Source organism: Leptodactylus fuscus, chromosome 4 (genome assembly GCF_031893055.1).
Source record: "Leptodactylus fuscus isolate aLepFus1 chromosome 4, aLepFus1.hap2, whole genome shotgun sequence".
NCBI lineage: Eukaryota > Metazoa > Chordata > Amphibia > Anura > Leptodactylidae > Leptodactylus > Leptodactylus fuscus.
Genome location: NC_134268.1, coordinates 21,753,061 through 21,897,239, shown reverse-complemented (window position 1 = coordinate 21,897,239; position 144,179 = coordinate 21,753,061). Strand labels below are relative to the sequence as shown.

The 144,179-nt window shown below is 43.9% G+C and overlaps 2 protein-coding genes across 2 annotated transcripts; both read left to right on the top strand.

Annotated features, from left to right (window-relative positions):
* The first annotated feature begins 53,748 nt into the window (after nt 1-53,748).
* On the top strand, nt 53,749-90,745 carry COLEC10 (collectin subfamily member 10). Its single transcript, XM_075270283.1, has 6 exons — nt 53,749-53,878; nt 69,716-69,787; nt 80,057-80,128; nt 84,932-84,985; nt 87,083-87,178; nt 90,336-90,745. Exons 1-6 carry the CDS (start codon nt 53,749-53,751, stop codon nt 90,725-90,727), a joined length of 816 nt encoding a protein of 271 aa, XP_075126384.1. The 3' UTR covers nt 90,728-90,745.
* A 7,841-nt stretch (nt 90,746-98,586) lies between these two features.
* MAL2 (mal, T cell differentiation protein 2) lies at nt 98,587-134,567 on the top strand. Its single transcript, XM_075270289.1, has 4 exons — nt 98,587-98,749; nt 110,250-110,420; nt 131,837-131,992; nt 134,187-134,567. The coding sequence occupies exons 1-4, from the start codon at nt 98,621-98,623 to the stop codon at nt 134,259-134,261; spliced, it is 531 nt and encodes a 176-aa protein (XP_075126390.1). The 5' UTR covers nt 98,587-98,620; the 3' UTR covers nt 134,262-134,567.
* The last annotated feature ends 9,612 nt before the right edge of the window (nt 134,568-144,179 follow it).

The following is a 144,179-nucleotide window of genomic DNA, read 5'->3' as shown; positions in this document are numbered from 1 at the left end:
GATTTGCATATTCTTCCCATAGATAATACTTTGCAATAGAGTTGATTCGAATAGTATTAGAAACATAGTTTTGAATACCTCGCTCCCATAGGAGTGAATGGAAGCAGCCGAAAAGCAAGGGGTTATGCGCCGACCGCCGGTCGCTTCCATTCATTCCTATGGAGCGAGGTATTTGAAACTATAGTACAGAATATGGCGCCCATTTTTGTTCGTTGAATCAAATGGCCATTTGGTGGAATCTTGGGGTCGAATCGGGTTCGTATCCATGTGGTTTGCCCATCTCTATCAATGTGGTTCCAACAAGCCACTTGGCAAGGATGTTTCGGTATAGGGTTCACCAAAGTGAATTTTTTGCCCCAGGCATGGGAAGCCTACGTACAATCCATAAACCTATTTTTACATTTTATTGGCCTGAACTATAAAAAAAGAACCCCAAACTTCCTAAACTATTCCTCCAACTTCCCACCAAACTATTCAGTTCTTTTGTGAATCTTTCTTTGTCATGGAATCTGAGAGAATACGGGGAAATAGATTCAGTGTTTTTGACTCATTTTCCGGCTGCGCCCTAAACCTTCCCACGTTAAACAGCAAAGTTATTCTTCAGTGATGGGAACCTATAATTCAGGTCTATGGCACAAAGACACAAAGCCAAAAAATTTAGCCAAAAAAAGCTGAAAATCAAACATGACATCAGTCCACCTACTAGTGCTTCTGTATTAGAACATTTCGCACATCTGTGCCTCGCCTCTTTCAGTCTCAGATGTTTCTCTCATTACCGGGAATCTTTCATGCGTTCATCTTAGTACCCAACTTACTGAAATAGCAGGTAGGAAATGGAGACCGCGACCAAAGTCAGAGGGTAAAAATAGTCCATGATGGGCGGACAGTTTTTAATTGACATGGAAGGCCACATAAGAGGGGCAGCAAAGACATAATTGAAATCTAGCCATAGAAAGATCTGAGTAATACGAGGATTAATAAGAGGTCAGCAGATAATTCTAAAGGATAATTATATTACAATGATTCCGATCAACTTTTTTTTTCTACGGACAAAAATTCTACGAGAAAATGGAAAAATGCAAGTGATGTGAAGCCGCAACATACAGATACAGATTCTTCATCCACATAGAATAATCTACATAGGAAAATATCATTTATATTACGACTACGACTATATGGGACAGTATTTTTGCAAACATTTTACTGCCGATTTGGGAATCGGGGTAATTGAGGGATGACTTATGACTTTTTGCCTCAAGCACATGAGCTTATCCCAACATCATATAACCCACAAGTCCGGTCCAGTGGCCTGGAACCAAAGGGACCCCAAAGCTCCCTCTGCCACATATAACCCGCAAGTACAATCCAGTGGCCTAGAACCAAAGGGACCCCAAAGCTCCCTCTGCCACATAAAATATACCGCATTACAAATTTGGCGTCAAGGCCTAGGAACTTCAAGTTTGACCTCCAGACTCATCATACACATTAGGAATGAGTTATTGGCTGCATCCCGTGGTATGACCCTACACTGACAATTAGGCTATGCCGGGACGAGGACTCTGTATATTTGGGGAGTCCTCACACCCACACCTTGTTGCGATTGTTTAGCAGTATGGTGACATGTAGTTCTTGTCTGGAAAGCAAACTGCTGTGTCTCCAAACAACAGAGGTCTGTAACATGAACATTGTATGAGCGTCATCCATCACCTTGTGTAGACTTGAAGTTGTTGCTTTGAGAGTCTCTGATATTTTATGGGCCGTAGGCCTTTACTCTACACCCTAGCTCAGTAAAGTTCTGGTTACAGATTGTTGGGTGGTTCTTTCCATCATGACTACATTACACCACCAACCTGGCGTCAGACCTTCACAGACCAAGCAGTAGACCCCTTCCTGGACAATGGTTCCAGTCTCTGACTCCCTAAACCTTCAGTCTGTACCCATCTTCAGGTCACTAAGTTGCTTCTTCTTTGAAGGCTGGGGGGCGCTCTGGTGCTCTCTTTTCAACTATGTTACTCTGACATGGGAGACCCAACATATCTGTCACTGCGTCCTCACAAAGGCCTAACTCCTAGATCCTCTGTGGCCGAAGTTAACCCTTCCTGCAAACCTTTGTTGCATAATACATAAAATATACAATATCTGTCTCCGCTGCGATTCCATAGGAATGAATGGAAGCAGCCGGAACACAGCCTTACCCCCCTGCGCGCCGGCTGCATCCATTCATTGTAATGGGAGACTAGCTATCATCTCTAGTAGCTACTTACCTGCAGAGATGGCTGGTCCGGTGCCCAGTGTTCTCGTTCTTCTTTGCCTCGCTGCCCCCGCCTCCCAGGTTAGTGTTAAAGATCTAGGAAGAAGACAGGGCTTGTGGCTTAGGAGAGTGTGGGCAGGCACAGGGTAGGGAGACGTGACGTCTCCCCTCCCAGTACCCGCCCACACTCTCCTAATCTGCCCACACTCTCCTAACCTGGGAGGCAGGGAGCAGCAAGGCTAAGAAGAACAAGAACACCGGGCACCGGACCAGTCATCTCTGCAGGTAAGTGGACACCAGGGGGGACTAAGTAGCCAGAGGATTTAAAAAATCACTACACAGCGTGAATTCTAACAATTAAAGTCTTCAATTGTTAGATTCCATGCTGTATAGTGAATAGGATTGTTTTTAAAATCCGATCTCCGATTAGTAAAAAATCCCATTGACTTGCATTATGATTGGAATTGGGATCGAGATCGGGTTCAAATGAAAAATGATCGGAAATCGGATTTCAAAATCGATCCTGAAAAGTCAAGATCGGCTCAACCCTAGTACCTAAGCGACCCTAAAAATGGAAACCCCAACTCACGTGCGAACCTTGCGTAAGACACCTATCAGGCCTAATTGATGTACTTTAATATCTCACTTATAACTAAATAAATGTTAGATCTTTGAAAAAACACAGTCACTTTGTAACTTTTTTTTACCTCTTATTACTTATGTAATGACATCCAGCTCGATAATAAATTTACTTGTTACGGGAAACTACAGAACAGTTATATTTTTAACGTCATTCGCTACAAATAAAAACAAGGAAATCCACTTTTATTCTTTTCTAAGGGATTTTCCATTTTTAGTAGTTACATCTTGTATCATATCATTTTGACAGTTCAGCCGTATAAGGACAGTTCAGTTTCGAGACCTCCACCCTACTGTGGGCAGCCACTGGAGCAGCGCTGCTGCTGATAGGTGGTCGGTGAGGCAGCGCTGTCTCCAGGGTCACCTTAAGATGTTTCCAAGGCAGAGAAGATGCTCTGGAAACATCTTGGGGTGGTCCTGGAGACAGCGCTGCCTCCCCACTCACCTATCGGCAGCAGCGCTGCTCCAGTGGCCTCTCTAAAGGATCTTGCACATGGAGGTCCTTATACATTACTCATGGGAGCCTTGTATCCTCTCTATGTAATTACCAGCACACGCACGCCAAGCCTGAGTGCTAAGTCAGCTGCACGGACTTCAGTTACCGTATTGACTCGAGTATAAGCTGAGGTGCACTTTTTCAGACGTTTTTGGCTTATACTCGAGTATATACGGTATATTTAGAGATATCTTCAGAGTTGTCATCTAATTGGTTGGGCCTGGGACCCATCAGCGCTGGAGTCCTGGGTTCGAATCCAGCCAAGGACAAAATCTCCAAGGAGTTTATAGGTTCTCCTTGTGGTTGGATGGATTTCCTCCAGATTCTAGCCACACACTAGTCATACTGATATGATAGCACTACATAAGGAAGCAAAATAAAAAAGAAACAAATCCTGGCCATTACAGGAAACTTTGTTGCAGGACTTACCTTCCCTGGGCTCGGCATATATAACACTGTCTCTCTACCAGCACACAACAGTAAAAAGATGGACATAACCACTTTCGAAACAATGAGACCCTATGGGGTTGCTCATATGTCAATTTTTTGGATAAAACAAGTAACTGGCCTATCAGCAGAACAGGACTTGGCCTATTTTTGATTCTTCTATTTTTCACGGATCCAAGGATTTCATGGATAAGTAAAAACAGGTGCCTCATAGATCAAAATTGGCCTTAAAGAACAGACTGTTTCGTCCATTTTTCACGCAAATTTTTTACGATAATTGTCTGAATGTAGGCTTACAGATATTTCCGGAAAGTGATCTCTCATCACTTTACACAGAAAATCAATTTTCCCCAGTTAGTCTGTTCCCTTTGGCCTAACAGCAGCACCGGCAGCAGCACAGTATTGGGCCTTTTCTGACCCCGTTTGCTTGTAGGACAGGTGAAATTTTTACTGTATTAATAGAATTAAATACTAATAAACTGGAACCTCCTGAGCCTAGAAAGGGATGTCTATACGCCCCTACCTTATTTTTAATATCAGGGGGTAACCTAAGATAGGAAACCTGTGCTGCTGTTAGGGCTAAGGAAAACGTTGACGTTGGGGTTGATGAGTTGTCTTTCAGTAGAATATCAACCTGGACAGATTCATTTGACTCTTTGGTGACCAGGATTGTCCTCCAGATTGTCAAGTTGAATTTTCTCTGGTCTTGACAATGCAAAGTGCTTCGAGATAAGTTGTGGGGAAGTCTCAAGTCTTTAAGCCATCCATGTACCCATTGAGTCCCATCCAAACTACCATGCCAGGTCTGACACTACTATTAAAGGGGTTGTCCAGGAATTTTTATATAAAAAAAATATAGAATTGGTGGGGAGACGATATGTGCCCTGACCCCTGCACAAATACCCGTACTATATACAATGGGACCTGAGCTGCAGTACCACTGCCTGGCCACTAAACAGGAAATGGCGCCAACTGCTTCCAACCCTGTGTTTTGTATAGTAACTATAATGGGTATCGGTAGTAGCTCCGTTCATCTGATCTGACCCGACCCCCCACCAATCAGATAATCCTGGCCATAGATTATAAATTTCTGGATCACCCCCCCTTTAATTCTTCCCCCTAGTGGCAGTGCAGAGAAATGAGACAGAACACATTTCCCCATAGATTCCAGCAGACAGATGGTGGTCCCATCACTAGGACACTTTGTGATCCGATGTCAAGGACTCTTCTAAGCAGAAGAACTTGTCCAAAGTTTCGCTCACCTTTAATAACACCGCACGCACCTTATCTCCAGGCGGTGGGTAATTATAATACCGTTCTCATTGTCTATGTGTTATTCTAGGTGGTTTTGTACTGTACACTATGTCATTTGTAAAGAAATCAATTTGGGATTTTCCGCGTGTGAATCATCGCACCCACCTGAGGACCGTCCGCTCTCCGCGATGCACATTTCATAGACAAACTTCAAAGTGACTCAATATAATGCGACTTCTACTTTTAGTTCTGAATTAAAACTGAGCGACTTTTCATTCCAAGAACCTTGTGGTTTTCACTGTTGTTTGATGGCTGCAGAGTCCGGGAAGCCGTCCCCAACGCGCTCTGAGCTACTAGTAAGATGACTGTGTTTCCAGTTACGTAGGACAGAAATTGCTCTGTCACCTTATTCCGCCCATCAGACCTGGCCGTGGTATTAGAAGAGATTGAGGTTCAAGGAACGAGGTAAAAGCAGAAGCCATGACGGAGCGAAAGAGGAAAATAACAGGAAATGTATCTGCTCTGGTGATGTAATACATGAGACGGCTATATGGCTTTGTTATGCGTCACAAAATACAGTAAATCACCAGTATTTCCAAAAACAGGTTTCTTTACTAACCCCACACACCTAAAATATAAAGTGGACTTTGTATGTTAGCTGCTACTGTATGTGTCTCCATGGTAACAGACTACAAACAAGCCCCTTGTAGTCTGATCAGGCCGTCACACTCCAATCCATTCTTTAGTTTTCTATCATTTTTGTTTACACCTGCTATTGTATGTGTCTCCATGGTAACAGACTACAAAACAAACCTGTGTAGTCTGATCCAGTGGTCATACTCCATTCCTTCCTTTACTAATCCTATGCATCTCCCTATATTATAAAAATGAATTCTTGTCTGTCCGTCTGTCTGTCTATCTGTCTGTCTGTCTGTCTGTCTGTTCTCTAATGCAAACCAAACGACTGGACCGATCTTCACCAAATTTGGTACAGAGACACTTCAGGTATCCGGGAAGGTTTAAGACAAGACTTCAACTTGCTTGGACGTACCGTTGCTGAGATACAGCATTCCAAACACAGTGCCCCCCCCCCCCTTAGCCAATACAAACCTGCAAGTCTTTCACTCATATTCCAACTGCAATACACACGGTCACTCCACATGCACAATACAACACTGATATCCAAACTGAGATACATGCATCAGAGGATTAGATACACAGATCAGCACACAGTCCACACACCAGAGGATTACATACGCGCTTCTGCACACAGTTCCACACACTGAAGGATTAGATACGTGCGTCTGCACACGGTTCCACGTGCCGAAGGATTAGATACACATGTCTGCACACAGTACCACACTCCGGGGGATTGGATACATGCGTCTGAACAAAGTACCACATGCCAAAGGATTGGATACACGCATCTGCACACAGTTTCACACACCAGAGCATAAAATATGCACATCTGCACACAGTACCACATGCCGTAGGATTAGATACACGCGTCTGCACACAGTACCACATGCCGTAGGATTAGATACACGCGTCTGCACACAGTACCACATGCCGTAGGATTAGATACGCGGGTCTACACACAATACCACACAAGGGAGGATTAGATACGTGTGTCTACACACAGTACCACACTTTGGAGGATTAGATACATGCCTCTGCACACAGTACCACAAGCCAGAGAATCAGATACACGTCTCAGCACACAGTATCACACGGGGAGGATTAGATACGCGCGTATGCACACAGTACCACATGCCAGAGGATTAGGTATGCGCGTCTGCACACAGTACCACATGCCGTTGGATTAGATACACACGTCTGCACACAGTACCTGTCATGCCCCAGGACTTTGTTCATTCACTGACATCTATCTGTGATATTATGTTTTGCCTTTTTTTGGTGTGTCCCTCCTGTCTTCCTGTATTCTTAGCTGTGTGTAATAGCTCCTCCTAGTTCTCTGTGTATGTGTAGTTCATCTTGATGCATGTAACATGTCTGCACAGCCTCTGGAAATTCATCATTTTTTCACCTGCTGTTAATGAGGATTTAACAAGATTTATCCAGAATAAAGCATTTGGAATCTTCTCTACACCTCCTCAGCTGAGTTGAACACTGTCTGACAAGATATCTGATGTGAGTACTGGTTACATACAGAGGACTTCAGGGCTCTCTCTCACAACCTCACACTTGCAGTCAAGCTATTGAGTCAGAATAGTACCGCATGCCGTAGGATTACATACGCGTGTCTACACACAGTTCCACACACCGTAGGATTAGATACGCGCCTCTTCATACAATACCACACAGGGGAGGATTAGATACGTGTGTGTGCACACAGTATCACACTTTGGAGGATTAGATACATGCCTCTGCACACAGTACCACATGACAGAGAATTAGATATGCGCCTCAGCATACAGTACCACACGGGGGAGGATTAGATACACGCGTCTGCACACAGTACCACACGCCAGAGGATTAGATACGCACGTCTGCACACAGTTTCACTTACTGGAGCATTAGATACGCGCCTCTTCACATAATACCACACGGGGAGGATTAGATACACGCATCTGCACACAGTACCACACACCGGAGGATTAGATATGTGCATCTGCACACAGTACCACACCAACAAGGATTAGATACTTGCATCTAAACACAGTACTACACAGGGAAGGATTAGATACAGCTTTACTCCAGGTATCCATAACAACTGATCACAGGTTTTTCACTGACATCCAAAATGAGATACACATAATCACATGACGCTTATGGACATACACACAAACCACATACAAAATACATCAGTGCAAAATTGGACAATTCTTATGGGGCCACTACACAAACATAAAATGTAATATACCCGTGCGAAGCCGGGTCCTCCCTCTAGTCTAAAATAAAAATTGGACTTTGTACATAGTCTTAGGGCTAGTTCACACGGGGCCAATGGAGCGGATTTTGACCGTGGATTTTGCCTCAAAATCCGCCTCCATACAATGGAGCCCTATGTGAAACGCTAGCATTCGATTTTCCACTAGTGTTTTTTTGCCGCTAGTGGAAAAAAGAAGCGACATGACCTTTCTTCAGACGTTTTGGGAGTCAATGGAAGGTGGAAAAAACCGCCTCGAAAAAAACGTGTCCAAAAACCGCGAGGTGGTTTTTTACGGTCCATTCACTGTCTGGGAGGGGAAAACTGCTTGGAATTTTCTGAAGCGGTTTTTACCAAAAACCGCTCCAGAAAATGCTCCAAAAAACGCCTCAAGGTCCTAAAACCGCTTCCACAGGAGGACGTCACTGGAAGAAGAAAGAAGAGGAAGGCGTGACAGCAAGATGACGTCAGACCATGGAGGACTGCCCACCGTGCACGATAGGTGTGATTTACAGATATGTTTTTATGGTTTTATTTTAAAACGGGAGAGGGGGGTTAAAATAACATTAGCGGTGCCTGAATAGCCTTTCTAAAGGCTATTGATGCATATGTGGGGCTCATACAGCATAATTTTGCTGATACAACCACTTTAAATTGTCCTAAATATAGGTCCTGTCTTATTTTCGGGGAACGTCTTATGACAACCGGCAGTCATGTCGACACTTCCTTAGCGGAGTAAATTGTCATGAATTCTTTGCACCATTTTACTTTGCACAAGAAATCTGCGTCCTGTTCGATGTTTTCTGTTTCATAAATTTGTCATACAGTGAGACACTTCTAACCCTCACCAATTCTGGGGCACATTTTTCAGAAGTGTGGCGCCTGTCGTATTTTTCCGTTCTTTCTGTTGCACACTCGTCAGTCATACGCCGTAAGTGCCGTGCACCTAAAATTTTGGTGCAAAAGTAGACAGAAAAGTTGGGACTTCTATTGCTAAACATGACCCATCCTGTACAGTAAATACAGTTACACGTACATGGACAATACTAACTGGAATAACCTGGTGAGCCGGGCCGGGGGGGATGGGGGGCTGATTCTGCATTTAGTGGGCAGAGGTTTGGGAATGGGTCGCCACCTTTCTACAAAATCCTAATAATAGTCATTGCACATTCTCATGACCTGTGGACTGCAGAGGTTTCCTACAATTAGAAATAGATAGCCATTTATAGCCTGTCCCGCTCTGCAGTCATTCACACTATGACTCAGGGTTACTTGGTTTTCTTATTTGCATGTCTGGCAAGTTCTTACAAAAAAACAGCACAAAACAGTCAAATACAACACACGTACGTTTCCATGAATAAGGTCTGAAACTTGTTGAAGAATCCCAAACCATAAGCAGACAGGCTGCAAGCCTCACTAATATCATTGGCCTATAAAAACCCGTCATAACCATATTCTGTCTACAGGGGGCGGTAGCCATTTGTAGCCATTTTTCGATTTTTGTTTTCTTACTCCCGACTTTCAAGAAGCCATAACTTTTTTATTTTTCCATTCAGAGTTGTATGGGGCTTTTTTTTTGCAGGACAAATTGTACTTGGTAATGGAACCATTTAATAGGCTTAGTATGACAACGTGTAATAGAAGTCAAGGGATTTTTTGTTGGAGTGGATGATCCGCCTATATTCAGCAAATTGCTGCAGTTGATGGTTTGCCGGTGTTTTGGCAGCTCTTAAGCTCTCCTGCTGCTGAACTTGTTCTTCACTCTGTACCTGTGATTGTTCCGGCATATCAGCAGCTCGCTGGGACGCCATATAATGAGCGTGTTGTTAGTGTTGATGATCCACCTGCTCCTGCATTTCGGCAGCTCTCAAGTTGGCCTGGCACTGAAGTTGTTTTTCGCGCCGTGCCTGTAATTGTTCCAGCATCTCAGCAACTCGCCATATAATGCATGTGTTGTTGATGACAATGATCCCCTTCAGCTCCGCTTGAGGAGAACTCTGTGACTTCTGGTTTCCTTCATAGCTTTTGTTGTTTGCAACAAATTAGATTTTCCTTTTCCCGGCATGTTTAAAATTGACAAACTGCCAATTTGGATTAAAGGTGTTTTCCCGTGTCAGTTTGTCTGTACTGCCTGGAGCAGATCAGATAATATGCAAATGTATGTACACAATCCACTGAGAGTTAGCTGAGTGTTTACACATAGAGATAACAGACCTGGCTGAGATAATCTGCTGCAGGAGCAGTGTAATTCAGTATGTGAACATAAATTCATAACAGTCGTGAAGCCATGTCATTTACCGGGATAAAAAGTAGCCGATGTCTTAAACCAGGTTACAAACTATCTATATGCCAAATTTCATTCAAATCCGTTCAGCCACTTTAGCGTGATTGAGGAACAAACATCCAAACACACAAATATCCAAACTTTTATAATATTAGTAGGATAGGAAGTAGGATGAACATAAAACTTTAGGTCTCCGGTGCCCCAAAATGTCCAAACTATTAAAATATAAAATTTTTTATTCCATACAGTGAACGTTGTAGCAGCAAAAAAAAAATCAAAATGGCCAAATGGATGTTTTTTTCAAACAGGTCAAACCATTTGAAATTCCCCAAAATGGTATCAATAAAAACACTATTTTTTCCCGCATAAAAAGTCACCTTACCCTGCTCCATATCTGTGAATATAAAAAAAAGTTACAGGTGTCACAATATTTTTTATGGCGGTACAATTATTTTTTCTATTTTATAAAGTTTTAAATTTTTTAAAAGGTATCAAAACTTTACAAATACTATATAAATTTGGTGTCGCTGTGATCATACTGATCCACAGAATACTGGTAACGTCATTTTTATGCCATAAAAAGTAAACCCGTGTGAAATTGGCCCAAATGTGTTTTGGTTTTTTTTCCAATTCCACCTCATTCAGAATTGTTTTACAGCTTCCCAGTACATTGCACAGGATATTGACTAATGCCATTACAAAGTACAATTTGTCCCACAAACAATGAGCCATCATGTGACTCTGTTGTACTGAAAAATTAAAAAGGTATGGCTCTTGGAATGGGAAGAGCTACGAAAGGGTTAATAGGCCCCCAAATGGATGCAGGACCATACTGTCCACTAGACACTAGGTGAGCAGTGCCTAAGGTGACATCATATAGAGGAGGCACCAATTGACAGGGAGCAATTTCAACCCCCTCTCTCGCCCCCTTGTGGACTTGCTAATACTATCAGCATCACCAGGAACCAACAGGAACTTTTCAGAAGAGTCTGATGGTGTCATACAGTTGTGTTAAATACAGGAGCGGCTATTTCCATGTTTCACCTCTAAACTTGTTTGGGGCTTTTAATAATCAGTTATGGGGCCAAACATGTGAGAACTGGAGGTTTAAGGTAAATGGGGGAAAAGTTGGTGCCTATGGCAGTATGAACTGTAAGTTCAACCATAGACGATTGTAATTGGTTGCTTAAATCCGCCAAAGGGTGAAGATTTACTGGCACAAATGGTACCAAAAAGTGGCGGAAACGATAAATACCAACTTTTTGTTTTAGGCGCCTTTCACACCTTTTCCAATGGTTTTAAAAAAATTTTTTTCCAAGAGGACAAGGCTAAAAGTAGTTACAAAATGTAGCAAAGTTATTAAAGTGGTGCAACAATTTTTGGGTACAACATCATGGTGTAATGTAAAACAGGAATGAAGGAAGTAAGGGAGAGAAAAGTGTCTGCCGGAAAACAAGCCTGCGGACCTGCAGAAGAAATGCTGACTGATGCAGGGGTGTAACTACCGGGGTAACAGGGGTAGCGGCTGCCACAGGGCCCGGGACATTAGGGGCCCCGCGACAGCCGCAACCCCTTCAGTTTTTCCTTAATAGGCCGTTACCAGCTGAAGTTACTCCAGCCGATAATGGGCCCTATTTACTTACCGATCCTGGCAGGGGACGGGATCGGTAAGTGACGCCACGGGCCTCACAAACATCATTAATATACTCAGGGGTCTTTTCAGACCCCCGAGTATAATGATTGGAGGTCCAGGGAAGGTAAGGGAACATTAAAAAAAAAACATGTTACTTACCTTTCCATGCTCTGAGCAGGTTTGGGCCTACTACTGGGCGCTCCCTGACGTCACATGACCCGAGACGCAGTTCCCACACGTCATTGAAGAAGGTGTACAGCAGAGCCGGAGATAGGTAAGTAACATTGTTTATTATGTTTATATCCCCTCTCGGTCTCCAATTATTATACTCTGGGGTCTGAAAAGACATTAGAGTATAATAATTATTCATGGGTGCCCACAGTGGGGCATAATACTGTGTGCAGGGGCCACTATAGGACATAATACTGTGTGCAGGGGCCACTATAGGACATAATACTGTGTGCAGGGGCCACTATTGGACATAATACTGTGTGCAGGGGCCACTATAGGACATAATACTGTGTGCAGGGGCCACTATTGGACATAATACTGTGTGCAGGGGCCACTATGGGGCACAATACTGTGTGCAGGGGCCACTATGGGACATAATACTGTGTGCAGGGGCCACTATAGGACATAATACTGTGTGCAGGGGCCACTAAGGGACATTATACTGTGTGCAGGGGCCACTATGGGGCACAATACTGTGTGCAGGGGCCACTATGGGACATAATACTGTGTGCAGGGGCCACTAAGGGACATAATACTGTGTGCAGGGGCCACTAAGGGTTTTAATACTGTATACAGGGGCCACTATAGGGCATAATAGTGTGTGCAGGCGCCACTAAGGGGAATAACAGAGAGCGCAGGAATGTGAGGGGGGTTGGTCGGGGTCTTCGGCGTGCGTTGGTCGGGGGGAGGCCATGACAAAAGTTCACCATGGGGCCCCGCTGTTCCTAGTGACACCACTGGACTTATAGACAAGCCGTATCACTCACTATGGGTATACCTAACCGGTGCCATACAGGGTATGTATACTTTGGTAATATGACTTCTTACACAGCGGGGGGGGGATATAGATATCCCGATTCGTGAATGTGACCCGCTCTTTCATAGTAATATGCATCACAACCTGGGATTTCAATGTCACCTTATGGTGTAAAAGCAAACTGCTAAAGAGTCCATGGTCAAAATTTTATTATTCTCCAAAAGTCCATGGTGTTCGGTTTACTAAGTATCTTAATTCATGACATCAGAGACTAAGACCTCGAGCAGGCAAATGTATTGTTTTCAAGGGCACACCGCGGTCCTATGGGCAGAGATGTAACCTGAAGTTTTTGAGTCCCAATGCAAAATATATACCCGGGCCCCACTTACCATGTGCTATCTATAATACTGGTGTCGTCGAATGTTCTCAAGAGGCCTTTGGGTCCCCTAAGGCTCCTGAGCCCAGTAGTGATTGCTACCCCCTATTGCTACACCCCCGAATATGGGCAAATAATACAACTAACAGGGACTCCTATGATGTACATTGTAGTGTTCCTGAGCCCTTGATCTATGGACACATAGAATTTGCTACCTAATAGTATTCCAATAATGTTTCATAAATTTGGACCCTCCCTGCAGGGCAATTATTAGAAGTACAGATATTCAGAAAAGTAAGTAGTCTATTTTTTTAGACCAAATTTTTATCTTAAATGTAATTTTTAGGAATTTTTATATTTGTCTTTGACTTTCTACACAACTTTTTATATATTTTTTTAAAAGAACTACTGTATATCCTGCAGCAGAGTGAAAACTCTGGCTACTAAACCTAATAATAGACTGACATTTACCAGTTCTGTAGTACAACAGTTATCAAATCACAGATAGTATTACAATAGAAGATAACACCTCTACAGGTTACACCACTAACCCATTATTGCATGTACTACAAACAATAGATGATGTCACAGCTTAGCCACTCCCCCTCCCTGTAAAGAGCATGTGTACAAATCTCTACCGTAAAACTCAACGAGTCATCTCCAAAATATAAGATTCTGTTCTATCTGAATAAGTTTAGACCGAAATGAACCAGAGGAACGCTTCATCTGAACCTGGGACAAAACAAACCTCTAGTCTTGCTACAAGTGACTATAAAAATACTTCACCTGGTGCCTTATAAAAAGGCACACAGAGGCTACTTTTGGGTAGTGTACCTCTTGATGATATAAAATTTTGCATTGGAGCCCAGGAGCTTCAAGTTATGTCACTAGTCTGAGACATGCAGGATGGTTGTTTCGATGAATTGCCCACCATCTAGGCTACTCTGACTTAGCTGTTAGAAGGTGTTGAGGTCATGTGAGGGCAACAGGCCCCAAGTTGCCCAGCCAGACCACCAGTAGAGAGGATTGTATGATCCATCAACAAACTTAAGCAGCCCCCATCCAGACAGAGGTGGCACCTTTATTACACACCCCTGTCTCTACCCAGACCAATTTCAGGCATTTGTCTAGAAGGCAATTTTGTCACATGGTTTCCAATACGTGTCCTACCATGGACAGCCAACCAATGTTTTCTTGCAGAGATGTTCTGTAGTTAATAAAAAACTTGGACTGATACGATCTAAAACCATGAAGGACCCTTTAGCAACAAATCCAAGTTGCCTTTTTTGGGGATCTGATGACAGTCACACCACCACATGTGTTGCCTCTCATGGCATGGTGACTACTAGCATTTTTCAGCCGGATAATGCTAGCCCATACACAACAAGGAACATCCCAAGAACATCTCCTTAAGATTGCAAAACTTCTTTGACCTAACCAGTTGCCGATTTATCGATAGTCAATCATTAGCTAAGAGCCAGTAGATCTACGGAGCAGGACTGCAATGTGACAACCCTAGAGGTGGCCATCAGATGGAAGTCCATGGAAGAACCAAACCCTTGCCAACCCCATTGGTAATCCCACATGAAACTTTTTATATTTTACCAAAACAGAAGATTTCGACTTGGTGGAATTCCCCTTTAAAATATAATCTCCGGTATAAATTGCTTTTGCAGTAATTTTCCTGAGAAATTTAAGGTTGTTTGTTCTCTCGAAACGGAAGAAAATCAATTACAGAGTCTGGCAGATCGGTCTGTAAAAATAAATTGCATGCACGCAATTACACGGCCGTCTCGTAAAAATTATTATGGTGTTGTTGTTTTTCCAGGGTCAAAATTTCATACGGGCCAAAATGTCCACCCAGCGGCGAATATTTTTTTTTATATTGTTCTTTCATGAGAAGTATGTGTAATGAATTGCAGGATGATTTATATCGGAGGAGTATGCCAAGCTTGACCACTAAATTCCTTACTAGAAAGCGTATAGGCATGAATCAAACCTCTAGGATCGTATTCCCGGTTTCCTCTTCTCGGCCGCTAAATCATGTTTGTTAATGGTGAAAGTGATATAAAAAGATTGTTTCTTAATAGGACTCTTCGTCTTGTCAAGACCTTGATTTATGTTCCAGCTAAGAACCTCTTACCATTATATTTTTGTGTAAATTTTTGGGATATTTTAGTTCGGTTGTATAGATCCACCATATTATAGAATGATACAACTTACAGTATCCCATTGGTGGTACCAACTACTGATCCCAAACTGGGCATCTGCCTAAGCTCTGTTTCCTGCACCCCGCAAGAACCAGACCCCGCAGAAATAACCTAATACTTCCTGAATCAGATCCACCTCTTCCAAACTGGCCACTTGCTTCAAAAGCTTCATAGAATTTCTACTATTCAGACTATACTATCCAATAGTGGTGCCCCTTAAATGGTCAGCAGCCAATAGAAATTTAATAGAGCATGTGATTCTGGACCAAAATATAAGGCACTTTATTTAAAAGCATTGCTGTTTTCTGCCTGAAAAACCTAAAAAAGTTGGAAAAATTTCCTGCCACTAGGTGTCTCCCTTCTTGCTAATTTGCTGTTCAATTCCTGTTACTAGGGAACTTCCATCCTTAGATATCACCATGAAAGAACAAAGGTTCACAGTGAATGGAGGATCAGGGTCTGAGCTCTCTTCACACAGTGAATTTAGAGAGGGGCTGTTTTTCCTCACTGCTTCCTTATATGTCTCCAACAGCTTTCTCTGCATGCACACTGGACTGACAGCATCAAACAGCTTACAAATAGAAGAAAAGTCTACATTTGTACTTGTATCTTTTTCCTGCTACGTGTTTTATTGCTGATGGGATATTAGTTATAGACATTATCCATCTATTTTTCTGCCAGGGATTTTTTTAGCTGCACCATAACCTGGATTTGCAGTCCAGTGACCCTGGATCTCCCATATTATTGTTATTTTGTAATATTATGAAAATACACTGTTTACGGGTCGGGGATTATAATGGGGTCTGTGTGGTTTCCGCTCGGTTTCCGCCTGAAAAATGCAGAGAGAAAAGTGCTGCTTGCGAGACTTTTTTACCTGTATTTTTCAAGAGAAGAGGGGAATGAGAGAGCCAGCGGTGTGAACCACGCCTAAGTTACGTTTTAGGAATAGTGTAGACTCTTGAATAGGAAATTGTGGGTTCTTTTAGGCATAATGGTGATTAGTACTAATTTATCCCACCATTCATGAGGGTCAAATGTACACACTATTTCAGATCCATCTAGTATACAGATTCAGATTTGTCTAGTCTGCAGGTCTAGCTTATTTACAGGTCTATCTAGTCTGCAGGTCTATTTGCAGTAGATTGTACGTCTATATCGTCTCTGGGTTCATCTAGTGTGTAGGTCTATCTATTCTGCATGTCTAACTTATTTACAGAGCTATCTAGTCTGCACTCTCTATAGACCTGCAGCCTAGATGGACCTGCACTCTAGATAGACCTCCACACTAGATGGACCTGCACTCTCTATAGACCTGCACACTAGATGGACCTGCACTCTCTATAGACCTGCACACTAGATGGACCTGCAAATTTGATAGACCTGCCTCCTCTAGGCGCCCTTCTATAGTTCGCCTCAGGCAGCAGAGAGGCTAGTTTCACCCCTGTATGTTTGTCACTTTTGTAGCCACTTTGAACTTCTATGTAAATAAGGCAGTTGACGCACTTGGGACGGACCTTAAACTTGGGCACTGCTCTTCCCAGTCAAACCTCTACCAGCTCCTGCCAGTGCAGTAAGAGTTTAACCTCCCATTGTTATGGCATCACTCATCCTACTTGATCAGCAAGAGCAGTGCTCCTAGGGCTGAAGGCCCGCCCCCAGTGCACCAACTGCCTCCTTTGGAAAGTTGTTTCTCTCCAAATCTACATACATAACAGATTTATATTTTCTAATACTGTAATGTGCTCTGTAGGAGATTGAATGTATTTGGGGAGGTGGTAGACTTCCTTTAACTCCCCTTTTGGCTGCTGCATCCTGAGATGATTGCTGTGACATGACCAAGTATATAAAAAGTGTTTGATATATTTCGGGCTATGTATCAAGTTTCTATTACCAGAAATTGGAGTCCTTTTTTATTTTATTTATTTTAATTTTATTCCGTGTTGTTACTTGAGAATTGTTTTGACAAAACGTATGGTTCATCCCTCTGGTTTATTTCGCTATACTCACCTCTCCTTTCTTCTGGTCTCATGGGCATCCTCACGTCTCATGGTAGCTGCTGTATGAGCTCATGTGCTTTGTGGTCACCGCTGAGGCCTGTGAATAGGCCTCAACAGTCACGTGGGGGACCAATGTCACGACACTATACACTATGACCCATCCTCCCAAACTGTGATTGGGCTCAGCGGTGACCCCAGGGAATTCAGCCAATGGCCTGAAGAGGAAACTGGGGAACCAGTGCACAGGAGAGGTGAAGTGTTTGTTATTTTTATTTACCTCTCCTGGACAGGCCTACATTTATACTCTGGGCAGCAGCCACTATGGGCCCACAAACCTGCCCCCCTTGCCGGAGCACTTTAGCAGGTCACAAATGGTTTTTACTTACCTATCTTTACTCCTGTCTACAGCTGCCTCCACTCCCAGATGTTGCAACAATTTTCATCATCAGGACGTATTATACGGCGCCCCCTGGAAGCCTTATGGACAGCTACGGCCTTATGGTCTATAATGGCTTTACTTAATGTATGGGGGCTTGTAATCGGGGGCAGCATTCTGTATGGGGGTCTGTACTGTAGCCAGTATATTGTATGGGACTTGTCTCATTTATTCTGGGAGGCCACTATATAGATAAATACAAATAATACACCCCCCCAATTTTTTATAAATGAGTCTGCTTCCTAGCCCTTGTCATAGATTAAGGCCCCCTTAGCAAGAGTAGGGCCCAGGACCCAGGAAGGGGGGATAGTGTTCGGCAGGCCTGTGGGCCTAGATGTCATCTCAGCCACCCAGGGCATATATATATAATAATTGAATATTCTACCCAGATTATTATATGGGCGCATAGTGTGTGAGATGCTGCTTATCTGTATGTAGTATGGTGAGTATACTGTGCCATGTACCACTCCTGCAGGGCTTGGGGGTTAGTGGCCGACTAGTCCATTTGTTCAGGGGCCCATCGGGGGGATTCACCTGCTCCCCTGTAGGATAGAGCCAGTAAGACCCAGGCCCAGGTGTTGCTGAAGTGCACTGGTTTGGGCGACTGTTGTGTCTATCTCCTATCTATCTATCTATCTATCTATCTATCTCCTATCTATCTATCTATCTATCTATCTATCTATCTATCTCCTATCTATCTATCTCCTATCTATCTATCTATCTATCTCCTATCTATCTATCTATCTATCTATCTATCTATCTATCTATCTATCTATCTCCTATCTATCTATCTATCTATCTCCTATCTATCTATCTATCTATCTATCTATCTATCTCCTATCTATCTATCTATCTATCTATCATCTATCTATCTATCTATCCATCCATCCATCCATCCATCCATCCATCCATCCATCCATCCATCCATCCATCTATTTATTTTGGGTGAAACTAAGAAACCTAAAGGAAAACCTTAAAACACTAAAAGGCTGCATTCACACTACGTAACGCCAGCGTGTATCACAGCCGTACACGCCGGCGTTACAGCAGGGCTGCCGTACACTTCACATTCATTTCTATGGGAGCCGGCATGCGAGCGCTCCCCATAGAAATGAAAGACACCCCCGGAGCCATCAGCAAAGGGGGACATGACTTTGGGATGGGGGAACCAATAACTCCTGCAGTTTCTTCTTTGTGCAGTAGTTGAGTAGATTTATACAGACTGGGTCAGCTTTAAGAATATATCGGTGTATATTCAGCTTTAGTGTATATACAGCTTTAGGAGTATATATCTGTGTATGTTCTGCTTTAGGAATATACATCTGTGTATATTCAGCTTTAGGGGTATATATCTGTATGGTCTGCTTTAGGACTATATATCTGTATATTCTGCTGTAGGAGTATATATCTGTGTATGTTCTGCTGTAGGAGTGTATATGTGTATGTTCTGCTGTAGGAGTATATATCTGTTGTAGGAGTATATATCTGTGTATGTTCTGCTTTAGTATATGGTGCTTAGTGTGTTACTGTAGGGAGGGAGGAGTTAGGAATAGATGTCACTTCCTGTCTCACCCATCTTCATCCTTTTTCTCATCACAAGACCTGGATGAAGCATTTCCCGCCCTTCCGCCCTCTTTGCATCACTATGTTATACTTGTTTTTTATTTATTTATTTTTTTTCACATTTTCCTATCTAATGTATTATTGTATCATTGCTTTGTTACTGTAATTGTGTATTTGGCTCTATATATTCAATTATGAGATGACTGATGAGTTATTGTTGGGCATTATCCTTCTAAGCCCAAGGGAAGGGCAGTCCTCCAGCCATGGTTCCCTAGAGGTTTCCTCCACAGGGGTTTTTTTCCTCTCCTGAGTGCTGTAGGATGACTCTTTGTGAGTCGGGGGTTTGCCATTATTTAGTCAGTTGTGTGTAATAAAGTATTACGTGTCACATGGTCCATTGATAAACTGTCACAGCTTTACTTTTGCGGTTGAGGAGTCAGGTGGAAGTTGCAGGCAAGTTATTGTAGACTTATTTTAACTAATAGAGGAGGTTAAACCTCATGGTGGTGACAGGCTGAGCTTTAGAAATGGCCAGCCTGAAGGATGTCGTAATAGTAACGTCATCCAGGGGCGGGCACAGGGGTTAAGCACAGGGTCGTTGGTGCCCTTAAAGTGTACTGGCTCTGCTAGAATTGCAAGCCGGAGCGTGCTGCCCCCCTTTATTTATTTATTGCTGTCTGGCCGGGTGCTGTATGTCAGACAGCTGGGGATCTCACAGTATTCGTGAATCCCAATGTTCTAGCACTTCACCTGACTCCTTCTGTCATTATTTTACTTCTGTGAGTTTAATAAAGCTGTGGCCATTTTGACAACCAAAATAAAGTGTTTTGTGCATTTATTCCAAAGTCATTATTTACCGTAGTTTGGGTGGTTTTAGGTAGGAGTAAGGGACATCCCATATCCAAAGTCATGGCCTGCTTCTTTCACTCCGTGCAGTCCCATTGAAGTGAATGGGAAGTGCCGGCGTGTACGGCACGGCATGAGCAGAGCTTGCCGTATACGCCGGCACTTCACATTCAATTCAATGGGACTTCTCGCAGTGAAAGAAGCAGCCCATTTATTTCTATGAGGAGCGCTTGTATGCCGGCTCCCATAGAAATGAATGTGAAGTGTACGGCAGCCCTGCTGTAACGCCGGCATGTACGGCTGTGATACACGCTGGCGTTACGTAGTGTGAATGCAGCCAAATATACACCACACTTACAACATGCTCCATTTCTTACATAAAACACAATGGATCCTAAAAATACATGAAAAATGTAAGAATTGTCCACAAACAAAAATTGCTATTTGAAGAATATTTGATTTTTCAATATTGACTTTCAGGAGACTACCAGAAAATTAAATGATGCTAAAAATTAGCGCCTAACACCCCCTTTTGTGATACATGACAGCTCCAGAAAGAAGGGACATAAGAGCGTGTATTTGCGTACATGGAGGACTTCTATTGGTTACAGTAAATCAATCAATGGAACACAGTTATTTTTTTTATTTTTTTATTTTTTGTATAAAAATAGAACTATGTAAAAAAATATATATAAACTTTTTTGTTTTGTTTTTTTCTAAAAAAAATAAAACTTTTTTAAAATTTTGTGTTTTATAAAAAAAATAAATATATTTTATACAAAAAAATATATAAAAAAAAATAAGGATTAAAAAAATAAATTAAGTAAAAAAATAAATTTAAAAACTAAACATAATATAAAAATATAATCTGTATAAAAATAAACATTAAAAAAATCTGTACAAAAATAAATATATTTTTATAAAAAAAAATATATCTAAAAATGGAATATAAAAAAGTTTTTAAAAAAATAAAAATATTAAGTAAAAAAATAAATTTAAAAAAATAAACAATATAAAAATATAATCTGTATAAAAATAAACATTAAAAAAATCTGTACAAAAATAAATATATTTTTATAAAAAATATATATAAAAATGGAATACAAAAAAGGTTGAAAAAAATAAACAAATTAAGTAAAAAAATAAATTTAAAAACTAAACATAATATAAAAATATAATCTATATAAAAATAAATATTAAAAAAATCTGTACAAAAATAAATATATTTTTATAAAAAAATATATATATAAAAATGGAATATAAAAAAGTTTGAAAAAAATAAACAAATTAAGTAAAAAAATAAATTTAAAAACTAAACATAATATAAAAATATAATCTGTATAAAAATAAACATTAAAAAAATCTGTACAAAAATAAATATATTTTTATAAAAAAAATATATATATAAAAATGGAATATAAAAAAGTTTGAAAAAAAATAAACAAATTAAGTAAAAAAATAAATTTAAAAACTAAACATAATATAAAAATATAATCTGTATAAAAATAAACATGAAAAAAATCTTTACAAAAATAAATATAAATATTTTTTGATAAAAAAATATATAAAAAAATTTAAAAAATATATATAAATGGAATATAAAAAAGTTTTAAAAAATAAATTAAGTAAAAAAATAAATTTAAAAACTAAAAATAATATAAAAATATAAGCTGTATAAAAATAAAAAATATACAAAAATAAATATAAAAACATATAATATAAAAATATAATCTATATAAAAATAAAAAAAATAAATATTTTTCTAAAAAAATATATAAATGATATAAAAATGTATAAAAGTCGGTCTTAATGTCTTGGCTCTTCTTCTCTTGAATTCCTGATCTTCCTCGGTGTATTCTTTTCAGCCTCCTACGTCAGAACAACACATGATAAAAGCTGTAATAATTCTCTGCCATCCCTTCATCCACCCGCAGATATCTATAGATACAAGGTAACCTGGGGAGTCTTGGCGATCCATATGATCTGTTACTCACTAAAAGGGATTGTCCAGACAACCTAGAAACAATCCCATACAGATACTAGACTCCGCTATCACACTCCCTTATGTATCTTATTTACATGACACCACACATTAGGCAGCGTCCCCTAAGGGAGTAGGCGTAATATTACAATCACACTGTATATAGAACTTACATCTCCGCATTCTGCCACCTTGTTTTCTTCCTTTGGTTACAATGTTGTAGCTTTTCTATACATTTTCGGCCAATGGACTTTTTTGCCTAAAAACAGAAAATCTTTCTTAAATTCTAGATCCCCAAAACTAGAAGATGAGATAATGGAGGTGAGAAGGGATGGACAGGACAGATAGGGGCTCGTATACCGTGTGATGGGCCAGAAATACATAGAATACAAATACATAGATCAGAAATATAAGACTTTTTCTTACAAATCTCACAAAGTTCTGGATCTTTCTAGATGTGACCCGGCACCTGAGATAAGCTCGCTGTTTAGACCAATGTATAAAAGAAATGAAATAAAGATAAAATCTCCTCCTTCTCCTACCTCAGCCGGGACTTCACAAGGTGTCTTGAGTCTCTTTTCTTATTCTTTCCATTCTTCTGATAGTTCTCGCATTCTGCTTATATTTCTGGCTCTAATTGTTGTAATATTTCTTCTGATAATTTCTTTAAGAATATTCTTCATCTCGCATCGGAGGAAGATGGACGCACCGCAGAGCCGAGCGGGCAGAATGACAATGTTCCAAGGCACTGCCGCCCCTCACATAGCCTCAGTGATGTCATAGTGACGATGATGTCATCAGGCTGAGGGTTCCACACAGGCAGTGGTGCCAGTATACAGCTGCAGTGATGTCACCATGGCCATTTATTGTATACAGCAGGTACAGTCCTATGAAAAAGTTTGGGCACCCCTATTAATCTTAATCATTTTTAGTTCTAAATATTTTGGTGTTTGCAACAGCCATTTCAGTTTGATATATCTAATAACTGATGGACACAGTAATATTTCAGGATTGAAATGAGGTTTATTGTACTAACAGAAAATGTGCAATATGCATTAAACCAAAATTTGACCGGTGCAAAAGTATGGGCACCTCAACAGAAAAGTGACATTAATATTTAGTAGATCCTCCTTTTGCAAAGATAACAGCCTCTAGTCGCTTCCTGTAGCTTTTAATCAGTTCCTGGATCCTGGATAAAGGTATTTTGGACAAACAATTCAAGTTCAGTTAAGTTAGATGGTCGCCGAGCATGGACAGCCCGCTTCAAATCATCCCACAGATGTTCAATGATATTCAGGTCTGGGGACTGGGATGGCCATTCCAGAACATTGTAATTGTTCCTCTGCATGAATGCCTGAGGATTTGGAGCGGTGTTTTGGATCATTGTCTTGCTGAAATATCCATCCCGGGCGTAACTTCAACTTCGTCACTGATTCTTGAACATTATTCTCAAGAATCTGCTGATACTGAGTGGAATCCATGCGACCCTCAACTTTAACAAGATTCCCGATGCCGGCATTGGCCACACAGCCCCAAAGCATGATGGAACCTCCACCAAATTTTACAGTGGGTAGCATGTGTTTTTCTTGGAATGCTGTTTCTTTTTGGACGCCATGCATAACGCCTTTTTTTTATAACCAAACAACTCAATCTTTGTTTCCAAAATGAAGTTGGCTTCTCCAAATGTGCTTTTTCATACCTCAGGCAACTCTATTTGTGGCGTACGTGCAGAAACGGCTTCTTTCTCATCACTCTCCCATACAGCTTCTATTTGTGCAAAGTGCGCTGTATAGTTGACCGATGCACAGTGACACCATCTGCAGCAAGATGATGCTGCAGCTCTTTGGAGGTGGTCTGTGGATTGTCCTTGACTGTTCTCACCATTCTTCTCTGCCTTTCTGATATTTTTCTTGGCCTGCCACTTCTGGGCTTAACAAGAACTGTCCCTGTGGTCTTCCATTTCCTTACTATGTTCCTCACAGTGGAAACTGACAGGTTAAATCTCTGAGACAACGTTTTGTATCCTTCCCCTGAACAACTATATTGAACAATCTTTGTTTTCAGATCATTTGAGAGCGGGCTGTCCATGTTCGGCGACCATCAAACTTAACTGAACTTGAATTGTTTTGTAGAAAGAAATGGTCCAAAATACCTTCATCCAGGATCCAGGAACTGATTAAAAGCTACAGGAAGCAACTAGAGGCTGTTATCTTTGCAAAAGGAGGATCTACTAAATATTAATGTCACTTTTCTGTTGAGGTGCCCATATTTTTGCACCGGTCAAATTTTGGTTTAATGCATATTGCGCATTTTCTGTTAGTACAATAAACCTCATTTCAATCCTGAAATATTACTGTGTCCATCAGTTATTAGATATATCAAACTGAAATGGCTGCTGCAAACACCAAAATATTTAGAACTAAAAATGATTAAGATTAATAGGGGTGCCCAAACTTTTTCATAGGACTGTATATAGGGGATTTCCCAGCACTTACTTTTATTTCCTATCAGATGACATAATGTGAGGAACTACAACTCCCAGAATATCCGCTCTTATCTTATGGGATATCAGACATTATTACAAGGAGGTATTATAAAAGGATAGAACTATAAGTCTCAAAATGACACAAAAAGCTCTTACCCCTGGTTCACATCTGTGTTTGGTAATCCGTTCGGGGAGTCTGCATGGGGACCCCTCAAACGGACTACTGAATGCATTTGCAAGTGGTGTGCAGTGTAAGCACATGGACCTCATAGACTATAATGGGATGCGTGTGCTTGACGCGAGATCTCCGCACAGTAGATTGTGAAGTACTTTCCGGTCCGTATGTTCCCTGCGGAGATCTATGGGGTCCGTGAGCTTTCACTGCACACCGCTTGCAAATGCGTTCAGTAGTCCATTCGGGGGAGGGGGTCCCCTTGCAGACTCCCCAAACGGATTACCAAACACAGATGTGAACGAGGCCTTATTATGGGATATTAAGGGAAATTACAGGTAGGTGTGTGGGGGGGATAATAGAGGACTACAAGTTTCAACTCAGCATAACCAGACGGTTATTATAGGGTATCAGTGAAAATTATCAGTAGAGAAGTGTAACAGAGAGAACTACAAGTTCCAGCATGCTCAGGGTATTGATAGATTGTATGGGACACTACAGGTGGTATGGGACTACCAAGGACACTGCAGGGGGACTATACAATGAGAGAACTATAGTGCCCAGCATGCCCAGGCTCTTATTATGGGCTCTCTATGGAAGGAGTATAAGGCTGGGTTCACATGGGGTTTTATGGACCGGAATTTGACGCGGAGGCTGCCTCAGTTTCCATTCAGAAAGCTGGCTAGCCGAGACTGGATGCCGGTGCAGTCGCGGCATTCCGCTCCAGAGTAGGCCCAAATGAATGGTCCTAGTCTGGAGGGTGGTGTCGCGAGTTGGATGTCTGCGGTTGAATCAATGTCATAATATTGTCATATTTGCTCTGTGTTGTATATATCACCTACCTCAGAGAGAAATGTGAAATGTGCTGCAGCCATAATGGGGCTATTAACAGCAGAAAAACTTATAGGACACCATGTATAAAGGCTTATACTGCCAAAGAACAGACTGCCCTGCAAGACCCTGCACAAATTTTTACTTTTCATGAAAACTCAGATACCCTTTAGAGGGAGTCTGTCAATAGATTTAGGTGAATGGGAATTTTTTATTATATTTTTATATTTTTTTTTTGCCTTTCTCTCACAGTATAGATTGAAGGTGAGTGCCATGGCTTCACAATAATGTCTCTAATTCACACTGCAAAATAAAACAAACTGTTGACTTTGTTACAATCGTGAATGTTTTTTTCTTTCAAGCAAAAAAAAGTCCAAAAATAAACAAATAATAAAAATAAATAATAAAAAATAAATTCCTAAAATAAAAAAAAATAATAAAAATAAAGTCCAATGTATCACCAAAAAAGATGAAAAAACATTTGACTAGCATGAATAAAGAAATATTTTATACAAAAATGTACAAAAAAACAAAACTGTGTCCAGTCTGGGGAACATAGCTGGTCTTGAAACGGTTAAAAAACGATAGGAAGTCTGGAAGAGAACAGAGGGTATATGGACATCATAAAGGGCATCTTAAGAACTTCTTATACAAGCCAGAGCAAAATTGTGAATCTTGATCTGGCACAGGGGTAAAAACTGTGAAACTACAACTCCCAACATGCTCCATTCACTTCCATGGGAGTTCCAAGAACAGCAGAGCAAGTATGCATGCTGGGAGTTGTAGTTTTGCAACAGCTGGAGAGCCGACGGTTCCCAACCCCTGATCTGGTAGATGCCTCATTTCAGTGGTGAACCTAGCCTCTCTGCTGCCTGAGGTGGATGATCAAAAGACGCCCCCCCCCCCCCTCGTATTGAGTCCGGGGCGGGGGGGGTTATTCATCTTGTGATCGTCCGCCTCAGACAGCGGGGGGGTTGGGGGTGCTAGCAGTACCATTACAGTAATACAATGCAATGTGATATTTTGTGCAGTAATACTCACAGGAGACGTCTTCCCACATTTCCCGTCTCTTCCCTTTGGACCGCCGTGACCACTTCTTCCAGCTGTGACTTGACTCTGTAAAGTTTGAAACACAGACATATTTTACTCCTCACTTTTCCACACATCCAACCCCTATAGATATATATATATATATATACAGTATATATATATATATATATATATATCTATCACAGCAGCCCCTGCAGCCTATATTATGTCCCACAGTGGCACAATAGACTGTGGGGCTTAATAGAGGTTGCAGGGGGGCCGCTGTGGGGCATAATAGAGGTTACAGGGGCCTCAGTGGACCCTTCAAGCTCTATTATGTGCCACAGTTGCACACCCATGAACTATTATTGTATTCAGGGGTCTTTTCAGACCCTGAGTATAATAATCGGAGCCCCAGGGGAGGTGAGGGAACATAATAAACAATGTTACTCACCTCTCCGGGATCCGGTGTTAATCCAAGAAGGCTTCGGGGCTCTATGGTAATGCCCAGACATCATGTGGTCTGGGATATTACCATATAGGCCCAAAGCCTGTGGTAGCAGTAACAGCCTGTTACCATACAGGCCCAAAGCCTGTGCTAGCAGTAACAGGCCATTACTACTAGCACAGGCTTCGGGCCTATACAGTACTTCTAGCACAGGCTTCGGGCCTATACAGTACTTCTAGCACAGGCTTCGGGCCTATACAGTACTTCTAGCACAGGCTTCGGGCCTATATGGTAATATCCCAGACCACGTGATGTCTGGGCATTACCATAGAGCCCCGAAGCCTTCTTGGATTAACACCGGATCCCGGAGAGGTGAGTAACATTGTTTATTATGTTCTCTCACCTCCCTGGGGCTCCGATTATTATACTCAGGGGTCTGAAAAGACCCCCGAGTATAATATCAGCGGCAGTGGCATCGCGGCCTGGCCCGGGCCTATTCACTACCGCCCGCTGCTGCCTAAAGTACAAGGGGAAGCGGGGGCGGCAGTGATCAGGTCCGGGTTGGTAAATAGGCCACTACCTGCTCGTAGATACTCCAGCAGGTAGCGGCCTATTATAAAACAAAAAAAGAGTTATACTTACCGACCGACCGCGCGCTGCTGCTCTCGCTGCCGCATTCTCTTCTCTCACAGGACGTCTGTGTATCAGCGTAGGCGGCAGCTCTCCTTGCCCTGGTTCGGAGGGAATAAACAAAAAAATCACCCGGGCGCCTCACGTCGCCTTATTAGATTTGCGGCGCTCCCTCACTTCCATGGACTTTATGGTTGGCCATTCCTTTGAATGGCTGACATGCAATACTCCTATATCACCTATAGTGGCCGCTGTAGGGAAAATGCACCACCTACCGTAGATGATCGCCGGGATTGCTAAGGCTCACCTCCTCCAGATATCACCTGACAGGTTCACTTTAAGTGACAACTTCTCCTACTGGGAGTTAAAAGCTTTCACGTGAAGATGCTGAACTTTTTCATAAAATAGTTGAACATTTTTTTTCCCGAAAGAATAAATCTGTGCCAGACAATTTCTGCTTGTTAAACAAATGACTGCTCTGAGAAATGAAAGGAACTCTTTTCTGATGTCTGGCAAGTAGAAAGGTGTCAACATTGCAGGGAGGAAGAAGCTGAAGTTCACTGCTGGAGCTGACAGCGCACGTCTTAAGGTAGGTCCTTTAGAATTTCTTATACGTCCGCAATGTTGTAGGATAAGTATAAGCTCAGTATTAGAAATGGTTAACTCTGCTATAGTAGCCTCACCCTGCAGACTGTCAGGGGGGACAGGAACTGTGTATTGTATTAGTGCGGAGATGGATGAGAGGAAAGCAAGGAGTTTGGGAAGGTCCCAGCAGGTCAGATGACCACTACTGCATCAAAGCATTGCCTCTCGTCCCCCTATTAACCCCACCCTGCCAAATAAAGAAACAAGCTGTTGGGTGACACTTGGTTAGATACAGCAATCGCTCACATAGTATAAATATGAACTAGATAAATAGATAGATATTAACATAGTAAAAATCAACCACATTACTGAGCCTCCAACCACTCAAGAAGGACCACCAAGAATGAGGAAGTCCAAGATGGTCCTCATACTCACAGAACCAAGTAAGTAAGCCTTCAATGACAATGGTCTGCTCAGGGGACGGCCGTCATGTTCTTTTAGAACCTACTCCTTAGGACTGCCCCCGAGGAAAAAACATAGCCATTAACCACAACATTTAATTGAAGAGGGGTGACTGTACCTCCAAAGAACCCCAACACAGAGTGCAGTCCTAGACCTTCTCTCCGCAGGTTCTTGTAACAATATATCCGAAGCCTTCACAATACTGGCCATATTCTAAATAAGAGAAGAGTGAGAGCTATTTCCAGGTCCAGTCATGGCAGGAATAAGCACTCTCCATCTCTATAATAAAAGGTATTTGACCTCCTGCCCCAATAATCTTTACCCAATATGGACTTCGGTCTCTCCTGTCCCCTTTCTCCTGCTAAGTCAAACATTGCTAGACAATTGTACCAGACCCCTTTCATGCCCAGACCTACAGGCTTGCACCTATTTGGCCATCTCTTTAAGGTATATGATGGATACAGATATAGCATTTTGAAGTTAAATCAGAATGGCTCACTATTCCATTATAATTCATGTGCACTGCTCATTCACAAGTAGTGACACCTGATTCATCTTCCAGATGGCCAAACCTCTGAAGATTTGTTTCAAGTCAAATACGTTTGGTATGAACCAGAGCTTAGAATATTCTTAGGGCTTCTGGTAACCCATCTATAAAACATAGTATATGACACTGTCAGGGCTCCTAGGAACCTATCTATAAAACATAGTGTAGAACACTGTCAGAGCTCCTAGGAACCTATCTATAAAACATAGTGTAGAACACTGTCAGGGCTCCTAGGAACCTATCTATAAAACATAGTGTAGAACACTGTCAGGGCTCCTAGGAACCTATCTATAAAACATAGTGTAGAACACTGTCAGGGCTCCTAGGAACCTATCTATAAAACATAGTGTAGAACACTGTCAGGGCTCCTAGGAACCTATCTATAAAACATAGTGTAGAACACTGTCAGGGCTCCTAGGAACCTATCTATAAAACATAATGTATAACACTGTCAGGGCTCCTAGGAACCTATCTATAAAACATAATGTATAACACTGTCAGGGCTCCTAGGAACCTATCTATAATACATAGTGTAGAACACTGTCAGGGCTCCTAGGAACCTATCTATAATACATAGTGTAGAACACTGTCAGGGCTCCTAGGAACCTATCTATAAAACATAGTGTAGAACACTGTCAGGGCTCCTAGGAACCTATCTATAAAACATAGTGTAGAACACTGTCAGGGCTCCTAGGAACCTATCTATAAAACATAGTGTATAACACTGTCAGGGCTCCTAGGAACCTATCTATAAAACATAGTGTATAACACTGTCAGGACTCCTAGGAACCTATCTATAAAACATAGTGTAGAACACTGTCAGGGCTCCTAGGAACCTCTCTATAAAACATAATGTATAACACTGTCAGGACTCCTAGGAACCTATCTATAAAACATAGTGTAGAATACTGTCAGGGCTCCTAGGAACCTATCTATAAAACATAATGTATAACACTGTCAGGGCTCCTAGGAACCTATCTATAATACATAGTGTAGAACACTGTCAGGGCTCCTAGGAACCTCTCTATAAAACATAGTGTAGAACACTGTCAGGGCTCCTAGGAACCTATCTATAAAACATAATGTATAACACTGTCAGGACTCCTAGGAACCTATCTATAATACATAATGTATAACACTGTCAGGGCTCCTAGGAACCTATCTATAATACATAGTGTAGAACACTGTCAGGACTCCTAGGAACCTATCTATAATACATAGTGTAGAACACTGTCAGGGCTCCTAGGAACCTATCTATAATACATAGTGTATAACACTGTCAGGACTCCTAGGAACCTATCTATAAAACATAGTGTAGAACACTGTCAGGGCTCCTAGGAACCTATCTATAAAACATAGTGTAGAATACTGTCAGGACTCCTAGGAACCTATTATAAAACATAGTGTAGAACACTGTCAGAGCTCCTAGGAACCTATCTATAAAAGAGTGTATAACACTGTCAGGACTCCTAGGAACCTATTATAAAACATAGTGTAGAACACTGTCAGAGCTCCTAGGAACCTATCTATAAAACATAGTGTAGAACACTGTCAGGACTCCTAGGAACCTATCTACAAAACATAGTGTATGACACTGTCAGGGCTCCTAGGAACCTAACTATAATACATAGTGTATAACACTGTCATGACTCCTAGGAACCTATCTATAAAACATAGTGTATAACACTGTCAATTGCAGGACCTTTGATGCTATGTGATCTGATCTGTTACTTAGACTTGTGTTCGAGATTTTCACAGATTTATACGCAGCACATGTATCATATGTCAGCTATCAGCAACTCTGCACAGTTTTTGGTTGGATATAACATCACACAGCTGAGTAGTATTCATTATTTACATGACATGTATTCACAGATATCAGAGCTAGAAACCATAGAATTATTTTCCAATGGAACCGAACTATTTGGATTGGGATGTATGTATACATTTGTTTTATGCAACAATTTGATGGTCCATTCCTGAACAGCACAGTGGATGGCAAAAATGGGGGGGGCTTAGAATGGGTTAAAAAAAAAATAAAAGAAGTGGCATTGACTTCCTGGGCTTCCTTGGTCTACAATTCCTTAAATGTTTTTTTTTTTATCCCATTCTGAGCCCTCTGTCAAAATGTTTGGCTACCACTTTAATTGATGGTCAGCCATTGTATATGCGCTATGACCTGGTATGTACAGTGTTGGCCAAAAGTATTGGCCCCCCTGCAATTCTGTCAGATAATACTCGTGTTCTTCCAGAAAATGATTACAAGCACAACCTCTTCGGTAATATCTTCATTTATTTTGCTTGCAATGAAAAAACACAAAAGAGAATGAAAAAAAAGTCAAATCATTGAACATTTTACACAAAACTCCAAAAATGGTCCGGACAGAAGTATTGGCGCCCTCAGCCTAATACTTGGTAGCACAACCTTTAGACACAATAACTGCGCACAACCGCTTCCGGTAACCAGCAATGAGTTTCTTACAAGGCTCTGCTGGAATCTTAGACCCTTCTTCTTTGGCAAACTGCTCCAGGTCCCCCCTGAGATGTGAAGGGGGCCTTCTCCAAACTGCCACCAAGAGATCTCTCCCCCTCCCCCACAGGTGTTCTATGGGATTCAGGGCCGGACTCATTGCTGCCACTTTACAAGTCTCCGGGGCTTTCTCTCACCACCATTTTCTAGTGCTGATCTGAAGTGTGTTTTGAGTCATTGTCCTGCTGGAAGAGCCCTGACCTCTGAGGGAGACCCGGCTTTCTCACACTGGGCCCTACATGATGCTGCACAATGTGTTGGTAGTCTTCAGACTTCATAATGCCCTGCACACGGTCAAGCAGTCCAGTGCCAGAGGCAGCAAAGCAACCCCAAAACATCAGGGACCCTCCGCCATGTCTGACTGTAGGGACCGTCTTCTTTTCTTTGAAGGCCTCTTTTTTTCCTGTAATCTCTATGTTGAGGCCTTTTCCTACTTTTGTCTCATCTGACCAGAGAACATTCTTCCAAAATGTTTTTGGCTTTCTCAGGTAAGTTTTGGCAAACTCCAGCCTGGCTTTTTTCTGTCTCTGGGTAAGAAGTGGGGTCTTCCTGGGTCTCCTACCATACAGTCCCTTCTCATTCAGACGCTGACGCTGGATAGTACGGGGTGACACTGTTGCACCCTCGGACTGCAGGGCAGCTTGAACTTGTTTGGATGTTAGTCGAGGTTCTTTATCCACCAGCCGCACAATCTCGTGTTGAAATCTCTCGTCAATTTTTCTTTTCCGTCCACATCTAGGGAGGTTAGCCACAGTGTCATGGGCTTTACACTTCTTGATGACACTGCGCACGGTAGACACAGGAACATTCAGGTCTTTGGAGATGGACTTGTAGCCTTGAGATTGCTCATGCTTCCTCACAGTTTTGCTTCTCAAGTCCTCAGACAGTTCTTTGGTCTTCTTTCTTTTCTCCATGCTCAATGTGGTGCACACAAGGACACAGGACAGAGGTGGAGTCAACTTTAATCCATTTCAACTGGCTGCAAGTGTGATTTAGTTATTGCCACCACCTGTTATGTGCCTCAGGTAAGTAACAGGTGCTGTTAATTACACAAATTAGAGAAGCATCACATGATTTTTCAAACAGTGCCAATACTTTTGTCCAGCCCCTTTTTATGTTTGCTGTGGAATTATATCCAATTTGGCTTTTTGACAATTCTTTTTGTGGTTTTCCATTGAAGACAAATTAAATGAAGATAATAATACCAAAGAATTTGTGCTTGCAATCATTTTCTGGAAGACAATGAGTATTATCTGACAGAATTGCAGGGGTGCCAATACTTTTGGCCAACACTGTACATTATATACCGTGATCATTTTGTAATGTGACTTTAGATCAGAATATATTGGCTTATTTTATGTAACGACTTGGACGTCGATGTCTAAATTTTGCTCTCACTTTTTTTTTTCCGTTTTGCCTCTTATTTTCCGTGATGACTTTGCCGTACTGTAAATGTCAAAATTTCGCTGTGACTTTTATTCCGTCACTCTCCGTTTTGTTTTGCTTCTATGAACAACTAGTACAGAGCCCAAGAGATTTGCCGACTGTAACAAGATCACATTGGAAAGTCTGTAGCTGACTCATAAGAGCGAAATACTAAATTATAGAGGAAACTATACCAAAGACGATTTCCATTAGAAACCGAAAATTGAAACAACAGAAGTTTTTGCCTTGGGTTGTGTGTTTGTAGGTAACCCCAGGCCAAAAAAACCAAGAGGGTTCCTTCGGAATCACCAGGTGCAGCCCCTCAAGTCTGTTTTCTTGTATTTGCTCCAGACTTCAGATTCTAGGACAGGAAAAGAAGAGAAATACGATATGCCCATTACCATTACCCCGATAAACAGTGCTCGGTGCCCAGATAAATAGCTCACATTGGCCAGGTACATAATACGCGGTTCTCAGATACACAATACACACGTTGCCCAGAAAGTGCCATGTTATATTCCATTTACTGCCTGGAAATGTTTTATGCTTATCCTTAGCATAGGCCATAAATATCTGATGGGTGAAGGTGACAGCAGCCCCCTACACTGATCATCTGTATGGGGCTGCATCTAACACACGTACTGTATGGATTGGTCTCTGTATAATGGGTAGGTGCAGACACTGAAGTCAAGGCAGTAATGGCACCCAACCACTATACAGGGTGGAGACCCAGCCGTTTCTAATAGTGGGTCATTGATATCATTGTTACAGAAAACCCCTGTAATATGGCGCTGCCGATGTCATTATGGGATGTGGTTTAGTACTTGCTACTGGGCCCTGGAGCCTCACGGGGCCTAAAGGCCTCTCGACAGCATCAGAAGATACAGTATTATAGATAGTACATGGTACGTGAGACCCCATGACATAGCTCAGTATAGGATACAGTCTGTATAACTCCGTATAGGCTACCGTTTGTATAGGTACAGGCTGTATAGCTCAGTATAGGATAAAGTCTATAAAGCTCAGTATGGGATACAGTCTGTGTAGGTGAGTATAGGCTACAATCTGTATACATCACTATAGGATACAGTCTGTATAGCTCAGTATAGAATACAGTCTATATAGATCACTAGGATACAGTCTATATAGCTCACTATAGAATACAGTCGATATAGGTCAGTATAGGATACAGTCTATATAGCTCAGTATAGGATACAATCTGTATAGCTCACTATAGGATACATTCTATATAGCTCACTATAGGATACATTCTATATAGCTCACTATAGGATACATTCTATATAGCTCACTATAGGATACATTCTATATAGCTCACTATAGGATACATTCTATATAGCTCACTATAGGATACATTCTATATAGCTCACTATAGGATACATTCTATATAGCTCACTATAGGATACATTCTATATAGCTCACTATAGGATACAGTCTATATAGCTCACTATAGGATACATTCTATATAGCTCACTATAGGATACATTCTATATAGCTCACTATAGGATACAGTCTATATAGCTCACTATAGGATACATTCTATATAGCTCACTATAGGATACATTCTATATAGCTCACTATAGGATACAGTCTATATAGCTCACTATAGGATACAGTCTATATAGCTCACTATAGGATACAGTCTATATAGCTCACTATAGGATACAGTCTATATAGCTCACTATAGGATACATTCTATATAGCTCACTATAGGATACATTCTATATAGCTCACTATAGGATACATTCTATATAGCTCAGTATAGGATACAGTCTATATAGCTCACTATAGGATACAGTCTGTATAGCTCAGTATAGGATACATTCTATATAGCTCACTATAGGATACATTCTATATAGCTCACTATAGGATACATTCTATATAGCTCACTATAGGAGACATTCTATATAGCTCACTATAGGATACAGTCTATATAGCTCACTATAGGATACAGTCTGTATAGCTCAGTATAGGATACAGTCGATATAGGTCAGTATAGGATACATTCTATATAGCTCACTATAGGAGACATTCTATATAGCTCACTATAGGATACAGTCTATATAGCTCACTATAGGATACAGTCTATATAGCTCACTATAGGATACAGTCTATATAGCTCACTATAGGATACAGTCTGTATAGCTCAGTATAGGATACAGTCGATATAGGTCAGTATAGGATACATTCTATATAGCTCACTATAGTATACAGTCTGTATAGCTCAGTATAGGATACAGTCGATATAGGTCAGTATAGGATACATTCTATATAGCTCACTGTAGGATACAATCTGTATAGCTCACTATAGGATACATTCTATATAGCTCACTATAGGATACAGTCTATATAGCTCACTATAGGATACAGTCTATATAGCTCACTATAGGATACAGTCTGTATAGCTCAGTATAGGATACAGTCGATATAGGTCAGTATAGGATACATTCTATATAGCTCACTATAGGATACAGTCTGTATAGCTCAGTATAGGATACATTCTATATAGCTCACTATAGTATACAGTCTGTATAGCTCAGTATAGGATACAGTCGATATAGGTCAGTATAGGATACATTCTATATAGCTCACTATAGGATACAGTCTATATAGCTCACTATAGGATACAGTCTATATAGCTCACTATAGGATACAGTCTGTATAGCTCAGTATAGGATACAGTCGATATAGGTCAGTATAGGATACATTCTATATAGCTCACTGTAGTATACAGTCACCAATATTTCCCCTTTAAACTTTATATATCAGGATTCTGAATCCAAGGCAATAAATCCTGTTTTTGGGACTATTCGGCCCCTGGTAAGATTCGTCCTCAGGTCGGCAGATGGTAAACACTTGAGTGAACACCCTGCACTTTCATCTTTATTTAGCCGGCCAGCAGGGAGTTCCCTCCGGTGGTCACCAGCAAATTGTTTTGGTGTCCTGGAGCCAAGACTCGCAGGCTGGAGCGATGACAAAAGCTAAAAGTAACGCGTTTAACTCCTTTCTATAAAGTACAAAGCCTTCTCTGCCTCTGCCCACAAGAACAATACTGCAATTTCTCATTTCGCATCATGTCATCTTTTTTCCTTCTGAGATGAAGGTTTTCGTGTCTGTCATAATGAAACTAGAACTACAATATTTAGTCATCCAACCGCGCCTTCTATCTGATATCTCCCTTCTCTAGCAGACATAGAGGTCCGCGCTCAGGAACCGCAAATACTTGTATAATACAAAGCAGGTATGGCGTAGGCTAGCATCACATCTGAGTCCAGCAGAGAAACTGACGAGAATCGGAGGAGAGAAAAGTCTCCATTTTAGCAGTCCAGCTCTCCATTGCTCAGGTTCTCCAATGGATCCAAACGTCCAAGAGTGCGCAGCGCAAGCGTGAACCTGGACTCAAATATACAGATGTAGTAGAGATAAACCGAACTTCTACAGTTAGTCATTAGAGATGAGTGAGTAGTGAAATATTCAATATTCGTTTCGAGCAGACCCTCAATATTCGACCGACTATCGAATCCCATTATAGTCTATGCGGAAAAAAGGCTCGTTTCAGGGGAAACCCAAATTTGACTAAAAAGAGTCACCAAGTCCACTATGACACCCCAGGAAATGATGTCAACACCCTAGAATGCAACTGGGACAGCAGGGGAAGCATGTCTGGGGGCATCTAACATGCCCAAATCCCAGTATTACCCCACTATCACAGCCTAACAACTACACACTTTCCACACTCAATACAACCTCTATGAAAGTGGGAAAATACTTGGAAACCTTCGTTTCTCTACATTTGTATGGACAGAAACACAAATTTTACGCTAAAGAAAGATTAGCAGACACCCCTTTAAATCACGTTGCCCATGACAGCCACAGATGGAATAGATGAAATCCAACAGCCCTCACCCTTAACTGTCATTGTTTATGTGTGTGATGTGGTGAGACCTCCAAAAATTACTTTTCTGGCTCTTCACGTGAGCCCTTCCAAATTAAGTTAGAGGCCCTTAACCCTTTCCCGACATCCGCCATACTAGTACAGCCCAGGAGTCGGGCGGCCGCCATAGCCGCCGGGTGTCTGTGTTACACAGTACAGCCAGCGCTAATGCTTCCGATCGGTCCCCAGGTCTTCTAAAGGAGCCAGAGGCGCCATTTTCCTGGTGGTGCATGGGCGCCGCCATTTTGCCCGTGATCGCCGGCGCCTGGAGCTAGCTCCAGGGCCGACGTCACGTTTCCATGACAGCCGGGAGCCTTGTAAAGACTCCCGGCCGGTCTGCAGTCTCTTGATGATTTTTTGCAATGCATTAGCATTGTAATGCATTGCATTAGTGATCAGACCCCCTGGGGTTCAAGTCCCCCTAGGGGGTCTAATAAATGCAAAAAAAAAAGTAAAAAAAATATATAAAAAAATGTAAAAAGTATTAAACATTCAAATCACCCCCCTTTCCCTAGAACACATATAAAAGTAGTTAAAAACTGTGAAACACATACATGTTAGGTATCCCCGTGTCCGAAATCGCCCGCTCTACAAAGCTATACAAATATTTTTCCTGTACGGTAAACGCCGTAGCGGGAATAACAGTCAAAAGTGCCAAACCACCGTTTTTTCATTGTTTTGATTCTGATAACAATTAGAATAAAAAGTGATCAAAGCAATAACATTTTCCCGAAAATGGTAGAACTACAAAGTACACCCGGCCCCGCAAAAAAAGACGCCCTATACATCCCCGTACACGGATGTATAAAAAATTTACGGCTGTCAGAATATGGCGACTTTTAGAAAAAATTTTTTTTAACAGTTTTGGATTTCTTTTAAGGAGTTAAAATGTAAATAAAACCATATAAATTTGGTATCCCCGGAATCATACCGAAACACAGAATACAGGGGACATGTCATTTTGGCTGCACAGTGAATGATGGGTTATGTAGATAACCTGTTTTCCCTAAGTCCCAACAGCGGCACAATATGGGGTATTTTCTGCCCCTGTGTGCTGGTAGGACAGGCGGAATTTTTAACACCTGGCTGGACCCTATATGAGGGCACCACACCCCTCCCCCTGCGTGTTAATATTAAGTAACCTATAATAGGCTCTGTACAATACAATATTTTACAGTAAAGATATCGGTATTTCCCACATACATACAATCTTTACAAGTGCATACAAGCAACTTTTACATATTTTAGTCTGTTTTCCTCTACCAAATTATAGGGAGGGAGACTTGTGCCGCTGTTGGGACTTAGGGAAAACAGGTTATCTACATAACCCATCATTCCCTTGCGTCCCACCAGCGGCGCAATATGGGGAGATAGCAAGCATAGTCCCTTTATTAGGGTGGGCGTTCTACAGAACTCAATACTGTACGGCCGAAAGCCGAAGCTTCCGCAGACTGGGTAGCCAGTCTATAATGCTTTACAAATGTGGAGTCTGAGCTCCACGACGCCGCCGCACAGATCTGGTCAAGCAGCAAGGCGCACCTTTCTGACCATGAGGTAGAGACTGCCCTCGTGGAGTGCGCTGTTAAGAAGGCCGGAGGAGATAAGTCCTGTATCTCAAAAGCAATTTTAATAGTCTCCTTCACCCACCTAGAAATGGTGGGTTTCGAGGCCGCCCGGCCCTTTAACTTCCCGAAAAAGTTTACAAAGAGGTTTTCTGATCTTCTAAAAGAGCGCGTGCGCTCTAGATAAATCCTTAAACACCTTGACAAATCAAGAGAATGAAGTTTAACCTCCTCCGGAGTGGAGGGTGTTGGATAGAATACTGGAAGTGTGACCAGCTGGCATCTGTTGGTCACAGAGGGAACCTTGGGGGTAAATCCCGGTAGATATCTTAACTGGACTCTGTCCTCGTAGAAGCTGATGTACGGTTCTTCACAGGAGAACGCCTGTAATTCTCCTACCCTCTTGGCTGATGTTATTTCCAAGAGGAATGCTACCTTGTAGGAGAGGAACTTCAGCTCTACCGACTCCAGAGGTTCAAAGGGTTTACCACATAGCGCCAAAAGGACCGTGCTGAGATCCCACTTGTGGACTGGAGCAGATACTGCTGGTCTCAACCTCCCCGCCCCTTTAAGGAAGGAACTTACTAGGGGGTCTTGAGATAACCGCCTCCTCAGACAGGCGGACAGGGCGGCCATATGCACCTTCAAGGTGGCAACCGAGAGGCCCCTGTCAAGGCCGTCCTGAAGAAAGTCCAAGATCACACCTACTGGAGGATCCACGGAGTCCACTTTGTGCTCCTGGCACCAAGTTTTAAAGATGTTACCAATCCTCTGGTAACTTCTATTTGTAGCTTCTGAACGGGCACAGGAAATCGTCTTTAGGACGGCCTTTGAAAGTCCTCTATTCCTTAATAGGGACTGGTTAACTTCCAGGCTGTCAAGTTGAACCTCCTCAGATCCTGGCAGAGTAGCTCTCCTTGAGTTACCAGGTCTGGGAGGGGGGGAAGCCTCCAATAAATGCCTTGACTCATCCTCATGAGCTGGGCAAACCAAGTCCTTTTTGGCCAGAACGGGATTATGGCGATGCCCGAGACTTGGTCCTGTCTTATCTTCATCAATACCCTGGGTATGATGGGAACTGGAGGGAAGATGTAAATCAGCCTGAACCTCCATGGGATGGACAGGGCATCCACTGCCAAGGGGTTGTCCTCCTGATACAGGGAACAGAAGGTCTGTACCTTGGCATTGAGTCGGGTTGCCATAAGATCGACCTCTGGGAGACCCCATCTTTGGACGATCTGCTGGAATATTCCTGGATGAAGCGACCATTCTCCGGATACGGAAATACCCCGACTCAACTGATCCGCTACTATGTTCAGGGAGCCTCTGATGTGAACAGCGGATAGATGGGACAGGTTCTTTTCTGCCCATGAGAAGATTAGATTCGTGGTTCTTTGAAGGGCCCGGGATCTGGTACCGCCTTGTTTGTTTATATAGATGACCGTCGTCATATTGTCCGACCGGACTTTGACTGCCTTCCCCTTGAGGAGGGGGGCGAAGTGACACAAGGCAAGGTACACTGCCTGAAGTTCCTTCAGGTTGGATGACCCCTGTTCCGCATGAGCCCAAACGCCGTGTATAGTTTTGTCGTCCAAGTGGGCTCCCCATCCCTGATGGGATGCATCCGTTGTCAGCAGGACCCACTGTGGAGGGACCGTAGACCTTCCGTCTTTCAGGTGTATCCACCATCTGAGGGAAAGACGGGTAGCGGGAGAAAGGCAGATCTTCTTTTGCAGTCCCCGTGGCGACCTGTTCCAGGCGCTCAGCACTTCCCTCTGAAGGGGACGCAAATGCCATAAGGCCCAAGGAACCGCCCTGACTGAAGAGGACATCAGGCCTAGAACTCTCATGGCGGTCCGGATGGTTATTCGCCGAGTTCCAAATAGAAAGCGGGCAGCTGCCTCTATCTTGAGTTTCCTTGGGCCGGAAAGGTAGATCTGCATCTTCTGGGAATCCAGAATAAATCCGAGAAACTTCCTCCGGGTGGATGGCACCGTCTCGGATTTCTCCCAGTTGATCACCCATCCTAGTTTCTGAAGGAGGGATACAGCGATCTGAAGATGTTGGCGGAGTAGAGAAGTAGACTGAGCTTTTATGAGCCAGTCGTCTAAATATGGAACCACGAAGAGCCCCTCTAATCTTAGAGCGGCGGCGATGGGGGCGACCGTCTTGGTGAAGACGTACGGGGCTGACGATATGCCAAAGGGGAGGGCGGTAAACTGAAAATGCTCTCTGCGGCCAGCTATTTGAATAGCTATTCTTAGATATTTCCTGTGTGGGCAAAAAATAGGGACATGCAGGTAGGCATCCCTGAGATCTAGGGTCACCATTACCTCGTCCTGCTGGAGGAAGGATGTTACAGAATCTACGGTTTCCATACGGAATGGTTTTCCCCTTAGAAACCGATTGAGATACCTTAAATCTACTATCATTCTCCAGTCCCCAGATGGTTTGGGGACGAGGAAAACTGGAGAGTAGATACCGAGGCCTTCCTCCCGAGGGGGGACCCTCTCCAGGGCCCCCTTTGTCCTGTATTCCAAGACAGCTGCTTGAATTCCAAGGCGTAGCCCTGGGCCACCACCCGCAAAGCCCAAGGATCTCTGATGATCTGATCCCACACACCGGCAAAGTGGGCCAGACGCCCACCTACCGCAAGATTGGCTGTGCACCCTCAAAAGGTAGGTTTACCTTTTGAATCATCCCTGGCACGCCCCCTGCCCATACCTCTAGGTCGTATTCTGGACCTCCTCTGAGGTTGCCTGGATTGAGCTCCTCGCCCCCTACCTGGGGGAGGCCTTCTGCTTCTGGAGGCCTGCGGCAAGGTTCTGCCCTTGTCTTCGGCCAGACCCTCCATTAGATCGTCGAGGCTGCGCCCGAACACCTTGCCCGGCTGGAAGGGTAGACCGCACAGGGCGTATTTGGATGGTAAGTCCGCCCTCCAGGGACGGAGCCACAGTGGTCTTCTTGCGGCTGTGGTCTGAGCCATGGTTTTTGCTGACAGACGTAACTGTTGTCTGGATGACTCTCCCAGGTAATCTGCTGCTAGCTGAATAGAGGACATAGACGATAAGATCTCGTCTCTATCGACGCCGGTATCTATGTCCCGCTCCAGTTGCGTCAGCCGGGCACGTAGAAAATCCGCCACTTCGGTGGAGGCAATGGCCACAGAGGTCTGAGCTGAAGCAGAAGAATACGCTTTTTTAAGTGTGGAGTCTATTCTTCTATCCAAGAGGTCCTGTAAGTTAGAGCCGTCTTCAAGAGGCACAATGGTACGTTTGGACATCCTGGCTACCGCCAGGTCTACTTTTGGGGGTGGCCCCCAGGAGGACAGCTGGACAGGATCCACCGGATACAGATTCTTAAATACCCTGGAGGCCACATGAGTCTTCTCAGGAAATTTCCACTCCTGCTCCATAATGGCCATTAATGCCGCATCTACCTGAAAGGCCCTCTGCCCTTCAGCGGTAGAAGCGGAGGCTTCCCCCAAGTCATCCAGGCCCCTTGACCGGATGGCCTTCAGCAAACTGGTTGTTTTGTCCCATGAAAATATGGGTTTGCTGGCCACGCTCGACTGCACCATGGATGGGCAGGAGTCATCCTCCATCTGCAGTCTTTCCAGGGAGGGGGGAGAAGCAGAGCGCCCTTCTGTCCGCTGCTTCTTGGAGAGCTGGGTGATGGACACACGGATGTCCTTTAGCGACTCCTCCTACAAAAAAGGGAGGAGGAGCTTACCAGAAGTGGGGAAACCATCTTTCCTCTTATTCTCTGCACTGTACTCACCATATACTCCTTCATCCATATTACCATGTCCCTGGGGGAGGGCTCATCAGCAGGAAGCCCTCTGCAGGACAATCGTATCCTGGAATATAGAGGTTAATTAGCAACCTCCTACTGCAGAGAGCCCCTACCCCAGATCACACTTACCATCAGGTAAAGGAATATCGCAATCCCGGCAGGAAAAATGCTTTCTTTTGGCCGAGGATTTCCTCCTCTCCTGGTCCCCAGGAGGGGTGGTGGAAGAGGACATGGTAGCGGAATAGCGACCGCTATGTTCACCTAAATAGATTTAGTGTATGAGAGGAGTAACATACATGAAACACAATAATGGTTTCTTACCAGGCGTTGGAAGAACGGCTTAGACCAGGATTTGTCAAAAGCTTAGCTGCCACCAGCGAAGTGCAAACCAACTGCAAACTGCAAACTGCACCAAACATAAGCCCCACTAGTGGGAACTAGGAAGGCAAGGACTGAGTGTCCTGCCCTCCTTTTTGAGCTGGCCGCCGAAAAAAGGGGGCGGGTCCGCCTGAAACCCCGCCCCCTTCCCGCTTCCCACCCCCCCAAGGCCCCTGAACAAGAATTGTTCTATCTGGGGGGGGGGGGGTATTGGGGCCAGGGGACTGCCTTACCCTGCCCCAGACTAGCTCCTTTTCGGAGCTATAGTAAAATATTTTCGGCCGCCGCGAACCGGAAGTGCGGCGCCGGAAGTGTGCGCAAGTTTTCCGTCCCCGTCCAGGAACGAGGGAGCCGGCCGAAGGTTCCGGCCCCTACCCGTTCGCAGAGCCGACGGCAGAAGCCGAAGCTTCCGCATGAAGCGCCGACCCTAGAAGTAAGTCAGTGGACGGGGAGGGGGGGGGAGGAGAAAGACCCTGCTGACACCCCTGCCTTCTCTCCAGGTCAGGAGCCCCAGCGAGGGACAGGACTCAGGATCAGGTAAGTGATCCACAGAGCCCTATAGGAGGACACCAAGTCCTCCCCACCTGTCCACACACAGGACAGAAAAAAACACGCAGGGGGAGGGGTGTGGTGCCCTCATATAGGGTCCAGCCAGGTGTTAAGTCTGGCTAATTAAAAATTCCGCCTGTCCTACCAGCACACAGGGGCAGAAAATACCCCATATTGTGCCGCTGGTGGGACGCAAGGGAATGCCGTAAAACCGAAGCCTGTAAGAAAGTCGTAGAAATGCATTTTTTCTTCAAATCCACCCCATTCTGAATTTTTTTCCAGCTTCCCAGTACATTATATAGAATAATTAATGGTGGCATCATGAAGAAAAATTTGTCCTGCAAAGATTAAGACCTCATATGGCTCTGGGAGCGGAGAAATAAAAAATGTTAAGGGGTTTAGAAGGAGGGGAGACGAAAACGAAAAACGAAAATCAAAAAATGCCATCAGCGGGAGGGCGTTAAGCTGAGCCATACAAAAATTTACTTTTCAGGCCCTTGGGGTGAGCCCTCCCAAGCTTAGCTTCAGGCCCTTGGGGTGAGTTGAGCCTTGCACCAGCAGAGTATTAGGCTCTTAAAGTGAGTTGAGCCTTGGTGGAGCGGTCATATAGTGCTTGTATCATCAAAAAAGTGAATTGAGCCTTGCACCAGCAGTGTTTTAGTTTTTGGCCCTTGGGGTGAACCCTAAAACATTATTTGTAAGGCCCTTGGGGTGAGCCTTAATGGGGTTATTTTAATTAGTTTTTAACGGTGATGGTGGTGGTGTTGGAGGAGGAGGAGGAGGAACTTGTGAGCCAGCACAGAAACTGTTGGTAGGTAGAGGACTGGAGGTAGTGGCTAACTGGCTGGTGCAAATGCCGCTTGAAGCATTATCCGCTATCCACTGTAACATCGGTTCCTTTGCTCGGGCCTCGTCAGCATTGTACCCTGCACCCTGCTTGATGTTGTGGATGAGGGCACTGCTGGCTGCCCCTCTCCAGTAGCCATTGGATCCACAGTAGCTCGACTGCAGCCTGGATCCCCAGCTGGATTTCCACGTCCCCGTCCTCGTCCCTTTGTGATACCCTGACGCATTTTCAGATGTGTACAGGTGATATACAGTATTACGCTTTCTTCTCACCCCTATGGGACAGGTATATAGTGTATACCACTTGTAATCAATTTGAGCCCTAAAAAGGGCTTTTGTGAAGTTTTGGCAGGATGAGTGTATATACAGTTCAGTTCCTGCTTCCTGTCCCACCTCCCCTGCACAGTTATTGGTGCAAAAAAAGTGCCAGGGAAGGTGGGAGGGGATACAAATTTTTACTGTGTTTACCACGTGGTACCACGAAATTGAATATGTTGAATACCTTAATATTCAATCGAATACCTATTCGATCGAATGCTGTTCGCTCATCTCTATTAGTAATACTGCAGCAGAATGATGTCTTACATCTACGTTCACACGGCGGAAAATGAAGAGGAATTGCTCTTCATTTTCCGCCATCGTATTTGACATCCCATCACGGCTTTCCACTGCTGGTCAGGCCCAGATAAATAGACCTAACCAACAAGGAGTCTCAAGCCGCAGAATCCACGGCAAGATCAAGCAATACACTTATTTTTTTTCCGCATCCTCCTACGATCTCTGGGAAAGAGATTCTGGGCGCAATCTGCCATAGATTCGAAAGCGTAATCTGTAACAAATCCCTAAAAAAAACTGAAAAGTAAAAAACATTTTTCGATGACGTTTCATTGGTTTTTGTTGTCCTGTGTGATAAGATATCACATTGCAACAGTTTAACCAACTGCAGAAGTTCGGGTTCATTTTGCTACATCTGTAGATAGTCTAGCGCCTCCATGTTCAGTACTGATTTAGGTACACATGGGTGTAACCTGAGGGGGTGCAGAAGGTGCATTCGCACTGGGTCCAGGAGCCTTAGAGGGCCCATAAGCATTGGCATCAGTATTGAGATGGCAGCTTCCATCTGGCCCATAAACCAAGGAGACCCTCAGATTACCATAACCACACTAAGGCGGATTAAACACCTTTGCACCCGTAACCATCACTAACAAGAATTCTCTGTAGGGATGAGGTAGGGGGCCCGGACAAAAGATGGCACCGGGGCCCACAAGACTTTAATTACACTACTGAAGGTACATCAGTGGTTAAATAGTCAGGACTGGTGTTTTCTTGATCTCTGACATTACTGTGAATGTAGGCAGAAGGAAGGACCAGAGGTCCGTTGTGGAAGAACCGCGGTGTACAGAAGAGGATGGTAGACCAAAATCCAAACTCAAATTATTTATTGGATAACAAACAGCACAACGCGTTTCGAGCCTTACAATGGCCCTTTCTCAAGTGCAAAAAGAAAGCATCCTTTGTCAGCCATTAATTCTCCACAAGAGCAGTGCAGCAGATTTTTTCAGAACTTTAATAAATCCACCTTCCCCATAGAAAGTGATAGCGAGAAGGATACGATTCACTGCCACTTACCCCATCAAAGGCGGCATGGGAACCCCCGCTCCTCATTTCATGGCAGAGTACTGCACTTGGCTGTAATCTGTGGGGAAAGCTTAGATGGACTTCGAGGTGATGAGGATCATCGATCAATCGCTTGAGGAGAACCAATTACTGTTAATGTGGTCCTAACAATTATCGAACTTCCCATAGCAGTGGGCCGCTCTGCATGAAAGTGTGACATTCGTAGAAAAATGCCAAAAAATTATGTTTGTAGCTAAAAGACCGACCCAAACATCAGACACCCAACACCTTCTAATAAAATACCAAGATGTGCAGCAGATGGACCACTACTAATGTTCTCCCCTTCTGGTACAGATGTATACCCCCAATAAAAGGCACAACCTGTCCCACTGATAAGGAGGAGGGAACTGTTTGGAACAGACCATATTTGTATTGAACCACCCACAAATCACTTATACAACTCTGGAGTATAAGGTTCTGTTCATACAGAAATTTTCATAGCTAAATTTTTGAAGCTGAATTTACCAGCAGTGTTTTTGGCCCTTAGGGTGAGTTGAGCCTTTAACCAGCAGAGTTTTAGATTTTAGCCCTTGGGGTGAGCCCTAAAACATTATTTGCAAGGCCCTTAGAGTGAGCCTTAATGGGGTTATTTTAATTAGTTCTTAACGGTGATGGTGGTGGTGTTGGAGGAGGAGGAGGACGAGGTGAATTTTTGAAGCTGAATTTTTGCATTTTGTCAAAGTCTGAATCTAATCCTGAACCTACCTGTAGAATTTTCTTCCTTCCATTCACTTCAATCAGAGTTATCAGATAGAATCCACCGGAATATCGAGAAAGATACTTACTTTTTCCATTGGCTGAAAAAAATCAGCTTCTGCCTCCTATTAGGCTGGGTTCACAGGGGAATTTTGCACCAGATTTTAAGGTGGAGGCCTCATAAAACTCTGTATACTAGGTAGATGCCAAAATGGATTAGTTATGGCTTTTGGAGACATAAAATGGGAGAGAACACCAAGCGTGCTATAGTGTAGATCTGTGGATGATTGCAAAATGTATAGCAATGAGAGTTGATATAAATGGACCAGTTGGCCCCTCACCTTCGGGTGTTGCGAGTAGGTCACAACACCCATGGAGAGCATCAAAGATGATGGTGGCAGCAGAATCCACAAACTGATCTTGGGGGATCAGGCAATACCAACATGAGGGAAGCCAAGGGCTGGGAGTGGGGGTTTGTGCTCACTTGTTCTTGGAACGGAATACCAATAGGATGGATACAATATATAGCTTTTATTGGTAGGATGTACTACACAACGCGTTTCAAGCTGTAAAAGCTCTTCCTCAGGTGCACAAAATGTCTTGCCAGGCTGAGACCAGATGACTCATCTCCTCATATTAGTTTTGGCTTTTGGCACATCAATTGTTGCACTGGACCGGTCCAAGAACTAGTTTTTCTCTCTAGCTCCTTGACAGGTCCAGGACCGATGACCGTACCTTAATATGGAGCACCCTATAGATGCCCATGTGCCACCGCTCTGGAATCAGTTTCAGCTTTTATGTACCAGGTCGGAGGGAACATATAACAGATGTTGTATAGATATGAACACACTCTTAGAAGAAGCCCCATTATAACCTCTTCCCTTGGCAAAAACTCTAATGTAATTCACACCTATGTAGGGGATGGTGGTATGACGGGGTCTGCGGTACAAAAATCTTCTTATCAGGCTTACATTCGTTCCAATAAAAAGAACTATAATGTCAATGAGGCCTTACAGTAAATTGCCGAATCCTGCCATATATAGCTAGTGTATGTATTGTTGGAGGAGTATATATTAGTAGCCTGTGGACACATCGTGGTTGTGGTGGTGGAACAGAATTTTGGGAACTAATATGAATCATCAACTTCTTAAAATTCTCTTGAGTACCTGCGTGATGGGACATAGGCTCGCTGACATAAATCATATGGCTCTGGGTGTCTGCACCGAACCCTGTATTTAGATGTCGGAGTCTGAGTCATGATGGACTTGGATGAAGATCACGCAGCTCGGCAATGAGTGGGAGTTCCCAAGACTTTGATCTTGTGTCTTGCGAATCGAAACGCTTTCTAGTCAGAGTGACTGGGAAGACGTAGACTTAGTGAAAGTTATTTAGGATATGTTAAATTATACAGGACGGATTACCGAGCCTACACGTCATGCAAACAAGTGACTAAGACTTTTTGTAACACTTGAATGGTCATTATTTTCTTTGCTATTTCACAGGATTAAAATAAACTTGTCCTTTTATGGAGGTTCCTTACATCATACTTACCAAATATAAAATTTTGGATGTTTTTTCAGGACACTTTAGCTTTGAGAGGGAGGGACTTGCTGGGACTTGACCTGCCGTTGGGTTGGGTTGGTTTAGGTGGGGTGGTTTTATCAGATTGTCCACCACCACCATCTCAGAAGTTACAATTTTTGTTATACTTGGATAAGTAATTCAGACCAAAATTTCAGACCAATATTCAGCTCCCAGATCACATAGCTGAGGTACTATAAGTCAGACCTATTACTTATACCCAAGTCCCATAATTAAACCTCACAAATCAGACCCCAGGTCATACCCCCATGATGCCTCCCAAACCAATAATAGTAGGTGGGAACCTTTCATAGGAGCAGAAACCAGACCTTTGTAGCCACAAATCCATAAAGAAATGCAGAGATAATCAACTTTTTAAGGATATGTAAATCAACCTTCAAGTGCATCAGGGGTAGGGTTTGATGTACCAGATTTGTCTACAAACAACCATGTTGTAGACAGAGATTGGAAATAACAGATATGGAATAGAAAGTAAAACATTGTTGCAGGATCGGATGGCTCAGGACTGAGATTTGTTTCTGGTTGAAAAAGTTCAGTATGAACCACAGCTTAAATTGGCTTAAAACATATGGTATCGATGTCAGGGCTCCTAGGAACCTATCAATCTATCTATAAAACATAGTGTATAACACTGCCAGGGCTCCTAGGAACCTATCTATAAAACATAGTGTATAACACTGTCAGGACTCCTAGGAACCTATCTATAAAACATAGTGTATAACACTGTCAGGGCTCCTAGGAACCTATCTATAAAACATAGTGTAGAACACTGTCAGGGCTCCTAGGAACCTATCTATAAAACATAGTGTATAACACTGTCAGGGCTTCTAGGAATCTATCTATAAAACATAGTGAAGAACACTGTCAGGACTCCTAGGAACCTATCTATAAAACATAGTGTAGGACACTGTCAGGACTCCTAGGAACCTATCTATAAAACATAGTGTATGACACTGTCAGGGCTCCTAGGAACCTATCTATATAACATAGTGTATGACACTGTTAGGGCTCCTAGGAACCAATCTATAAAACATAGTGTAGAACACTGTCAGGACTCCTAGAAACCTATCTATAAAACATAGTGTATGACACTGTCAGGGCTCCTAGGAACCTATCTATAAAACATAGTGTATGACACTGTCAGGGCTCCTAGGATCCTATCTATAAAACATAGTGTATAACACTGTCAGGGCTCCTAGGAACCTATCTATAAAACATAGTGTAGAACACTGTCAGGGCTCCTAGGAACCTATCTATAAAACATAGTGTATAACACTGTCAGGACTCCTAGGAACCTATCTAAAAAACATAGTGTATGACACTGTCAGGGCTCCTAGGAACCTATCTATAAAATATAGTGTATGACACTGTCAGGGCTCCTAGGATCCTATCTATAAAACATAGTGTATAACACTGTCAGGGCTCCTAGGAACCTATCTATAATACATAGTGTAGAACACTGTCAGGACTCCTAGGAACCTATCTATAAAACATAGTATATGACACTGTCAGGGCTCCTAGGAACCTATCTATAAAACATAGTGTATAACACTGTCAGGGCTCCTAGGAACCTATCTATAAAACATAGTGTAGAACACTGTCAGGGCTCCTAGGAACCTATCTATAAAACATAGTGTATAACACTGTCAGGGCTCCTAGGATCCTATCTATAAAACATAGTATATGACACTGTCAGGGCTCCTAGGAACCTATCTATAAAACATAGTGTATAACACTGTCAGGGCTCCTAGGATCCTATCTATGAAACATAGTGTATAACACTGTCAGGGCTTCTAGGATCCTATCTATAAAACATAGTATATGACACTGTCAGGGCTCCTAGGAACCTATCTATAAAACATAGTGTATAACACTGTCAGGGCTCCTAGGAACCTATCTATAAAACATAGTGTAGAACACTGTCAGGGCTCCTAGGATCCTATCTATAAAACATAGTGTATAACACTGTCAGGGCTCCTAGGATCCTATCTATAAAACATAGTATATGACACTATCAGGGCTCCTAGGAACCTATCTATAAAACATAGTATATGACACTATCAGGGCTCCTAGGAACCTATCTATAAAACATAGTGTAGAACACTGTCAGGGCTCCTAGGAACGTATCTATAAAACATAGTGTATAACACTGTCAGGGCTCCTAGGAACCTATCTATAAAACATAGTGTATAACACTGTCAGGGCTCCTAGGAACTTATCTATAAAACATAGTGTATAACACTGTCAGGGCTCCTAGGAACGTATCTATAAAACATAGTGTATAACACTGTCAGGGCTCCTAGGAACCTATCTATAAAACATAGTGTATAACACTGTCAGGGCTCCTAGGAACTTATCTATAAAACATAGTGTAGAACACTGTCAGGGCTCCTATCTATTCAATTTTAGCTCTCTATGTGACTGCCCATTGTAACCTATGACAGTTATGATCAGTTATGATCAGTTATTGAGAAAATTCTTTACAAATCCTTTTTTCATTATATTTGTTCATATTTTGTAAGTTTAGCTCTGCTTTGTCTTTACACTGTGTCGTAACCTTCAAAAAAACTGAGCCCAGACTTTTTGTAGCCGCCCAAACACATTCCCACATGTTTAATGCATTCTACTTTATTAATTCATGATATTTTATATTAATAATTTGTTGTTGTTTTTACGCTTTTGGTTTCTCATTCCATCTGATGGGATTTTCTCTGCTAGATTTTTTTCTGCTGAAGTATTTTTTCAATTATTCTATGAAATATTGCTTATTGTGAAACCAGTAGCTGCGGTTATTCATTACCATTGAATAATAAAAAGCTCGAGAAGAGGAAAAAACCAACCGCATTTCTGAGATAAGTAATGTAAACAGCAGCGGCCCAGGAATGTATTCATGTATTGTAACACAAACATACGCGGATCTGTGCCGAGCTGCGGGGGATCCTACCCTCGAAACTGAGGACCTTCTGTGATGTCATTGCAGGAATCTTCTTTATAATCTCAGAGAATTTGGAGGATATGCAAAAAACTAAGTTTTCATGTGAACTGTGTCAGCCCAATGTTTAACCCCTTCCTGCCAATGGCATTTTTTGATTTTCGTTTTTTTATTTCTCCGCTCCCAGAGCCATATGAGGTCTTAATGTTTGCGGGACAAATTTTTCTTCATGATGCCACCATTAATTATTCTGTATAATGTACTGGGAAGCTGGAAAAAAATTCTGAATGGGGGGAATTGAAGAAAAAGTGCATTTGTGCGATTTACTTAAGGGCTTCGTTTTTACGGCGTTCACTGTGCAGCCAAAATGAGATGTCCCCTGTATTCTATATTTCGGTATGATTCCGAGGATACCTAATTTATATGGTTTTGTTTACATTTTGACCCCTTATCAAAAATCCAAAAGTGTGCCAAAAAAGTTTTATTTCTAAAAGTCGCCCTATTCTGACACCCATAACTTTTTTATACGTCCGTGTACGGGGATTTATAGGGCGTATTTTTTTGCGGCATTAGGTGTACTTTTTAGTTCTACCATTTTGGGGAATTGTTATTGCTCTGATCACTTGTTATTCAAATTTTTATCAGAGGCAAAATAGTGAAAAAATGGCGGTTTGGCCATTTTGACTTTTTTTCCTCCTACGGTGTTTACCATACGGGAAAAATATTTTTATTGATTTATAGAGCGGGTGTTTTCGGGCGCAGGAATACCTAACATGTATGTGTTTCACAGTATTTACATACTGTTATATGTGTTCTAGGGAAAGGGGGAGTGATTTGAATTTTTATTATTTATTATTTTTTATATATTTTTGACTTTTTTTTTTTAAATAAATTTTATACATTTATTAGACCCACTAGGGGTCTTGAACCACAGGGGGTCTGATCGCTAATCCCTGCTGTCATGGGAATGTGATACCAGACCTGGAGCTTACTGGTAAAATGGAGGCGCCCACACGCTGCCGGGAAAATGGCGCCTCAGTCAACTCGGGCACCGACCGGGGGCATTTGCGGTGGGTGTCTACTGTATAAAACAGTAGACATCCGGCGGCTATGGCGGCTGCCCGGCTTCTGGGCGGCCACCATAGTTAAGCACCTGGCATCCGCCAAATGGCGACTGTCATGAAGGGGTTAATAGGTGTATTGTTCATTGCATCTTGCATCGTATTTTTTTTCATTGCAGCCATCTTTTCCAGGGGCACTAACCACCAAAGATGTGGATCGACCCAAAATTTCCAAACGTTTCAGATTCAACCCAACCCTGAAACTTTTGGGGTTTGTCACCCACAAGCTTGAAGTGAAATTATTGTATTCTGGAGTCTCTTCAGACTTGGTGTTAGGTGGAGGCCTATGAGAGGTAAAAAAATACCATTTATACTCTCCTTCCCTCACTTCTTCCGGACCACCTCGTGATGCCTGGCACTCGGTTTGAGTCCTCTTCTAGCCTCTACCGGCCTCCAGGTGACATCATGACACATAATGCATCCCATGTGACCGCTGAGGCTCAATCACTGACCTTAGCGTTGACCACAGGGCACATGACATCACCCAGGAGGCCAGAAGAAGACCCAGAGAGAGTGCCGGACACTGCAAGGAGACCCAGAAGAGGTGAGGGGTGTTGAGTATAAATGTTTTTTATTTTTTTGCACCTCCCCTGAGCCTCCATTTCACTTCTGGTTCATGATAAACTTGCCCAACCCAAAACGAATATCTCAACTTAACAGTCCAAACCTGGAACAAATCTTTAGAGATTCGCCCATGTCTACTATCCACTATAAACCCAAGTGAAAATGATTTTTCCAAGTTGATCAAAAAAGTATCCAAAGTCAGGATTTTTGATAAAACAACAAATAATATGCATTGACCCATTTAACCACTTAATGCCCCATGATGTAATATGGGAAGAATATGTAAATCTGTCTCCCAAGATGTAAACAGGGAGACAGTGCCTCTGTTATCCACACCATGATGTAATAGTACAAGAAAGGGGGGCACCAAGTATACTTTTTCGAAAACACCTCCAGACATCTTTACACACAAGATCTTCAACTGCTGAAGTCACGAGAGCGGCCATTAGTGTCTCTTCCCATGTACTTGTGTCATCTACAGATTACTGAGTATAAACATCTGTCAGGCTGAGATAGCCACTCCTGACATTGAGCAGACTGCTGGAAGATAATGTGTCGGACATAATTGGGAAACCGTAATTACTTCTCTCTCTTACAAACAGCCATTCGGAAAGTAAAGACCTCAGAAGAGTCTCCAATATGTCGTGTCGAGTGGCTCTATGTCTTACGTTGCTCGTGTTCCTCCCGGAGAAGATCTTCTCTTCTGAAGCTGAGAACCGATCTACTTCAGATGTCTGTTCAACACACACCGTCCTACCTGGACCCAAAGGTGAGATATCCCTATAACCCTCATGTAGATAGAGATGTAGTAAAGCTGAGTTGTAGCTAGAGATGTAGCAGATGTCCTTAGGGTGTGTGGGTGCATATAACCAAATGGTATCTCTTTGGCTATACTTCTTCTCCACTCACAAGTTGACCATCCAACTCTCCACAAGCAATCCCTAAAGCTGTCCTCCTCTTCTACAAGCCATCCACACATGAGCCATCCTCTAAGCTGTCCTACTATTCCAGAATATGGGGACAGGCCCTTAAAGAGGATGTAAAGGTCCTCTAACATTGGCCACCCTAAGGACATCTGCTACATCTTCTACAGTAAAGTAAGCTAAAGTGGGGACTCAATTGTCCTTATGTAATTCATCACTGCTGATGAGGCAGAGGATCAGTGTTCGACTGAAGAAAGCAAAGCAATCCAAGGACAGTGGTATGTTTGGCCATGGAGGAGAGTGGTGCCAGCCAGAGTAGAGTACAGGAGAGCAGCCATATTACCATCAACCCATAGTTGGTGATTCTCCATCGACACCTTTCATCTGTATTCAGATGCCACATTGAGTCCATTCTTGAGATCAGTAAGATTCCAGCGAACAATTATCACCCATCCTGTGGGTTGGTGATAAGTTGTTATGGTGGGACAACTCCTTTAACTTTTGGGAGGTGAGTCTCCAGCAAGTCTCGCTCATTCTCTGCCAATGATGACAAGCCTGTTGTTCTCTGTGGAGACCATATTACGTTGTGCCACCAATACTTTTAGGCTGGGAAACAAAGCTGTGTAAATATTTATGGGAAAAAAAATTAGATGTTTTTGTAACAAGTGGATTTATAAAAAAATGACCCCAACACATGAACGCCTAAATACTTGTGCCAGCTTCACCCACTCATGTATCAGCCGATGCCCCACAGGACTTCCTCGAGACTGGTGGAAGATCCAGAAAAGCAGATTCCCGGGGTGAGCGGATTGTTTTCCTAGTTTTATAATGAGGGCATTGCTTTGTTATTTTAGGTTTTAGGTTTCCCATGTTGTTTTGTAAGTGGTCGGACTGGCACTCGGGATTTAATTTCTGAGGAAGAACAATATCTTAGAAGTTATCCCTTGTTTTCTTATTGGGTGTCCAGACCGATGTGCTCGCTGTGCTTGTATAATGTTCTAGGCAATTCTATAAAATAAACCGCAATGACTATGTATGAAGACTCTCCTTTAATAATGGTAAAAAATCATCTTTCATGGAAATGCGTGGAGACTATTCATAGCACGATGGTCATGGTGCAATGGAAGGCCAACTTGACCATCAATTTTTTTCCTATGGGTCAAAAGTCAAGGTCAACTTTCAACAACTTTTCATCGACAGCTAAACTTTGAGGTTCTGAGACATTCAATGTAATTTGCAACTTTACCACAACATGACCACAAGTTACCATGGAGTTCTTAGAGTCTATTTGCAATTTTCCCCAGTGGGAGTTCTAGTGGAAGCCATACCCAATTTTATCCAAATTTTTTTGTAGCAGATGGTTATGGTACAACGGAAGGTCACCTTGACAATCAACTGATCTCAAATTTTTCCTATGGGTCAAAAGTCAAGGTCAACTTTCACCAACTTTTCATCTTACGGCTAAACGTTGAGGTTCTGAGACATTCAATGTAACTTCCAACTTTAGTGTATTTTTGTAATTTTCACCGGTGGGAGTTCTAGTGTATGCCATACCAAATTTTAATCAATTTTCTTATATATTAAGAATTTTAGTAGTAGTATTATATAATGTGATGCTATTTATAAAGAAAGAATATTGATTGGTCTTGGCATGGGCCTTGGTCAACTAAAAATACTCACTTCCACCCACTTCCTCATCCAGGCGCCTTCTGAAATTCTACAACATTACAACATCAGTTCCACAGTCTCACCGCTCTTAATGTAAAGAATCGTGTCTATGATGATGGTGCCTATAGATGTAGGGGATGTCTCCTTGTGCTGTACTGTCCATTTATTTATTAGTACATTTGGTCACCATTTTTACCAAATGTTTTTGGTGAATACCATGTTGGCAAGGATTCGGAAACATTAGTCCAAAAAATAGAGAGCCCAGCAATATCACAATTAGCAAAATCGTAGAGTCCAGGCACCTGTATCATATATGGGAACAGCAGAACCATAAATGTTTGGGGGCCGAGGTATAGATTTTGCAAGGTGGTCCGGTAGATTCATAGCCTGTCTTGTACGATCTTATTCCACCATTTACATAGTTGAGGGGATATCGTCACTCCATAAGGAGAGAACCACCATTTAGGAACATGGGAAGAATATGCAAATCTGACTTCCATGATGTAATTAGGATGCAGTGCCTCAAGTATGCACACCAATAGAGGGCGCTGACTGAGAATGTGCAAGTCTGACTTCCATGATGTAATTAGGATGCAGTGCCTCAAGTATGCACACCAATAGAGGGCGCTGACTGAGAATGTGCAAGTCTGACTTCCATGATGTAATTAGGAAGGCAGAGTCTCAGTCAAACAAACCTATAGAGGGCGCTCCCTTTAACACCATGCCGACCTACTCAGAGGACTTTGTTTGCAATGATGTTGGGATTTTACTAGATGCAGTCTTCTCAGCCAAGGGCAGCCGTTTTGATGTACTTGCATCTCATCAGCTTGGCGCAGAGAGGACTGATATGGCAGAGGTGAGAGGCTTAGACAGGATTGAGGGGATACCATTTACATAGTTACATATTAGATGAGTTTGGATGAAAACTCAGGTCCATCAAGTCCAACCTATAACCGTAGGAAGGGAACAAACCCCATGAGGGTGATGCCAATTGCCCCATATCAGGGGAAAAAATTCCTTCCTGATCAAGTATAAAACCCTGAATCAACCAGTCTTTACCAAAATCTAAACCCCATAACCCGTATTATGTTTCCTTTCAAGAAAGGCGCCGGGGCCCCTCCTGAACCTGCACCACGAATCCATCATCGCCGTATTATGTATTTAGACCAATATTTTTTAACCTTCCAGGCCAATATTTTATATTTTTTGGGTTTTTTGGAATAATATCAGCCATATATCAGTCCGTGACCTGGTATATGGGATTCACAAGAGAATGGGATGGGTTGGTCCACCCTGCTTTGTATGGAGCCCGGTTCCTCTTTAAACCTAATATTATCACTCTTCAGTCTCCAAGTCGCAGTGTGCACACATCCCATACTGTGAGAGGCGGAACGTGCCAGCGAGCCCACACTTCCTGGAGAATATGTGATTCTGTTTCCCACATCCCGCAGAATTGTCAACCAACGTTCCTGTTCTGTGTCCTCTTTTATTCTTTCATCTGAGGAAAACCTATAATTTATTGGATGTGTTTTGGAAGGGCCAGAACATTTCCCCCAATTAACTCGTTGCGCTCTTACCTCATAATATTTCCCGTAAACCTTCTGATATCTGTTTTAGGATAGTAACGTAGGAGATATAATGGTCATACGCCTGACACCGGCCATGGGAGAAAATAGATAAAGATAATAAAGTAACAGAACAAACACCCTTATAATTATATATAATACAGTCTAGATGTAGCAGAGCTGAATGTGTCATTTACTGTTTCTTCTAGCCTTGGGATCAGTAATGGAGATACCTATAGCGCAGAGGGGGGGTCCTGGGCTAGTCCATGCCGTATCCCCCAAGTCACTTCACCTTCTCTCCCTTGTGCAGACTATAGTAAAGCCAGCCCTACGTAGGAGTGGAGTGAGGGGATGCTGTGACTCAGGGGCCGAGTGCTGGTTCTGATTCCGTGACCCAAGGTTAGAACAAGCCTGAAAACTCAACACACTATTCCCAGACTCCTAGGATAACTCTGTTAACTCCTTCCTGCTCCGCTGTATAAAAGTGCATTGCAGCAGGAAGATATTTAACTTTCACCTGCGTGCTATTACACAAGACCTAATATGCACTGTAGTAAGAGTAGTAGTTGTACTAATAGTAGTGGATGTAGAAATAGTAATAATTGTAACAGTAGAAGTTGTAGTAATAGTGGTAGTAGTTATAGTAGTAAAAGTAGTAGTTGTAGTTATAGTAGTAGTAGTAGAAGTAGTAATAGCAGTTGTTGCAGTAATATTAGTAGCAGAAGTAGTAGTTGTAGTAGAAGTAGTAGTAGTAGTAATAGTGATAGTTGTAATAATAGTAGCAGTAGTAATAGTAGTTGTAGTTATAGTAGTAGTAGTAAAAATAGTAGCAGTTGTAATATTAGTAGTAGTATTTGTAATAGAAGTAGTTGCAGTAGTAAAAGTAGTAGTTGTAGTTATAGTAATAGTAGTAGCAGTAGTAATGGTAGTAGTTGTAGTAGTAGTAATATTAGTAATAGTAGTTATAGCAGATGTAGTAATAGTAGTTGTAGTAGTAGTAGTAGTAGTAATAGTTGTAGTAGTCGTTGTAGTTATAGTAGTTATAGTAATAATAGTAGTTGTAGTAGTAGTAGTAGTAGTTATAGAAATAGTAGTACCAGTAGTAATAGTAGTAGTTGTAGTAGTAATAGTAGTAGTTGTAGTTATAGAAATAGTATTAGCAGTAGTAATAGTAGTAGTTATAGTAGTAGTAGTAGTAATAATAGTAGTAGTAATATTTATAGTAGATGTAAAAGTAGTAGTTATAGTAGATTTAGTAATAGTAGTAGTAGTAGTTATAGTAGATTTAGTAATAGTAGTAGTAGTAGTTATAGTAGATGTAGTAAAAGTAGAGTAGTATTTATAGTAGTTATAGTAATAGTATTAGTAGTAGTAAAAATAGTAGTAGTTATAGTAGATGTAGTAATACTAGTAGTTATGGTAGTTATAGTAGTAGTAGTTATTGTAGTATTAATAGTAGCAGTAATAGTAGTAGTAATAGTATTTTTTTTTCTGCCATTTTTTGTATTCATTAAACAGATGTAAAATACATGATATGGGATTGTCCTGTCCATATTTTTAGCCCATATGATGAACATAAAATTATTTTTTTTTAGAAAAATCCAGCTCAGAATTGCTACTTTTTTGCACATCTGCCTCCCAAACAAATGCAAGACAAAGAGATCAAAAGCCAGACGTATCCCACAAAAGTGCTCAATCACACAACTGGCTTTGATGGCCTTGTCCTAGCCCATTTCTTAATAGCCAGCACTTGTCCTCATGGCAGATAATCTGTTTATTCACTGGATCATTTTTTTTACAATCTGAGTGACCAATGTGGTAAATAATAGAACTTACTATTTCTCAAACCATTGAGGGATTCGGGACAAAGGATTACCCTGTACACTTGGCTGTGAAAAACGTGCATGACCTACAACACATGACCCTGCACTTATCCTACAAGAAACAAGACCCCACATATACTCTATGGGCAAAAAAAGTTAAAATATAGTGGTCTAAAAAAAATATAAGAGTCAGTTTTCTGGCATCAAAGAACCGCAGATTGGGTGCAAGCCAGAAATGCAGAGGGGAGGGAGGAGCAGCAGCCTGAACCAATCAAAAGATAGGGGGTGTGTCCCAGACTACAGAAATGATCGCTAAATTGTAGCCACGGCTCTGTCCTATTGGAACTAAGTTTTTATTTTTTAAAAACCTGCTACTTAGAGTTCTGACCCTTTTGACATCCTTGTAGATGTGATCTCACAATACACAGATGAGCAGTGACCTCTCTGAGAACATGGCCGACACTCGTAGCAGGAAAATCATTCCAAAAACATCACATTTACCAGAAATTCTATTACATTCAGGAAAACCATTGTGTTCTATCGTCTGAATAAAGAAATTCAGAAAAAAAATCCCCAAGTCTTTAGATGACTTCACCCAAGATCTGATCATAAAAATAGAAGATTTCAGGTGCTTTCCTTATAAAATAAAGAGATCTTGGAGAGAAGTGTTTTTGTAACACAGGAGATTGGTGGTGATTCAGAGCCGAGCATTGTGTCTGGGATGGCAGCACAGACATCTATTGGCGTACCCGGCTGCACCTGTCTTAAAGGGAATGTTTCAATCTCTAATTGGGCAAAAAAAATTTAAAAAATGTAAAAAATAAAAAATAAATAAATAAAAAGATTTAAAATAAACATCAATATCCAATTCTAACCATGTCCACATGTAGACCAATAATACAAATAAAAAACAAGACGTCAGGATAGGTCATCAGTATCAGATTGGTCGGAGTCTGGACCCCACCCCAATCAGGTCTTTGGATGCTGGAAGCCATATAGAAGGTATACAGCTGTAGGCAGCCCTGCTCCTATTCATGTGAATGGTGTTGGGGCTGCAGTTCCAGGCTCCACCACTACCCTGTACACTGTATATAGCTTGTGCTCTGTATAGTGTAATGGTGGCACCTGGTGCTCCCATTCACTCCTATCCATATACCTAATACTTAAGAAAAAGATCACTAGATCACCAGATCCTTAGCATCTCAACCCCATGGATAACTTTTGAGTATAATAATCCAAGGCCCAGAGGAGGCTACAAACATAAAAAACGCTGTTACTTACCTCTCCTTGGCTCCAGCGCACTCCTCGCTGATCTCAACCATTTTCAATGATGGAAGAGATGTCACTCGAGCCGGGGCTTGCGTTGCGACGCAAAACAATGCAAGCCCAACCCACCTGACGTCTGTGATGTCACCAAATAGGCCCAAAGCCTCCAGAGCCAGGAGAGGTGAGTAACAGTGTTTTCGTTGTTCCCTCACCTTCCCTGGGCCTCCGATCATTATACTCGAGGGTCTGCAAAGACCCCCTGAGTATAATAACAGTGTTTGTGGGGTTCGCGGGGCCCACGGCTTCACTTGCCTGTCCCAGCTCATGCTCATAGTCGCCTGCGCTTCTCCTTCTGTGGAAGCTGTGAGCAGGAGCTGGGACCGGTAAGTAAATAGAGCCATTACCTGCTGAAGTTATTTCAGCCGGTAGCAGCCTATTTAAAAAAATCAAAAGAAATCCGCAGCGGTAGCGGCTGCTGCCAGGCCTCCTAATGTCCCAGGCCTTGTGGCAGTTGCTACTGCTGCTACCCCAGTAGTTAGGTCCCTTCAATAACCTATCTATCTGCAGGGCTGGGGTGATATACTGGGGTCTGGTGACAGTAACGTATCTATCTGCAGGGCTGGGGTGATATACTGGGGTCTGGTGACAGTAACTAGAGATGAGCGAACAGTGTTCTATCGAACTCATGTTCGATCGGATATTAGGCTGTTCGGCATGTTCGAATCGAATCGAACACCGCGTGGTAAAGTGCGCCATTACTCGATTCCCCTCCCACCTTCCCTGGCGCCTTTTTTGCTCCAATAACAGCGCAGGGTAGGTGGGACAGGAACTACGACACCGGTGACGTTGAGAAAAGTAGGCAAAACCCATTGGCTGCCGAAAACATGTGACCTCTAATTTAAAAGAACAGCGCCGCCCAGGTTCGCGTCATTCTGAGCTTGCAATTCACCGAGGACGGAGGTTTCCGTCCAGCTAGCTAGGGCTTAGATTCTGGGTAGGCAGGGACAGGCTAGGATAGGAAGGAGAAGACAACCACAACAGCTCTTATAAGAGCTAAATTCCAGGGAGAAGCTTGTCAGTGTAACGTGGCACTGACGGGCTCAATCGCCGCAACCCAGCTTTCCCAGGATCCTGAATGGAATACACTGTCAGTGTATTCCCGTATACCCGATATATACCCCCGATACCCGTTCCAACGGTGTGCCCCCCCACCTTCACCCCAGAAATACCCTGCAAGTCCCCTAGCAATAGAATTGGGGCTATATACACCCACTATTTTTGCTACTGCCATATAGTGCCATTGTCTGACTGGGAATTCAAAGAATATATTGGGGTTACGTGCACCCACAATTTTTACTACTGGTATACAGTGCCAGTTTCTGACTGGGAATTCAAAGAATATATTGGGGTTACAAATACCCTCATTTCTTGCTACTGCCATATAGTGCCAGTTTCTGACTGGTAATTCAAAGAATATATTGGGGTTACGTGCACCCACAATTTTTACTACTGGTATACAGTGCCAGTTTCTGACTGGGAATTCAAAGAATATATTGGGGTTACGTGCACCCACAATTTTTACTACTGGTATACAGTGCCATTGTCTGACTGGGAATTCAAAGAATATATTGGGGTTATAAATACCCTCATTTCTTGCTACTGCCATATAGTGCCAGTTTCTGACTGGTAATTCAAAGAATATATTGGGGTTACGTGCACCCACAATTTTTACTACTGGTATACAGTGCCATTGTCTGACTGGGAATTCAAAGAATATATTGGGGTTATAAATACCCTCATTTCTTGCTACTGCCATATAGTGCCAGTTTCTGACTGGGAATTCAAAGAATATATTGGGGTTACGTGCATCCACAATTTTTGCTACTGGTATATAGTGCCAATTTCTAACTGGGAATTCAAAATGCGCAAGGCTCCCGGAAAGGGACGTGGACGAGGCCGTGGGCGAGGTCGGGGGAATGATTCTGGGGAGCAAGGTAGCAGTGAAGCCACAGGGCGTCCCGTGCCTACTCCTGTGGGGCAGCAAGCATTGCGCCACTCCACAGTGCCAGGGTTGCTTGCCACATTAACTAAACTGCAGGGTACAAACCTTAGTAGGCCCGAGAACCAGGAACAGGTCTTGCAATGGCTGTCAGAGAACGCTTACAGCACATTGTCCAGCAGCCAGTCAGACTCTGCCTCCTCTCCTCCTATTACCCAACAGTCTTGTCCTCCTTCCTCCCAAAATTCCCAAGCTTCACAGAACAATAACCCCAACTGTCCCTGCTCCCCAGAGCTGTTCTCCGCTCCTTTCATTGTCCCTCAACCTGCCTCTCCACGTCACGATTCCACGAACCTAACAGAGGAGCATCTGTGTCCAGATGCTCAAACACTAGAGTCTCCTCCATCTCCGTTCGATTTGGTGGTGGATGACCAGCAACCCACCCTCATCGACGATGATGTGACGCAGTTGCCGTCAGGGCATCCAGTTGACCGGCGCATTGTGCGGGAGGAGGAGATGAGACAGGAGTTGGAAGAGGAAGTGGTGGATGATGAGGACACTGACCCGACCTGGACAGGGGGGATGTCAAGCGGGGAAAGTAGTGTGGATGTTGAGGCAAGTGCAGCACCAAAAAGGGTAGCTAGAGGCAGAGGCAGAGGTCAGCAGCTTAGGCGAAGCCAGGCCACACCCGGAATCTCCCAAGATGTTCCAGTTCGTACCCAGCCCCGAAAAACTCCCACCTCGAGGGCACGTTTCTCGAAGGTGTGGAGTTTTTTCAAGGAATGCGCCGAGGACAGATATAGTGTTGTCTGCACAATTTGCCTCTCGAAATTGATTAGGGGCTCTGAGAAGAGCAACCTGTCTACCACTTCAATGCGCCGTCATTTGGAATCCAAGCACTGGAATCAGTGGCAGGCAGCAACGGCAGGACAAAGGCCGCCTGCCGTTCACGCCACTGCCACTGCCTCTGCCACTGCCTCTGCCACTGCCACTGCTGACTGTGCTGGCGATGCACTCCAGAGGACGAGCCAGGACACCACTTCATCTGCCTCCGCCACTTTGTTGACTTCTCCCTCATCCTCCCCTGTTCCTGTCTTATCTCCTTCTCCTGCACCATCAAAGGCACCATCAGGCGCTTCTTTACAACAACCCACCATCTCTCAGACATTGGAGCGGCGGCAGAAATACACTGCTAACCACCCACACGCGCAAGCCTTGAACGCCAACATCGCTAAACTGCTGGCCCAGGAGATGTTGGCGTTCCGGCTTGTTGAAACTCCCGCCTTCCTGGACCTGATGGCAACTGCGGCACCTCGCTATGCCGTCCCTAGCCGTCACTACTTCTCCCGGTGTGCCGTCCCCGCCTTGCACCAGCACGTGTCACTCAACATCAGGCGGGCCCTTAGTTCCGCGCTTTGCACAAAGGTCCACTTGACCACCGACGCGTGGACAAGTGCATGCGGACAGGGACGCTACATTTCACTGACGGCACACTGGGTGAATGTAGTTGAGGCTGGGACTGCTTCCCAAACTGGCCCGGTGTACCTCGTCTCCCCGCCTAACATTCCTGGCAGGGACACGAGAAGAACACCCCCCTCCTCCTCCTCCTCTACCGCCTCCTCCTCCGCCACCGCCTCCTCCTCCGCCACCGCCTCCTCCTCCGCTGTTAGATTGACCCCAGCTACGAGTTGGAAACGTTGCAGCACTGGCGTTGGTAGACGTCAGCAGGCTGTGCTGAAGCTGATCAGCTTGGGGGACAGACAGCACACTGCCTCCGAGGTGAGGGATGCCCTCCTCGATGAGACGGCAATATGGTTTGAGCCGCTGCACCTGGGCCCAGGCATGGTCGTTTGTGATAACGGCCGGAACCTGGTAGCAGCTCTGGAGCTTGCCGGACTCCAACATGTTCCATGCCTGGCCCACGTCTTCAACCTAGTGGTGCAACGTTTCCTAAAGAGCTACCCCAATGTTCCAGAGCTACTGGTGAAAGTGCGGCGCATGTGCGCCCACTTTCGCAAGTCGACAGTAGCCGCTGCTAGCTTAAAATCTCTCCAGCAACGCCTGCATGTGCCACAACACCGGCTTTTGTGCGACGTCCCCACACGCTGGAACTCAACGTTTCAGATGTTGAATAGAGTGGTTGAGCAGCAGAGACCTTTGATGGAATACCAGCTACAAAACCCTAGGGTGCCACAAAGTCAGCTGCCTCAGTTTCTCATCCATGAGTGGCCATGGATGAGAGACCTTTGTGACATCCTACGGGTGTTTGAGGAGTCCACAAGGAGGGTGAGCTCTGAGGATGCGATGGTGAGCCTTACAATCCCGCTCTTGTGTGTTCTGAGAGAATCCCTGATTGACATCAGGGATAACTCAGATCACACAGAGGAGTTAGGGATAGCATCCGATCCGTCACAGCTGCAGAGTAGGTCCACACATCTGTCCGCTTCATCGCGTTTAATGGAGGAGGAGGAGGAGGAGGAAGAAGAGTTGTCCGATGATGTGATGGTGATACAGGAGGCTTCCGGGCAACTTCGAATCGTCCCATTGTTGCAGCGCGGATGGGTAGACATGGAGGATGAGGAGGAAATGGAGATTGAACTTTCCGGTGGGGCCAGAGGAGTCATGCCAACTAACACTGTGGCAGACATGGCTGAGTTCATGTTGGGGAGCTTTACAACCGACAAGCGTATTGTCAAAATCATGGAGGACAACCAGTACTGGATCTTTGCTATCCTTGACCCCCGGTATAAAAACAACATCTCGTCTTTTATTCCGGTAGAGGGGAGGGCCAATCGCATCAATGCTTGCCACAGGCAATTGGTGCAGAATATGATGGAGATGTTTCCAGGGAGGACAGTTCCTCCAGTAGGCGACCAAGTTCTCACCGGTCCACACAAACGAGGGGCACACTGTCTAAGGTCTGGGACACCTTGATGGCACCCCCTCGACAAAGTGCCGCCACAGAGGGTCCTAGTGTCACCAGGCGTGAGAAGTATAGGCGCATGTTGCGGGAATACCTTTCCGACCACAGCCCTGTCCTCTCCGACCCCTCTGCGCCCTACACGTATTGGGTGTCGAAGTTGGACCTGTGGCTTGAACTTGCCCTATATGCCTTGGAGGTGCTGTCCTGTCCTGCCGCCAGCGTCCTATCTGAGAGGGTGTTCAGTGCAGCCGGTGGCATCATCACTGACAAGCGCACCCGTCTGTCAGCTGAGAGTGCCGACCGGCTCACTTTGATAAAAATGAACCACCACTGGATAGAGCCTTCATTTTTGTGCCCACCTGTGTAAAGCACCCCAACATGAAACTCCATGTCTGTACTCAACCTCTCCAATTCCTCCGCATCCTCATACTCATCCACCATAAGCGTTGCACAATTCTGCTAATACTAGGCTCCCTCCAACATGATTTCCCCCAACTCTGCTGGTTAGAGGCTCCCTCCACCCTGATTTCCACCAACTCTGCTGGTTAGAGGCTCCCTCCACCCTGCTTTCCCACAACTCTGCTGGTTAGAGGCTCCCTCCACCATGAATTTGCCCAAACTGGGCTGGTTAGAGGCTCCCTACACCATGAATTGGTCCAAACTGGGGTTTTTAGAGGCTCCCTCCACCATGAATTTGCCAAAACTGGGCTGTTTAGAGGCTCCCTCCACCATGAATTGGTCCAAATTGGGGTTTTTAGAGGCTCCCTCCACCATGAATTTGCCCAAACTGGGCTGGTTAGAGGCTCCCTCCACCATGAATTGGTCCAAACTGGGCTGGTTAGAGGCTCCCTCCACCATGAATTGGTCCAAATTGGGGTTTTTAGAGGCTCCCTCCACCATGAATTGGTCCAAACTGGGCTGTTTAGAGGCTCCCTCCACCATGAATTGGTCCAAACTGGGGTTTTTAGAGGCTCCCTCCACCATGAATTGGTCCAAACTGGGCTGGTTAGAGGCTCCCTCCACCATGAATTGGTCCAAACTGGGTTTTTTAGAGGCTCCCTCCACCATGAATTGGTCCAAACTGGGGTTTTTAGAGGCTCCCTCCACCATGAATTTGCCCAAACTGGGCTGGTTAGAGGCTCCCTCCACCATGAATTGGTCCAAACTGGGTTTTTTAGAGGCTCCCTCCACCATGAATTGGTCCAAACTGGGGTTTTTAGAGGCTCCCTCCACCATGAATTGGTCCAAACTGGGGTTTTTAGAGGCTCCCTCCACCATGAATTTGCCCAAACTGGGCTGTTTAGAGGCTCCCTCCACCATGAATTGGTCCAAATTGGGGTTTTTAGAGGCTCCCTCCACCATGAATTTGCCCAAACTGGGCTGGTTAGAGGCTCCCTCCACCATGAATTGGTCCAAACTGGGCTGGTTAGAGGCTCCCTCCACCATGAATTGGTCCAAATTGGGGTTTTTAGAGGCTCCCTCCACCATGAATTGGTCCAAACTGGGCTGTTTAGAGGCTCCCTCCACCATGAATTGGTCCAAACTGGGGTTTTTAGAGGCTCCCTCCACCATGAATTGGTCCAAACTGGGCTGGTTAGAGGCTCCCTCCACCATGAATTGGTCCAAACTGGGTTTTTTAGAGGCTCCCTCCACCATGAATTGGTCCAAACTGGGGTTTTTAGAGGCTCCCTCCACCATGAATTTGCCCAAACTGGGCTGTTTAGAGGCTCCCTCCACCATGAATTGGTCCAAATTGGGGTTTTTAGAGGCTCCCTCCACCATGAATTTGCCCAAACTGGGCTGGTTAGAGGCTCCCTCCACCATGAATTGGTCCAAACTGGGCTGGTTAGAGGCTCCCTCCACCATGAATTGGTCCAAATTGGGGTTTTTAGAGGCTCCCTCCACCATGAATTGGTCCAAACTGGGCTGGTTAGAGGCTCCCTCCACCATGAATTGGTCCAAACTGGGGTTTTTAGAGGCTCCCTCCACCATGAATTGGTCCAAACTGGGTTTTTTAGAGGCTCCCTCCACCATGAATTGGTCCAAACTGGGGTTTTTAGAGGCTCCCTCCACCATGAATTGGTCCAAACTGGGGTTTTTAGAGGCTCCCTCCACCATGAATTGGTCCAAACTGGGGTTTTTAGAGGCTCCCTCCACCATGAATTTGCCCAAACTGGGCTGTTTAGAGGCTCCCTCCACCATGAATTGGTCCAAACTGGGTTTTTTAGAGGCTCCCTCCACCATGAATTGGTCCAAACTGGGCTGGTTAGAGGCTCCCTCCACCATGAATTGGTCCAAATTGGGGTTTTTAGAGGCTCCCTCCACCATGAATTGGTCCAAACTGGGCTGTTTAGAGGCTCCCTCCACCATGAATTGGTCCAAACTGGGGTTTTTAGAGGCTCCCTCCACCATGAATTGGTCCAAACTGGGTTTTTTAGAGGCTCCCTCCACCATGAATTGGTCCAAACTAGGGTTTTTAGAGGCTCCCTCCACCATGAATTGGTCCAAACTGGGGTTTTTAGAGGCTCCCTCCACCATGAATTGGTCCAAACTGGGGTTTTTAGAGGCTCCCTCCACCATGAATTTGCCCAAACTGGGCTGGTTAGAGGCTCCCTCCACCATGAATTTGCCCAAACTGGGCTGGTTAGAGGCTCCCTCCACCATGAATTTGCCCAAACTGGGCTGTTTAGAGGCTCCCTCCACCATGAATTGGTCCAAACTGGGCTGTTTAGAGGCTCCCTCCACCATGAATTGGTCCAAACTGGGTTTTTTAGAGGCTCCCTCCACCATGAATTGGTCCAAACTGGGGTTTTTAGAGGCTCCCTCCACCATGAATTTGCCCAAACTCTGCTGGTTAGAGGCTCAATCCACCCTGATTTTCAAAACAAATGTTGGTGCCAACCTCAACTTACTACAAGGGCCAAATTCACTGCTGGTGACAAGCTCTCCTCACTGCAAGTGCCAAATACACATGTTTCAAGGTGTTTTCCTACTGTCAGAGAGGTGGTATTGAGTGTGTAAAGTGTGTAGTTGTTAGGCTGTGATGTTGGGGTAATAGAGGGTCTTTGGTGTGTTAGATGCCCCCAGACATGCTTCCCCTGCTGTCCCAGTGTCATTCCAGAGGTGTTGGCATCATTTCCTGTGGTGTCATAGTGGACTTGGTGACCCTCCAGACACGGATTTGGGTTTCCCCCTTAACGAGTATATGTTCCCCATAGACTATAATGGGGTTCGAAACCCGTTCGAACACACGAACAGTGAGCGGCTGTTCGATTCGAATTTCGAACCTCGAACATTTTAGTGTTCGCTCATCTCTAACAGTAACGTATCTATCTGCAGGACTGGGCGATATGCTGGGTCTGGTGACACTAACCTATCTATCTGCAGGGCTGGGGTGATATGCTGGGTCTGGTGACAGTAACCTATCTATCTGCAGGGCTGGGGTGATATGCTGGTTCTGGTGACAGTAACCTATCTATCTTCAGGGCTGGGGTGATATGCTGGGTCTGGTGACACTAACCTATCTATCTGCAGGGCTGGGGTGATATACTGGGCTCTGGTGACACTAACCTATCTATCTGCAGGGCTGGGGTGATATGCTGGTTCTGGTGACACTAACCTATCTATCTGCAGGGCTGGGGTGATATGCTGGGTCTGGTGACAGTAACCTATCTATCTGCAGGGCTGGGTGATATACTGGGCTCTGGTGACACTAACCTATCTATCTGCAGGGCTGGGGTGATATGCTGGGTCTGGTGACAGTAACCTATCTATCTGCAGGGCTGGGGTGATATGCTGGGTCTGGTGACAGTAACCTATCTATCTGCAGGGCTGGGGTGATATGCTGGTTCTGGTGACAGTAACCTATCTATCTTCAGGGCTGGGGTGATATGCTGGGTCTGGTGACACTAACCTATCTATCTGCAGGGCTGGGGTGATATACTGGGCTCTGGTGACACTAACCTATCTATCTGCAGGGCTGGGGTGATATGCTGGTTCTGGTGACAGTAACCTGTCTATCTGCAGGGCTGGGGTGATATGCTGGGGTCTGGTGACACTAACCTATCTATCTGCAGGGCCGGGGTGATATGCTGGTTCTGGTGACACTAACCTATCTATCTGCAGGGCTGGAGTGATATACTGGTTATGGTGACACTAACCTATCTATCTGCAGGACTGGGGTGATATACTGGGCTCTGGTGACAGTAACCTATCTATCTGCAGGGCTGGGTGATATGCTGGGTCTGGTGACACTAACCTATCTATCTGCAGGGCTGGGGTGATATGCTGGGTCTGGTGACACTAACCTATCTATCTGCAGGGCTGGGGTGATATGCTGGTTCTGGTGACACTAACCTGATATATTGGCTTCTTGGGACACTCTATTTAAGTCTTATTATTGATTACTTATATCCCGATCATTCCCCCTTTTGTTATAGGTGATCCCGGTGAAAAAGGTGACACAGGTGAGAATGGAAAACAAGGAAAGGAAGGACCCAAGGGCTTAAAGGGTAAGTGGCCATTTTACTGTATCGCATGAGATTTTGTCTGTCTTATTCCTACAATCAATATCTGTGTTGCATAAGACTTATTGGTCAGGGAAAGTAGATTACCGTATACAGCAATAAAGCAACAGGGCATGAGTGTGTTGGCCTTGGGAGAGGCAGTCACCTTTCCATTCCTGTGATTATGTTACAGTAGACTAAAGATCTATCTCTGTAAATGTAGACAAGTTACAGGAGAGTCATAGTAAGAGGGGCCGACTACTCAGTAGCATATAAGGTAATGGGATTGGTGTCAGCACAGTCTTCGCTGTATTGTGCAGTGGAGACCTAGTACTAATGTCCATGATCAGCGTTGACTCTGATCACGGGCATTGTTTTATAACATATAAGTTCTTACAGGGGGAAAATACATTAACAGCAGGTGAGGGGTGTGCTGGTTATGCAGGAGGCAGTGACTTGCCGATACTTTGTCACGCAGTTATTGGTTATGTCATTGTCACATTGTCACAGAACAGCACAGTGTCAGGCAGATACGTTTAATTATGTCATCAGCAGCAGGGTAGGAGTGTGCTGACCTTATAAGAGAAAGTGACCTGCAAATTTACGTTCATTGTCCTATGGTAAAATGAGAAGCGTCACAATACAAGAAAAATACATTTCATCTCTGGAAAATCATTTCTGTAGAAACGTTTTAGGAGTGAAATGGAATCAGTTTGTTCCGTCCTGCATGAATGGAACGATTCAGTCATTCTGCAGCCTCGTGTGAATGCTTGGAAGGCGTCCACCACTATGAGTCGGCCCATGTTATCTAACACACTGGAGCTACTTCTGTCTCCAGACTTTTACTACACGTTTTATGACAGCGTTGCTGAGATTTATGCTGCTACGTGTTGTTGGTCTATTAAGTTCAGTCATTCCATCTGCAAAATGTTAAAGCAGCAAAGGTCAAGAGGAGAAAATCCTTCCTGACCAACGAGACAAGCTGCCAGTTCCTTAGACAGAGGTGCTACTATGTTGTGTTATTAGTGGCATCACTTCCATGTGTTCCTCTGCTTCGAGGGGTTGTCCTGTCAGAAAAACAACGTGTGCGCCCAAGTCTTAAAGGCCCAGCGCTCACAACTGCTTTACTGTGTCTAGCCAATCCACTGTCTTCCCTGGGTATACATGACAACTGGAAGGAGCCTGAACACTGTAGGTTCCTCCTTTGCTAGATCCTGTTACTGTGTTTTTCTGATGTTTGACCTCTGTCTGTTACCTGACTCTGATCCTGTTCCACCTATGCTGACCTCTTCATGTCACCTGACTCTGATTCTGTTCTATCTATCCTGGCTTCTGTCTGTCACCTGACTCTGATCCTGTTCCGCCTATGCTGACCTCTGCATGTCACCTGACTCTGATTCTGTTCTATCTATCTTGACTTCTGTCTGTCACCTGACTCTGATCCTGTTCTGTCTATCATGGCCTCTGCCTGTCACCTGACTCTAATCCTGTTCTGCCTATCCTGTCCTCTGTCTGTCACCTGACTCTGATCAGGTTCTGTCTATCCTGACCTCTGCCTGTCACCTGACTCTGATCCTGTTCTGTCTATCCTCACCTCTGCCTGTCACCTGATTCTGATTCTGTTCTGCCTATCCTGGCCTCTGTCTGTCACCTGACTCTGATCAGGTTCTGTCTATCCTGTCCTCTGTCTGTCACCTGATTATGATTCTGTTCTGCCTATCCTGTCCTCTGTCTGTCACCTGATTATGATTCTGTTCTGCCTATTCTGACCTCTGTCTGTCACCTCAGTCTTATTCTGTTCCACCTATCCTGGCCTCTGTCTGTCACCTGACTCTGATCCTGTTCTGCCTATCCTGTCCTCTGTCTGTCACCTGACTCTGATCCTGTTCTGTCTATCCTGACCTCTGTCTGTCACCTGACTCCGATTCTGTTCCACCTATCCTGACCTCTGTCTGTCACCTGACTCTGATTCTGCTCTGCCAATTTTGACCTCTGCCTGTCAACTGACTCCGATTCTGTTCCGCCTATCCTGACCTCTGTATCAACCTATTGCCTGATTTACCATATGGCACAAGTTCAGCCTAACCTGACCTTCGATTAACCTTTGACCATGCCCCTTGCTGTCTCCTTGTTGCTATACACCAGCATCTCAACCCACCAGGCTCCGCTATCACTAACACTCAGACTACTCCTAATGGAGCATCATGGGTAATATCATGGGATCTCATAAGTAAAGTCCTTACACTGGTTTATTAACCTAGTGGGTCCACACTCACTAGTTTATAGTTTGCCTGTTGGCGCTTTTTATTCTTTTATTTAACAGCTAAAATTCTCCCTGGCTGAACCGCCACTATGGGGAGCTCACATCGTACAGATTTATACATAGCCATATGCAAGGAGCACCCTCTAGTGGTGGCTCTAGGAGGAAAGGCTTTTATCATTTAAAGGGAGTTGTCCAGGACCTGAAGGTAATTCACGTATCCTCAGGATAGATCATCAGGATCAGATAAGTTGGGGTCTGGTAACCAGACCCCATCTCAATCAGATGTTTCTGCTGCTGGAAGCCATATACCAAGTATACAGCTGTAGGCTCCTATTGAAGTAAATGGTTCCAGTTCTGGGTGTCACGGCTACAGTGTACGGACCAGAAGCTGTATACAGTATATGGACCTCTGTGCAGTAGTGTAGGCATCTGCACTTGCCTAGGAGCATGGACGCTTTCAGGCCTAGTATATGGTTTTATATATACACAGGGTTTAGAGTCCTATTTCAACATCTAATCACACAAGGGTACTCCATTTTAGACACAAAAATAATAAAACCTAACTTTTATTGGCTATAGTTAAAAATCTACACCCAGTGATCATTCCAAAATAAATAAAGTGAATAAAGTGACTAAAAACAAATGACTGATACTATTTTATGGTTGGTACAATCACCATGTATTGCTAGGTGGTATCGTCCGTATCTTTCTGTGTCACTCCCTTCCAATATATTGTTTGTTAGGGGAGTTTTAATGAACGGCATAACAGCAGATGGTTTCCCAGCAAAACTCTTATCTAGCAACTAAATAATGATTCTTATTGTAAATAGGCAGGTATATATGTACACTCACGGGCAACTTTATTAGGTACACCTGTCCAACTGCTCGTTAACACTTAATTTCTAATCAGCCAATCACATTGCGGCAACTCAGTGCATTTAGGCATGTAAGACATGGTCAACACAATCTCCTGCAGTTCAAACCGAGCATCAGTATTGGGAAGAAAGGTGATTTGAGTGCCTTTGAACGTGGCATGGTTGTTGGTGCCAGAAGGGCTGGTCTGAGTATTTCAGAAACTGCTGATCTACTGGGATTTTCATGCACAACCATCTCTAGGGTTTACAGAGAATGGTCCGAAAAAGAAAAAACATCCAGTGAGCGGCAGTTCTGTGGGTGGAAATGTGTTGTTGATGCCAGAGGTCAGAGGAGAAAGGAGAAAGGCAACAGTGACTCAAATAGCCACCCGTTACAACCAAGGTAGCCAGAAGAGCATCTCTGAACGCCGCACAGTACGTTGAACTTTGAGGCAGATGGGCTACAGCAGCAGAAGACCACACCGGGTGCCACTCCTTTCAGCTAAGAACAGGAAACTGAGGCTACAATTTGCACAAGCTCATCGAAATTGGACAATTGAAGATTGGAAAAACGTTGCCTGGTCTGATGAGTCTCGATTTCTGCTGCGACATTCGGATGGTAGGGTCAGAATTTGGCGTCAACAACATGAAAGCATGGATCCATCCTGCCTTGTATCAACGGTTCAGGCTGGTGGTGGTGGTGTCATGGTGTGGGGAATATTTTCTTGGCACTCTTTGGGCCCCTTGGTACCAATTGAGCATCGTTGCAACGCCAAAGCCTACCTGAGTATTGTTGCTGACCATGTCCATCCCTTTATGACCACAATGTACCCAACATCTGATGGCTACTTTCAGCAGGATAATGCGCCATGTCATAAAGCTGGAATCATCTCAGACTGGTTTCTTGAACATGACAATGAGTTCACTGTACTCCAATGGCCTCCACAGTCACCAGATCTCAATCCAATAGAGGAGCATCTTTGGGATGTGGTGGAACGGGAGATTCGCATCATGGATGTGCAGCCGACAAATCTGCGACTGCAACTGTGTGATGCCATCATGTCAATATGGACCAAAATCTCTGAGGAATGCTTCCAGCACCTTGTTGTATCTATGCCACGAAGAAATGAGGCAGTTCTGAAGGCAAAAGGGGGTCCAACCCGTTACTAGCATGGTGTACCTAATAAAGTGGCCGGTGAGTGTATATACAATTGTGTATAGTGAGTAGTGGAGACTAGGGTTAGATAATAAGTCAGGTCACCCTATAGCTAATCTTATGACTCCCCCAAGTAACCACACTATATACTCAGCTGTATAGTAATTTCTATACTCTGGTGCCCTGCCTATTACTGCAGCGATAACTTAACATAATAGTTGACTTCCTCTGCGCGTTTTGCCGCTATGGCTCATCAGGAGGATGATTATTGCTAGAGAAACGATGTATTGCGGTGAAAACCGCACTTCCTGGGGCCTCAGTGGTAGACCCCAGTACTTGTGTAGGTATGACACTGAGCGTTGTAGGGACGGGCTTTAAATAGTGTTGAGGCCGTCCCAGCTCCACCCATTCGACACGCCCATACAGCTATTCCACCAGTCCACAGTGTAATGTGGACTGGCCTCTTGGAGGCGGGGCCACGTCGTACATGGGCCAATACAGTATAGCAAAAGCGCATCTGCGCTATGTTAAGAGAGATGCTGGCTACATTCCTGATGGACGGACGGAACCAAAGCACAAAAGACAAAAGATGAAAACCGTGGGACAAGTGGTAAGTATCTAAGGTAGGTCATGTCAATATACTAGTTTTAATTTTAACCGTTGGTGGATCGTGCAATACTATGAACGACTCATTGGATTGGAGCATTAATACAATACAGCCAAAAAACTCCTCGCCTCCGTGTAGCCTCTGGGGTAGTAGAGATGGATACATCTATTATCAATGCTACTCTGAGTATCAAAACTAATTTCCTTATTGTTACAGATCTCTTATCCAGCATCAGGATAAACCTAAGCTCGGCTAAATAGCCCTCATATTCATACTGTCATAATCTGTATACACCGGACAGTTCGGTATCATGCCCCGATATAGCATACTGTATCGATTACATGCTCCACTTCATCCAATTAACCCTATCTGGGCTGAGCTATTTTTTACACCCATTTCTATGTATCATTATTCCCTGAACAGAAACAGATACAGGGTTTTTCCTGCAGGCACGTCTAGATTCATTAAGTCTGGAATATGAAACCGCACCGTGGAAATAGTTACCAACGCACGCGTGCAGTATCAAGGTTTCCAACTTATTTACAATGCGTTACTGAGAAAAGAAGTTGATGCGTATTTTACAGTATTGCAACAAAATAAAATTGAATAAACAGTTAAAATGTGTTGCTTATTTAATCAATCCATTCCAACGGTATTTATACATGCCACTAAATATCCCTCTACATCACTACATTGGAAAGCCTCCATAGGAAAAAAAAAAAAAAAAAACGAAGGGGGGGGGGGGGATTTAGATTCAGAGGAAAAAGAGGGGGTGGGACCAACTAGACCACTATGCATCTACAGAAAAGGTAAAAATGATATAGAGTCATTCAGACCCAGTGGTTTCACAGATTTACACCTAAAAATCCACTGGGCCTCTTTCTGCAAAATAAGTTTATTCCAGTCCCCTCTCCTCACAGACTTGGGCACCTTTTCTATCCCTTGGAATTTTAGTGCAAAGGGATCACCATTATGGCAGGCCCACATATGGTTTGCGACAGGGGTCTCTCTCCTATGAACTACATCACCTACGTGCTCTAAAATACGCCTGCGGAATTCACGCTTCGTCTTACCGACGTAATTGATATTGCATGGTGCACGTGGTGATGTAGACCACTCCCTCAGATCGACAATTTATGAAATCTCTAGTTTTAAAGTCCCTCTTAGCTGCGTGCGCCCTGATCTCCGGGCCTTTTTTGATATAACCGCACGCTCGGCAGCTACCGCATTTAAATGTGCCTTGAAAATTCGATTTGTCCAACCATGATTTTTCAGAGGGTAGTGGTTGGAGATGACTGTGCGTCACCATGTCGCCCAGATTTTGTCCCCTCTTATATGTGATGGAAGGTTTATCTGGGATGATGTCTCGGACCTCAGGGTCCTGTTTTAGAATGTCCCAGAACATATCAAAAATCTCTGAGACCTCCCTCGTGTCCTTGTCAAAAGTACCAATCATTCTGATGGTTCTCTGTTCCTCCACCCTAGGTTTAGGTATTAGTAATGTTTCCCTCGGTGTATTCCCAGCTAAGCTCCGTGCTTTCTCCAATAGGGGTGTGGGGTACCCTCTTGTCCTAAACCGTTCCAATAAATTTAGGCTTTCTCTCTCATAGGAGATTTCCGAGGAGCAGTTCCTCCTAACGCGCAGGAACTGCCCCTTCGGAATCCCACGTTTCAATGGAAAAGGGTGGTGACTATTCCAATGTAGTAGCGAATTAGTCGCCGTTTCTTTTCGAAATAAAGTTGTACTGAGTGTTCCGTCCTCCAACAGGGAGATCTTAACATCTAGAAAGGGAATTTGGTTCTTATGAACGTATGAAGTAAACCACAGATTAAGAGTGTTTTCGTTTAGAAGTGCAACAAACTGATGAAATTTCTCTACTGGGCCCGACCAGATTATTACTACATCATCAATATAACGTAGCCATGACACAATGTGTCTTGTCCAAATTTCATTCCTGTCATTGAATACGTGGAACTCCTCCCACCATCCTAAAAATAGATTAGCGTAGGATGGCACGGCGGGGCACCCCATCGCGGTGCCCCGCCGCTGATGGTACACATTCCCATTAAATAAAAAGAAATTGTGGGAGAGAACAAATTCCAATAACTCAAGGATGAAAGTACTGTGTCCGGAAAATTGGGTCCCCCGGGTCCCAAGGAAGCGCCCCACAGCTCCACACCCCAGGTTATGGGGGATAGAGCTGTAGAGCGCCTCCACGTCAAGAGTTGCCAAGACCGCCCCATCTGGAACATGGATGCCCTCCAAATGACGGAGGACATCCATGGTGTCCCGGACATAGGACGGGAGCGCCAAGACAAATGGGCATAATATCCTGTCTTTGTACTCACTAGCGCCCTCTGTAATCCCGCCTATGCCCGAGACGATGGGGCGGCCTTTGAGGGGTGAGTACCCTTTATGGATCTTAGGCAAACAATAAAACGTGGGGACCCGGGGGTTAGATGGTGTCATGTATTCCCATTCCTTATATGAGATATAGCCGCTGGCCCTGGCCCGGTCTAAAATCTCAATGAGTTGGGTGCAGTATGTATCAGTGGGATCAGACGGGAGGCTTTCGTAGTTAGATCTATCGGATAGTATATTGTCACACATTTCAATGTACTGTTCTCTATCCATGATAACCACATTCCCCCCTTTATCCGATGATTTAATAACCACTGACGCATCAGATTGTAAGGACCATAACGCCTCCATCTGTCTCTTATTCAAATTGTTTCTTTTGTATGGTAGGTTATCAGCTAGATGTTCAAGTCTACTAACCACCATACGTTCAAAGGCGTCAATCAGACGTGTATCACATGGTGGGGGGTTATTGCGATTCCTAACCTGTAAATCAGTAAGTTGGAGTGGTGCTATTTCACCCTGCCCCTCCTGATGTAAACTTTCCAGTGTTCTAATTCCTGGTAGGTCTGCAACTTCCACCCCCAGGTCCTGGGCCTGAGCTCTATCTCTTAGCTTCATGTATTTGGCCCACCTTAACTTACGTACAAAAAGAGCCGTGTCCTTAACCCACCCAAAGTGATTATAGTTAGTAGACGGTACAAAAGAAAGTCCTCTAGTAAGGACAAAAACTTCATCATCAGAAAGACTGCGATTTGATAGATTAATTACTTGAAGACACTCTGATGTTGTGGGGGTTATGGTGGGGGTTGTTCCACTCGGCCCCTGAGTAGGTAGTTGGAGATTGGTGGAGTTTGTGCTAGAAAACCCCCTCCTCCATGACTCTGATGCCCAGGGATATCTCCTCCTGTATTTTTACTTCTCCAACCACCCCTTTTAGTTGTTAACACATTCCTTCCTCTTCCCCTTGTTCTCGTCCTCCCCCTGAAACCCCTCTCAGAATCAGACATTTCGTAGTCGGAAGATGATATGTCGCTACCTGATGGTTTATTCAGGTCAGTATACGCGCGATTTTCCTTAAAGTCTGCAAGGTCGCGCTGAAATTGGCTATGTTTCCTGACTTTGATAGTCTGCGTAAATTTTTCAACATTTATTTGTAATTCCTTTTCTTTCTTAGGGTATTCGGGGTCAGAAGCAAAAGTCTTTGCTTTTGCTATTAATTCATTAAGAGCAGATGAACTTTTGTCCAAGTTCCTCTTCTCTTCCTCCAATATAATGGACATTAGGCGGAGAGAGGACTCTGTTATTTCTTTTATCCATAAACTTAGGAGCTGGGGTGACTGGACTCGCTTGGAGGGTTGTATAGGATTACGAAGTCCCCTGGGTATAATCTTGTGCTCAATATACTGGGATAACCCCTGGACCTCCCACCAGCATCTAATGTGGTCCCTATAGGCCTTTGTTAACCCCTTGAATGTATCCTTCAAATTTGTAAATTGCTCTTGTTGCGGCAACTCCCTTTCAGAGAACACAGCCTTTGCATCCTCAAACCAATTAGCTGAATTAATCCCTTCAGACAGAAAACCTGCCATGTCTGAACAATGCTCTAGATACTTCACCTATGGCGGTGTCACCCTAATAGTCATAAATTGTATATACACAGGGTTTAGAGTCCTATTTCAACATCTAATCACACAAGGGTACTCCATTTTAGACACAAAAATAATAAAACCTAACTTTTATTGGCTATAGTTAAAAATCTACACCCAGTGATCATTCCAAAATAAATAAAGTGAATAAAGTGACTAAAAACAAATGACTGATACTATTTTATGGTTGGTACAATCACCATGTATTGCTAGGTGGTATCGTCCGTATCTTTCTGTGTCACTCCCTTCCAATATATTTTTTTTAGGGGAGTTTTAATGAACGGCATAACAACAGATGGTTTCCCAGCAAAACTCTTATCTAATCACGGTTTTCATCTTTTGTCTTTTGTGCTTTGGTTCCGTCCGTCCATCAGGAATGTAGCCAGCATCTCTCTTAACATAGCGCAGATGCGCTTTTGCTATACTGTATTGGCCCATGTACGACGTGGCCCCGCCTCCAAGAGGCCAGTCCACATTACACTGTGGACTGGTGGAATAGCTGTATGGGCGTGTCGAATGGGTGGAGCTGGGACGGCCTCAACACTATTTAAAGCCCGTCCCTACAACGCTCAGTGTCATACCTACACAAGTACTGGGGTCTACCACTGAGGCCCCAGGAAGTGCGGTTTTCACCGCAATACATCGTTTCTCTAGCAATAATCATCCTCCTGATGAGCCATAGCGGCGAAACGCGTAGAGGAAGTCAACTATTATGTTAAGTTATCGCTGCAGTAATAGGCAGGGCACCAGAGTATAGAAATTACTATACAGCTGAGTATATAGTGTGGTTACTTGGGGGAGTCATAAGATTAGCTATAGGGTGACCTGACTTATTATCTAACCCTAGTCTCCACTACTCACTATACACAATTGTATATACATATATACCTGCCTATTTACAATAAGAATCATTATTTAGTTGCTAGATAAGAGTTTTGCTGGGAAACCATCTGTTGTTATGCCGTTCATTAAAACTCCCCTAACAAACAATATATTGGAAGGGAGTGACACAGAAAGATACGGACGGTACCACCTAGCAATACATGGTGATTGTACCAACCATAAAATAGTATCAGTCATTTGTTTTTAGTCACTTTATTCACTTTATTTATTTTGGAATGATCACTGGGTGTAGATTTTTAACTATAGCCAATAAAAGTTAGGTTTTATTATTTTTGTGTCTAAAATGGAGTACCCTTGTGTGATTACTAGTATATGGTTTATAAGACTTTCCATATAGTAATGTATGTCCAGCAGTGTAACTCTTAATCTGCCGGCAGCATGGTAGTAATATAGTATATAGGTAGTAGTATGGTCATATATATATATATATATATATATATATATATATATACGTTGACACTCATCTTGTTTGCTTTACTTTCAGGCAATAAGGGATTTGTTGGTGATGTGGGGGATCATGGGCTTATTGGGAAAATTGGTCCAATAGGCAGTAAAGGTAAGTCGGTGGCTCTATGTCTAAATCTGATAACAAAGCACATGGTGGTCATAAGATACTGTATACCTGTTTATTGTGTTACATCTATATATATATATATATATACACATAGGTACGGTATACTTATATACTCCTGTGATGTATCGCTATGTAACAGCTCGGGGTTCCCATAGTCCGGTGCCCGCCATGTTATCCTGCTCTGTATTATCTATCCATGAATTATACAAGTAATAGACTGAGCAAACAGATGCCTGACTGGCTCCACCTGCTGACTACTTGTGGGATTTTCTTAGGTTTTTATCAAGAGAATCTATCTATCTACATATCTATCTTTTTTTCTTTTTCTAGAATTGTATTTTTTGTACATGGAGACACATACACGTTCTATTCACTTTAAAATTTATGAAGAGGATTTTGGAGGACATACATCCAACTACGTTAACATGGACGTTTTTTGCTGATTTTTATAGTTGTCTATAGTAATAAAAAAAAACTTTTTCTTTGTATATGCTTCCTGTGGCTTTGAATATAATTTTTCTGTTTTGCTTTAAAAAAAAAAAAATTGTTTATTTATATGTATACATATAAATACATTTTTTTTAAAAAAAAATTATTTTACTTTTATTTTATTTTTTTTCTTCATTATTCTATTACAGATATCCATGGTCTATGTAATTTTCTTGTTATTTGATTGTCCTAATTGGGTTATGGGTCCCAAAGATTGTGGTCTGACATGCATGCGATCTATGGCGGTTTGTATGTGTGTTTGGCCAGGAGGATGGAGGGTGTCCCCTATTGGTTTAGCCTCGGTCCTCTTTTTCAGTCTGGTTGACCTCGTGGGCAGTAATATATTCGGGTCGTTTGCGCGACGCTGATGTAGGTCTGCCATAGTGTAACCTTTAATTGGACTATAGCTAAAAAAAATGTTCTTTAAAAAAAATGTCTTTAACTTTGGGCCGTTATTATCATTTATATTTATACTTTATGGTTTAGATTAAACTATATATGTTTTTGATTTATTTACTCATTCATTTATTCATTTATTTTTTATTTATTTATTTATTTTTTGTGGACATAGTAACACCTGACTATGTAGATGCACTGTGTCTGCTGCTTGTTTATTAACATGCAGGTTTACACATGCGCACTGGGTAGTCTGGGTGGATGCCAGCTTTTGGTATGCCGCACATGACTTTATTTTACTCTGTGCGTGCAGGGATATACTATGATTGATATATTCTGCCTGGGAAGGCATGTTTTTTCTGATTTTGCGCAGTAGTCACTTGTGGACACTGTGATGTATGAATAAACGCCCATGATACTAGTGAAAGCAAGTGGATGTTCCTCCTCCTCCTCATATTTATATTTTTATATATGGTGTGATTTTATATATATATGTGTCACTTATATTGATCTGAAAAATGTTACTAGATCATCATATATTTATAACACTTTGTTACACTGTATCTTCCACTCCACCTAAGTGTGTTTTGATGTTGTGATACATTGTTTCCACATGCTGAGTAATTCATTGTAATTCTGCACCATATGATGTGGTTGTTATTTAAAATTGTGGTTTTCCTCACTTCTTTGCTTGAGAAAGGTTTAGATAAGAACCGAAACGTCGCTGCTTGGAATAAACCCACACTTTTTCTAAATGTTGGAGTGCTGCCATTTTTTCCATTTCTTATATAAAGTTGAAGATTAGCCACCTTCCAGTTTGGCTTTGCACCCGGTTTGTATGCTGTGCTGCTTCTGCATTTTTTTTTTCTATCTATCTATCTATCTATCTATCTATCTATCTATCTATCTATCATCTATCTATCTGTCTGTCTGTCTGTCTATCTATCTGTCTATCTCCTATCTATCTATCTATCTATCTATCTCCTATCTATCTATCTATCTATCTATCTATCTATCTATCTCATATTTCTCTATCTATCTCCTATCTATCTATCTATCTATCTATCTATCTATCTATCTATCTCCTATCTATCTCATATTTCTCTATCTATCTATCTATCTATCTATCTATCTCCTATCTATCTATCTATCTATCTATCTATCTATCTATCTATCTATCTCCTATCTATCTCATATTTCTCTATCTATCTATCTATCTATCTATCTATCTCCTATCTATCTATCTATCTATCTATCTCATATTTCTCTATCTATCTCCTATCTATCTATCTATCTATCTATCTATCTCCTATCTATCTCATATTTCTCTATCTATCTATCTATCTATCTATCTCCTATCTATCTATCTATCTATCTATCTATCTATCTATCTCCTATCTATCTCATATTTCTCTATCTATCTATCTATCTATCTATCTATCTATCTATCTATCTATCTATCTCCTATCTATCTATCTATCTATCTATCTATCTATCTATCTCATATCTATCTATCTCATATCTATCTATCTCATATCTATCTATCTCATATCTATCTCATATCTATCTATCTCATATCTATCTATCTCATATCTATCTATCTCATATCTATCTCATATCTATCTCATATCTATCTCCTATCTATCTATCTATCTCCTATCTATCTATCTATCTATCTATCTCCTATCTATCTATCTATCTATCTATCTACCTCCTATCTATCTATCTATCTATCTATCTATCTATCTATCTATCTATCTACCTATCTATCTATCTATCTATCTCCTATCTATCTCATATTTCTCTATCTCCTATCTATCTATCTATCTATCTGTCTGTCTGTCTGTCTGTCTGTCTGTCTATCTATCTATCTATTTATCTCCTATCTATCTCCTATCTATCTCCTATCTATCTATCTATCTATCTATCTATCTATCTATCTATCTATCTCATATTTCTCTATCTATCTATCTCATATTTCTCTATCTATCTATCTATCTCCAATCTATCTATCTGTCAATCTATATTTCATCTATCTATTTTTTTTCTATTTATCTATCTATTCACAAACAATCCTTTGTATCTTGACACATCTTTTGCACTATTGCTCTTTTCACAGTGCTACACAATTTCTACAGTCATCTTGACTTGGCTCTCAGAGAGTCCAAGGAATATCCGTGGAGACTGGATCCAGTTGAGAAAATAGATATAATATATAGGTAGAAAGTCCTGTGAACCCTAAATCTTGTATTTTCTGGAAAGTAATAAATAACTATGTGTCCATAGATATAAGATAGATAGATAGATAGATAGATAGATAGATTTGGGGGGGGGGGGCATTAGGAGGAGTCACCTCTAGGATGATATTACTAAAAATATTCAGAATTAATAACATTGTCCCAATAAGAAAATGATAATTTGCAGAGCTGCTATTCTTGCAGTTTTACAAATACACCACTAGAGGGCAGAGCAGGACAAGACTTCTATTTATTGACACTTTATCAGATATTATTCTAATACTACAGTACAGACTATGTTGGTGCTATATATAAGATGCAGTGATGTGGGAGATCTTTATGCTTACACTACTATCTGGTATGGTTTGTTGTACTAGTCCAAGATGGGGGCTTATAGTGTGTTCTTGCAGTGGGGGTTGTTGTAGGTGTAGCTCATATTAGGTGGTGTGCACCTTTAATGTAGGCACCTTTAACATACTCTGTTCTTACATTAACTAGATAAGCACTTCAGATTTTCCATGAATATCCCTTTAAATGGTTTCTCCATTTTTGACAACCTTAAACTACTTGACAATAAGTGACCATAAAGTGCCCCCTGCTCAGACCCACAGGATTCAGTTCTGCTGTGTTGGGGAAATATGTTCAATTTCCCTGCAGCACCCCCGCAGGAAAAATGATGTATTACACAGCACCCATTGAAATCTTTGGTTGCTTTTGTAATACAGAATTGGTTCCTGAAGAACATATTTTGACTTTTATGCCAGAATTTTGGCTCCGTTCTGGAAAAAAAATTGTCACATCTCAAGCCCACACATTTCCTGCAAGAAATACCCGCTTTCTGCTACATCCCTCTCCTTTAAGACAAGGCAAAATGTTCATTTCCTTCCTCCATCCATTATTACTACAGTAACTGTACAATAACAGGCACATCCAAAGTGACCATAATATATGAGAGCCTGAACTGCAAATTCAGGTTATGATGCAGCTAAAAAGATCCCTAAGTAAATATTCACCTCTGCTACGGATTCTACATCATTCTGGTCCACCAGGTGTCTGTCATTTTCATATTGAAAGCGGGGGAAGAGTACACTGTGCAGTACTTTACTCCTCACCAATTGCTGGTAGGTTCTGCAGCAGACTCTCCAACGACAGCTAGTCAGACATAGACAGATTCTCCTTACACTCACATGGAGCTGTCAGGACCTGCTGTCTCCTCTCTGAGCAGTGCACAGGGCGCTCAGACCCATAAAGCTATGTTGTAAACATGCAGAGGCTGTGAAAAGAGACCTGCCTCTCCTCCCTCCACTTTCTATGTCCCATCTGGAGCCTGTTGGTTTCTAAGGACAGACCTTCCATAGTAACAGGGAGCAAACAGCTAATTATCTAGAAGAGAGACTCCTAGTGGTAGGAACTTTAGCAGGTTTATCAGGCAGAAAACAGCAACATTTTGAAGTACAATACATTACATTCTGCTTTGGAATCGTATGTTCTATGTAATGAGACCACCTTGATGGCAAAGTTGAACATTGACTATTTATTGTATATACTCTAAATAGACTAAACGTCAAAGCTCCCCCTAGTGGGCTTTACAGGCAGCTACAATCTACATATAAGTGATTTATGTTTCTATACATATCATTAATGCTTTGGACTTGTATTTCAGGTGACAAAGGATATAAAGGATTACCTGGACTACCAGGAGGAAAGGGGAAGCCAGGTACAGATATGCCATGTTATATATACAGATGGAGCAGAGCTTAGTGCAGCTCACTGGCCTGGCTTGGGGTTACAATGACTCTGTTGCACCTTGTTTTTTTGCTAGTATAAGGTTATCATGTTACTTGCTGTGCAAAATACTGGACATATAGTATCAGAAATGTGCAAACATTGTCAAGATAGAAGGTTTAAGATATATACATTATAAATATACTCATACTAGCTGGTACCCGCGACTTCGTCTGCGGTGATTGTAGCAGTGGGTATATACAGGCGCGGGTAAGGTTTTCATACTGTGTATAAGGTATGGGATATAAAATGTAACTGTGTATCTTGTTGTTGCTGTAATTCTGAGAGCACATGAGACTTTTGTGTTGAATGTAATTTGTATTTCAGCCGCTATACGGTGTTGGTATAAACTGTACATAGTGACTTTGGGACAGAGGTATTTCAGGTTAATATACTTCGATATACGACATTGTATGATTTGTTATTTTCCGCCAGTACATGTAAGTTTTGGGCACAGGATACTCTTGAGTAAGCAACATAAAGTCTGGCCCTGTGCATGACAGTTTAGTAACTCCATGTGCCTCTTATTAATAGCAATTAACCCCATCATGTCCCTCACATTAACCCCAGTGTAAGAGTTACTGATAGAGATGAGCGAGTACTGTTGGGATCAGCCGATCCGAACAGCACGCTCGCATAGAAATGAATGGACGTAGCCGGCACGCGGGGGGTTAAGCGCGCTGGCTACGTCCAAGCGGAAGTACCAGGTGCATCCATTCATTTCTATGGAGCGTGCTGTTCAGATCGGCTGATCCCCACAGTACTCGCTCATCTCTAGTTACTGATATGTGAGAGACTTGGAGGTAATAATTAAGTATCTTCATTACTGAGGTCTTTTATTAGTCCCTCCATGTCTCACATATTAGTAATCTTTATATGGGGCACACAGGGGTTAATATGAGGGACATGATGGGGTTTATTCCTATTAATGTGAGGCACACAGGGGTTAATATGAGGGACATGATGGGGTTTATTCCTATTAATGTGAGGCACACAGGGGTTAATATGAGGGACATGATGGGGTTTATTCCTATTAATGTGAGGTACATGGAGTTACTAACACTAAACTAATAACCCCAAATGCCTGACATTAATGAGAATAGGAAGTAAAGGAAGGGAGCTGTGTGTTTCTTACTTTCAGTTTGCTAGCAGCTTCGGCAGGAGCTATCACTATAGCAGGCAGAGACCTGAGCGACTAAGCTCCACCCCCTGGGTTTCCTGCACATCTAGCAAAGGGGAGTGTCCTTATGCCTCAGCTCTAGCACAGACTTCATTTAACTCTTGCAGGTCCTGTGCTGCTGGCATGCCAGTAAAATATGGCAGGAGTGCCACTCTTGGCATGTGTGCGAGGGGTTGCTGACCTCTGCTGTAGGGGGTAATATGAATTTTGTGGCTTGCTATGGTCCAAAGTGTGTGAGATTGCAGAGATAGTGATGTGAGTTTGGGTTTTGTGGGGGTCCTGGGAAAAACGTATGTGCGCTATTGTGACGAAAAGTAGCCTATTGCGCAATCGAGTGTAGGGACTATGTTTGTGGAAAATTTCAGCCAAATTGGTGGAGCGGTTTTTGCATGATTGACCGCCAAAGATCCGAACATCCAAAGGGTCCTGGGAAAAACGTATGTGCGCTATTGTGACGAAAAGTAGCCTATTGCGCAATCGAGTGTAGGGACTATGTTTGTGGAAAATTTCAGCCAAATCGGGGTCCAAAGTGTGTGAGATTGCAGAGATAGTGATGTGAGTTTGGGGTTTGTGGGGGTCCTGGGAAAAACGTATGTGCGCTATTGTGACGAAAAGTAGCCTATTACGCAATGGGGTGTATTAACTATGTTTGTGGAAAATTTCAGCCAAATCGGTCAAGCGGGTTTTGCGTGATTGACTAACAAACATCCGAACACACAAACCCACAAACATCCAAACTCACAAACTTTCACATTTATAATATTAATAGGATTAATTCAGAAACATAAATGTAAATGAATATATACTATAAATGATAGTGACAATAGTGCACACTGTCTATTCTCCCAGGCTCCTTCTGTGACTGCGGCCGATATCGCCGGGCTGTCGGGCAGCTCGATGTAAAAGTCACTCAGCTCAAGTCTTCATTGCAATTTGTGAAAAATGGTGAGTGCACGACCTACGTCAGTATTACAGGATTGTGGGGTTGTAATATTATAGAAAATCCTGTATCTTGTAGCTGCAGGAAACACAGTAATGATCATTGGGGTCCAAGGATGGGCCCGCTGGCGCATATATATATATATATATATATATATATATATATATATATATATATATAAAATGATCAATGGCAGCAGCCCTACCCCTGTTCTGTCCCTATTCCTATATACACGGCACCTGTTGTCTTCTGGCAGCCTCCAGATCTCTGCAGCGGATGGATCTGCTTGTAGTATTGGCTGCTCCTGTAATTTCCTACCTGCTTATTATGGACTATTCTGGAACATAATATTATAAACCAAACCTATTACAGGCACATAATGCAATAATGATACAGCGCTAAGTCTAAGACATGGAAATCATATACAATAGTCAAAGCAAATGTCACCATAAATATACGGAGTCCTTAATAAGATATTGTGATCCAACACAGTAAAACATGTAATTATAGATGTCTCAGCTTTTATGTATACTTTACAGGTTACTATATAAAAAGGCAAAGAGCTTTATACATACATTATATCATAATGGTCCTCAGTTACATCCTGTATTATACTCCAGTGCTGCGCTCACTATTTTGCTGGTACAGTCACTGTGTACATACATTACATTACTTATCCTGTATTATACTCCAGAGCTGCGCTCACTATTCTGCTGGTATAGTCACTGTGTACATACATTACATTACTTATCCTGTATTATACTCCAGAGCTGCGCTCACTATTCTGCTCGTACAGTCACTGTGTACATACATTACATTACTTATCCTGTATTATACTCCAGAGCTGCAGTCACTATTCTGCTGGTACAGTCACTGTGTACATACATTACATTACTTATCCTGTATTATACCCCAGAGCTGCGCTCACTATTCTGCTGGTACAGTCACTGTGTACATACATTACATTACTTATCCTGTATTATACTCCAGAGCTGCGCTCACTATTCTGCTGGTACAGTCACTGTGTACATACATTACTTATCCTGTATTATACTCCAGAGCTGCGCTCACTATTCTGCTGGTACAGTCACTGTGTACATACATTACATTACTTATCCTGTATTATACTCCAGAGCTGCGCTCACTATTCTGCTGGTACAGTCACTGTGTACATACATTACTTATCCTGTATTATACTCCAGAGCTGCGCTCACTATTCTGCTGGTACAGTCACTGTGTACATACATTACATTACTTATCCTGTATTATACTCCAGAGCTGCGCTCACTATTCTGCTGGTATAGTCACTGTGTACATACATTACATTACTTATCCTGTATTATACTCCAGAGCTGCGCTCACTATTCTGCTGGTACAGTCACTGTGTACATACATTACATTACTTATCCTGTATTATACTCCAGAGCTGCGCTCACTATTCTGCCCGGTACAGTCACTGTGTACATACATTACATTACTTATCCTGTATTATACTCCAGAGGTGCGCTCACTATTCTTCTGGTGCAGTCACTGTGTACATACATTACATTACTTATCCTGTATTATACTCCAGAGCTGCGCTCACTATTCTGCTGGTACAGTCACTGTGTACATACATTACATTACTTATCCTGTATTATACTCCAGAGCTGTGCTCACTATTCTGCTGGTGCAGTCACTGTGTACATACATTACATTACTTATCCTGTATTATACTCCAGAGCTGCGCTCACTATTCTGCTGGTACAGTCACTGTGTACATACATTACTTATCCTGTATTATACTCCAGAGCTGCGCTCACTATTCTGCTGGTACAGTCACTGTGTACATACATTACATTACTTATCCTGTATTATACTCCAGAGGTGCGCTCACTAGTCTGCTGGTGCAGTCACTGTGTACATACATTACTTATCCTGTATTATACTCCAGAGCTGTGCTCACTATTCTGCTGGTACAGTCACTGTGTACATACATTACATTACTTATCCTGTATTATACTCCAGAGCTGCGCTCACTATTCTGCTGGTACAGTCACTGTGTACATACATTACATTACTGATCCTGTATTATACTCCAGAGCTGCGCTCACTATTCTGCCGGTACAGTCACTGTGTACATACATTACATTACTTATCCTGTATTATACTCCAGAGCTGCGCTCACTATTCTGCTGGTACAGTCACTGTGCACATACATTACATTACTTATCCTGTATTATACTCCAGAGCTGCGCTCACTATTCTGCTGGTGCAGTCACTGTGTACATACATTACATTACTTATCCTGTATTATACTCCAGAGCTGCGCTCACTATTCTGCTGGTACAGTCACTGTGTACATAAATTACATTACTGATCCTGTATTATACTCCAGAGCTGCGCTCACTATTCTGCTGGTGCAGTCACTGTACATACATTACATTACTTATCCTGTATTATACTCCAGAGCTGCACTCACTATTCTGCTGGTGCAGTCACTGTACATACATTACATTACTGATCCTGTATTATACTCCAGAGCTGTGCTCACTATTCTGCTGGTGCAGTCACTGTACATACATTACATTACTGATCCTGTATTATACTCCAGAGCTGCGCTCACTATTCTGCTGGTGCAGTCACTGTACATACATTACATTACTGATCCTGTATTATACTCCAGAGCTGCGCTCACTATTCTGCTGGTGCAGTCACTGTACATACATTACATTACTGATCCTGTATTATACTCCAGAGCTGCACTCACTATTCTGCTGGTGCAGTCACTGTACATACATTACATTACTTATCCTGTACTGATCCTGAGTTATATCCTGTATATACAGATGTATCCAGGTTTACCTCAGCTTGAGTTTGCTTAGGGACTCCAGTTTCTCACACAAATTGAAATTCAACTTGTAGCAAGCTGCCACTCATGACACAACCACTGGGTGGCAATACAGAGACACATATAGCATTGACATCATATGATAGAATATCTCAATATCATGTTTTTTTTCAAAGCTGGTCATCTGATACGCACATTTGCTGATTTTATGGAATAACTACATTGTGTGTTTGTTTTACTTGCAATTGTATGAAAATCCGGTTTTACATAGGACTGCAGGTACAGTGAACCGCATTGATCCTCTGATATTGATTTCCTCCTGTCTGTAATAGTCATCGCTGGGATGCGGGAAACAGAGGACAAGTTCTATTACATTGTAAAGGAAGAAAGCAGCTATCGGGACGCAATGACGCAGTGTCGGATCAGAGGCGGCACGCTGGCAATGCCCAAGGACCACACCATCAACTCCCTGATAGCGGACTACATCTCCAGCCTGGGATTATTAAGGGTCTACATTGGAGTCAATGACCTTGAGAAGGAGAAGCAGTTCATGTATGTGGACCACACTCCGGTGCAGGACTACAGCGGCTGGAGGGTCGGGGAGCCCAATGATGGCTCTGGACACGAGGACTGCGTGGAGATGTTGAGCAGCGGAGCCTGGAACGACGTTGAATGTCACCTGACTATATACTTTGTCTGCGAGTTTCTAAAAAAGGCCAAATAATGTGTCTACAGGATCGTCCCGGACTGGCCACACTTACCTACAGTATAAGGCGTAATATATTACAACAATACCATGAGGTTATCGTAGACAGGTGTATATAGATAGCTATATATATAGTAGAGTGACATCATAACAGTACCAGCCAATAGCATAGCAGTATACAAGTGCCAGCCATAGGGACTCCAAAAATGTTCCCCAGGATGCCCCTTAAAGGGCTTTACCCGGGATTTACACATTGTTGATCTGTCCTTATGGGATCAATATGCGATCAGTGGGAGTCCTACACCCAGGACCTCCACAGATCAGCTCACAAGTGCTGCGGCTTCTTCCCTATTAACCGTGGTCTCTCCCATCCGTCACTGGATGAGAACAATGAACATTAAATTATCCCCCCTCCACTGGCTGTCCATCTGCATGTAAAAAAAGACACAATGGACACGTCCGTCGTTTTTTCTGCATTATAGTCAATGGGAACAATAGACGGCCTACTACAGGGATTACTGCGGTATAGTCCCAGGAGACACAATGGTGACACGTGCTATGGGGGGTGCGGTGGATATTTAGTTCTGTATCCTCCGTGCTATTATTACTCATATCTATGGCCTTGTATGTACTTGGATCCATCCTCTTCTTTGTATACTTACCTGTTGTGTATGACACGTATGGATTGTTCATGCACTTATTTATACATACCCACTATACTCTCATTGCTTATTACATCATATCATTCATATTGTAGATTTTTACTTTTCTTGTATTACAATAAAAAAAAAGTTTTTATACTTTCCCCGGATCCATTGCTTTGAAACTATCTGCAGAATTCTGTATTACATGGTGGGCAGTCTACATTTACTTTACAATAGGGTCATATATAGAGATGGATGAATCGATTCAAACCGACACGGGATCGACCGAGAGATTCCAAGTGATTTGTTTTGTTTTATTTGTTTACACCTACGTTGGCATACCTCCCAACTTTTGAAGAACCGAAAGAGAGACAAAATGGCAGTTAGCCCCGCCCACTTTTGTGTTGACTCCGCCCACTCCTTAATTTTTCATGTGCCCGCACACAGTATAATCCTCCTACAGTCACCCGTAAATTATATGTCCCCCCTCTATCTCTCCCCCAGTTTCATATACACCCTTCATCTGCCCCCAGTTTCATGTCCCCCCTCCATCTCTGCCCTCAGTTTCCTGTCCCCCCATCTCTGCCCCAGATTCATGTCCCCCATCTCTGCCCCCAGATTCATGTCCCCCCATCTCTGCCCCAGATTCATGTCCCCCATCTCTGCCCCCAGATTCATGTCCTCTCCATCTCTGCCCCCAGATTTATGTCCCCCCTCCATCTCTGCCCCAGATTCATGTCCCCCATCTCTGCCCCCAGTTTCATGTCCCTCCATCTCTGTCCCCAGATTCATGTCCCCTCCATCTCTGCCCCCAGATTCATGTCCCCTCCATCTCTGCCCCCAGATTCAAGTCCCCTCCATCTCTGCCCCCAGATTCATGTCCCCTCCATCTCTGCCCTCAGATTCATGTCCTCTCCATCTCTGCCCCCAGATTCAAGTCCCCTCCATCTCTGCCCCCAGATTCATGTCCCCTCTATCTCTGCCCTCAGATTCATGTCCCCCCATTTCTGCCCCCAGATTCATGTCTCCACATCTCTGCTCCCAGATTCATGTCCCCCATCTCTGGCTGCAGATTCATGTCCCCACATCTCTGCCCCCAGTGTCATGCCGTCCCCTCCTTCATCTGCCCCCAGTTTCACGTTCCACCTCAGTACACATTACACTTACCTTCTCCTTCGCTCCCTCGCCGCTCTCTGCGTGACTCTCTCTCTCTCGCTGACACAGTTGTAGACGCGATGTGACGTCATCACATCGCGTGTACAAGCCAGTAGCCGGCGGCAGCGGCAAAGGAAGGAGCTGACCTGTGTCAGCTCCTTGCTTCAGCCGTGTATGTGTTCAACTCAGATCTGCGTCCTATGGACGCAGATCTGAGTTGAAATCAGTACATACCTCCCTCCAACCGGGACCGCGGGACTTGTCACCCAAATCGTGAATGTCCCGCAGAAATCGGGACGTTTGGGAGGTATGTGTTGGGCCTCCAACTATTACACTCTGGAGTTTGAAGAGACCCCAAACTATGCTAAGGTCACTTTCACTTTGACGTAACTTTAGCTGTGTTGGCCTTAGAGAGTTTGTTTTATTAGATATGTTCCTAGGAGCCCTGACATTGTTATACACTATGTTTTATAGATAGGTTCCTAGGAGCCCTGACATTGTTATACACTATGTTTTATAGATAGGTTTCTAGGAGCCCTGACAGTATCATACACTATGTTTTATAGATAGGTTCCTAGGAGCCCTGACAGTGTCCTACACTATGTTTTATAGATAGGTTCCTAGGAGCCCTGACAGTGTTATACACTATGTTTTATAGATAGGTTCCTAGGAGTCCTGACAGTGTTATACACTATGTTTTATAGATAGGTTCCTAGGAGCCCTGACAGTGTCATACACTATGTGTTATAGATGGGTTTCTAAGAGCCCTAGAGTTTCATCCCAAAATGCACCTATCCCCATTCTTCTCATCACATCTCTGCTTCACCTCCAGGGGCCACTTCATTACACATCCTAATGCTTAACAGTGAATGGATGTTGAATACTAGAGGCAAAGCAGAAGAAGTGGTGAGCAGGTATGGTAGGGGTAAGAGAATATCGGCCATTACCTGCTGGAGTAATCCAGTAGGTAACAGCTAGAGATGAGCGAATAGTATTCTAAACTATAGTTTCTAATACTTCGCTCCATAGGAATGAATGGAAGCTGCCGGCACACGGTCGATGCTTAACCCCTTACTGTTCGGCTGCTCCCATTCATTCCTATGGGAGTGAGGTATTCGAAACTATGTTTCGAATACTATTTGAATCAACACCAGTAACAGCCTAAAGTCACTCTGTGGGAGTCTGTAAAGGGACAGTATACTGTATGAGATCCAATAAAGGGACCAATATACTATGTGTGGCATCAGTAAAGGGGGCTTAATATTGTGTATGGGGGTGTTATTTCATGTGTGGGGTCAGGAAAGGGGGTGTTATACCATGTAGGAGATGGGGGGGACAGTCAAAATTTTGCTATGGGGCCCAGCAGTTCCTAGTTACACCCCTGTATTGTACATAACAGAAGCCTTGAGTATTCATTACATATCACAACAATCTGACCCATTTAGTGTGACTGAACCTAGATGTCACCTGTTAATGGTTTACTTTTAGGACAGACCAGTTTCTGCATACTGTATACATACACGGGTTTAGGAGATGACATCTAAGAATACTTGAGTACAGTCAGCAATACATGAAGAAGTATTTTACAATATACACGTACAGTAGAGCAGGATTTATTACGTACGGTCAGTGTCAGGTAGCTGTTGTACAGCCATATTTTATCTCTTGTATTAGGGCCCCATCTTAGATTACTATACTGCCCTATGATGGAGGAAATACTGTAATACACCCTTGTAGTACACCAACAGCCCATTAGTTTCAGTGTGAGCCGTGCAATACTTCATTTTTCCTGGGGTGGCAGTGTAGGGAATTGAGACACTTACTGCCATGCTCCCTCACTGATCAGCGCCGATCACTAGGTGGATCCCAGCAGTAGGTCACCCAATAATCATCTATTTATTGTCCATGGTAGACAACCCAGTGCAGATATAGATAGATATTAGTATGTGCACATCTGGGTGTACAATCTTCATTCCCAGAATAAACCGCCTTCTAGGAGGCCCCACGCCCTCCGCACCTCCCTTGCTTTAATGTCATGTTGTCACACCTGGCAGCAGTCTCGTGGCACGCTCTGTGTACTCTGCTTTTATCTGGCCACAACCAATCTTCAATGGAAATATCCAAACCTATTTCTTGATATGTTTAGGAAACACCTGGGACGTACAAGAAGCCGCATTGTACGGGGAACCCGGAACAAGGAGACTGAATAGGAAACATGTGAAGTGTTTGTAACTGTGCCAGAAATACAAAGGCTGAGGGCAGGGACGTCCGGCTTGCGGTACATGGATTTCAATGGGGAGAAAAGTCATGGGAAACTTACATGGTGCACCCTCTAGTGGCTGCTGCATGAAAATGCAGGAGAGGATTGACAGCTGGGCCCTTTACCCCACGGGCCCCTTAACAGCTGCATGGTCTGCTACATGGTAGGCAGAGCTGATGGACTGATGGGGGCGCCCCTTGATCTCTCTTTTGTGTTCCCCTATATATTACACTTTGAGTATTTGTTCTAATAGAAAGTTCCTTTAAATACTGTATATAGAGGATGACTGCTCTATAGGGGTGCAATCGTTCCCAAAGCTGCAGGCATCACCACGTGTAACGGCAGATCTCATCTATCTGTATGGCACGCACTAAAACTTGACATATGACATACACAGCAAAGGATTTCTAGCATTTGCATATCAGGAAATAGCCGTCAGGAACTTTTCCGCCTCAATGTCGTCTTCTACTTATTGCACAGTACAAAATTTTTTGCATATATATCATTTCCCTTTAGTTAAATCAAAGGGTATATACTAAAGGGTTAAGAGTTTTTCTTTCCAGGACTTAATTGATGAGTTAGAAGCAGTAAGGGCATGTTCACACGTACGAATTTCACACTGAAATCTGTCCTGTGGCTCATATTGAAATGAATGGGAATCGGAAAATACACCTTGGAATTTGACACCAAATTGGGCGTAGAATTTGTTTCACTCTTCTCCAAATTCTGCTTCAAAATCCATCAGTTTTTATCACCCAGAAAAAACTGGTTCCGCTTTCTATGTCCATCTCAGGTGGACGCACATGCTCGGTTTTGATCTACGGCGTGGTCAGCCGGATACTGGAAAATTTTCTCTGCTGGTCAGAGGGGGGCGCTGAACAAGCGACAAGAGAGTGAGACAGAGTTACTACAATTGTACTCGCTCAGTATCTCCTCTGACAAGAAGAGACCCCTCAGCATCCCTGGTAAAACAGGTCTGAGCATGTGCGTCCATCTCAGCATAGGTGGACACAGAACGGTTGTTCAATATAAACAGCAGGTGGCGCTGTCCTAACACGATTCCTACACTATCTTGGGGTATAAGCGTTTAACCATAGGCAGTGTGCTTCCTTTAATAGTGTGAATCAGCAGAGTGAGAAGAATTGACAAGAATGTTAAAAATCTGCCCCATGGAAAAATCTCATAAACCCTGCGAAGTTCAGCTCTGCTACATCTGCCCGCATTGCCACAGAGCCGTGTTTGCTGCAGGGGTTATGTAACCAAGGCCGATCACCTCTGCTTCCTAATTCCCTATTACCCCTATAATCGGACCACCGGGTCTTGTGTTCTTGTGCAGTCATAGAAACCCGAGATTAGGTGCAATTCCTAAGAATATAATACATGGGAGCAAGATGAAGAAATAACAAAACTCAGCTCCTCCCCCCCTCCCCCACTGACTCATCAAGTCAGCCATAATAGCTTTTACACCCAACTTTCCTAGAGTCCTGAATGTCACATCTTTGTGTGTGGCAGGGATGGGTTATAACTATAATAGGACATTTCATAATTTAAGAATGCTGGGTAAAAGTAGTCAGGAGACACTCAGCTTTCCCAGGTACGTGAATGGTAAATGTGCCAGTGATATATCCCCCATATTGCTAATTCTTCTTTCCCAGGATTAGATTTCACTGGATGACCCTGATGACAGCCATTGCAACTCCTATAGGGTTTATCACCCAGCTAGAGACCTGATCAACAAATCATCATCTCTTGAAAAAAATTGAATAATCCCAGATAAAAGTAAAAACGCTCACCCAGCTTTCCCAAATCCCTCACCCCCCCTCCAATTGATTTTTATAAGGGTTACCACCTGACACCCAGCTTTCCTAGAGCCCTGATTGGCAATAATTTTACACAATTTGCCATTCAAGAGTCTGAAACCACCTCCAGTTGATAGCATTCAGTTGCTGTCACCCAGCTTTCTCAGGGTCCTGAATAGCAAATATATCTTCATCCCATCGATACACTGCTCATTCAGCTTTCCCAGAACCAGATTAATCTACATGGTACCTATTACAACTGTCATTACAACATCGACCGGGGGTTGCCACCCAGCTTTTCCAGAATCTAATCTGAGAATGCTTGGTGGGCGACAGAAATCACTCAAATTCATCACCCAGCTTTCTCAGGTTTCAGAACGGTAAATCTGCCTCATTATAAATATTGGTGATCTATCTCCTGCTCCCAGTGTTGTTCATTTTTCTTTCCCAGGACCAGGTTATGATTTTTTTTGTTTTGTTTTTGCATCTACGGATGCTACCACCCAGCTTTCCTAGATTCCTGATTGCCAAATAATGGTATGCCTTTTATATGTCATCTAAGAAAGCTTTGTCGTAACCAGATTTATCTAATGAGCAGCAAGTAGATTTTTTGTATATATTTTTTCCATGTATTTTTTTATTATTTGGTAATTTTTCTGTTCCTCCTCCTGTCACAACCGAATCACTAGCGAAGTCTCTAATCACTACCGAACCTGCCACCCTTGTGTAACGTCTGACTCGCAGCATGTGTCATAGTGGGTATTACTTTATACTAGCCATAGCAATCCTGGAGAATCATTGCAATGTTGCTGTTCCTCTGTTGCTCCTCCTGCAAATTTATGGATAAATGAACAGCTGGGTGTTATCGCTACTTGTCAATGGGGCGTGTCCTAACGGTATTAACTATCCAATCAGTGCTGAGAGTATCAGACTGTATAGAGACACTTCCAGGAGGTGTGACAGAGGAACAGCTTAGTGAAGAGTTCAGACTGAATGGGGTATCTACCTAAAGGGAGTCTGTCACATCCAAAACGCCTCCCAAACCAATAAGAGTACCATGTAGGATCCTCTAATCGGAGCAGAGAACCAGAAACAAAGCAATAATTTTTTATGGATATGCAAATTAACCTGCAAGTGCACTGGGGGCGGAGCCTGATTTGGGACAAGTGCCTACAGGCAGCCGTGACACAGAGAGAAGTCATAAATGTCATTTATATGTACAGGGGCGTCATTGGGTGGGCCAGGACACTTGCAGTTGCCTGAAGGTAAATTTTGTAAATTAGACTCCGCCCCCAGTGCACTTGCAGTCTGATTGACATTTCCATAATAAGATGATTACGTCTGTATTGCTTCAACAGTTGGTGGCCATGGAGGGCTGTTCACACATCAGAAAGTGAAGAGGAATTTGGGCAGGTTTCCCTCCAGTCAGCGGGGGTCTCTGGCTGCGGACTCATCCGCGGCGTCCTCGGCACGATGGAGCAGGACGCTTATGTTTCTCAGCACCCTGCTGCGATCTCTGCTGCCCATTGTAAACCATAGGAGGCGCAATCTGGGGCTCAGCGTATAGATACACCCCATGGACCCCTATAGTACTACTGGATTTGTTGATCTTCCTCCGTCACCTTTCGTCTAGTATGGCGGTTATATCCTGTGCCGCCATATAACACGGTAAGATCAGTATAAACATGTAGCCATAAACGTTGTATAATAAACTCTGCAGATTCCCAGTATAATGGCCGACGCTTCCTTCCAGACTCCGCATCGATTCTACGATAAGGTACGTGGTCGGATATTCTTGCCGTCACCTTTGATGCCATTTGGCTCCGGTTTCGGCAGTAATTCCTGACATTTTTCTGATCCCCTGGCTCTTTGCTACATCTGGAGTGTCACCGCCGCTGCCCGGCCCTCCTGAGCTGGAATCTAAGGCAGCATTCAGCCTGGCTGGGCAGGGCGGGGGCTGTACCTGGCTGCCGGTCACATGACGCCCTCAGGTACAGCAGGCTGACAGCGCATTGTTACCTGACACACAGATTGTCACACAAACAAAGCAAGCATGGCTGAACAAGGAGTCCCCCCGGTGCCCAGCCCCGCTGCCATGTCCTACCCCGCCGCCTCCGGGGGGCTGCCCAGCGGCATCGAGGTGCTCAGGACTTACTCTGGGGCATTTATCATTCTGGAACTTGTAAGTATATACAGATTATTCTAGTAGTCTATATATACGGTAGTATATACACCCTGAGCCGCTCCTCATACTATAACTAGTGCTGTGCAGTAAGGTTACACCCGCGCTGGTCTTATGTTACACAGCAGGTGTGAACTGAGCCTATACCGGCCCCCGGGAATAATAATGACGGGTCCCTTATCAGCCACCATAGTTATAATCATATACAATGTATCTATCTCATGTACTGGTGTCCTCTGACTGAGGGCCCCCCCTCCTGGCCCCCGCAACTGCCCTAATGCCCAAATGGCAGGGTGCAAATTGTGACCCATCACTTTCTATAGGTTGGCACTGGGCATGCTGGGATCTGTAGTGGATACGTGGTCATTACAACGCTAGATTTATTTCTTACTAAAGCCACAATGTACAGGATGTCTTTTATCAACTTCATATCTATCTATCTATCTATCTATCTATCTATCTATCTATCTATCACCTATCTATCTATCTATCTATCTATCACCTATCTATCTATCTCCTATCTATCTATCTATCTATCTATCTATCATCTATCTATCTATCTCCTATCTATCTATCTATCTATCTATCTATCTATCTATCTCCTATCTATCTATCTCCTATCTATCTATCTATCTATCTATCTATCTATCTATCTATCTCCTATCTATCTATCTATCTATCACCTATCTATCTATCTCCTATCTATCTATCTATCTATCTATCTATCTATCTATCATCTATCTATCTATCTCCTATCTCTATCTATCTATCTATCTATCTATCTATCTATCTATCTATCTCCCATCTATCTATCTATCTATCTATCTATCTATCTATCTATCTATCTATCTATCATCTATCTATCTATCTCCTATCTCTATCTATCTATCTATCTATCTATCTATCTATCTATCTATCTATCTATCTATCTATCTATCTCCTATCTATCTATCTCCTATCTATCTATCTCCTATCTATCTATCTATCTATCTATCACCTATCTATCTATCTATCTATCTATCTCCTATCTATCTATCTATCTCCTATCTATCTATCTATCTATCTATCTATCTCCTATCTATCTATCTATCTATCTATCTATCTATCTCCTATCTATCTATCTATCTATCTATCTCCTATCTATCTATCTATCTATCTATCTCCTATCTATCTATCTATCTATCTATCTATCGCCTATCTATCTATCTATCTATCTATCTATCACCTATCTATCTATCTATCTCCTATCTATCTATCTATCTATCTATCTATCTATCTCCTATCTATCTATCTATCTATCTATCTCCTATCTATCTATCTATCTATCGCCTATCTATCTATCTCCTATCTATCTATCTATCTATCTATCTATCTATCTATCTATCTCCTATCTATCTATCTATCTATCTATCTCCTATCTATCTATCTATCTATCTATCTATCTATCTATCTATCTCCTATCTAGCTATCTATCTCCTATCTATCTATCTATCTATCTATCTATCTATCTCCTATCTATCTATCTATCTATCTATCTCCTATCTATCTATCTATCTATCTATCTATCTATCTATCTCCTATCTATCTATCTATCTATCTATCTATCTATCTATCTATCTATCTATCTATCTCCTATCTATCTATCTATCTATCTATCTCCTATCTATCTATCATCTATCTATCTCCTATCTATCTATCTATCTATCTATCTATATATCTCCTATCTATCTATCTATCTATCTATCTATCTATCTATCTCCTATCTATCTATCTATCTATCTATCTATCTATCTCCTATCTATCTATCTATCTATCTATCTATCTATCTATCTCCTATCTATCTATCTATCTCCTATCTATCTATCATCTATCTATCTCCTATCTATCTATCTATCTATCTATCTATCTATCTATCTATCTATCTATATATCTCCTATCTATCTATCTATCTATCTATCTATCTATCTCCTATCTATCTATCTATCTATCTATCTATCTCCTATCTATCTATCTCCTATCTATCTATCTATCTCCTATCTATCTATCTATCTATCTATCTATCTATCTATCATCTATCTATCTATCTATCTATCTATCTATCTATCATCTATCTATCTATCTATCTATCTATCATCTATCTATCTATCTATCTATCTATCTATCTATCTATCTCCTATCTATCTATCTATCTATCTATCTATCTATCTATCTATCTATCTCCTATCTATCTATCTCCTATCTATCTATCTCCTATCTATCTATCTCCTATCTATCTATCTATCTATCTATCTATCTATCTATCTATCTATCTCCTATCTATCTATCTATCTATCTATCTATCTATCTATCTATCATCTATCTATCTCCTATCTATCTATCTCCTATCTATCTATCTCCTATCTATCTATCTCCTAATCTATCTATCTATCTATCTATCTATTGGTATTATATCCATTTATATAATGTGATAACCTCACATCTACTATGGTAATTTTACACTTACAATTGGTAATGTTGCCCCCCTGTGTCCCAGGTACTTGTGCTGCACAGTATATATGGCGGGGGGAAGGGGGGGTCTCTGGCCTTCTATCTATATTTCCGCTGTAAAATCAATGTGGTAAAACCTCTTACAGTCAGGCTGTATTCACTGTGACTTGACTCTATGTACACGTGTGCTGGAGTGTCCTTTGTTTTGGTCCATTGGAGACTTAGAACAGACACACGGGCTGCTAAAATAGTGGACACCAACATGTCTGATGGACCCCCCTGTCTATAATGGGATCCATTAGGTGTCCATCCTTTTAAACTGAGACCGCTGAATGAGAAACTTGGACTTGCAACATTATTTCATCCGACGAATTTGAACAGACAATGAGATGGAGAATCTGAAGCAGATGTGAACATTGCCCTACCTAGAGATTCCTTTGTAGCTTCGGCTCAACTTCCCATTGCAAAGGCTGAAGCCAAAGCAAAAATTGACACCCACAAGTCACTGTACACTGGTGGCTCTGTACATGTGGATGTGGATAGTGTAGGCTACAACTGTACCTGATAGGCTGTAACAGATAGATAGATAGATAGATAGATAGATAGATAGATAGATAGATAGATGATAGATAGATAGATAGATAGATAGATAGATAGATAGATAGATAGGAGATAGATAGATAGATAGATAGATAGATAGATAGATAGATAGATAGGTAGATAGGCGATAGATAGATAGGTAGATAGATCGGATCGATCAATGTTGGGTCTCATCCTCCTAAATTTTCATCTCCCCATACACTTCCACCTGTTCTCTGATCCCTCATTCCTGCCATATTCTAGACTCTCCTGAGGTGACAAAGGCTTCTTTGATCGGCAGGAGGTGCAGGCTATTTATCTTGGCAGACGTAATCTGTGTGTGGTGTAAATTGATCTTTGCGTTCGGTTCCTTGCTGCGCCGTGTCATGAGTCACATGAGATCCGGAGTGTCAGGCATGTACTATAAGAGGCCTGGAATAAAGTTCAATATCTTTCGCCGCCCTCTTACAACTCCTCCGAGTAGTGTCAGGCTGGGGCTGCGCTGTCACGTGTGATGGATAATTCCTTGGAGCTCTCTGTACTGGGGCACAAGGAGTCTCTACTATATAGTACCTGTGAAACAATACCTTGCAGAACCTATACCAAGCCCCACTATAATGTATAGTTTATGGTAATGGTCTCCTCATATTGGGAAGAGACACCTTATAAGACGCCTAAGGGTTGTTTTAAACGTGCCATCCATTGAAGCAGGGAATCAACCCGTGAAAAAGAAAATTCTGCATGCAAAACCAACCCTTAGCCCCAACCATTAACCACAATCCCATCTGATCCCTCTATAGAATCCCTCCTTGACTATATGTTGCTGACCAACTGCTATTTTTGCCATTAAAGGGTTCGCTTTCTCCTTTCTGACAGTGGAAGGCTGTGCATCATAAATGATCTTCCCACTCCAGTGCACCAGAGGGCAGGGTGGATAAATTTACAATACACAGACTGCCAGCCACGAAAGATCAAAGAAGATTATCCAGCCTTAGTGTGTTGAGGGTGACCTGTGGGCCCCCCAGGGCTTTTGGGCCTGCTTGAAGCTGTGACCCCTGTAGTATAACATATGGTACCTTAGCAGGCACTGTGTGCTGTATTATGGGTCCGTGCAACACATTATTGCAGCACAATTGACGCATAAATACTATTAGTTGCTCCATAGTCACAACAAAACGCAGCTTTTCCATTTTGCACGTTGGTACCGGCAAATTGCACCTATTTTTTTCCCTTGATTTTTGCATAGGCTATACAGAAGGTCTCCTTGCTTGGATTCGAGCCCCAGTCCCAAGCACGGCAAGGCAACAGAGATAACCCCTGGGCCACTGTTATAACCTCATGTCAGTAATAATACAGTATGTGAAATGTTGTGGTTAAAGGGGATGTCCAGAACTATGAGACTGAGCTGTCAGGAAGTGACATCACACCTGCTGGTCACATGGCTCAGCCCCATTGATTTAAATTTGACTGAGCTGCGGTGTGGCCATGTGACCAATGGATAGGATGTCACTTAAAGGGGTTGTGCTATTATGGACACTCGCCAGGGGACTGAACGAACATTCGCTTGAGATGGACTGGCCCTGCACCGGATAGGGAATAGGCCAGGGACTGCATGGCAAAATGCAGTCCCTTCCCTCCAGCTGCCGCCATCTTGCTTCAATGTCCCCCACTTACAGGGCTCCTTCCCGTCCGAGTCTTCTCTGACGTTTAGATATGATCTAAGTGGAGACTTTAGTTCCTTCTCTTTGAAGATTTCAGGCATGAGAAATATGTGCGTGAATGTCAGCGGCGTCTGCGTCACGGTCATCATAGCAGCGGCTTTCTTTTACTTTTAGAATTTTACGGAACTTTTTTTGTTATTTTTGAAAGTAAGAAAAACATCCTGGACTTGGTGTAACCCTCTGCGCTAGTACCTGCCATGTCTGGGGCCCGGCCAGCTTTTTAGGGCAGGGCACCTGCACACATCCTCGGCGTGTCTGCTGAATCCTGGTTGTTATGGGCAAGTCTCGCAGACAAAAGGCGGTTTAACTAGTTGTGGGGCGGTTTATAGCGCTGGGCTGTTTGTTAAGGAGTGGTCTGGATTCTGTGCATGTTGTCACATATAGGGATGGAGACGCTATTATCTGTGCAGATCCGGCGTGCAGGGCGTGTGCGGGATTGTGCTTATAGTTGTGCAAGAGGTGGACCATATGCTGCCTAGTTCTGGCTTGTATACATGGCTGGGTTTTGCTGTTTGCAAGCACTGCCCCCCTTTTTGTGTATTGTCACCTGTGCCGTGGCATATTATATAGGTGACAGGTTGTGCAGCCCATGCATCACCCAACCCTGCTGAAGTCCTGACACCCAAAACAGTGGAAACAATCCTAAAACAACATAAAACAGTGCAAAGGAGATTATGCATTCATGAAACATCTTAGCAGCGGGTCTTTTGGGGGACATTGCAAACACCCCCTTTATATACAGCCATCCTTAGCGTTGCATCTTGGGGGTGAATGCCACAGCAGGTTATATAAAACAAGCACTTCATAGAACCCGTGATGTAGGCGATAGCACTAGAGACACCATACCGACACTACGAGAACAGGATCAAATGCATCCAGTGCAAATATTTATATCAAGTGCAATACGAGAACAATAAGAGTTTACGTTCCCACAGGGGATAATACTATTGAGGCCTCAAGACGACGACGGGGATAAGTGCAGGCAGAAAACTACTTAAGCAACAGGTATAAATCAGTCCGTCTTGTATAATTCAGAGGGTAAGAGTCCTTGAGGTAGGTAGGGATCCTCAGCAAGAAGGAGTGCAACAGGTGCAATGTGCAAAAGTACTTGGCATGTCAACTCATGGACAATGGGCACTGGGCCCAACTGGGAGTGTAACGTAAGGGTGGCGTAGTCTTACTGCAGAGACATGAGTTACACCAGTGACTATAGTCTTGTGGGCACCGTTGCAACTTTTGTCCGGGCCCCGACCTCATCCCTACAGGGAATTCTTGCTAGTGATGGTTACGGGGGCTAAGGAGTTTAATCCATCTTAGTGTGGTTCGGGTAATCTGAGGGTCTCCTTGGCTTATGGGCCAGATGGAAACTGCAATCTCAATACTGAATCCAGTGCTTATGGGCCCCCTAAGACTCCTGCACCCTCTGCACCCCCTGAAGTTATGCCTCTGTATATAGTACGTACCATGGTTTACCTTCTCAAAATCTCAAGAGTCGCTGCATAGACCAATACTAGCAGATTTCACACGACTATGTATTACTTGGTCATATATAGTTCTATATTAGTGCTATATATAGCCCCATAGGGTTAGATCACCTAGACTCCTTACTGATCTCCAAGATGGCTTCATTCTAAGAAGATGTTGTTAACTTGATAGAACCCCTTTGCTAACCATATGGAGAGTATCCCTTAAATGTCCTGTCTTGAGTTTTTGCCGTCAGGTTTCTTATTGGAACGGTCATGATTCTTGTGGTCGCTTCCATCACTATTGATGCTTTTTCTTCACTTCACCACGTAAGGAACATTGATGGTTCCAAATCTTCTAATAGAACATCTAAAATCAGGTCCTGCTGGAGTGGAGGAACGGGCTTGACATTGAGGAAGGTATATCCACTGACCTCCATAGGATTCTCAAGTCTCCTGCGCCACCTCCATAGACTAAAGATAACAATACTCATCCAGTTTCAGTCTTGTCCTGGTTTTATTTGCCAGAACAAACATTTTGACGTGCCGATATTTACTGGATAAAGTATGCTAAATGTTTGCCCAGAAAACCAGGTATCAGTCAAGCTGTGTACATAGCAAACTGGAACGCGACCAGATATTTGCTGTATTGTTACATATTACTTGATAACAATGGACTTTATGCCATGCTAAATATCAGACCTGGCCATGGAAGAATGGTGACCAGAGCCTGATGGTGGCAACAAGAACAGCCATCAGCCATTGTGCACTTAGTTACGTGTAGGCCTTTGGTTTGACTTCTCAAGGTCACTAAGTACTATAATAGTAGTCGCTTATCTATGGTGGTTCCAGTAGAAAAGCAGCGTCAATCCAGGCACCAACCAGTTACCCATCTAGACTATAGGTTTCCAGGTTATGTCTTGTAATACTGCATTTCGCCTAGTTTTAGGGTAGATCTTGCAGCCCTTCCATCAGATGGTCACAGCTCCTGCTGTTGGCTACGTCCAGCGAGACAACAAGACACCTCCTTGACTAATCCCAGTCTCGGCTGTCTCCATGTATTGTGGCACTGCTCTTCTCCTTAAGTGGTACCATTAGGTTGTCCGGCAAGTGATGTCTTACCTCCTGTGCTATTAATTCGGAATCCTGAATTGCCTTGACATTGATCTTGTCCTTGACGTCACTCCTGATTTTACCTGGTTCCAGTTGTTTTCCTCCTGGTTCTGACATTTGGCTTCATTTCCGACTACTCCTGTCTTATCACATCATGGTTTTGTTCCTGACTGTTCTATTAGCACATACGCACTACTGTCACTAGTCCATGGCTATTCTGGGGCCTGCGACCTAATAATCCTCCTGCAGTAAAATCTATATCTCCTTGCTGGGGGTTAGGAGTGAAGACCAGGGAATTCCATAGACTGTTCATTCGTTTAGCCAGTGGCCACTAGAGAAGACAATCTCCAGGTTCTGTGCCTGAGCGTAACACGTAGACCGTACCTGGATCTTCTCTCTTCCCTTTGTCATCTACTCATACCAAGTTGAGACATGAGCTGTGCTTGATCCATTACCCCTGGGTTATAGAAGGGGTAAAGGGGTAATATCATTGCCCTAAGACCGACTGATATATATATATATATTTTTTTTTTTAATGTAGATTGTGAGTCCCACATAGAGCTCACAATGTACATTTCTCCCTATCAGTATGTCTTTTTTGGAATATGGGATGGAAATCCATGCAAACACGGGGAGAACATACAAACTCCTTGCAGATGGTTTTATGCCCTTGGCGGGATTTGAACACCAGGACTCCAGCGCTGCAAGGCTGCAGTGCTAACCACTGAGCCACCGTGTGGCTCTCTATATATATATATATACATATATATATATATATATATATATATATATATATGTATATATATATATGTATATATACATATATATATGTATATATATATATGTATATGTCAAAATATCTCTCTCATACTAAAATATATATTTGGTAGATATGGACCTAGAAAGATGGCTTGTAGGGATAGAGAAGCGAATGGTAGGGTTCACGGTAAGGAATTTGAGGCGGAATCTGCCTCAAAATCCTCCTCCAAAAAACTCCTCACAATAGAGTCCTATGTAATCCGCCAGCTTTTTTTCCGCTAGCGACATGACCTTTCTTCAGGTGAATTCCACCTAAAAAACCAACAGGAGTCAATGGGAGGTGGAAAAACCACTTCGCAGTTTTTGCCAAAAACCACTTCAAAAACCCCTAGTTCACACGGGGGAAAAGAGGCTGATTTTGACAGCGGATTTCGCTTCAAAATCACCCCCTTTACAATGGAGCCCTATGTGAACAGCTAACTTTTTTTTTTCTGCTAGCTTTTTTTTCTGCTAGCAGAAAAAGAAGCGACATGACCTTTCTTCAGGCGTTTTCCGCCTGAAGAAAGCAATAGAAGTGAATGGGAGGCAAAAACCGCGCGTTTTTTTGCAAAAATAAGTGACGCTTTTTTTGCAAAAAAAACGCACGGAAAAAAACGCTAGCTGTTTTTTCAGCCCATTCACTTTATGGGAGTGGAAAACAGACTGGATTTTTTTGGAAGCTGTTTTTACAAAAAAAAAAAAAGCTCCAAAAAAAGCTTGGCAAGGTTAAAAAAAAGCTTCCTAATTAGTGCCAAAATAAGCCACACGTTATTAGGGTTTTTTTCAAGGTCCATACACTGTGCTGAAGAAAAAAACAAACAAACTAAAAACACCTCAAAAAACGCTCCAAAAAACGCCTGTCAAAAAATGCTTAAAAAAAAAATTTCCTAAATCCTGAAGCAAATTTTTTTCCTAACCAAATTCCTCGACACCTAACAGCGTGTGAACTTACCAGATGGACAGAGTCCCTAAAACTAGAAATGAAGCATAGCCGTATTCCTGAAGTCTTCAATAAACATGTGAACTGATTCTCAGTTTGCAGATGTCAAGGTGTAGAGCAAAGTCCTCCCTTCGCCTCCTGACTGTCCGCTCCTGTGATGTTATGCTATATATAGAAGCCGGTGATATTACTGTATAGCTACTAGGCAGAGTCCAAGAGTCTTGAAAAGCTATGAGACAATGACTGCGCCTTGGAAAACACTGGTCTACAGCTTCTGCACAGGCCGACGCATTTCCATGGGGACAGACAACAAGCACATTTGTGTAGTCTGATTCTGTAGTCACTTTGCCAATTTTGTACTTACACTTGGTAAATAGGTAACAAGCAGGGGGAACATAGAAATTGGTAGGAACATTGTAATGTATCTTACTAAGGAGATCGGTTTCCGTCTCCACTTTTCACGCTGTTCTCTCGCTCCTTATCTTGTTTATATTCCCCTATATTCAGCCTCACACACAAAGCTCTATGGAGAACGGAGGGTGGAGCAGGATTCTTCTACCTGGTTAGTTCATTGATTGATTGCCTCACTCTTTGCATTTGTAGCTTCTTATATACAACTTAGCGGTACATGAAATGGGAGTTCTACTTTAACCCAATTCTGTAGTAAATACATAAAAACTTGTAGAATTTATCCACATAAAAAGTTGTGCACGACCGTGGTAAATACATGTCACTATATGGACGGCTGTATTTATGTGACACGGTATTATTGTGTCATTTGTTTTGTACTTTTTCTGGTCTAGTAACTTTTTGTACTTTATGTGTTCATACTTTCTTATGTTTCTAGCCTAAAGTATTGACATTGTGAATCTTTTCTGTGAATGAAAGGTCAAGTAAACAATAGAGGTTATTTCTCTTCAGTGAATGGAAACTGACATATGATGTATATAATGAAGACTTTAACCCCATTAATGCCGTACTCTACAATTATATAGACATCAGTCACCGCACATTGCAGTATTCTCTGCAGGCGGGAGCGAGAAATACCTATTCAAATGGGGAAAACACTGTATGACTCTGGTGACCCTAACCTATCTATCTGCAGGGCTGGGGTGATATGCTGGGGTCTGGTGACACTAACCTATCTATCTGCAGGGCTGGGGTGATATGCTGGGTCTGGTGACACTAACCTATCTATCTGCAGGGCTGGGGTGATATGCTGGGACTGGTGACAGTAACCTATCTATCTGCAGGGCTGGGGTGATATGTTGGTTCTGGTGGCACTAACCTATCTATCTGCAGGGCTGGGGTGATATGCTGGGTCTGGTGACACTAACCTATCTATCTGCAGGGCTGGGGTGATATGCTGGGTCTGGTGACAGTAACCTATCTATCTGCAGGGCTGGGGTGATATGCTGGGACTGGTGACACTAACCTATCTATCTGCAGGGCTGGGGTGATATGCTGGGTCTGGTGACAGTAACCTATCTATCTGCAGGGCTGGGGTGATATGCTGGATCTGGTGACACTAACCTATCTATCTGCAGGGCTGGTGTGATATGCTGGGTCTGGTGACAGTAACCTATCTATCTGCAGGGCTGGGGTGATATGCTGGGTCTGGTGACAGTAACCTACCTATCTGCAGGGCTGGGGTGATATGCTGGTTCTGGTGACACTAACCTATCTATCTGCAGGGCTGGGGTGATATGCTGGTTCTGGTGACACTAACCTATCTATCTGCAGGGCTGGGGTGATATGCTGGTTCTGGTGACACTAACCTATCTATCTGCAGGGCTGGGGTGATATGCCGGGTCTGGTGACAGTAACCTATCTATCTGCAGGGCTGGGGTGATATGCTGGTTCTGGTGACACTAACCTATCTATCTGCAGGGCTGGGGTGATATTCTGGGGTCTGGTGACAGTAACCTATCTATCTGCAGGGCTGGGGTGATATTCTGGGGTCTGGTGACAGTAACCTATCTATCTGCAGGGCTGGGGTGATATTCTGGGGTCTGGTGACATTCCACTTAAAGGGGTTCTCTGTTTTATCTTAGAGATTGTCTAGGACTAGAAAAAGTGCATAAGATAAAAAAGATGGGATACTTTGCAGTTTTCTGCCCCTCTGCCTCCTCCAATGCCATGGTCTGCACCTGTAGCATTGGTGCCATCTTCCTTGCTGTAGCATTGATGTGGTTGTATACACCAGATCACTGGCCATGGCTGTATATCGCCGTTCACCAGTGACTCACTGCAGCAGTGGCATAGTGTATACGGGTATATCACTGCAAACCCCTGCAGGAGACCCGTGTAGCCACAGTCTGGAGACCATTGACTGCTGATATATAAGGTGACATTTCTCTTTATGACTTCTTTTGATGTCCATATCTAATGTCTTACAGATTTTTGGAGGACTTGTTTGGATTTTGGTGGCAGCCTCTAACGTACCGGTGCCCGTGGTACAAGGATGGGTGATGTTTGTGTCAGTGACCGCCTTCGTCTGCTCTCTTCTATTCCTGTGCGTGTTTCTCTGTGGACTGTCCCATATCATCGCTACTAACTGGAACTTCGTGGTGAGTATAAAGAATATTTGATGTTACCTACAAGAGTCGATTTTTATTCCACGTATCTAAGCATTGACCCAGGTAGAAGAGACAACCATCCATTCTTTTACCATCAATTCAACAAAATTAATCTGTTCTTGGTTAAGATGTTCCTTGTAGCCCATCTAGAAGATGAATCATAGCAGGAGAATCTCCTTCACAGACCCCTGAATCTCGAATTTGTATCCTGGGCTTTATACAGTCCTATGAAAAAGTTTGGGCACCCCTATTAATCTTAATCATTTTTAGTTCTAAATATTTTGGTATTTGCAACAGCCATTTCAGTTTGATATATCTAATAACTGATGGACACAGTAATATTTCAGGATTGAAATGAGGTTTATTGTACTAACAGAAAATGTGCAATATGCATTAAACCAAAATTTGACCGGTGCAAAAGTATGGGCACCTCAACAGAAAAGTGACATTAATATTTAGTAGATCCTCCTTTTGCAAAGATAACAGCCTCTAGTCGCTTCCTGTAGCTTTTAATCAGTTCCTGGATCCTGGATAAAGGTATTTTGGACAAACAATTCAAGTTCAGTTAAGTTAGATGGTCGCCGAGCATGGACAGCCCGCTTCAAATCATCCCACAGATGTTCAATGATATTCAGGTCTGGGGACTGGGATGGCCATTCCAGAACATTGTAATTGTTCCTCTGCATGAATGCCTGAGGATTTGGAGCGGTGTTTTGGATCATTGTCTTGCTGAAATATCCATCCCCGGCGTAACTTCAACTTCGTCACTGATTCTTGAACATTATTCTCAAGAATCTGCTGATACTGAGTGGAATCCATGCGACCCTCAACTTTAACAAGATTCCCGGTGCCGGCATTGGCCACACAGCCCCAAAACATGATGGAACCTCCACCAAATTTTACAGTGGATAGCAAGTGTTTTTCTTGGAATGCTGTTTCTTTTTGGACGCCATGCATAACGCCTTTTTTTATAACCAAACAACTCAATTTTTGTTTCCAAAATGAAGCTGCCTTGTCCAAATGTGCTTTTTCATACCTCAGGCAACTCTATTTGTGGCGTACGTGCAGAAACGGCTTCTTTCTCATCACTCTCCCATACAGCTTCTATTTGTGCAAAGTGCGCTGTATAGTTGACCGATGCACAGTGACACAAAACCAATTTTGTGCTTCAGTAAGTCAGTAAAAAGTAGTTAGGGGAATTCAAATCAATAAAATGATAAGGGTGCCCATACTTTTGCACCGGTCAAATTTTGGTTTAATGCATATTGCACATTTTCTGTTAGTACAATAAACCTCATTTCAATCCTGAAATATTACTGTGTCCATCAGTTATTAGATATATCAAACTGAAATGGCTGTTGCAAACACCAAAATATTTAGAACAAAAAATGATTAAGATTAATAGGGGTGCCCAAACTTTTTCATAGGACTGTATATGGCCAAAGTTGGCCAATTCTGCCAGACTGACCGTATGTGTGTATGGGGACCTTCCAACTCTTATCCAAAGATGACATTTAAGGAAGGATCAGGCATTCCATCCTTTTCTTGGCCCCCTCCCCATTAGTGTATTGGGGGGAGAGGGTATTGAGTCGACAGCTCTTGAAGATGTATGGATAGATATGTTACTATTTCATTGCATCTTTCTTGGGTAGACTTAAGTTTTCTTGCCTCCCAAAGACTTCAAGGACTTTCTTCGAGTGTTTGCTAATGTGAATTCTTAGACTTCTGTGATTCTTAAGATTAACAATGTACAACTAGAGCGATGGCTGAATATCCCGAGGGGTGTCGTAGCTTCCGAGAGTAATGTACTGATGCAATTCTCTCATATGCTTACTTACTCATTTGCTAAAACCTGAAGAACCCTTTAATGAAATGATGTGAACCTTGAGTGACCTTTTAATATTATGGGATAGATTATCAGTGTCTGATCAGTAGGGATCCAACGAACAAGCTGATTCGGCTGTTTCCAGGTGCCGGAAGTTACTGCCGTGAATGGGGCCGTAACCAACTCTGCTCCTATTCTAAAGGGCTGAGCAATAAACCAAACATCACATCGTGTTCACGTTGGTCGTTTTGATTCGGTTATGACAATATTTTCGAGGCCCGAACTGACATTGCTGTTATATTCTGGGGTCGAAGAGTATAATGAGCAGAGGCCAGGGAGAAGTGAGCAAACTTAGAAAACAGTGTTACTCACCTCTCCTGGGCTCTGGCGTCACTCCCTGCTGTCTTCAGGTCTTCTGACTGATAGGCGGGTCATGTGGCGTTGTGACATATAGATGCAAGCATCATGACATTGAATGACCCAAATGACCGACGAGGCCCAGTCATAGGTCTCAACAGTCCCTTACGTCATTCATAAGACCCAAAGCCAGCAAGGAGTTGTGTCAGAGCCCAAGAGAGGTGAGTAACGCTCTTTATTAGGTTTGATCATGTTGGAGCCTCCATTCATTACACTCTTGGACAGTGGCGTAACTAGGAATGGCGGGGCCCCGTGGCGAACTTTTGACATGGGGCCCCCCCGACACCGAAGATCTCGACCGAGTCCCTCCTACGCATTCCTGCGCGCTCTATTATGTTCCATAGTGGCCCCTGCACACAGTATTATCCCCCATAGTGGCCCCTGCACACAGTATTATGTCCCATAGTGGCCCCTGCACACAGTATTATGTCCCATAGTGGCCCCTGCACACAGTATTATACCCAATAGTGGCCCCTGCACACAGTATTATACCCAATAGTGGCCACTGCACACAGTATTATGTCCCTTAGTGGCCCCTACAGGACTAAATACTGTCACGTCACCTGACCACTATACCAGGACAAATTGTGGATAAAAAATCTGGTCATGTGCATTACAATTTAGTAACTCCATGTGCCTCATATTAATAGCAGGTAACCCCATCATGTCCCTCACATTAACCCCTGTGTGCCTCACCATAAGAGTTACTGATATGTGTGCAGGTAATAATAAAGTATCTTCATTACTATTACCCCCATATGTCTCACATATCAGTAACTCTTATGGTGAGGCACACAGGGGTTAATGTGAGGGAGATGATGGGGTTAACTGCTATTAATATGAGGCACATGGAGTTACTAAAACACAAGTAATCACCCCATATGCCTGATAGTAATAAGTAACCCCAGTACGTACCTGTGTAGCTTTAGTTTCATTTTCCTTCTTCCTTTCTTCCTCCAGTGCAGGACGGCAGGAGCTCGGCAGGGATAAGCCCCGCCTCCTCCTCTCATTGGTGGGCAGAGGACAGCAGAGAAAGGGAGGGGGGAGAGAGGGGGAACGTCCTGAAGCACTGACAGGAGCCGGAGCTGCAGCTCCTGTGTGTCAGCCGTTGCTGCAGCTTCGGGGCCCCCTGTTGGTGAAAAGTATTCCACCAACAGGGGGCCCCGATTATTATACTCGGGGGTCCGAAAAGACCTCAGAGAATAATGATAGCAGCGGTAGCAGCTGTCACCGGGCCCCTACTGTTCCGGGCCCTGTGGCAGCTGCTACCGCTGCTATGGTGGTAGTTACGCCACTGCTCTTGGATCTGAAGAGTCTGCATATTGCAGAGCTGGTTCGGGCCTCATCCACAGTAGTAGATACTCAAATAAGATGACCAGGGCAGGTTTCAGGTGTCAGATCCCTACCGATCAGGATGACCTGTCTTGTGGATCGGTCATTAGTGTATAAACTATTGTTGGGGTATGGAGAATTTTAACTTTCACCCCTTCCCACTTTGTGTCATACTATTACGTTACACTAAGTGTATAGTTAACACTGAGCGCCGTCATAATTCAGCACTGTAATGAAGTGGGCACAGGAGCCTGGCCTGCAGAATTACTTCTGGCACTCGGAAACAAGGCCCAGGACAAGACTAACCCCTCGGGGTTCAGGGAACAAGATCTCCATGATGAAATTGCATGGTCCGAGGGATGGCCATGGCAGCCAGAAGGCCGAACAACACTCTCCTGACTGCCGCGCCCTACAACACATACACATAAAACAGAATAAAAGCAATATAAATCTGGTATGACCGTAACCGTACGGACCTGCCGGACAAAGCTGCCATGTCAAAACTGCAAAAATGCAAATCAATTATTATAGAGTCATGTGTTATTTCATACATACCCCAAAAAACATTAATAAAAGTTAATAAAAACATTATATGTACCCCAAAATGGGGCAGTATGGGAATTGCTAGGACACCAATTCCCCAGTAGCTGCTGGAAACCCCGGGAAGGGGCACAAGAGACAGTGAGCCTTAAGCTGAAGCCCCCCACTGTCCCTTCCTGCTTGCCTAGTCCTATCTTATGTAATAGGCAGCAACTTGGAGATGATCCCTTCCTATGTACGTGAAACACAAAACGCAGACAAAACAAACAACAACAGAGGGAGGTCAGCTAGCCGGGGTTCGGTAACAGTCGAGCAATGCAGAGTCAAAATCGATATCCAAAAGAGTAGTCAATAGGGAAAGTCAGAGGTCAAGAGTCAGAATACAAGAATAAACAGCAAGAGAAAAAGCCAGCACGCACAAAGCAATAGCAAGCAACAATGTGAATGTCAGCCAAGAATAAATAGGGAGGCTGTCAATCACAGGGCAAAACAAAACTTAACTCTTAGAGGAGCAGAGGGAAATGAAAGTGAAGGAGACGGGTGTGGTGGAAAATCAGACCATGCAACCATGCAACCAAAAACTCTAAGCAAGTTATCAAACTGCACACGCCTCCTGCGCCGCAGCATGCAAGCAGAGGGTGGAGCAGAGACCAGAACAGGCAGAGATGTTACAGGTGCAAAATGAAAGAACAACTCGTCCCGCAAAGAATAAGCCCTCACCTCGCTATGCGGACAGAAAAATAAAAAAAATTATGAAAATATGAAAAAAGTTGCAGAGTATTAACGTACAAACTACCCTGTGTCCATAAAGGGTTAAATTTTTTTCCAAGATTTGATGGGGCCCTGTGTTTACGGGCTCATACTAGAGTTCCCCTTTAATATGGACGTACACGGGTCCTGTTTCCACCATGGTTGACCTTATATTGAGTAACATCTTATCAGCGTCCTTCATCTAGAGCACGATGCCATGTAGATGCAAAGGTTACAGATGTTTTTTCCATGTGACTGATTTCGCCTGACTAACCTGTGTGAACTAAGCCTATGCTTTATGACAGGTAATCTACAGCTGCTAGGTTACATATTACAGCATGGATGAAATAACAGCAATCTCTTACCTTCCATTAGACCCGAGAAATAGATCGCCATCCTCCTGTCATGTAAGACGTTTATGGGATTAGCAATATAATGTAGTTTTTTTTTTCTCCAGAAACAGCGCCTCTCTTAGACATAGGCTGTATCTGGTATTGCAACTGTCTCCAATCATTTGAATGGGACTTGAATGGGTGTGTTCACACTAGATTGTCCGACACTTATCTATTGACACTATCAAAGATGTAGTGCCAGTGAGGAAGACCATGTGGTGGGCCCTTGGAGAAAAGAGCCAAGATTGGGTTCCTCCACTTCTTTTCTATGTGGTCAGAATTCTTTAAGCGATTTTCTTTGACAGAGAGAACTACTATACATTGCTATAGATGTAGAGAGTAGAAAGTGGTCCTGGGGTCCTGGAAATGTTTAGGATGGGGGAATAAATAACAGGTTCTTCTGTCCTGGGTGGCACAACCTGGTCCAATGATGGAGACAAAGAGAAGAAGCCAGTGGCTTACTTCATCCATTTAGACAGGCAACCATGGTTCCTCCTTGGTCTTGTCTGGTTCCTAGGTGAATGGAGGCTTTCTTTCCACCTCTTCTGGTTCTTGGTCTTCAACATGGCCCCGCTAGCTCAGGTCACACCAGCTTCTGTTACTAAGACCACTGCATTCAAAGAAGGAGGAGTGGAAGAGGAATGGTCCCGTCATCTTTTGAGTTTCCTGCCTTGGCTTTTCTTCGTTTCTTCCTGACCTCAGCCTTGTTCCTGACTTGTCCTTCCAATTATCTGCCTGATACCTGTCGTTCTATTCCTGGGTCTGACCCCTAGCTAAGTTTCTGGGCCTTCATAGTCTTCACTAGTCTTCATACCCAGCGCAACTGCGCTGGGTGCACCTCATGACTTCTCATAAATCGGGAACACCTTCCACTTTGCTGTTTGTCTACACTTAAAGGGGATGTCCAGGATATACAGTTTTTTTGTAAGGAGACTGGGGAAAATGAGAGAAAATAAACTATACTCACCTGTCCCCAGTGCTTTGGTGTCTCCCAGTGTGGACCATTCCTGCTGCTCCCTATGCTTCTTCTGGTGGTCTACGCAGCACGTGACCACTGGGGCCATTCAGCAGCCTAAGGAGAGGCCGCGGGTGACGTATGTGAGGAGCGTCCCAGTTCCTCTCCTTAGGCCGCTGATCAACCTCAGGGTTCACTTGAGGCGGAGGATAAAAGAAGCACCAGAGCGCTACTGGACCAGACAGCAGTGGTATGTTTTTTGCGGGACAATTGTATATCCTGGACATCCCCTTTAAATCTATGCCAACTTCTCTGTCAGGATCTGAGGGATACAGCTCTATTCTCCATGCCTGTTCTAGGACAATGGCAAGGGCCAGAGCAAAAGTCATACATTTTTGCACAAAAACTCAATGAAAAGAAAAAAAATGCTTTTTTTTTTAAATGCATTGTACACCAAAAAACTCCATTAACGCTGGGTTCACACTAGCGCCCGGACTCCGTTCTGAGCTTTCCATCTTCTGCATGCAGAAGACAGAAACTGTCAGAGCAGGTCCAGCCGTGAGCGCTGGTAAGAGTTTTATGCTTTTTTTTAAATCGGACACAGAGTCCTGCATGTCCGACTCTGTGTCCGATTTTAAAAAAAACGGTTTTGTGGCGGAGAGCATAAAGCCCTCACCGCCGCTCACGGCCGGACATCTTTCAAACCCATTCAGATGAATAGGTATGAAAGAGTCCTGCAGGTTTCCATCTCCTGCTTCTGTTTTGTGCAGGAAACGGAAACCTGCAGAACGGAGACCGGGCGCAGATGTGAACGAGCCCTGAGTCTTGTCCTCGGAGGTGAACCTTGATTACACCACTGCTGTCTCAGCACTACTGCCATCAATCTGACCGCTCTTGGGATCTTTCTGCAGTCCACATCAAACTAGTCAGTGGCAACAGGACTGAGACGTACAGAATCCACATTCCACGTATTCAGAACATAGCCCGGAGGAGAGTGTATCCTCACAAGTATCAGCCCCAAATGGCGATCATACTTCATCTTAATCCAGCCATTCCTGTTTCATTCCAGGGGCTGCAGATTATCCGCTTCTTGGGATAGTAGAAAGTAGTGAAGGACAATGAAAGAAATGGCGGTGTTCTTTTATAGGGTCCGAGTCACCAGTCGGCCCCCTGCTGTTTTTTTTTTTTTATAGGGGCAGTTACCCACTGGTAATATTAAGCCCCTCCATTACTTACTTATTCCCACTCATGGCCGCCTCCACTCCCCTTCAGCCCTCCAGGGGGCCCTGTGTATCACAGGAGGTCGTTGATACTATTCAGTTTTGGGACCCTCTGGAGCCTGAAGGGGAAGTGGAGAAGGAGGCAACTATGAACAGGGGCGGGATCAGTAAGTAAAGTCACAATGGGGGTCTCTTATTGTATGGGGGGGCATGTAAAAGAGCATTATACTGTGCGGGGGGGCCTGTAAAAGAGCCATTACACCATGTGGAGGCCAGTATATGGGGTGTTATACCATGTGGGGGCCTCAATCATAAGTTTCCTATGGGGTCCGGTCTTTGCTGCCATGGCGGGCACATTTATAGGGCACTACGTTGTGGGCAATGCTTGGTCATTACAGCTATGTTATGGACACTTTGTGTCACTGTATTATGGGTAATTCTCTATGGCGGACACAGCAGTATACATAATTCTGTATTCAGGATATTTGTGCGCTGGCCTTACTATATGACCTTCACTCCTAGGGCACAAGAATGGGATATAACAATGGCCACTACTGTGATGACACCATATGGTACTAACATAGGGACGGTTTACTGTAAGCATTAGTATTTACATAAATACGAGGGGGGGGGGGGGTGATTTCTGTCTTTGGATTAGAGACACAGAATTGGGTTTTGGGGGTGTATTCAGGATAATAAGGGCTGGGCCTAAATCTGAACCTTCTCTATGGTACATACTCTAGATCGAATTCCTTGCAAAGAATCGGGCCCTTGTTGTCGCTGCTCATCCATTCCTGCATAAACCATTTCTAATGAACCCCGAGGCACAATACAATTCACAATACACAATACAATCCTTAAAGGAAATTTCCAGCGCTCGCCCCTTAAAGGGATTTTTCAGCCCCATAAGATTGCTGACCTTTTAAGCCCATAAAACAAACTCAAGAAAACATTTACGAAAGACAGAACCAGTTCTACCAGTTCATTTAACTCACTCAAATTGGAAGAGATCTCACTGACACTGACTGGCTATGACCTTAGTCACCTATACACAGCCCCGTGATCAGCTGTGATCTGCAAGGGATCCCGGATCAAGTGCTCAGTTTCCTACACTGCTCCAACAGGCAAAGTGAAGCATTACATGGCGTCCATTGAAACCAATTCAATCTGACATGTTGAGTCCTGCAAAAAGTTGTAGGCTTGGGCCCACAATCTTCCACTAATGCTATGGAGGTCTTCAATTCCATATACTTCAATATATTCAATATACTTAGTATTGGAGTTTCTTGGCTCACAAGTAGGAACGGTGCGATAGTAAGGGCTGCAAGTTACTGTCTATGGAACAGATGGCACAGGATGGCACAGGATGGGTGTAGCTCTAGGGGTGCAAGGGAAATGGTCACACCCAGGCCTTGGTGGCTGAAGGACACCCCTGACACAGACATTGACTCATAAAAGATACATGGAAGGTGGGGGTCCCGTTCCAGATTCTGTATTAGGGGTTAGGTCCTTCTTGCTTTTTCTTTGGAAAGTGAAAGTGACTTCATAAAAGGGTTAATAGTTTATTATTTTTTTAATTCAAGAAAATAGTTTATTATTGTCAATGAATAAAATGAGGCCCCGGGTTCAGGTTTCCGTTTGGGGAGTCCACTTGAGGACCCCCTGAATGGAAACCTATACGCATTAAAAAGCAGTTACCTAAAGGAGACCCACAGACTATAATGAGGACCGGGTGGTTTCTGCGCAAAACATGCGCAGAGAAAGGTGCAAGTAGGTTTCCCAAACGGAAACCCGAACACAGATGTGAACCGGACCTGAAGTGAATGAAGAGAAATGTAAATCCCATCAATATTTGGTGTGACCTTTGCCCTTTGGAGGAGGAGTCCTGGAAGTGTTGATCTGGCCCCCACAGATAGAGCCCCAATCTCAACATCATCCAGTCTGTCCGTTGAAGAGACACAACGCCACATGTCCCATGAGGTGACCTGAAGCGACCACTTCAGGCTGCGCTATGCCAGGGCCCCGGGGGGGGGGGGGGGGGGGCGGCATTTTTGCTTACCTAAGCCAGTCCAGAACAAGCTGTCCTGGACTGGCTTAGCGTCACCATCTCGGCAGCCCGGCATGGGAAGCGAGCAGTGGCCCTGCGGACGCAGCGCTGCTCCAGCGGCCTCCCCTCACATTCAGGCAGAGAGCAGGTCCTCTCCCTGCCTGCTCTCTGCCTGCTAACACCACACTGCCCCGCCCCCCTTCGCTCCACCCCACCCCCTTCGCCCCGCCCGCTCCGCCCCCTGGGGCGGCTTTCTGTCGTTTGCCTTGGGCGGCAAAAAAGGTAGGTTCACCCCTGAAGAGACAGACGGATTGGACAAGCAGGGCCGCCGATAGGCCAGTACTACTGCTACTGGCGTCAGGGGCCCGGCCAAATTTAAAAATGGGGGGGGGGGCCCGGGCCCCCTGGCGCCGGCAGCAGTCATTCTATGTCTGCTGTTTCAACTCAGATCTGCGTCCAGATCGCAGATCTGAGTTGCAGACATACGCGGCTGAAGCAAGGAGCTGACCTCGCTTCAGCCGCATATGTGTCAGCGAGACCGGCGGCAGCAGCGAAGAGAGGAGCTGACACAGGTCAGCTCCTCGCTTCAGCCGCATATGTGTCAGCGAGACCGGCGGCAGCAGCGAAGAGAGGAGCTGACACAGGTCAGCTCCTCGCTTCAGCGCTGCCGCCGGCTACCCGGCAGTGTAGACGCGATGTGATGACGTCACATCGCGTCTACAACTGTGCGCCAGTAAGAGAGAGAGGCGCCGAGAGAGCAGCGGGGGAACGAAGGAGAAGGTAAGTCTAATGTGGAACGTGAAACTGGGGGCAGATGAAGGAGAGGACGGCATGACACTGGGGGCAGAGATGGAGGGACATGAATCTGGGGGCAGAGATGGGGGGCATGAATCTCGGGGCAGAGATGGGGGGCATGAATCTGGGGGCAGAGCTGTGGAGACATGAATCTGGGGGCAGAGATGGGGGGCACATGAATCTGGGGGCAGAGATGTGGGGACATGAATCTGGGGGCAGAGATGGAGGGGACATGAATCTGGGGGAAGAGATGGGGGGACATGAATCTGGGGGCAGAGATGGGGGGCATGAATCTGGGGGCAGAGATGGGGGCATGAATCTGGGGGCAGAGATGGGGGGCATGAATCTGGGGGCAGAGCTGTGGAGACATGAATCTGGGGGCAGAGATGGGGGGCACATGAATCTGGGGGCAGAGATGTGGGGACATGAATCTGGGGGCAGAGATGGAGGGGACATGAATCTGGGGGAAGAGATGGGGGGACATGAATCTGGGGGCAGAGATGGGGGGCATGAATCTGGGGGCAGAGATGGGGGCATGAATCTGGGGGCAGAGATGGGGGGCATGAATCTGGGGGCAGAGCTGTGGAGACATGAATCTGGGGGCAGAGATGGGGGGCACATGAATCTGGGGGCAGAGATGTTAGGACATGAATCTGGGGGCAGAGATGGGGGACATGAATCTGGGGGCAGAGATGTGGAGACATGAATCTGGGGGCAGAGATGGAGGGGACATGAATCTGGGGGCAGAGTTGGGGGGACATGAATCTGGGGGCAGAGATGGGGGGACATGAATCTGGGGGCAGAGATGGGGGACATGAATCTGGGGGCAGAGATGGGGGACATGAATCTGGGGGCAGAGATGGGGGGGACATGAATCTGGGGGCAGAGATGGGGGGGACATGAATCTGGGGGCAGAGTTGGGGGGACATGAATCTGGGGGCAGAGATGGAGGGACATGAATCTGGGGGCAGAGATGGAGGGGACATGAATCTGGGGGCAGAGATGGAGGGGGGACATGAATCTGGGGGCAGAGTTGGGGGGACATGAATCTGGGGGCAGAGATGGAGGGGACATGAATCTGGAGGCAGATGAAGGGTGTATATGAAGCTGGGGGAGAGACGGAGGGGGGACATATAGTTTACAGGTGACTGTAGGAGGATTATACTGTGTGCGGGCACATGAAAAATTAATGAGTTGTCGGAGTCAACATAACAGTGGGTGGGGCTAAATTTCCCGCGGTGCACATTTTGTCCCTCTTTTGGTTCTTCAAAAGTTGGGAGATATGGGTACTGGGGGCAATGGAGAGATGTTAGAGGGTGGACGGGGGGGGGGGGCTAGGGGGATTGTTGGGACATCGGGTGTGCGGCACTGCGGAGAGGAAGCTGGGGCAATAATATATAATATATAAGTTTTTAGCTGGAGAACTACAAAGCACACAATAGCTCCAAAGCTATGTGTGCTTTGTATTAATAATGATGTAGGCCGCTATGTTACTAGCATAGCAGCCTGTTTGGGGGTGGGACTTTCACTTTAAAGGAGTGTTCACATTGCGTTTTTGGCCTCCCTTGCCGGGATACGTTGGTAACCAGTCACAATCAGCTACCCACTTATCCCTGCACGGAGAACTGCAGGCCCCTTTTTTTTTAATGGCCAGTTCTTCGTGCAGGGATAAGTTGACAGCTGATTCTGACTGGTTACCAACGTATCCCGGCAAGGGAGGCCAAAAACGCAATGTAAATAAACCCTGAGGATTTATTAGGAGGGCTCTTATAGATGGTGCTGGCTCTCTATACATAGTAGATGTTACCTGCAAATAGAATCTGATTAAGCCTTGTAATGCTGCTAAATAAAGGGAAATGTGATACAGAATTGGTACGTCGCAAAATAAGGTAGTTTTAAAATTGCGGGGGGCGGGGGGCAGACACTTAGGCTGTATGGGGCCCCAAAATTCCTGATGGCGGCCCTGTGGACAAGCCTACATCCACAGAAGATCTGGGCTTAGTTCTCCAAGATGGTGGCGGGAACAACCTCCCTGCCCAGTTCTGCCAAAAACTCTCTGCAAGTACCGAGAAGAACTGATGGTAGGCAAGGGACAAAGGTCACACCAAATATTGATGGGATTTACATTTCTCTTTTCTTTATTCACTTCACTTTGGTAAATTACAAACTGAATGGTACTGAGCTGCAATACCGAACATATCCACTATACAACATGCGGCGCTGTGCTTCATAAGTGGTACAGAGGTCACAGCGCTCGACCAAACGTCTGATCAGCGGGGGTGCCAATGTCAGACCTCCACCCATCTGATATTGATGACTTATGCTCAGGCTGGGTTCACACAATGCTTTTTTATTTGCACATGTTATATATTACCTCTATTGGGCTACTGAGGTGAATTGCACAATAAAATGTGTTCCTCATAACTGCAATTCAAAAAAGCATGCAGTTATTGATTAAAAAAGCACAGTGTGAACCGAGCCTAAGGATAGGTCATCAATATCATAATCGTGGAAAACCCCTTTAACTACAGGATCCAGGTGACACGGGTGACACGTCCTACTTATAATGTCACATCGTTGTTGATCATCCTCACGTGCCGCTCTCCGGCTCTCACCTCCTTCCCATTTAGTAGAGATGATAATCTGCAGCTCTTGCAGGTTATTAACTCCTTACAGGTAGGGACATGTTGTGGACGATGCAGAAATTCTGGTTGGGTCATCTTGTTATGCATCTTGGGATTTTAAGTAGAAGAACTCACCTGGTTCCACCCATTGGTTTGGCACAGAGGATTGCACCATAAGGATTAACAAAGGCTGATATATCAGTATCCGCCTGTACCTGCCACATTGTGTGTTTAACCCCTGCAGTACAGCATGGAATTTGGCCATGCACCTGAACCTGTCCCACACCTTTCATTAAGGGGGCGTTCACACTACCGTTGGTGTCCGATTGCAGTGTCCGTCGCTACTGTCCGTTCAAGATTTTAGCAACGGACACTAGCTGTGTCCGTTATAATTTCCATTCATTTCAATGGGATTTCATCTGTTGTCAGTTTGTGTCCGTTTGTGGCCTTAAGGGTCCGTTAACAACCATGTCCATTTTTTCAAGCGGACAGAGAAATCACACATGCAGGATTTTTTTGTCCGTTTGAAAAAACGGACAGAAAGTGTCCGTTTTTTATTTAACATTGAGGTCTATGGGCAACGGACATATAACGGACAGTAACTGATGGCCATCAGTTACAGTCCGTTATTTTCTGTCCGTTTATTTTCTGCACATGCTCAGAAAGCATAAACAGCAAAAAGAAAAAAACGGACAGTATAAAAAACGGACACTAACTGATGCTAACTGATACTAATGTGTCCGTTTTTTTTAACTGATCCATTAAATGGATCAGTTAAAAAAACGGACACATTAACATCAGTTAGCATCAGTTAGTGTCCGTTAATGTCCGCTATGATAGGTGTCCGTTTTTTTTCTTTTAAACGGACACATTCATAACGGACACCAACGGTAGTGTGAACGCCCCCCAAATTCTCATAAACATAACCATAGTTAAAGGGACACTCTGGTGATTTTTTATTTTTTTTCTTCAATCCAATATATGATTATGTTTTCCTTATACTTGTACCTTCTTCAGTAGTGCACAGCGTGACCTCTTTTTTCTACCATTCTTTGCTGTGCAAACCTGAAGTCTCTCTGTGCTCCCTGCATACTATTGAGAGCTACCATGTGACTTTATCAGAGGTCCACCCCGTAGTCTTCTGCCCTGTCTCTACTGGCCACCATAGCTCTCCTCCCTCACACTTAGATCACAGGTCACCCTTGCCTATGATGTTACCAGCAACAGTTGGTGCAGATTCCAGGACCTTTAATGGCATCATCCCCACAGGGTCCTGGAGGGTGCATTTTAGTACTAGCTCTGCAGTGTTTTACAGGAATAGGAAATAGACATAATTAGGTACTAAGTATGGTTACAGGTACTAGATATGGGTGACAGTATATGCAATAGCAGTTTTTAATCCACTTTTGTAACTAGGTTACGTAGCTAGTGTGCGAAGGTTACAGGCAGAGTGCTGGAGTCCTACTATATCAACCCCAAGTTTCTGACCTATGTGTGGTCCAGGGCGGGTCTGGAGTAGGCTTCAGCCCAGGTCTGGGTCATAGGCTCACAACTGGCCCATAAAAGGCTTCAGATCCTACACTTCAGGGCAGATCCAGGGAGTGAGAGGAGGCATCTGGGCCTGTCCTGTATCCCTGAGTCCGGTGAGACTGTATTGTGCTTATTGGTTTGTTCATGTGGCTATTAGTAAGCCACACGTATAGTTAGTTTGTTTTTACTGTTTACTTAGTTGCTCGGACGAGCAGGATTTTGTTTCTTATTGTTTTGCATGAAGTTAAGGCTGCATTTTGTTTTGCTCATTTTGTGCCTGATGTAAAGGTTTATTTATTTTCCTGGGTTTTTTCTATATAAACCACTTTCCTGCCTATTTTATGTCCCTGTCTGACTGGTTGGGTCCGCACCACTGCTACTACCAAGCTATCTTCCCCACACTAGAAAAATGTTGGAGTATCACTTTAAATTATTCTTACACATTTATATATAGTTAAGTTTATGTGGAAAACGCCTTTAATTCATGAAACTTAAAAGGTGATGACTATTCATTCTGCTGTATAATACAATACTCTGTATGGGGACTTTAGATTTGAGCTTAAAGGGATTTTCTAGGATTTTGATATTGATGACTTATCCTTAGGGTAGGTCATTAATATTACATCATTAGAAAGTCAATATCCATCACCTTCTCCCACTTTGGTGAGCACCACATCCTCATCCTCACTGTGACGTCACATTTATTGGTCACATGACTCAGTCCCATTCAAGTGAATGGAGTAAAACTGCAGTACCAAGCGTGGTCACTATACAATGTATAACTGATTGTTGGTTTTCCGGTGTCCGCCACCAATCTGATATTGATAGGTCACCACTATTATATTCCTAGAACGGCTATAGACGGCTATAGAAGATTCCCTTGTGGGCCCAGGCTCTAGCTTAATAATGGTCTAACAAAAGACACCCAAATTTGAAGGATACAATGATCTATTTTCTCAAGGATTTCAAGGATGGGTCCTCAGAAACTGTCTGCCTTGCCAATATGCACCTGTGTGCCAGGAGATGTCAGTGCCATAAGTTTTGGCACTGATATTCCTGCACCGTCAGAAGGACGGGCCTTACAGTGTCATGGCTGGGTGGTGAAGAACAGTACAAGACTACCATCAGTGAGACGTTCCTCACCGCCTAGCGATGATGATGAACTGTAAGGCCCGCTCTTCTAATAGTGGGTAGATATCAGTGCCAAAACGTATGGCATTGATACAGTCCTATGAAAAAGTTTGGGCACCCCTATTAATCTTAATCATTTTTTGTTCTAAATATTTTGGTGTTTGCAACAGCCATTTCAGTTTGATATATCTAATAACTGATGGACACAGTAATATTTCAGGATTGAAATGAGGTTTATTGTACTAACAGAAAATGTGCAATATGCATTAAACCAAAATTTGACCGGTGCAAAAGTATGGGCACCCTTATCATTTTATTGATTTGAATTCCCCTAACTACTTTTTACTGACTTACTGAAGCACAAAATTGGTTTTGTAACCTCAGTGAGCTTTGAACTTCATAGCCAGATGTATCCAATCATAAGAAAAGGTATTTAAGGTGGCCAATTGCAAGTTGATCTCCTATTTGAATCTCCTCTGAAGAGTGGCATCATGGGCTACTCAAAACAACTCTCAAATGATCTGAAAACAAAGATTGTTCAACATAGTTGTTCAGGGGAAGGATACAAAAAGTTGTCTCAGAGATTTAACCTGTCAGTTTCCACTGTGAGGAACATAGTAAGGAAATGGAAGAGCACAGGGACAGTTCTTGTTAAGCCCAGAAGTGGCAGGCCAAGAAAAATATCAGAAAGGCAGAGAAGAAGAATGGTGAGAACAGTCAAGGACAATCCACAGACCACCTCCAAAGAGCTGCAGCATCATCTTGCTGCAGATGGTGTCACTGTGCATCAGTCAACTATACAGCGCACTTTGCACAAATAGAAGCTGTATGGGAGAGTGATGAGAAAGAAGCCGTTTCTGCACGTACGCCACAAATAGAGTTGCCTGAGGTATGAAAAAGCACATTTGGACAAGGCAGCTTCATTTTGGAAACAAAAATTGAGTTGTTTGGTTATAAAAAAAGGCGTTATGCATGGCGTCCAAAAAGAAACAGCATTCCAAGAAAAACACATGCTACCCACTGTAAAATTTGGTGGAGGTTCCATCATGCTTTGGGGCTGTGTGGCCAATGCCGGCATCGGGAATCTTGTTAAAGTTGAGAGTCGCATGGATTCCACTCAGTATCAGCAGATTCTTGAGAATAATGTTCAAGAATCAGTGACGAAGTTGAAGTTACGCCGGGGATGGATATTTCAGCAAGACAATGATCCAAAACACCGCTCCAAATCCTCAGGCATTCATGCAGAGGAACAATTACAATGTTCTGGAATGGCCATCCCAGTCCCCAGACCTGAATATCATTGAACATCTGTGGGATGATTTGAAGCGGGCTGTCCATGCTCGGCAACCATCTAACTTAACTGAACTTGAATTGTTTGTCCAAAATACCTTTATCCAGGATCCAGGAACTGATTAAAAGCTACAGGAAGCGACTAGAGGCTGTTATCTTTGCAAAAGGAGGATCTACTAAATATTAATGTCACTTTTCTGTTGAGGTGCCCATACTTTTGCACCGGTCAAATTTTGGTTTAATGCATATTGCACATTTTCTGTTAGTACAATAAACCTCATTTCAATCCTGAAATATTACTGTGTCCATCAGTTATTAGATATATCAAACTGAAATGGCTGTTGCAAATACCAAAATATTTAGAACTAAAAATGATTAAGATTAATAGGGGTGCCCAAACTTTTTCATAGGACTGTATGTCTGGCATCAGGCAAGGCGACAGTGCACTGAATTCAGCATTCTAGCGGTATATAATGCCGCCGATGTCAGAGCACGTGAAAGGACACAATTTTGCGCAAAATTACACGAGTTATACGCCTGTAACGTCCCATTGAAATGAATGGGATCTGTTTTGAGCGCTCACATTCTGACACGTGTATACATGCCAGAATGCGCGCCCCGTCTCATGTTTTGCTTCTCTGGCCCTTAAAGAGAAGGGAGACATGGCTCCTGAAGTCAGGGACTCTTTTTCTAGATGGTTTGGCATCACTGAGATCAACATCGACATGATGTAAAATATTAGGAAAATAATACAAAAGCAAAAACAGGACCTCAATGAATAAAAAAAAAAAAAAAATCACATAAAATTACCAAAAGTGGTCCTGTTGGAATGGAGTCTCCATGTGCATCACCATAACCAATGAGGATTCCAGTTTGGAGGACATTCCCACTTATGTTAGCCGCACACAACAGGACGATTCCTTGGTATCTTGCATGTGACTTCTATGTCATTTGTTTTTGGAGGTTCACTTGTTACTGCACTCACCATGTACATAGACACAGTAATTCCCTGTTAGGTGACCAATATTTGATTGGTGGGCGTTCCGACACCCTAGGACCCCGACGTCTTCACTGAATACCAATCACAGCGCCGTACATTGTGTAGTGGCTGTGCTTGTTATTGCAGCCTAAGCCTCAAATAGGCCATGTGACCGATAAACATGACTTGACATAACCTAACTGTTTACAAAATCGAGGAGAATACTCAGAGTCTCAGTATACTATGTGTCCATAGCAATCTTGTATCCGGAGACCACCAGATCCAGGAATGGACCAGTCCATCAGTAACTGGAGGCTTCACCTGAACAGATACATGGGAGTCACGAAAGTCTCCAACTGTCCTCCCTGGATTGACATATCATAAAAGTCTTTATATGCTGATATCACTGTGTCTTATGTCATATGTCTTAGTCATTGTGTCTTACGTTATGTCTTAGTTATTGAAAGGTTCTCGGTTACATTGTTTGTGATTTTATTACAAGACGCGGATTAGATTAAGCAGTCATAGGACAGGCAGGTGACATGTGACCAAGGCTTGTAAAAGATTATATTGCACATATTGTATATACAAGATATGATACGACATATTGTATATATTCGTATAATAGATAATATAATAATGTCACTTCCAGATCTAACCAAACTTGTTCAACCCGAAACGAATCAGGAACCCGAGCCAACCCGAAACAAAAAGACTCTTGGGAGATTCGCCCATCTCTAATAGATAGAAAGACTATATAACTATTAGAGGTGGGCAAACCTTGGTCAGTTTGTTTTTCCGAATATTTGTGAGGTTTGTCTGGCGGTTTTGTTTCAGCCTGAATTGGATGAGCTACTATTGTACTGTGGGTACTCTTCAGAATAGGCAGAGACCCAAGGAATACTATAAACTCTTATGCTCACCTTACGTAACCTCTCCTGAGGTCCTCTGGAAAAACTGGGTCAAGTGCAATTTTGGGTCCAAACTGGTTCACTCACCTCTAATAAAAATGTAAAACGCTTCTAAACTCCGATGCCTTGGGGTAACCCTGGACTCTGATCTATCCTTCAAGTCACACGTTCAAACCCTCAACACCTCCTGCCGCCTCCAACTTAAAAACATCCACCAAATCCGTTCCTTCCTCACCCCTGAAATTACCAAGATGCCCGTCCAGGCCCTCATAATCTCCCACCTAGACTACTGCAACACCCTTCTCCATGGACTCCCAGCAAACACCCTCGCCCCCCTCCAGTCCACCTTAAACTGTGCTGCTCTCTAAGGCTGCATTCACACGGAGTAAACGCTGGCGTTTTTTGTGTGTTTTTTGCACATAGCGCCGCGTTTACGCCGCGTAGCGTCGCGTATACGCCGCGTTAACGCCGGGCAACGCCACCGCTAAATATATCTCTGACCTCACCTGTCCCCTCCATATATCTCTGACCTCATCTCCAGCTACCTGCCCACACGTAACCTCAGATCCTCCAATGACCTCCTACTCTGCTCTGCTCTCATCCACTCCTCACACAACCGTCTCCAAGATTTCTCCCGTGCATCCCCCATACTCTGGAACTCCTTACCACGACACATAAGACTGATCCCCACAATCACAGGATTCAAGAAGGCCCTGAAGACTCCCCTATTCAGGAAGGCCTACAACCTCCAATAACACTATCACCGCACCGCCATCTGTACAGTCTCCCCCTCTCCTTCTGTCTCTACCCCCCTTCCCTCATAGATTGTAAGCCCTCGCGGGCAGGGCCCTCTACCCCACTGTGCCAGTCAGTCATTGTTAGCATTATATCTACCTGTATATTCTGTGTACTGTATGTAACCCCCAAATGTAAAGCACCATGGAATTAATATAATAATGTAAAGCACCATGGAATTAATGGTGCTATATAAATAAACAATAATAATAATACACATGTAGACCTCTAATAGTCAGGTATACCTGGGACAGTCTTGGGAAGACTAGGATAATGGAACATCAAAATTCTTGGTGGGTCCAAGGGGCTTTTCTCCTGACTCCCCCATAAACCCCCGATGGACCTGAACAACAGTGAAGCAACATCAGTGTGAATCTGGCATCACTGACAACAACCTAGATCTGCCACCACTAAGCTTTGCTTTCCCAGAGCTCACACTCTTGCTGGAAGCCTACAGTTCCTCCCTCCTGTCTCCACACAAAACTAAACTATACAGGGGCCACACGCAGGGGTGAACCTACGAACTACGGAAAGCCGCCCCCTCCCCCCCCCCCCGGAGGAAGGGGCGGAACGGAGAGGGCGTGGCGGAGCGGAGGGGGCGTGGTGGAGCGAAGGGGTGGGGCTTAGCGCCGTTCGCAGGCAGAGAGCAGGCACGGAGAGGACCTGCTCTCTGCCTGAGCGTGAGGGGAGGCTGCTGGAGCAGCGCTGTTCCAGTGGCCTCCCCAAACCACCGCTCGTTGCTTGTCCTGGACTGGCTTTGGTAATCAAAAATGCCTCCCTGGGGCCCTGGCATAGCGCCGCCTGAAGCGGTCACATCATGGGAGGCGTGGCGCTGGCCACACGGTACTCAGTGGTTAGCACCGCAGCCTTGCAGCGCTGGAGTCCTGGTGTTCAAATCCCGCCAAGGGCAAAAAACCATCTGCAAGGAGTTTGTATGTTCTCCCCGTGTTTGTGTGGATTTCCATCCCATATTCCAAAGAAGACATACTGGTAGGAAAAAATGTACATTGTGATCCCTATGTGGGGCTCATAATCTACATTTAAAAAAAGAAAACTAAACTATACAGATAGCATTATGTGCACCAAGTGTAGTGTGTAGATTAATTCAAGACCTTATGAAAGGGATGGTACAATGACGAGGGTCACAATGCTTATACATAAACCGGGATAACAAATGACGAGATAATGTGCTAAACAGTTTCAAAAAATAAAAAGAAACAAACCCAAAACCTAACACTTACACTGATGGGCTGTTAGGGGACAGACAGTAAGAAAGTAGGACACATTTTTGTTCTCATACAAATGTTTTCTCCTACATTAAGAAGGTTTTTGTCTTTAATGTTCATCCCCCTTTCCTATGATGGCAGCGGAGGGGTCAATGTCTTGCATTTTGGTTCATCATAAATCATCAGGCTAATAATACAGTGGTTTCCTATGGCCTAGATCACCCATTGGGCACCAATTCATGGTTGTCCCCTGGAATAGACACTGTTGGTGTTTTTGACTATTCTGAGCACTTACATCTGAACCTATCATCATCTGACATGTCTTTATTTCACAAATTTTAGTAAACCTCGCCCAACCTGAGTAATATCCTTTCCAAGAACAGTGACCTGGTTCTTGGGCGTTGTCTTGTACACGTTTTGGGTGGCTGTTACAGGATGGGTGTGTGTGGGAGAATTCGCCGTGATAGAAACACCTTATTACTATCTCTTTGGGGCAGGTGTGTGAATTCTTATTTTGGCTGTGGGACTTTGTATTTTTGCATCTACGAAAGCTCAAGAAAAGTTTTGGATCAAGTAACATTTGCGACATTTACAGCCTTGTTGTCCTCCATGGGATAAGACTTAACTCTACTTTTCTCTGTTTTTTAGGACCTCTCTTACCACTTCTTCGCCTTCGTGTTTTACTTCGGGGCCTTTGTTCTGCAAGCTGCTGTGTCGTCTCTAGCGAATCTAGCGAAGAAAGACAACGCGACCATAAGCTTCAATCTCAATAACCGCAGCATTGGGCTGAACGTGGCAGCAACGGTACGACACCTAATGATACTTTGACGGTAGGGTCGCACTAGCGCCAGAAAGGCTGAACAATGGAGAGCCGGATTGCTACGCACAGAGACCAGTGGACTCCATTGTGTCCGCCATTTGGTGGACTTCGTGCAGGACTTTGTTCTCTGCCATCTTTGCAACGGAGTCTGCAATGGAGACTCCAATGCAGATGTGGCCCCAGCTTTAGGCTACTATTTATTATCCCATCTATGTCACTTTTCTGACAATATGGCGCACCTTTGGCACAAGGCCACAAGGCCAAAGTGGTCCGAGTAACCCAGAGGGTGGGGCAGGATAGAGACGCCTCAGCCCGATCTATTTCTTATAACTCACACCAGTTTTTTTCAGATTTCCATTCTGGAACTCCTTAGCGCCAGGCGGTGCTGACATTGGAAATGCCAATTTTAATAAATCCGCCCCACTATGCTGTAAACAAGCGGCCATTGTTCCCAGAGATCCGTCCTGTTCTTGTATTGATTTCCTGCTCCTGTGACTTACTCTACGTCGTACATTTTTGTCGCCTTACGTTCCTCTCGCAGTACAAGGTCTCGCACTGTTGTGTAAGCGTTTTATATCGAGTGCTGGAATGTGGCTTGGGAATGCGGCAGATAAGGTTTGATTGCATTTCAGTATTTGTAGTGCCATTACAGGACACTCGATACCTACGTTATATCAGCCTCAGAGCTTCAAAGGTTTCGGTCCTTAGGCATGGAAATGCTGAAATGGAAACACGGCTGCGCGATTTGTGTCAGGGTCTTAAAGGGAACCTGTTAGCTTTTTGGCAGGGGTGTAACTAAAGGCTCACGGCCCTGGTGTAAAGCCTCAGCTTAGGTCTCCTGCACAATCATAAGCTACGTCCAATTCGTACATTCTAGCAAGGTTTACATTTCCCTTTCCTTCTCTATCTGGCCCAGACCGCCATGACAACTTAATCACAACATGTCTGTGCATGCAAGAGTCCCATCCTCTGTCGGTGCCTCTCATATAGTAATTGTGCCCCCCTTCCCACACAGGATCCCTCCTAGACTGTATGTTGATACATTTCTATTTAGTGTCATAAAAGGGTTACATGTTATCCTTTCTGACAGTGGAAGGCTGTGTATCATAAATCTTTTCACTCCAGAGGGCAGGGGAATAAATTTACAACGCACAACAGAGGAAATCAGAAAGGAGATTAAATATTTTTATACCCGTCCTAGTGTGGTGAGGGTAACCTGTTGGCCCCCCCAGATTCAGGGCCTGGTTACAGCTACTATCACTGCAACCCTTATAGTTACATCAGTGCTACTTGGACATGAAAGTTTAGTAATTGGCACGCCATAGGCAAATACCGTACATAGCAGGACTGCACAGAGGTTGACATGCTGGTGGCCTAAGGTTTTGGAACACCTACCGATGACATCATCAAGAGTGTCGTTGCCAACTGTTCCAAATTTGTCGGAACTCTCCCTAAATTTTCTAAACAGTCTTAGCAAAGGCACGCTGAGAGGGGGAGGTGGTTTAAAAACCCGTCCCAAAAGTGGGTGGGTTAGAGGTGGGACTTCAACATTCCTATGATGTCAACTTCAAAGCTGACAAGCATGCAAGAGGGATGCAGTCACTGACAAGGAGGCACGCCTAAAATGTTTGCAACTTTTGACCTTTGTGGGTAAGGGAAAAGCTTTCTCTGTGTGCAAAGGGGAAAGATATAAATGTGTATAATGTGCTGTGGATTTGCCCAGGGGTATAACTTGAGGGGGTTCAGTTCAGAAGTCCAATATGGGGAGACCAGTACTTTAAAGGATACATTATAGTTGGGGGGGCCCTGGTACAGATTTTGCATTGGAGCCCAGGACCGAGATTTCTCCCCATTCTAGGCCCAGCATCAGAAATTCAATACTTGGGGCAACACGGTGGCTCAGTGGTTAACACTGAAGTCTTGCACTGCTAGAGTCCTGGGTTCGGATCCTGCTAGGAACAACAGTTTGTATATTCTCCCCATGCTTGCATAGATTTCCTCCCATATTGCAAAGACATACAGAAAAAATTCTGCAGCCCCTGAATTATTGGCTACAGTCCTGTCCACACCTGATACTTTAATCCATTGTGGATTTCACCTGTATAAATGTCTGTAAGGCCGCTGCAGAGAAATCCAAGTCCTTCATTTTCCTGATCACCACATCCATTTCTCTTCCAGATTTTCGCCTTCGCCGCCACCGTTTGCTACGGTTGCAGCATGGTCCTGGGATTCCGCAGATGGAGACAACAATAACCTGGAACAAGCTGAACCAGACAAACCCGCTGGAATCTGATAGCAGTCAATGGATAAAAGAGGAGGAATTCATCGCCTAGAGAATGGGCTTCTTACAAGTGCCAAGCCCGGCCTGAAAAGACTGACCACCTGTATATACGTGCTATATACGTGCTGTATATGTGCTGCAGGGAAATGTAACTCACATATATACCACAGCACAGGACGCAGTGGGGGAGCTGCAGATTTTGTACATTGTAATATAACAGAATCCCAGGTGGACGTCGGTTCCTGTACTGGGATGGGATCATCGTGGATATGTTTGTATGGGAGTTTTACAATAAAAGAAAAATTCCATTAAATAAGGAATTCATTATTGGAAATGTAGAAAATTGTACGTAGGCTTTTATGAATGATACACAGTCGGGAGCAAGGCCTAGAGCAGGGGTAGGGAACCCTCGGCTCTCCAGCTGCTGTGAAACTACAACTCCCATCATGCTCCATTCACTTCCATGGGAGATCCAAGAACAGCAGAGCAAGTATGCATGCTGGGAGTTGTAGTTTTGCAACAGCTGGAGAGCCGTACGTTCCCTACCCCTGGCCTAGAGGGTTTCTGTATGGTACAGATGTCTCCTTCCTTAACCCGGCATCTGTGTCAGGGATGACCAGCTTTTCAGGACAACATGATATTGTGTCACAAAGTGATATGCTATAAGTGTCTTTGTGTGGCCTCCCAGTGGTTGGGTTATGAATTACATCCTGTGAAGGTTTTTGCTAGCATCTTGTGATATTGTATTGTGTTGGTTTAAAGGGAAAATGGAGGTCTTAACCCTTTCCCAACATTTTCTGTACTAAGAGCGGAAAATATGGCAGCCACTCATAGTCGCCCGGTCTCTGCTGTATTATACATGGCCAAAGTACCATTTTTTCTGGGGGCACATGGGGCAGCCATTTTGAGGTGGATCTCCGGACCTCAGAACGAGATACAGGGGTGGGGATCCATTGTCATGACAGCCTATTGAACTCTCCCAGTCTTAAAATTCTATGAGTTGTATTGCAGGCTGTGCCATAAGGGGTCTAAATCTAACATAAAAAAAAAAAAAAATTAAAAAAATGCAACCCAACATATAAAAGTAACTAAATAAAATAAAACATATACACTTTATGAATCTGTGTATCGCCCGGTCTACAAACTGCAGTGATCAGCGTAGCAGGAACAAAAAAATATAAATGAGCCAAACTGCTGTTTTTTGCTGTTTCACCTCTCATAAAACTTGGATAAAAAGCAATCAAAATGGTATAAATAAAGTACATCTGGTCCAGCAAAAATATCACCCTAGGCAGCCACGTACACAAAAATATAAAAAAGTTATAAGTGTCAGAATATGGTAACTCTAATACATTTTTTGCAATTTTTTGGGTTTTTTAAGATGAGGCCAAAAAGTTTTTTTAAAAAAAAAAATGTATATACATTTTGTACGGCTGCAATGATATCGACCCACAGAATACAGGAGACCTGTCATTTTGGTTGCGCAGTGAACACCGTAAAAACTAAGCCCTTAAGAAAGTCACACAAACCCAGTTTTTCTCTAATTCCACCCCGTTCTGAATTTTTTTCCAGCTTCCCAGGACATTGTACAGAATAATAAATGGTACAAAGTACAATTTGTCCCACAAAAATTAAGCCCCCTCAAAAAATAAAAAAGTTATGGTGTTTGGAAGGTGGGGTCAAAGACAAAAAAATTGAAAAATGGCTGCAGATAGTCCAGTGCTATATTTGACTGTAGCTCCTGCACCCCCATAGAGAATGAATGGAGAGACAGGGCGCATGCTCAGCCTGCCGGGCCGGCAATGCAGGAGAGCCTGAGCTCTGTTGTCAGGATCGGTGCGGGTTTCAGCAGTCAGATCTTGACCTTTCATGAAATTACCCCCTGTCCTATTGGGGGATAACTTGGTACAGCCCCGATAATCCAATCGGGTGCACCCGATTATGGTGCACCTCCATACCATAATGTGTAGAGAATATTTTGCAATATAAGGCTACAAATCTGCTTCCTTCTGTACAAACTTAGACCCAATTCTAGCTGGACTGACCCCCAATCTGGAAATTCTGCTAATTTACGTTAAAGAGAGTGTTTCCTTCTGCAAATTTGGAAGTGTTTGGGGTGGGGTACGAATCTGTCTCCCCTCCTATTGGTGTCCAATTCCTCTCTCCAAAGATTCTGCCATTGCCACATATAACGGTCCGGGTATGTAGTCGTAGTCAGACATATTATAATTGGATGTGGCATGTAACGGTGACCTGTAATCAGCCAAAAATGATATCGCTTTATGTGGCCTCACCCTATAAGGATCATCATATTAGGTACAGTAAGAGTATAGCGCCACCTAGGAAACAAATAGCAGATTTGTCCAGATAGATTTTATCTCTAATGAGACTACATATACTGTATATCTGAGCTGTATAAATCCCAATTCAGTGAGCGCCACCTAGTGGTCACAGCTGTTATGGCATTATTTGCATTTCTACAGTTTAGTAAAGGAGCCTCATGAATTCTAGTAAAGTTGTGTTTCATACTAAAGCTACGTTCACACCTGCACTAGACCATTATAGTCAATGGTGTCCGCTGGGCTCCAGGTATCACTACTATTAGGCAGTCGGCCGTTCTGTTTTCTGTTTCAAAATGACTGACACCCAACGGACCCCATTATAGTCAATGGAAACCACCAGGCCCGTTACCCTCCATCAGTTCTTCTCGGTACTTGCAGACAGATTTTGGCAGAACTTGGCAGGGAGGTTGTTCCCGCCGCCATCTTGGAGAACAAAGCCCAGATCTTCTGTGGATGTAGGGTTGTCCAATCCGTCTGTCTCTTCATGTTATCCCAGACATCACATGACGCCAAGCCCCTTTCCATTGGCGGCGCTGTCACAGGCAGTAGGGATGAGTGCCGATCTCTGTTGCTGGAGGTATATAGTGAAATCCAGCTTTCCCTGACTGATATCATGGTGTTACGGCGCCATGGCTATCTCCAGCTGGCTGTGACAGCGACACTGAGGCTAGATGGCTGCTCCAAGGCAGCTGAAATGGCGAGTGGTTCATTGGCCGCAGAAAACTGAGATGCTGTGTGCAGCCAGGTAAGTGTCATACTGCCATACTGCACAACGTCCCACCAGTGCGGGGAGAGGGACCACAGGGTGCACCAGTAACAACGCTACTATATGGGGAGGGGGACATGGCATGGTGGCTGCATACAGGAACTCATCCTTGTTATCTGGTCCTGAAGTTTCCCATACACATACCTCCCAACCATCCCGATTTCCGCGGGACATTCACGATTCCAGTGACATGTCCTGTGGTCCTGGTTGGAGGGAGGTATGTCCCGATTTCAACTCAGAGGACGCAGATCTGAGTTGAACACATACGCGGCTAAAGCAAGGAGCTGAACACAGTTCAGCTCCTTGCTTCGCCTCTGCATGCCGGCTACTGGCTGTGTAGACGCGATGTGATGAAAGTGAAAGAGAGAGAGGCGCGGAGAGAGCGGCGGGGGAGCGAGGAGAAGGTAAGTGTAATGTGTACACTGAGGTGGAACGTGAAACTGGGGGCAGATGAAAGAGAGGATGGCATGACACTGGGGGCAGAGATGTGGGGACATGAATCTGGGGGCAGAGATGGAGGGGACATGAATCTGGGGGCAGAGATGGGGGGACATGAATCTGGGGGAAGAGAGGGAGGGGGACATGAATCTGGGGGCAGAGATGGAGGGGGGACATGAATCTGGGGGCAGAGATGGGGGGACATGAATCTGGGGGCAGAGATGGGGGGGACATGAATCTGGGGGCAGAGATGGAGGGACATGAATCTGGGGGCAGAGATGGAGGGACATGAATCTGGGGGCAGAGATGGAGGGACATAAATCTGGGGGCAGAGATGGAGGGACATGAATCTGGGGGCAGAGATGGAGGGACATGAATCTGGGGCAGAGATGTGGAGACATGAATCTGGGGGCAGAGATGTGGGGACATGAATCTGGGGGCAGAGATGGGGACATGAAACTAGGGGCAGAGATGGGGGGACATGAATCTGGGGGCAGAGATGTGGGGACATGAATCTGGGGGCAGAGATGGGGGACATGAATCTGGGGGCAGAGATGGGGGACATGAATCTGGGGGCAGAGATGGGGGACATGAATCTGGGGGCAGAGATGGAGGGACATGAATCTGGGGCAGAGATGTGGAGACATGAAACTGGGGGCAGAGATGGAGGGGACATGAATCTGGGGCCAGAGATGGGGGGACATGAAACTGGGGGCAGAGATGGAGGGACATGAATCTGGGGCAGAGATGTGGAGACATGAATCTGGGGGCAGAGATGGAGGGGACATGAATCTGGGGCCAGAGATGGGGGGACATGAAACTGGGGGCAGAGATGGAGAGGACATGAATCTGGGGGCAGAGATGTGGAGATATGAATCTGGGGACAGAGATGGAGAGGACATGAATCTGGGGGCAGAGATGGGGGACATGAATCTGGGGGCAGAGATGGGGGACATGATTCTGGGGGCAGAGATGGGGGGACATGAATCTGGGGGCAGAGATGGGGGGGACATGAAACTGGGGGCAGATGAGGGAGATGACGGCATGACACTGGGGACAGAGATGGAGAGGACATGAATCTGGGGGCAGAGATGGGGGACATGAATCTGGGGGAAGAGATGGGGGGACATGAAACTGGGGGCAGAGATGGAGAGGACATGAATCTGGGGGCAGAGATGTGGAGACATGAATCTGGGGGCAGAGATGGGGGGACATGATTCTGGGGGCAGAGATGGGGGGACATGAAACTGGGGGCAGATGAAGGGTGTATATGAAACTGGGGGAGAGATAGAGGGGGGACATATAATTTACGGGTGACTGTAGGAGGATTATACTGTGTGCGGGCACATGAAAAATTAATGAGAATGGGTGGAGTCAACACAAAAGTGGGCAGGGCTAAATTTGCCATGGCAGGCTACGCGCACCGCACATTTTGTCCCTCTTTCGGTTCTTCAAAAGTTGGGAGGTATGCATACAGCAGAACATGCACTTGACATTTTCTGTGACGAGCGATGTGTAAAAGGCGATTTATGAATTTCCTTGTGAGTGACATAAATTTCTGTATAAAGGCAGAAAGAGAACCGGATAGTCTGGTTACATGGGGAAGCCCCTATAGCTATAGGTGTCCTCACTCATCACAGGGAAGGCTTCTTAAAGATAGTAACATGACCTGAGAATTCTGCTTCGTCAGTTTATAGATACACTGGGAAGATGTAGCAGAGCTGAGCCTGTGATATCACACCGTATGACTTGGGGTTTCCCACAATTTTCCCTTAGATAGTTCTTGTGGGCAGAAACTGCCGCCACAGCCAGACTTATAACTAGAGTTATCATGGCCTCACATTTTTTGAGAAAGACTATTCTTCTCCTACCTTTCGTTGTCTTCTCCGTGCCACCGTTCAGTAAAAATCCTGTTTTTTGTCGGTATGCAAATGAGGTCTCTCGCAGTGCAAGAACACAGTTCACAGTGGGGGGCTCTAGATAGCATTATGTATGACTAGCAGATACCCGCGACTTCGTCTGCGGGTTGGCGGTGGTGTTGAACCGCTTATATGTGTTGTCCCCCCATCTCTGCCGCCAGTTCCTTGTCCCCCCATCTCTTCCCCCTAGTTTCGTGTCCCCCCATCTCTGCTGCCAGTTTGTTGTCCCCCCATCTTTGGCCCCTCTTTCTTGTCCCCCCATTTCTGCCCCCAGTTTCTTGTCCCCCCTTCTCTTCCCCCTAGTTTCGTGTCCCCCCATTTCTGCCGCCAGTTTCTTGTTCCCCCCATCTGTGCCCCCAGGTTCTTGTCCCCCCATCTCTGCCCCCAGTTTCTTGTTCCCCCATCTCTGGCCCTAGTTTCTTGTCCCTCCATCTCTGCCTCCAGTTTCTGCCCCCCCATCTCTGCCCCAGCTTCATGTCCCCCCCCATCTCTGCCCCCAGCTTCATGTCCCCTCCATCTCTGCCCCCAGTTTCTGCCCCCCCATCTCTGCCCCCAGATTCATGTCCCCCCATCTCTGCCCCCAGATTCATGTCCCCCCATCTCTGCCCCCAGATTCATGTCCCCCATCTCTGCCCCCAGATTCATGTCCCCTCCATCTCTGCCCCCAGTTTCTGCCCCCCCATCTCTGCCCCCAGATTCATGTCCCCCATCTCTTCCCCCAGATTCATGTCCCCTCCATCTCTGCCCCCAGTTTCTGCCCCCCCATCTCTGCCCCCAGATTCATGTCTCCCCATCTCTGCCCCCAGCTTCATGTCCCCCCATCTCTGCCCCCAGATTCATGTCTCCCCATCTCTGCCCCCAGATTCATGTCCCCTCCATCTCTGCCCCCAGATTCATGTCCCCTCCATCTCTGCCCCCAGATTCATGTCCCCTCCATCTCTGCCCCCAGTTTCATGTCCCCTCCATCTCTGCCCCCAGATTCATGTCCCCTCCATCTCTGCCCCCAGATTCATGTCTCCCCATCTCTGCCCCCAGATTCATGTCCCCTCCATCTCTGCCCCCAGATTCATGTCCCCTCCATCTCTGCCCCCAGATTCATGTCTCCCCATCTCTGCCCCCAGATTCATGTCCCCTCCATCTCTGCCCCCAGCTTCATGTCCCACATCTCTGCCCCCAGCTTCATGTCCCACATCTCTGCCCCCAGCTTCATGTCCCACATTTCTGCCCCCAGCTTCATGCCCCCCTCCTACATTGGCCCCAGTGTATTAGCACTTACCTTGGCCACGCTCCGTCACCGCTGCTTTCTCCGCTCGCTGCTGCCCGTGTGTGTCCTAGCGAGGCCCCGGCGTCATGTTGCTATGACGGCGGGCCGCGCTGCTGCATAGAGAACACACATAGGCAGCAGCGTGTGAACTATGTGGACTGAGCGAGCGAGAGAGCGGCGGCGGGGGAGCGTGGCAAGGTAAGTGCTACTACACTGGGACTGATGTAGGAGGGGGACATGAAGCTGGGGAACGTGGTTGATCCCCGGGGACACCCCCTCCCCCCGCTGCACTGACCTGTATGTCTAGTGTCGGGTGCAGCCGCCTCCTCCGTCCGCGATGTGTGCAGGTGGGCTTGGATAGATGCGGCTCCGGGACGATGTGGGTTGCCGCCATCTTCTTCACTGTGTCCCTGCTCAATCGGCACGCCCACATTCAGCCCCCAACCTATGGTGCCGCAGCCCTGGCTCTATAGCCCGCCCACAGCCTGCCATGCACCAATAGGAGGTGTGTGGACAGACCAGCACTGGCAGAATGCCAGCTTCTATAGCCGAGCCCGGAAGTGTCTTTGGAGGGTCATTGTGGCGATTTGGGGTGAGTGACCCACATTTTAAGTAGCCTACTACCTTTTTGTGTGTGAAATTTCCCCAAAATCCATTCAGCCGTTTGGCTGTGATTGAGGAACAAACATCCGAACATCCGAACATCCAAACACACAAACCCACAAACATCCAAACTCACAAACTTTCACCTTTATAATATTAATAGGATTTACACTTTATGCCTGAGCTGGGTGTTATGTACAGTATACTGTAATGTATCGCCTAACGCTGGTTCACACTCGCGTTCGGATCTCCGTTCTCAGCTTTCCGTCTTCTGCATGCAGGTCCGGCCATGAGCGCCGGTGAGTGTTTTATGCTCTCCACCGCGAAACCGGGTTTTTTAAATCGGACACAGAGTACTGCATGTCCGACTCTGTGTCCTATTTAAAAAAAACGGTTTTGCGGCAGAGAGCATAAAATGCTCACCGGCACTCACGTCCGGACAGCTTTCAAACCCATTCAAATGAATAGGTATGAAAGAGTCCTGCAGGTTTCCGTCTCCTGCTCAGTTTTGTGCAGGAAACGGAAACCTGCAGAACGGAGACCGGGTGCAGATGTGAACGAGCCCTTATAGGTACACATCACTTTTTCTTCATTACTGTATTTTATCATATCAGTAACTAGAAATAGATAACAGATTAGATGATTTTCTAATTTTACAACTTTATGATTAGATATTATGACGGTGGCCTATAATGCTAGATAGTATGACGGCGGTCTATAATACTGGACAGTATGGCGACGATCTATCACACTGGATAGTAGAGAGGAGGACTATAGTATTGCTAAGTACAGTGGAGGTTTTTTAATACTGGACAATATAGAGGCAGTCTACTTTATAATACTGGACCGTATAGTGGTAGCCTATATCACTGGATAGTATAGTGGCGGTCTATAATAGTGGTTAGTATAGCAGAGGTCTATGATACCCGTTAGTATAGTGGCAGTCTATAACACTGGACAGTATAGTAACATCCTATGGTCAGTCCAGGGTCAGTAATTCATTATACCCTTATATAATCTATTATAACAAGTCAGTTTGGGTAATGACTGTACAGACTCATTAGATATAAGGAAAACGTTTGTTTTTGTACCATGTTAGCCAGTGGTTATCTGAAGAAGGAGCTCAGAGGAAGCTTCGAAACATCATATTCTGTCATCATTATGAGTTAACCATTAAAAAAGGTATCACCTACTGAAGACTTGCAAGAACAGTCATCTAGGTATAATGTGGAATGTACTGCCCCCATGTGGAGGAGCTGTGATATTTACACTTGACAGATTTGGAATTGTGAGTCCTGTATATTGTGGGAACTGTATATTGTGAGAACTGTATATTTTGAGCCGTATATATTGTGAGCCCTATATATTGTGAGCCGTATATATTGTGAGCCCTATATATTGTGAGCTGTATACATTGTGAGCCCTATATATTGTGAGCCCTATATATTGTGAGCCATATATATTGTGAGCCCTATATATTGTGAGGCCTATATAGTGTGAGCCCTGTATATTGTGAGGCCTATATAGTGTGAGCCCTATATAGTGTGAGGCCTATATAGTGTGAGCCCTATATATTGTGAGCCCTATATATTGTGACCCCTGTATATTGTGAGCCGTATATATTGTGACCCCTGTATATTGTGAGCCGTATATATTGTGACCCCTGTATATTGTGAGCCGTATATATTGTGACCCCTGTATATTGTGAGCCGTATATATTGTGAGGCCTATATAGTGTGAGCCCTATATATTGTGAGGCCTATATAGTGTGAGCCCTATATATTGTGAGCCGTATATTTTGTGACCCCTGTATATTGTGAGCCCTGTATATTGTGACCCCTGTATATTGTGAGCCGTATATATTGTGACCCCTGTATATTGTGAGCCGTATATATTGTGACCCCTGTATATTGTGAGCCGTATATATTGTGAGACCTGTATATTGTGAGCCGTATATATTGTGACCCCTGTATATTGTGAGCCGTATATATTGTGAGACCTGTATATTGTGAGCCGTATATATTGTGAGACCTGTATATTGTGAGCCGTATATATTGTGAGACCTGTATATTGTGATCCCTGTATATTGTGAGCCCTATATACTGTGAGCCCTGTATTTACATACAATTGTCCGTATTCTGTCATAGCGCAGTGCCTTCTTTTATGTCTCCATATTTACCCTATATAAATCAATAGGAACATTATAGTGTATGATTTGGGGGAAGCCAGGCACAGATAAAAGGATGAACATGAGTCCAGACGTTCTGGTCTGAGCTCTAAAGAGAACACCCAACATTTACTAATACTGTATGTTTCGGATAATAGGACACGTCTGTGTATAAGGCACACCCTCGGTATAGGAAAACTTATTTTATATGGATGTAAGAGAAATAGAGGAGAGGGGTCAATGTCACTAACTGGTATACTAGGAAGGGGGTTATTAGCTGACCGTCTGCTCCGCCACTCACATGCACATGGGGCGTTATGCCATTTTGCAGATTGGGGGCACTATTGGGGCATTAATGCCACCCACACTTTATTATGCCAAACGAGAAGCC

What these genes read in the sequence shown, in the direction of transcription:
- MAL2 (XM_075270289.1), top strand. Translation starts at nt 98,621, where the DNA reads ATGGCTGAACAAGGAGTCCCCCCGGTGCCCAGCCCCGCTGCCATGTCC. An exon ending in CTACTAACTGGAACTTCGTG is followed by an intron (nt 110,421 to 131,836) that starts GTGAGTATAAAG and finishes TCTGTTTTTTAG; the next exon opens with GACCTCTCTTACCACTTCTT. An exon ending in GGCTGAACGTGGCAGCAACG is followed by an intron (nt 131,993 to 134,186) that starts GTACGACACCTA and finishes TTTCTCTTCCAG; the next exon opens with ATTTTCGCCTTCGCCGCCAC.
- COLEC10 (XM_075270283.1), top strand. Translation starts at nt 53,749, where the DNA reads ATGTCGTGTCGAGTGGCTCTATGTCTTACGTTGCTCGTGTTCCTCCCG. An exon ending in AGGAGGAAAGGGGAAGCCAG is followed by an intron (nt 84,986 to 87,082) that starts GTACAGATATGC and finishes CTATTCTCCCAG; the next exon opens with GCTCCTTCTGTGACTGCGGC. An exon ending in ATTGCAATTTGTGAAAAATG is followed by an intron (nt 87,179 to 90,335) that starts GTGAGTGCACGA and finishes TGTCTGTAATAG; the next exon opens with TCATCGCTGGGATGCGGGAA.